Genomic DNA, 144179 nt, shown 5'->3' with positions numbered 1-144179 from the left:
GGACTGCCGATGGCAACCTTGGAGAGAGCGAAGTGTAGCCCATACCCGTGACAGAGGGACAGTGGAACCAAGGGAAGAAACGAATCGTTCCCAACATATCCGCTTGCTCTGTTTGATTAAATAACGGGCTTTAGCGCGAAGGCGCTTAAAGGTAGAAAGGCTGGCTACAGATGGGTGCCTCTTAAACTGTTGCAAAGCTCGACGGCGATCACGGATGGCAATGGCAATGGCCGTACTCCACCACGGGACTTGCCGACGACGAAATTGTCCAGATGAGCGCGGGACAGCAAGGTTAGCAGCGCGAACAATCGCGTCAGACACGTCACGTAGGACGTCATCAATACAACCCGACAAAGAGGGAGAAAACTCGACCTGTGCACTGTATAGAGGCCAATCGGCGCGGTGGAAAGACCAACGAGGTAACCTCTCCATCGGGGAGCGGGAAGGGAGCGTGATAATCAACGGGAAATGGTCACTATCACAAAGGTCGTCGTGTGGCGACCAGTGTAATGAAGGGAGGAGAGAGGGAGAAGAAAGAGAAAGATCAATGGCAGAAAAAGTACCATGACCAGCACTGAAATGAGTAGGGGAGCCATCATTAAGAAGGCACAGGTCGTGGTCTGCAATAAATTGGTCGATAAGAAGACCTCGTCTAGATGGAAAGGCACTGCCCCACAAAGGATGATGAGCATTAAAATCCCCAAGGAGGAGGAAGGGAGGAGGAAGTTGCTGAAGAAGGGTGGTTAAGGCAGCAGGTGTAAGAGTCCTGTCAGGAGGGAGATAAAGATTGCATACTGTGACTGCAGAGTCTAAGTGGACCCTAACAGCAACTGCTTCCAATGTAGTTTGGAGAGGAATCCACGTGCTAGCAATGTCTGTACGGACCAACGTACAAACGCCACCAGAAGCCCGCAAGGGTCCGACCCGATTTCGACAGAAAACACGGAACCCACGGAGGGTCGGTGAGTGAGCATCAGTAAAATGAGATTCCTGGAGAACCACACAAGCTGCAGAGTAGGACGAAAGAAGGGATTTCAATTCCGGAAGGTGACGATAGTAGCCATTACAATTCCATTGGAGAACCACAGAACGATGGTTTAAATGAGGGCTGAACACGCTAAATCCAGTCATACCGCCGGGTCCCCACCCGTCACCGACAAGGAGGGGGCGACATCCATAAACGACAGGTCAGAATCCGGTTGTGAAGCCGGAGAAGGGACCTCCGGTGACACCAGAGGCTCTTTGTCCCGGGACTTATGTTTCTTCTTCTTTTCAGGCTGAGATCGAGGAGGGCTGTGTGGCATAATGGAGCCAGCTGCAGCAAGATCAGGAACAGAAAGAGACCGGGCGACCTGGGGGCCGATAGACCGCGGCTCTCGCGGTCGCCGCGCTGCAGCAGACCTTTGACCTGGAAGGTGCCGGGAAGGGGCATCCCGGGAGAGGCGCCCTTGACCGGCAGACGCCGAAGGAGTGGGACACTTCTCCGGCTGGGGAGGGGGAGCGGCGCCCAGAGGAGAAGGTGTGGGAGCCGCAGGGGAGGGGGGAAGGAGAGGGGTCCGGGACGGGGGTAAGGAAGGGGGAGGAAGGGATGAAGATGTAACCAAGGCGTAACTAGATGTCATGGACACAGGGTGCAATCGTGCATATTTCTTACGGGCCTCTGTGTAGCTTAAACGATCAAGAGACTTATACTCCTGTATCTTTTTTTCTTTCTTATAGACTGGGCAATCTGCTGAACGTGGAGAATGACTACCATGACAATTTACACATACAGGAGGGGGAACACAGGGACTCCCCTCATGGAGTGGACGTCCACAGTCACCACAGAGAGGGTCCTGGGTACAGCGAGAAGACATGTGGCCAAAACGCAAGCACTTAAAACACCGCATAGGAGGTGGGATGTACGGCTTCACATCACAGCGATAGACCATAATCTTAACTTTCTCAGGAAGGGTATCCCCTTCAAAGGCCAGGATAAAGGCACCAGTATCAATACGATTATCTTTAGGACCCTTCTGAACACGCCGAACAAAGTGAACACCCCGCCGTCCGAGATTGTCCCGAAGTTCCTCATCAGTTTGAAGGATCAGGTCTCTGTGAAAAATCACACCTTGTACCATATTTAGAGACTGGTGAGGGGTAATGGACACGGGAATTGTGCCAAGATGGGTACAGGCACGAAGGGCCGCAGATTGGGCAGCCGAAGCAGTTTTTATCAGTAATGAACCCGACCGCATCTTGCTCAGGGAGTCCACTTCGCCGAACTTGTCTTCAATGTGTTCCACAAAGAATAAAGGTTTGACACTGGTGAAAGTATCTCCATCAGTCCTGGTGCAAACTAGATAACGGGGGAAAGGTTTTGCCCCTAGACGACGGGCCTGACCCTCCTCCCAGGGGGTAGCCACGGAAGGGAAGGCCGAAGGGGCAAGAGAAGCAGCACTTGAGGAATCAGTACCACGCAGAGAGACGGCCGCAGAAGAGCGGCCAGAGGTTTGGACCCTTATGCGTTTCATCTGCATAGCGTCCGCCCTGATACCACCCACTCCGATCAGGGGCTCTCCTCACGGGCGCCACCCAGCCACAGCAAGGGCCGTCTGGCACGGCGGCCATTGCCGGGAGTTCCGATGCTCCAGGATGACGAGCAACCACTCCAAGGCATGCATGAGGAGGTCACAGCTCAGGTATCAGAAGTGTGATCCCTGTGTGTTCAGGGGGCTCAACCAAAAGGGTACATAGCGACCCCACCACACGGGCTGGCTACCGTGCTGGCTATGCACCCTAGCATCAGACAACGACGTAGAAGAAAAGGTGGAATATACTAGGAGGGCACACGTCGGAGACACTAGGTAAGGTGCTCTTCCCCAAATGGCTCACACTACGGAAGAGAAATTTTGGAATGGAGGTCAAACCCCAGAGGGGGACCAAGGAATGCCAAAAGGAGGAGATGATTACGCAACAAAGCCAGAGTGTAAAACCAACAGAACCAGGAGGATAGCGGGGGCCAACATAAGCAAGGACACCAATAGAGGGAGAGGAGAGGACGAGGGGAAAGGGGTATGGAGGGGAAAGGAGGGGAAGGGAAAGGAAATGCAGCCCGGGAGAGAAAGAAGGCTGCAATGGCTTGGGGCCCCGTGCTCGCCACGCACGTATCCACGAAAGAGTTGTGGACCCCCTGGGGGGGAGTGATTTAGGGAAATCACGGAAAACCTAAATCAGGATGGCCGGACGCGGGATTGAACCGTCGTCCTGCCGAATGCGAGTCCAGTGTGCTAACCAGAGACACTGTTGGTAGCCCCCTGGTTCATCTGGAGAGTCAGCTGCTCAGCAGTTGCATTTCTGTTCACCCGCACACATCTCCGGAGTCGTCGTTCATACCTGTCATCTATGGCCCGCGATGCAACGCAGCTGCATCGGCCCCAGTTTTTGACAGCACCATTTTGCCATGAAAGGTTTACTTCAACCACTATGGCACACGAACAGTGCACAAACTTAGCCGTTTCAGAATTTCTTCCTCCCTTTGGTCGAACGCCAATTATCATGGCAGTTTGGACGTCAGACAAATTGCTCCGTTTCCGCGTTACGACAACGACTGCTCAGTTTTCCGCGTCCCCTCGCCCCGACACGCTTTATATACCCTCCACTGCTCGTACTACCGCCTGCAACTTGTTACTGCGCTCTGACGGCGAACGTGGGAGGTGGTCACATTAATGTAACTGCACCGTGTATATAATAATCTTTCAGAAATTTGCAAACAGTGTCTCTTTTACTGCTCAACAAAGCCATCATGAACTGCTACTAGTCGTAGTGCTACCACAGTTTCGTTCCGTGAATATTGTAGAACACTTTGCAGGGGGGAAAACAGTTATATTGATCTTTTGTGTTTCTATATCTAAACATCTATATATACTACTGGCCATTAAAATTGCTACATCAAGAACAAATACAGATGATAAACGGGTATTCGTTGGACAAATATATTATACTAGAACTGACATGTGATAACATTTTCACACAATTTGGGTGCATAGATCCTGAGAAATCAGTACCCAGAACAACCACGTCTGGCCTTGATACGCCTGGGCATTGAGTCAAACAGAGCTTGGATGGCGTGTACAGGTACAGCTGCCCACGCAGCTTCAACACGACACCAGAGTAGATCACGAGTAGTGACTGGCGTATTGTGACGAGCCAGTTTGCTCGGCCACCATTGACCAGACGTTTTCAAATGGTGAGAGATCTGGAGAATGCGCTGGCTAGGGCAGCAGTCGAACATTTTCTGTATCCAGAAAGGCCCGTACAGGACCTGCAACATGCGATCGTGCATTATCCTGCTGAAATGTAGGGTTTCGCAGAGGTAGAGCCACGGGTCGTAACACATCTGAAATGAACGTCCACTGTTCAAAGTGCCGTCAATGCGAACAAGAGGTGACCAAGACGCGTAAGCAATGGCACCCCATACCATCACGCCGGGGGATACGCTAGTATGGCGACGACGAATACACGCTTCGAATGAGCGTTCACCGCTATGTCGCCAAACACGGATGCGACCATCATGATGCTGTAAACAGACCCTGGATTCATCCGAAAAAATGACGTTTCGCCATTCGTACACCCAGGTTCGTCGTTGAGTACACCATCGCAGGTGCTCCTGTCTGTGATGCAGCGTCAAGGGTAACCGCAGCCATGTCTCCGAGCTGATAGTCCATGCTGCTGCAAACGTCGTCGAACTGTTCGTGCAGATGGTTGTTGTCTTGCAAACGTCCCCATCTGTTGACTCAGGGATCGAGACGCGGCTACACGATCCGTTACAGCCATGCGGATAAGATGCCTGTCATCTCGACTGCTAGTGATACGAGGCCATTGAGATCCAGCACGGCGTTCCGTATTACCCTCCTGAATCCACCGATTCCATATTCTGCTAACAGTCATTGGATCTCGACCAACTGTTAATAACCAACATGAACAGCAAGAGTTTCAAAACACTTGTATGTGGTACGCCTGAATTTACATCTGTTGTTGACTCTCGGTTGAAAATAACATCCTCAGCCCAAACTTCGTTTGATACCCCACAGACTCATCCTTTCGTTGATAAGAGCAGGTATGAAGCGAAAAACAAGGAAAACGTATCGGCGAGAAAAGAAGTGTATGGAATACAAAATCACAGGCTCTGCCTGCTGGAATCTGGCAGCAACGGCTGTGGAGCGCGTTCCTCCTGCATCGCTACACGGTGCGCCGGACGTAGCGCCTGGCGGGCGCGCAACCCGCGAAGCCGACAGAACCGGTCGCTGCCGCCTCTGCCGCCCAGGCACGAGTTACTTACAAGCTCTCGGAAACCTGGCGGCCGCCTGCTTGCCGATGATTCACGGCGCCTTGTCTTTCGTTTCAAAATACCCAGCAGACGCGAGGCGGTGCCGCAGCTTAATGCAGCCGGCGACAGGTACCAAGCGCTAACTGCCGATAGGCACGATAATGTCTCGGTACGATGTAAACTCGTTGGCACCGAAGTAACGCAGTAGGAAGTAAGGAAGAAACCCAGCTTGGACGTAAGGAAGAAGACAAGAAATAGACTACATGGTAAAGTATATTCCCGGAATAAGCTGATGTTTCTAATCTGGTTAACATAGGTTTGTTGCAGGATTCTCGAACATATTCTCAGTTCGAATATAATGAATTTCCTTGAGAGAGAGAAGATGCTGTCCCTGCATCAGCACGGCTTTAGAAAGCATCGCTCCTGCGAAACGCAACTCGCCCTTTCTTCACATGATATCTTGCGAACCATGTATGAAGGGTATCAGATGGATGCCATATTCCTTGACTTCCGGACAGCGTTTGACTCTGTGCCCCACTGCAGACTCCTAACTAAGGTACGAGCATATGGGATTGGTTCCCAAATATGTGAGTGGCTCGAAGACGTCTTAAGTAATAGAACCCAGTACGTTGTCCTCGATGGTGAGTGTTCATCGGAGGTGAGGGTATCATCTGGAGTGCCCCATGGAAGTGTGGTAGGTCCGTTGTTGTTTCCTATCTACATAAATGATCTTTTGGATAGGGTGGATAGCAATGTGCGGCTGTTTGCTGATGATGCTGTGGTGTACAGGAAGGTGTCGTCGTTGAGTGACTGTAGGAGGATACAAGATGACTTGGACAGGATTTGCGATTGGTGTAAATAATGGCAGCTAACTCTAAATATAGATAAATGTAAATTAATGCAGATGAATAGGAAAAAGAATCCCGTAATGTTTGAATACTCCATTAGTAGTGTAGCGCTTGACACAGTCACGTCGATTAAATATTTAAGCGTAACATTGAAGAGCGATATGAAGTGGGACAAGCATGTAATGGCAGTTGTGATGAAGGCGGATAGCCGTCTTCGGTTCATTGGTAGAATTTCTTTGCATTGCCGGAGTTTCCGGCTGTTTATATTTTGTTAGTCATTGGGGCTTAAGAATCGCCAGAGAAATTTCCCTGGTTCTCACGTAAAAGTGTAACATGTAACCCGATGAAGGCTTTTCTGGATGTTGTAGCACGGTCAGTGGCTGCACGAACTTTGAGTAATTGAAAGAGAATGAAACAGCTACAGCTGTCCTTATCATGTCGTTTATTTTGTGGCTACCAGTTTACACGACGTATCAGTGGACAATGTCGCTGTTATATACAGACTACCTGTAACTGTGATAATGTCACTCCCAGCATCAACTGCCAGCTGACTCAGCTGGCACAGATGCATCTTGTATACGGATGGTGTTAACCGCTTCAGCATCAGGTAAGGCCTGAAGAAGGTGCAATGAAGCGCCGAAACTGATAGCCAGACAATAAATGTCATCATAAGGGCGGCTGTAAGTGTTTCATTTTCTTACAATAGTCAACGGCCGTAGTTCCCCAGACCTCTAGTCACAGGGATGGACATACAAAAAATTAGACGGTCGTTGTGTGCGTGGGGAACCCCCCGGTACCGATGGCCGGCGCCGCCTTCTTGTTGGGTGCGTTATCAGCTAATTGTAAAGGACCTAGCTGGTTATTTCGCCACTTTGTTTTACTGCACATTCTCGGTAGTAATTCGTGTTATTTTGGTGTTTTGATTAAATCAATGCGATCCTAACCTAAGTGAAGTAAGTCTTCAATCTTTATGTAAATGATGTTTATTTTGTCGCGTGGCATTTCAGGTCCCAGCTCCTCGCTCAGCACCTTTCAAGCACGCCTTTGAAAATTGCACCATCCAGGAAGAATGGTGCGAATGAATCAAAACTCGGCGGATGAGTCACTAAGAGTGTTTCTACATGCGAAAGTAGCATCCCTGAAAGCCTTCATAATCCTATTACGACCCTTTGTTTACAGCGACGCCTTGTTTTTCCATTAAGCAGCATTTTTTACATGTGGGAACACTTGACGGACATTATGAGGATAACAAAACTGCCTCACGCATTCTTCTACGTTAATACCTAGTATGCGTTACGTCCATGTACACAGTTTACTTTTTATGTATATTTTTTATTCTCTACCCCCAAGGGCAGCGTGGGCTGATTGGTATCCGAGCCATTGCAGAGCCGAGTCATTCACAGCGAAATAGAAGGTAGCATGATAACGGCGCAGACGCAGTTCCAAACGGAAATATTTGGGAGGAGATTCCCAGTTCCGCGATTTACTTCACATCCAACAGGCGCACACACTTTGTCGGTACCAACAATACGTCTGAGGCAGAAATATAAACGCCTAGTGTGTGCTTGTATCTGTTTGTGTATGTAAGAAAGTGAAGTTGATCACTTACACGACAAGTATAATCTCATCGCACAGCGTACTTGACTATACTTACCAGTCTTTACCTCTCAAGCTAGAGTGGAATGTTCTAGACAGGCTCCCATGTCAGGCGAACTAGTACACTACTGGCCATTAAAATTGCTACATCAAGACGACATGCAGATGACAAACTGGTATTCATTGGACAAATATATTATATTAGAACTGACATGTGATTACTTTTCACGCAATTTGGGTGCATAGATCCTGAGAAATCAGTACCCAGAACAACCACCTCTGGCCGTCATAACGGCCTTGATACGCGTGGGCATTGAGCCAAACAGAGCTTGGATGGCGTGTACAGGTACAGCTGGCCACGCAGCCTCAACACGATCTAGAGTACTGACAAGCGTATTGTGACGAGCCAGTTGCTCGGCCACCATTGACCAGACGTTATCAATTGGTGAGAGATCTGGAGAATGTGCTGGCCAGGGCAGCAGTCGAACATGTTCTGTATCCAGAAAGGCCCGTACAGGACCTGCAACATGCGGTCGTGCATTATCCTGCTGAAATGTAGGGTTTCGCAGGGATCGAATGGAGGGTAGAGCCACGGGTCGTAACACATCTGAAATGTAACGTCCACTGTTCAAAGTGCCGTCAATGCGAACAAGAGGTGACCGAGACGTGTAACCAATGGCACCCCATACCATCACGCCGGGTGATACGCCCGTATGGCGACAACGAATATACGTTTCCAATTTGCGTTCACCGCGATGTCGCCAAACACGGATGCGACCATCATGATGCTGTAAACACAACCTGGATTCATCCGAAAAAATGTGTTGCCTTTCGTGCACCCCCGGTTCGTCGTTGAGTACACCATCGCAGGTGCTCCTGTCTGTGATGCAGCGTCAAGGGTAACCGCAGCCATGGTCTCCGAGCTGATAGTCCATCCTGCTGCAAACGTCGTCGAACCTTTCGTCTGGATGGTTGTCTTGCAAACGTTCCCATCTGTTGACTCAGTGATCGAGACGTGGCTGCACGATCCGTTACAGCCATGGGGTTAAGATGCCTGTCATCTCGACTGATAGTGATACGAGGCAGTTGGGATCCAGCACGGCGTTCCGTCTTACCCCCCTGAACCCACCGATTCCATATTCTGCTAACAGTCATTGGATCTCGACCAACGCGAGCAGCAATGCTGCGATACGATAAACCACAATCGCGATAGGCTATAATCCGACCTTTATCAAAGTCGGAAACGTGATTGTACGCATTTCTCCTCCTTACACGAGGCATCACAACAACGTTTCACCAGGCAACGCCGGTCTACTGCTGTTTGTGTATGAGAAATCGGCGCCAACCCTGTGTGAATGCTCTGAAAAGCTAATCATTTGCATATCACAGCATCTTCTTCCTGTCGGTTAAATTTCGCGTCTGTGGCACATCATCTTCGTGGTGAAGCAACTTTAATGGCCAGTATTGTAGTTCCTAACTGGGACTATTATGGAAGGGTAACTGAATTTCAACATTTCCCTTATAAAATGAAACTTTACGAACGTACTGGTCAGGTAACGTATGCATAAACTGCTGTTGGACCTATCGGTGCCGACGGATCGCTATGTCACTCTCTGCTAACGGCGTAATGGATGCGTTATGCAGGTGCCTGGGGTCAGTACATCGCTTCCCGGCCGCTGTCACTTTTCGTAGTCTGGAGGTGCCATTACTCGGTCAATAGCTCCTCAACTTGCACCACGCACGAGGCTGAGTGCACGCAGTTCCAGTCCTCCCACCAAGGAAAAATCCCTTGCCGTATCGAAAATCGAACCCGGGTGTGGGAGTCAACTGCGCTGCCCAATCAGCTACCGAGGTTTCTGCGTTGGTGTAAGTCAACTTCAGACGCGCAGGGGATGATTTGCAAATTTGCAAATTTCTTGTTTGCTACCAGGCAGGCCGACACTGCAACCACTGTAGCGACATGTGGCCGGCGTAGTAAAGTACGTTGAAAACAGAACGTGCCTTGTCATAATGTCACCGCAGCATCCAAACAAACAAACTTTCCTGTAAGCAAGGTCACAGGTCGTAGTAACTGACGGAAAAGAGATGATATCCGGCCTTCCACAACAAACAAAAAAACAGTTGTGAAGCATGAACGTGTTTTCACATCTGAAACACGATGTCTATTCAAATTCCGCTTCAGTCGCACAAGAGTGGTACTAGTAGCGCCGCTATGAGAATGCTCTAAACACATGCCGCATCGGTCGTGAGCGTTAGTTACCTTTGCGAGTGGACGTGGCGAGTTGACGGTAGTCAAGAATGCCTTTAAGGCGACAAAGACGCCATTATCAACACCTAAATGAGTTTGAACGACGTCGTGCAATAGTGAGTGTTCCAACGACCTGGACGTTCCTAATGCGATACTGCAGAAAGACTTGACAGGGATGTAGCCACTGCACTGGTGACCACGAGAATGTACACTCGCAAGAAGACCAGGCTCTGAACGGTCGCGTGGCAGCACCGAGAAGAAGGCAATCGTGTTCGGCGTATGGGTCTGGTGGATTGGTTTGCATCTGTAGCAGAACGTTGGGCAGCAATTGGCACCACAGTGACGGCTCAGAGCCAGACGGCCTGTAGCGTGCATTCGACTGACCGCACACCAGCGCAATTTGCGACTTCTGCGGCATCAAGCATGAGCTCACTGGAGGACAGGATGGAGGGCTCTGCTACCAATGAGATCCCCTGCTATACCCGCAGGACAGGACAGATAGTTTAATTGGTGAAAAGGGGCCAAAATGAGTGGCTGTCAGTTGCGCTCGAACATACTACTTTATTAATTTGACAATTAATTTGACCAGTACGTTCGTAAAGTTTCCTTTTATAAGGGAAATGTTGCAATTCAGTTACTCTCCCAAAATAGTCCCAGTTGGGAACTACACTACTGGCCATTAAAAGTGCTATACCACGAAGATGATGTGCCACAGACGCGAAATTTAACAGACAGGAAGAAGATGCTGTGATATGCAAATGATTAGCTTTTCAGAGCATTCATAGAAGGTTGGCGAGTAGCGACACCTACAACGTGCTGACATGAGGAAAGTTTGAAAGACTAAAGAAAACATTAAAACAGAGCAAGCCAAACATTAATTTTAGAACTTAATTCCCGGCTAAGTGCGCCATTCAATCTCACGCCTTAAGGGCAAAACAACTTTAATTTAAAATTGGCTAGAAGCCATACACAAACAAACAACAATGACAAATAAGAAAAGCAGCACATCAGACGGCGCTCAGAAGCTTCCAAGGGTCGGCCTGGAATTCAAACACTAACGCTTGCTTTGGTGAGACAGGCAGTCGGCCCAACAATTCTCAAACCGACGGCAACGCAACCGACAGACAGTCGACTAAGCGGCAGGATAACTTCCGCTCCACCCGACCAGCACACAACAGGGAGTTCAATGGAACAACGCAGAAATTACCGGCGCCCACAACGAATTACATATTCAGCTGTCAAACTACAAGCCGTGCTGGACAGCCACAACACGACGACGAAAATACACTGCCTGAATTTACGTCAACGGCCAGGCAGGTAAAAGGAACATTAACGGCCACAAGAGAGGAGATTCCGCTGGTGCGCTTCAATTCAAAATTAATCAAGTTAAGTTAAATTCCACAGGAGGGTGGCAAGAATTTCGCCAATTCGAAAACACACGTTGTTGCTCGCGGGAATGTCCCAACAGCCCACAACGAAATTCAAACGACACAATGTGAACAGTTGGGGCCGGCTGGTAGATTAAGTAAAGACTCCACTTTCGTGTCCGGGATCGGTGAGCCACGTACCTCGTAGCAATGGGAACGGCCCCTCACACTCCGACCGCGCTTGGACGCCGCCAGCGGCCCTGGCCAGACACGCGCCATGGGGACTTCCTCGCTGCTCCACACCAACTGACCAACTCCCAGGCCCGGAAACGGTGAAAGCACCAAATATACGTCGGCCGATGAGACGACCAACCAACAGTCGTGCCGCTCCAATCTCCCTCTGTCGGACAGTTCACGTGCGTCGCCAACGGTCGGCGAGCACTGTCTGTCCACGCCTCACTGGCGCTCCGTCCCAGACTTCACTGCTGCTGCGTCCCGACTGCAATGCTGGTACGTCTCCAGCTGACTGCCAGACAAACGACGACCCGGAAATACTATCAGTCGCTCCAGAGATGGCACGACGGTGCACTTATCGATACGCGCTGCTGCTGCCGCTCACAGGCAAGTAAGGCAGAAAGTTAGTGACGCCAGTAAATGAAATAAGAAAACTAGGCGGCAGTACCGTAATAGAAGATGACAAACAATAAATGGCTTGAGCACGAGCCATTCACGGCTCAAACCTAATGGCTTGGATTCACTGGCATCGATCGTCCTCCACACGGTCCCGACCGGCCCCGGCCGATTTTCATCTATTTCCAAAACTTGAACTCATTCGAGGGTTTCACTTCGATAGTGATGAAACGGTGAAAGCAGAGATGAGACTGTGGCTTCATCAATAAAGTGAAACATTCTACAGTGACGGTATCGACAAACTGGTCTCTCGTTGGGAGAAATTTGTTCGCAGACAGGGTGATTACGTTAAGAAATAAATACGTAGACATGAAGAATAAAGACGTACAATGTTAATAACGTTCGTTTTAATTAATAAGCTTTACGAGTTTTTGCGTAAAAAAATCCGAGGCATTACATTTCAGCACGGCTTGATATAACCATATAACTAATGTTCCTGAAGGAAAATCAATTTAGTGTCATCGGCGGGCAGTGCGGCGGGCAGTGGCTTAATGCCTAACAGGGACAGTGTATCATATTGCTAGCTACCAGCAACTTTAGATGTCATACTTACTGTGATGATAAATTAAGTGGTTGCAATACATGCAGCACCCATTAAAGGGAAATAATATGTAGCAACAACGTCGTATCTCCACGGTTCATCTTCATAGCTCTCTGTACAACGTAACAAATTTCTAATGTCGTCTCCACCTCACAGTGCCAAACTGTCTTTTTGTGAACAGCTAGAGGGAGCTACAGACGTTATGTGCCAGTCATGGACACACATCGTACTGGTAGTACAACCTTGAGTACGTCAAAAGCTATTTTCGCTTCTGACCGTGCCTCTCATCAAGAATTGCGCACTTTGCTCTCTTCAAGGTATTGTGCTTATCCTGGAAGGGCATTATAGATTTTTTCTTGGGCAAATCTCATAACTTGGCAACTGACATGTCATTTCTATGCATCTCCATGGTTGGTACACAGAGCTGTCAGTCTTTAAAGCAAATGGTACTGGAGATAACAAAAAAAAGATGCATCGTCGTGTCGGTTCTTTTCTCTGATGTAACAAAAGCATTTTTGCTGCCCTGAATCTGCTACGAATTCTTTGGGGAGAGCGTTAATAGCCTCTGCTTCTGATAATAGCCCGTACATGATCTAGCCAACCAGACTCCCTTTGTTCTGCAGGGTTGCGCACTGCATATCACCGGTCGCGAAAAAAGTTTCAAACTGCGCTTAGTGTTTGTAGATTAACCACAATGACTATACACGTGTTTCTTCTGGTACTTCTGAGAGCACTTCTGTCATCTGTGGCCTTCACTGTAAGTCTACTGGACAGGATAATTAGATAATAACAGCGTGTTTACCGGAACTTGTGCAGCTTTCGAGAGAGGCATTCCGGATGTATCAGGGATTTTTCTCTCTAGAGTTTTTTAGTATTCAGAGCTTTTTCATTTAGGTTCCTGAAAGCTAGGGTCTTGAGTGTTGTGCCACACATCATAATTTGTTCGGGATTTTCTCTCTTTTTCTCTGCGAGGTCAGGTTCCACTGATGGACATCTGTTACAGACCAGATTCTAAGCTCAAACATTAAGGTAAATAAGCAGCATGGATTCAGGAAAAACCACTGGGGTGAAACAAAGATTCCTTCATTCACACATAGTATTGAGCCCGATTGTATCTGCCCTGTGTTCGTCTTTGGCCCGTTGCTGGAAAACCAGTGCACACCTGGCCGGAAGAGAGAATATGTAAGCAGCGGCGGATATAGGGCCTTGTTGGCATAGCTGTGGGGTTGTGATCTGCTAGCAGCTGTGGGCAGCTGGAGGTCCATGTTTACCGAGAATATGTGAACGCTTAGTTTGGCAGAACATAGCTGGAAGTAGGCGGGCTACCATCACGCCGGTTGATCTTCAAATGTCAGCTACTCTTCCGTTGAAGCAACGAGCCTGCTCGGGAAACTGTTGTGTGCCCATATTGTGGACTATACGGTAAGGCCTTTTTCTAATGGGCAACGATTTTCTTCTCAAACTGTGTGGATCACTGCTCCTGGTTTCTTTTAGGCCTACTAGATATTTGTGTCGCTCCTCCAGTCTGCTGGTGTGAGCCAAACGCTCCCTTTTGTGTTTTGATACTAGAGTGAGTCTGGCCGATTTTTCGTAGACATATGCGTAATTTGTGGACAACATGTATTAAATTACAAATTTTGTTGCTTACACGTCACGTTACTAAGCAGCGTGGCTGGAACGTTACTAAGCAGCGTGGCTGGCATGTTGGGTACGCAACATGCTTTTCGTCATGTCATTCTACACTGAAGAGCCAAAGATATTGGTACACCTCACTAATATCGCGTAGGGCCCCCGCGAGCACGCGGAAGTGCCGCAACACTAAGTGGCATGGACTCGACTAATGTCTGAAGCAGTGCTGGAGAGAACTGAGAGGAAACTGACATCATGAATCCTGCAGGACTGTCCATAAATCCGAAAGAGTACGAGGGGGTGGAGATCTCATCTGAACAGCACGTTGCAAGGCATCCCAGATATGCTCAATAATGTTCACGTCTGTGGAGTTTGGTGGTCAACCGAAGTGTTTGAACTCAGAAGCTTGTTCCTGGAGCCACTCTGTAGCATTGTCCTGCTGGAATTGCCCATGTCCGTCGGAATGCACAATGGACGTGAATGCATGCAGGTGATTATAGACAGGATGCTTACGTACCTGTCAGAGTCGTACCTGGACGTATCAGGGGTCCCACATCACTCCAACTGCACACGCCCCACACCATAACAGAGGCTCCACCAGCTTGAACAGCTCCTGCTGACCTGCAGGGTCCATGGATTCAAAAGGTTGTCTCCATACCTGTACACGTCCATCCACTAGATACAATTTGAAACGAGACTCGTCAGAGCAGGCAACATGTTTCCACTCATCAACAGTCAGTCAAATGTCGGTGTTGACGGCGCCCACGCGAGGCATAGCTTTGTGTCGTGCAGTCATCAAGGGCACACCATAGGGCCTTCGGCTCCGAAAGCCCATATCGATGATGTTTCGTTGAATGGTTCGCACACTGACACTTGTTGGTGGCCCAGCATTGAAATCTGCAGCGATTTGCGGAAGGGTTGCACTTCTGTCGCATTGAACGATTCTCTGCAGTCGTCATTGGTCCCGTTCTTGCTGGATCTTTTTCCAGCCGCAGCAATGTGGGAGATTTGATATTTTACCGGATTCCTGATTTCACGGTACACTCGTGAAATGTAGTATGGGAAAATCCCCACTTCATCGGAGATGCTGTGTCCCATCGCTTGTGCGCCGAATATAACACGACATTCAAACTCACATAAGGCTTGATAACCTGCCATTGTAGCAGCAGTAACCGAACTAACAACTGCGCCAAAAACTTGTCGTCTTATATAGGCGTTGTCGACCGCAGCGCAGTATTCTGCCTATTTACATATCTCTGTATTTGAATACGCATGCCTGTACCTGTTTCTTTGGCACTCCTGTGTATATGTCATTTGACTGATTTTATGTCATGCTTGCAAGCCGTATTTCAGTTTCTGGAACTTTATTAGCGTCAAAGGTACTTAGTTATAAGGTTATCTATAAACTACTTACGTTACATATTATCCAGTGTCTTATGTTTCATGAATATAGTGTTTATTCAATGCTTGCCAGTTTTATCTAACGTGTCTTATATTTTATTTAAGTAGTGTTCAAAGTATGTACTCTCAACGTCAACTGTAAACTACTAGTGTCTTGTATTTTATGAAAGTAGCGTTTGTTCAGCATCTGCCGGCCTTTAATTGACTGATGTTTTTGGCATTTCATAGAACAGTGTGTAGCACATAGTGGTTACCCAATCGGCTTTACTCAATGGCCTGCTGTATTTTGTTAGACTACTGTTTACGCTTTCAGCGCCTGTCAAACTTATTTTATCCACCGGTTTTATATTTAAGTAGAACAATGTTTAGTTCTGCCTGTATGTGTGTGTTACAGCACAGATTAGCCATTATTTATTGCAATTTTACCAGGGAGCTCACTGTACCCTTCGGTCGATTTGGCAACATTCAGCAAACGATTTTGTTATACACCTACGGAAACCGCATCAATTTTGGTACGACAGCTGGCCAGCTAATTACATCAAATCCATGATTTGCTATTTTCCAAACTAGGCGACCGTGCATAGTTATCTTGTCGTTTGTTTAGTTATCGTTGCCGCCTACAGGGCTTCGTTGATTCTATCTGAATATTTGGTCGTCTATTGCCGCTGTTTATTTTCCGGTAACATCTAAAACTCAGCGCTTGGCTTCCTTTGGCATTTTTTATGCCAATTGTAGACGATTTAATGCAGTTTTTCTTTTCCTAAATCCCGTTTGAGTAGATCTAAGCCACATCATCTCGAAGCGAGCATTAGTATAAGTTTAACATGCCGTTTTGATCGACCATTGCGTTGTAGAACTCTCTTTGTTTACGCTTTAGATTCTCCAAAATAGTTACCAACATCTGTTAATCCTGAAGCACTTTCACCAACTGTGAAGTTGTCACTTGACCACCCACCGTTAATTCTGTTGCGCCTATAAATGGTATCAAGATTCTCTGAAATGTAATTCTGGCCACTTAAGTTTGGTAGGTTTTGCCGAAAAATTTGGGTAAGGTCTTATGGGACCAAACTGCTGAGGTCATCGGTCCCTAAGCTTACGCAATACTTAATCTAATTAAAACCAACTTACGCTAAGGACAACACACACACCCATGCCCGAGGGAGGACTCGAACCTTCGACGGGCGGGAGCCGCGCGGACCATGACAAGACGCCTGAGACAGCGCAGCTACCCCGCGCTGGTTTTGCCGATAAACTGCTCTTATGACCGAGGAAACATGTTCCTTAACGAACATTATAAGTAAAATTGTGTTACTTGAAACAGCCTTGCTATGGCAGACACTTATCATTGGGGTTTTAAGCCGTTTGTATAGCAATTAAGAATAACTTTGATCGGTCTTGATCCGTAACTCCTCGTTAAACACTTGTAATGCAGCTACAGCTTGAAATTATTACTGGCTTCGCCGTGAAAGGTACTTATTTTTGGATCTTAAGCTGTTGGTTCAGTTGCTAAGTATAGTTAATTGATGCAACGAGCAACGTCGTTGGGCGATTAACAGTTTCGTAACAACTGCTTAATATCTGCATTATCAAATAATTTCTTTTTGGCCATCCAAAGTGAGGCGACCCTTGTTTTTGATCATCATCTTACTCTCCAGTACTTCAAGGGCTGTTTTTAACTATGTACTTTTTTCATTGTAACAAGTTTAATTTCTGTCAATAAATTTATATTCTAATACGACTTTTTTGTGATCCCAGTACTTTTCCACTCCCCAACCAGATACCTACCGCTCCAGGTATCTTGCGTACAGTAGATGAAAGTGAACAGGTAGATTCCATCTTCTTAGGTTCCAGAGCAGCTTTCGCCACCACACCACAAAATGTAGAGCAGACCAAGATACGAACATACGGTGTACCTTAGCAAATATTTGACTGACTCAATAATATTTTACCAGCAAAGACCAGTACGTTATAGCAGACGGCAAATGTCCTACAGAAGCAAAGTAACGTCGGGTGTGTTGTAAGGATGCATGATATAATTTCTAATGTTTTCAATACACGTAAACAATTTATGAGATAGGATCAGTTGCACTATAACAAGAAGAAGAAAGAATAAAAAAGAAAAAGAAAAAGCCGGTCACAGTGGTTTCTGTAAGGCAATATGCGTTGACTTTTTGGTCACAATACTGTTTGTTGACAACGCTGCTGTCTGCTGGAAGTACCGTAGTTGGACCACCTTCAGGAATTGAGAAACATTTGGACGAAACTTCCACTTGGTGCACTGCATGGATACATGTGATTAAGAATAAGTACTCTAACAAAGAGCCGGCCGCGGTGGCCGTGCGGTTCTAGGCGCTCCAGTCCGGAGCCGCGCTGCTGCTACGGTCGCAGGTTCGAATCCTGCCTCGGACATGGGTGTTTGTGATGTCCTTGGGTTAGTTAGGTTTAAGTAGTTCTAAGTTCTAGGGGACTGATGACCACAGCAGTTGAGTCCCATAGTGCTCACAGCCATTTGAACTCTAACAAAGACGAAGAACCTGATAGTGGCCAGTTACACGAGTAGTTGCGAACGTTTTGAGCTTGTCATATATAGGGTAAAACTAAAACGGGGAATCCACCATAGGTAGTTATCTGATACAATCAAAACTTGGCATGTTGAAAGAAGGGTAAAAATAAAGCGACACCTATTTTAGCTTAGCTGCCAAAATTTAAGATGTTTTGAGAAAATGATGGTCAAACTTTCGATGTAACCTCATCAGCCTACTCGCACAACGTACAATCAAGTGCATTGGTAGCGGACTGTCTTAAGAGCACAGATTTGAAATTTCGAGTCCCTTGCTCGAACCTAATTTTATGTTCTGCTTTTCTTTTGTTGTCGCGGAAGTACGTCACATCATTATTTTTTGTGACTCATAAAATACAGTCGAATTATTGACAAAATAAATAGACTCAGTTGATTCATTGTGGACGCGCGACAGCGGCTGATCAAATATTTAACAAGGAAAATCGCTAAACAGCCGTGCAATTTGAGAAGTTATTTTATTTTAAAATGACACAATTTCAGAGACTTTACTGGTATCATACAGATATGACTTTATGTACATAGACTGAAGTGGCGAATGAGAATATGTATCAAGGCCGGGAATCGAACCCGGGTCTCCTGCTTACCAAGCAGCTGCTTTAGTCACTAATCCATCTTGGCACAGCCGTTCACACAACTGAACGGATTACCCCGGCACGCCTCCCTCTTCGATCCAAATTCTCGCTGCCGCCCCAGTCTATTTTAAATTCCCCCTTTAATAGAAACTTAACTGTAGAGGTTCTCCATGTTCTGGAATAGCGCCTGATAACCGAACAACGTACGTGTTTAAAGGGAATTCAAAGTAGATTGGGGAGGCAGTGAGAATTTGGATCGTGGAGGCAGGCGTACCAGGATAAATGGCTCTGAGCACTATGGGACTCAACTGCTGAGGTCATTAGTCCCCTAGAACTTAGAACTAGTTAAACCTAACTAACCTAAGGACATCACAAACATCCATGCCCGAGGCAGGATTCGAACCTGCGACCGTAGCGGTCTTGCGGTTCCAGGCTGCAGCGCCTTTAACCGCACGGCCACTTCGGCCGGCCGTACCAGGATAATCCGTGCATTTGCGTGAACCGCTGTGACACGGTGGCTTAGTGGCTAACGCACCTGCCTAGTAAACAGACGACCTGGGTTCGATTCCCGACCTCGGTATGAATTTTCACTCTCCACTTCAGTCATTATATATATATATATTCACAACCAATTTTGGCCTTTCAATAAGCCATCTTCAGGCCCAATATGCACCTCATGCATAGACGCTCAAATGTATCGATACTGACACATTGGAGCCTTCAGTATCTGGATGTCGTGAATTCGTATTTCAAGTGCTTCATTCGAAGACTTGACAGCAACTCAAACATTTTTTCGAAAGCTGGAGCTTGCAACTGGCAACGGGCCAAGGTATATATTTTAATTGCGACACAAAGACTTACAATCTGCCATATAGAACAAAATAAACCACAACATTCCCCGTTGTAAATTTTCTATTTAAATAAGTATCTACATCAAATTCTCTACGATTGCAGGTGACAAACTGTGAAAGAAAAACAGCTATAGCGCAAAACACAGTAGGCTAAATGACCAATGTTAGAGCACGTGGCAACAAGCTATATACAAAAAGAATTGTTTTTAAAGTTGTGCTTCCTTCTAAAAAAAGCTGTAATTTCTATGTGTACAGACAGTAAAGAGCAATTTTCTTGTTATGTAATAGAAAGTAAATAAAAAACCACAAATGATATAGTTAGCTTCAGCGAAACTTGTCTGGGTAAGAGTAATAAGAAATTACGTTTGCCCAGAACCAAGCCTGTCCAATAACAAATTCGTTGGTACAGCTACTTGGGGTTATATATGTAGACATACTCCGGGTGTTTTTGACTCTTTACGCGCAGTATGTTACATTAATTTAGATTGATCAGCTACCAATATTTACAAGAAGCTCTGATCATCTGCAAGTCTCCTGGTGTTTTACAAAAATTTTCTAACGCTGTGTACTGCTGCACAGAACAGTGTCCTGCAAATAGTGTTAGAGAAGTCAAACCGTTCTCTGTCAGGTCGTTTACATTACATGTCGTTAAGAGAATGATCCTATTACATGTCGTTAAGAGAATGATCCTATTACACCTCATCAAGATACACTGTACGCTGCTATCGTTTCTGACGTCTTCCTGGTATAAACATGATGATGATGATTCTATTAACGAGGAAGTGTTTTCTTTCCTTTATCTTTAGTTTCATCCCTCTCGCCCCATATGGTCGGCCGTGGGAGCGGGTTGTTGGGGTAGGGTGCTGTCAGTGGTGCAATGTTCCGCTCTTCCACCAAGAGCACTTTTTAAAATACCGGGTGATCAAACAGTCAGTATAATTTTGAAAACTGAATAAATCACGAAATAATGTAGATAGAGAGGTACAAATTGACACACATGCTTGGAATGACATGGGGTTTTATTAGAACCAAAAAAATACAAAAGTTCAAAAAATGTCCGACAGATAGCGCTTCATCTGATCAGAATAGCAATAATTAGCATTACAAAGTAAGACAAAGCAAAGATGTTCTTTACAGGAAATGCTCAATATGTCCACCATCATTCCTCAACAATAGCTGTAGTCGAAGAATAATGTTGTGAACAGCACTGTAACGCATGTCCGGAGTTATGGTGAGGCATTGGGGTCGGATGTTGTCTTTCAGCATTCCTAGAGATGTCGGTCGATCACGATACACTTGCGACTTCAGGTAATCCCAAAGCCAATAATCGCACGGACTGAGGTCTGGGGACCTGGGACGCCAAGCATGACGAAAGTGGCGGCTGACCACACGATCATCACCAAACGACGTGCGCAAGAGATCTTTCACCGGTCTAGCAATATGGGGTGGTTCTACTAAAACCCCATGTTATTCCAAGCATGTGTGTCGATTTTTATCTCTCTATCTAAATTATTCCGTGGTTTATTAAGTTTTCAAATTTATACTGAGTTTTTGATCACTCGGTATAACAAAGATGAGATAAGGAAATGGGGAAGTCTTCAGTCCAGTCGCACTCATGTTTCGATATACCCTAAACACGTATTTGTCTCCGCAAGTTACACCTTTCTGGATCTCATGAATGAACACAGCAAGAAAAGTTTCACTAGACACGTGCCCACAGAATCCGCGTTGTTTCCTACAGCGATGTTGTACCTTCAACAAAGTTAACACGCATGAGGAAGAAATATATTCCAAAGGAAAGACAGAAGATGTCATCAGACACCACCCGCCCGAAATGGAAAAGACGGGGAAGGAAATCTGCCGCGTTCTTTTCAAAAGAAGCAACCCGATACTTGACTTCAAGAATTTAGGGCAATCGCTGAAAACCTGACGGAAAACCTGAATTTTGAAGGCCGGGCGGAGATTTGAACCGACGCTCTCTCGAATAGGAGTCTAGTGTTTTACCACAGCGAAACCTCACTTTCTTCCGTTCCAAAGGTCAATAGCTTGTTGACATTATATTGGTCAATGGGTCCGCGCTTGTGTACTGCGCCTCTGCGACCCGCGTAATGGAAAACTCCATTACAGTAGCGACCTACGACGTGCCGTTGCTACGATAGAAGAAATTTACTTCACATGCTGTATATAGAATCTATCGGTTACCCCATCATGTCCAATGGCCTTCCCTTTCACCTCCAACTGTGTCTGGACCTTCGGTGAAGCAATTCAGTACTTCATTTGTCAGTTTTATGTTCCGCTTCAGTTCCATCATCAACGACCAACTGTTTAAAATGCGTCAAAAATGTTCTAACACGACGATTACCGGAGCAACGGACTGTCATCACTAAGGAAGAAAAAATTTAATGAAGAAAAGACAAGGTAGTTACAGACTACGTCTCCACACACAAAGTGCTCGAGAATGCACGTAGGCCAAATGAAATACCCAGCAAAGTTACACGGTGTGATGCTGAAGTAATTACTGTGTAGCTAAGTTATTTTTTTTCCTCTCACTGGAGACACATTTAACGATTTATTGGCCTTGTTCGTATCAATACCGCGTAAACAAGTTTTGAAATGCTGCCAGCATCCATTTGTATGGAAACTGACACATGAATACCATATAACCGTTCCAGATATCTGCATTGCAAAGTAGTGAACACCTCATTCAAGGATGCTGTAATTAAGAAGATGATCGCCTGAATGAAAACAACCAACGCTCAACTAAATGCTGAACGCAGACTTTCAGATTTTCCACGATTTCTCGGGTGTAGTCAAAGTGGCAACTCAGTTCGTATGTTAAAGCCTCACAGTCGTATACTGCAACGCGTTTCTAAGTGGGCGACCAGATAACGAAGAAAATATTTGAGAGATACCGGGGTTTAAATTCAATAAGCAGGTTGAAATGGATGTATGATGCAATAGTCAATCAGAGATGAAGAGGCCCACAGATACAGGATAGACTAGCGCAGAGAGCTTCATCAAACATGTCTTAAGTCTGAAAACTAGCCCAACGATTCTGTTACCATTCTATATTACTAAATAAAGACAAGAAGTAGTTTGTTGTCTCCAAATATTTTGAAAAGTTCTCAATCGATTTACTTCTAATTTTTACAGGGTACTCTAATTACCAGTCAGATGGACATAGACAGCTTCTCTGCTAAAAACGATTACGAAAAAGAAAATGCTGTGCTGTGATCTGCTGTCAGTTTCAACTATTATTTGAGACCAGAGGTTGAAAATACCGGCTCAGTTGTTCTGCGCTCATGGGTAGCACACCGCACCTAGTACACGTCCGGTGCTCGGGGACCACGGCACCAAGTTACGACACCTGAAGATGGGCTTATAAGAATCCGAAACCGGTCGTGTGATAGTAAAACAACTTCACAACTGACACGGTATTTTCAATCTCTGATACAATGCTCAGTTGTGGATGTTCCCCCCCAACAGGATTGTTTGTATTACACGAGGGTATGTAAACCAATAAACAAATTTCTGTAATTCTATTTTGAACAAATGACAGAACGGGACTGCGGGTGCTCGATGACTTGCACAAAATATATATCCAACAGCCGTAAATTTCTGAAATAATTTTATTGCGCTACCAGTTTCGGTGCGTTGTTGGCACTATCTTCAGGTCCCTATATACGAAACTAGGTCGGCCATCCAGTTTTTTGTCCTTAAAGGAACCACTGGTTTCCGTAGATGTTTTCACAATAGACGTGGAAACTACAACGTTTCTTACATATAATTGTAAATAAAAATTTTAGGCGCAACAACATAATGTATTGTGTTCTAACCCGCAGTCGATTTTAACAGAAAATAGGACACTTGTATTTATGGCTTACGAGCAGAATACTACTACGGAAACCCGAAACTTTGTAATTCTACTCGTTCTTGGATTTAAACTAAGCGAAATACAGCCTTTGAAGCTACTGTCCTCATAGGTCCAAAAAAACGGTTCAAATGGCTCTGAGCACTGTGGGACTTAACTTCTGAGGTCATCAGTCCCCTAGAACTTAGAACTACTTAAACCTAACTAACCTAAGGACACCACACACCCATCCATGCCCGAGGCAGCATTCGAACCTGCGACCGTAGCGGTCGCGCGGTTCCAGACTGTAGCGCCTAGAATCGCTCGGGCCCCCCGGCCGGCCCTCATAGGTCCGTGTAATCTGTGATGTAATCTGTGCGCGTAAATGATTTGTACTGATTTCCAATACAGGTGTGCTGAAACTTCGTTTGTGCTCGAATTTGTGACGTGTCGGCAATGGTGGCGCTTGCGGCTCGCGACTTCACTTCCGGCAGGCATCTGTGCATTACTGCAGGCATTGTGGATTACGTGCCTAAGCTGGGATTATGTGCAAGGGGATAGGTAAAGCCGCCGAGGATGCTAAATGATTCTGATATCGGAGATTGGCAATAGTTGCGGCGTCATGGTAAACCACTTATAGTACTTATGGTGCTTTAAACGAAGTGGCCTTGTGGATACTGTGGAACTGACTACCTTTCAACATTGTCCTTGCAGGTTATTAACTCAAGTTGGTTACAGGTGACGTTTCAGAGCCCTGTGTTGTACCGCAAGCACTAAAGCAGATGTGTGAGTGTTGTTATTGGCGGGAGGAGCAAGAAACAAGAGGAAAGACTGACGACGTATGGAAGTATTTGACACCGCAGCAACGCAATGCTACTAGGGCAGACACGTTGCTTTATTTCATTAATAATTGTAGTACACTGTTTTTCTATATGTGCGTATTTGCAAGATTTCTTTTGTTTAATGCTAATGATACTGTTTATCTTGAAGAACTCATTTTAACGCACCATAATTAAATGATATTCTGTCTTTTACGCAGTGCTGTTAATGGTATCATTGAACGGACATACAGAGTGGGTGACTCTACATACGAGAGCTGTAGTTCTGTCACGTTTTGTGCTGTTATTACGCTTGATTATACAGAAGTCGCCAAACTATTTCAAGAAGGGCTTTGTGTAAATTTTCTTATTGCAATCTGGTGATGTTTCATGAAATAGCAGTTTATATTCGATGGTTGGAACATTTTCTAATTTAACATTTGCGTTATGTTGATGAGCCTGAGGGCTCCAAGTCTATTGTGTAATAGATAGGTGTTTACTGTTGTGTTTTTCTAAAATGAGTAATTTTTGTTAACGGATCATTTCAGACACTACTGCATGTTGGATTTTATTAATTTTTGGAGTGCCTTTGTCTTTTGAAATAAATGTGTATGAAAAGTAAAGGTCCCCTAACGCACAGTCATTTTGCCCCTTCTTTTCCAGTTTCCTGTTACAATGTTAGTCACTTTTGACTAAAGTGAACATACGATGGGTAGCACCTCAAAATGAAATTAAGATTTCACGCTCTAATAAAAGATCAAAGTAGCTGCCTCCAGAAAGGAAATTTCTACAAACATTGTTCAGCTGTTGACCAGCGCCCCATCACAGTGGACACAGAAAATCAATCAATCATCCTTACTCCCCGACCAGTAATGTTAGTTCCTAATGCAGTGAAATAAGTCCATATCGTGTAGAACATCTTTACTCTAAGTGATACACAAACGATTACAGTCTGAGAGTAACAGAGATATTCAACAGTGCATTACTAGAAGAAAAGATGATCTTCACTTCCTCCTAGCGAATCAAACTTCGGCAGAGAAAGGAGTGAAATACACAGCTATTAAAGTCTCTTGATAATCAACCCATTGAAATAAAATGTCTGATAGACAGCAGGAGTGTTTTCAAATTTAAGTTAGAGTTCAGAATATTTTCACTCTGCAGCGGAGTGTGCGCTGATATGAAACTTCCTGGCAAATTAAAACTGTGTGCCGGAAGAGCTTCTGTGAAGTTTGGAAGGTAGGAGACGAGCTACTGGTAGAATTGAAGCTGTGAGGACGAGTCGTGAGTCGTCCTTGGTTAGCTCTGGTGGTAGAGCACTTGCCCGCGAAAGGCAAAGGTCCAGAGTTCGAGTCTCGGTCCGGCACACAGTTTTGATCTTCCAGGAAGTTTTAAGTTGGAGTTGTTTTTCCTTGGAAACTACTTTGTACCACTGAGGAATTTTAAATAATTAGTCAATTACAAGCCAGTAAAAGACCAGCATGTTACCATACTCAGTGACGCGTGCGCGCGCTTGTGCGTGTGCGCACGTGTGCATTGATCGTCTCTGTAATCACATGTTCAACTGAGATGTACAAGTATTTTGTGAAACATTCTCACACTAAGAATATCTGTGAAGAGTCGTGCAGGTATTTATTCTCTCTCTCTCTCTCACACACACACACACACACACACACACACACACACACACACACACACACTCCCTTCTCCCTCCCTCCCTCCCTCCTCGCTTAAACCCTCTTGGTAAGCGTCGCACTACGATGAAAACTACGTAAGAACTTGTCAATAATCAAACGAAGGTTTTGGAACAGACCTAATTCATTGGTGAATATTTACATTCCATATGATCTCAATTTCTTAGTTCGAGTTTGGCATCTGCCCCCGGACGCCCAGCTGCCCCCCCCCCCCCCCTAATCCCTCGCCGTACATCCGCAAACGGCTCATCATGGCTAGACGGATACCATCTCAACTTGCACATGACGGTCGTGGTTCCAGTGCCTGATTGCCGAAATTCCAGTGATTGATTGTCGATCGGGTAGTATATAGGGTCTTTCCGTCTAATGTTCTTGCAGGACGAGCATACACAAAAAGTTACGTGGAAATTCGTGTAAGGCGTGCAATGTACAAAACTATTCGCACGTGATCAGTATGCACTGGGACTGTTCCAGCGCCTGCAACATCCTACGCGTGGAGAGTAATGACCGTTAAGCTCCGATGCCAAACAAGCAGCGCTCTACTGCGGAAAAAAAAATTTCCACGTTAACAAACAACAACAAAGTGAGATACTAAAAACTTATTAAGTAATATTACCACGTCTTCAGTACTGGCCAAACCATGCTACGTGACGGGATTTATTTCGCAAGGAGATCGAGTCAAATCCACACATTGCTGTCTAGCGTTCAATGATTTTCCTGATTCGCTTCATACAAATGGCGGAAGTGAACGCCTTCCCTTGTTCATCTGCGGTCCACTCCCCAACGTCGAAGTCAGAGAGTCATCAAACCACAGCTCGTCTCCTACATTTTAAGTAGTGTACCGCGCACATTTGTACTTGTCGGAAAGAAAGGTCGTTAAGTTACGATGAAAACATGGATTTGGAGAACGAGGCACAACCATAGTTTGTGAAGCGTCAAATGACAATACAGCATTTCCCACCGAATTTATTCTTGTGTTATCAGCTGAATATTAGGGTCACTTTCAGATGACTAGTGAAAAACTTGTTCAAAGGCTGCTTCAATAGTCGCCGTTACTCGGCAATAGCCCGAGAACATTTCATCGTAGTATAGCCGCCATTTCTCTACAGGTGATCGTCGGATGCTATTCCTTCTACGTTGTTTCATCTCAAATGACCTAGTTATCGATGTGACGTAAAAACAAAATCATATTCTTGCACGAGAGATTTTATATCGACAACAATGATTCATTACTCGAAGACAAGTCATGTGCGACGGTCCAATACGTAACGGATGCGAAAAATGTGTGATTTTTCACCTGATCACGTCAATATTACGAAAGGTTTGTTAGTATAATGAGAACGTAGACTTCCTTGGCGTTGTTCGTGATCTCCGTTATTTGGTTTTCATCTTCTAAAGATAATGAGGGGCTATATTCATCCATTCAAGTAACTCACAAGACCACAGAATCATCATCAAATGGCAAAAGAGAGTAATATAAAATAACCCAGCAATATAACACAATTTATTTTTATTCGGAAAATATTGAAACAATAATCGCTTAATTAACGGTTTAATTTGAAGCTATGTAGCTTCCAATTGTATGCATGTCGCAGAAAAAAAGGATCAGCTCTTCGGTAATGAATGTTTACTACAGGCGAGGATGAGAAGCTGTTGTGCTGGAATTGTGTGAACAATATATTTCGTGTGAAACGGCAACAAAGTGCATCATGTGAAATATATTAGACCTCTCTGGTACTACTCTACGATCTGAGTTTTACGAGTGTAATTAAATGTTCAGCCGGCCGCGGTGGCCGTGCGGTTCTAGGCGCTTCAGTCCGGAACCGCGTGACTGCTACGGTCGCAGGTTCGAATCCTGCCTCGGGCATGGATGTGTGTGATGCGCTTAGGTTAGTTAGGTTTAAGTAGTTCTAAGTTCTAGGGGACTGATGACCACTGATGTGCGTGTTTTTGGTACTTGCATTGTTTAATTTACAAATTTCGGGCGTATTATAGTATTTGAGAGTTGTAGCATCGCGTTTTAGTACCTGAATAGTGTAAATTCGCGTAGTCGTTTGTCTTCTGTTTTTGTTTTGACGGCCTGTGTCGGTTGGTCACAGTCAGTGTGCTCCCTGCCGCCGTTGGATAAGCAGCTGCAGCAGCAAGTCGTATACTCCTAGCTCACTCATTTGTTACATAGTTTAATTCTTAATTTCTTTGCGAGTTTTTGGTACTTGCATTGTTTAATTCATAAATTTCGGGCGTATTATAGTATTTGAGAGTGTAGCATCGCGTTTTAGTACCTGAATAGTGTAAATTCGCGTAGTCTCCTTCCGCCGCCGAGCAGTGTCAGCAGTGCGCAAGTAGCAGCATTACTGCATTTACTAGGCAATCTTGTATTTTAATAACCGTTTAAATTTTGTCGATTTGTTTGCGCTCTCTGTAGATTAGTTCAGACGTTCTTTGCAAAACAGTTTTTAGCATGGATAGGGACTGCAACTGCTGTGTCAGGATGCATGCTGAGTTGGCATCCCTTCGCTCCCAGCTTCAGGCAGTGTTCGCTTCGGTCACACAGCTTGAGGCTGTTGCCAATGGGCATCACTGTGGGGGTCCGGATGGGGATTTGTCGGGGACGGCCAGCTCGTCCCACGCATCCCCTGATCGGACTACGACTTTGGTTGCCCGGGATACTGCCCGCATTGAGGCTGATCCCTCACCTGTGGTAGAGTGGGAGGTCGTCTCAAGGTGTGGCACGGGGCGAAAGACATTCCGGAGGGCTGAACGGAAGGCCTCTCCAGTTTGTCTGACGAACCGGTTTCAGGCTCTGTCTCGGGCTGATACTGATCTTCGGCCTGACATGGCTGCTTGTCCTGTTCCAGAGGTTGCCCCTCAAAGATCCGGGCGGTCGCAGAGGGTGGGCTTACTGGTAGTTGGGAGCTCCAACGTCAGGCGCGTAATGGGGCCCCTTAGGGAAATGGCAGCAAGAGAGGGGAAGAAAACCAATGTGCACTCCGTGTGCATACCGGGGGGAGTCATTCCAGATGTGGAAAGGGTCCTTCCGGATGCCATGAAGGGTACAGGGTGCACCCATCTGCAGGTGGTCGCTCATGTCGGCACCAATGATGTGTGTCGCTATGGATCGGAGGAAATCCTCTCTGGCTTCCGGCGGCTATCTGATTTGGTGAAGACTGCCAGTCTCGCTAGCGGGATGAAAGCAGAGCTCACCATCTGCAGCATCGTCGACAGGACTGACTGCGGACCTTTGGTACAGAGCCGAGTGGAGGGTTTGAATCATAGGTTGAGACGGTTCTGCGACCGTGTGGGCTGCAGATTCCTCGACTTGCGCCACAGGGTGGTGGGGTTTCGGGTTCCGCTGGATAGGTCAGGAGTCCACTATAAGCAACAAGCGGCTACACGGGTAGCAGGGGTTGTGTGGCGTGGGCTGGGCGGTTTTTTAGGTTAGATGGCCTTGGGCAAGTACAGAAAGGGCAACAGCCTCAACGGGTGCGGGACAAAGTCAGGACATGCGGGGACCAAGCAGCAATCGGTATTGTAATTGTCAACTGTCGAAGCTGCGTTGGTAAAGTACCAGAACTTCAAGCGCTGATAGAAAGCACCGAAGCTGAAATCGTTATAGGTACAGAAAGCTGGCTTAAGCCAGAGATAAATTTTGCCGAAATTTTTACAAAGGTATAGACGGTGTTTAGAAAGGATAGATTGCATGCAACCGGTGGTGGAGTGTTCGTCGCCGTTAGTAGTAGTTTATCCTGTAGTGAAGTAGAAGTGGATAGTTCCTGTGAATTATTATGGGTGGAGGTTACACTCAACAACCGAGCTAGGTTAATAATTGGCTCCTTTTACCGACCTCCCGACTCAGCAGCATTAGTGGCAGAACAACTGAGAGAAAATTTGGAATACATTTCACATAAATTTTCTCAGCATGTTATAGTCTTAGGTGGAGATTTCAATTTACCAGATATAGACTGGGGCACTCAGATGTTTAGGACTGGTGGTAGGGACAGAGCATCGAGTGACATTATACTGAGTGAACTATACGAAAATTACCTCGAGCAATTAAACAGAGAACCGACTCGTGGAGATAACATCTTGGACCTACTGATAACAAACAGGACCGAACTTTTCGACTCTTTAAGTGCAGAACAGGGAATCAGTGATCATAAGGCCGTTGCAGCATCCCTGAATATGGAAGTTAATAGGAATATAAAAAAAGGGAGGAAGGTTTATCTGTTTAGCAAGAGTAATAGAAGTCAGATTTCAGACTACCTAATAGATCAAAACGAAAATTTCTGTTCCGACACTGACAATGTTGAGTGTTTATGGCAAAAGTTCAAGGCAATCGTAAAATGAGTTTTAGACAGGTACGTGCCGAGTAAAACTGTGAGGGACGGGAAAAACCCACCGTAGTACAACAACAAAGTTAGGAAACTACTGCGAAAGCAAAGAGAGCTTCACTCCAAGTTTAAACGCAGCCAAAACCTCTCAGACAAACAGAAGCTAAACGATGTCAAACTTAGCGTAAGGAGGGCTATGCGTGAAGCGTTCAGTGAATTCGAAAGTAAAATTCTATGTACCGACTTGACAGAAAATCCTAGGAAGTTCTGGTCTTACGTTAAATCAGTAAGTGGCTCGAAACAGCATATCCAGACACTCCGGGATGATGATGGCATTGAAACAGAGGATGACACGCGTAAAGCTGAAATACTAAACACCTTTTTCCAAAGCTGTTTCACAGAGGAAGACCGCACTGCAGTTCCTTCTCTAAATCCTCGCACAAACGAAAAAATGGCTGACATCGAAATAACTGTCCAAGGAATAGAAAAGCAACTGGAATCACTCAATAGAGGAAAGTCCACTGGACCTGACGGGATACCAATTCGATTCTACACAGAGTACCCGAAAGAACTTGCCCCCCTTCTAACACCCGTTTATCGCAAGTCTCTATAGGAACGGAGGGTTCCAAATGATTGGAAAAGAGCACAGGTAGTCCCAGTCTTCAAGAAGGGTTGTCGAGCAGATGCGCAAAACTATAGACCTATATCTCTGACGTCGATCTGTTGTAAAATTTTAGAACATGTTTTTTGCTCGAGTATCATGTCGTTTTTGGAAACCCAGAACCTACTATGTAGGAATCAACATGGATTCCGGAAACAGCGATCGTGTGAGACCCAACTCGCTTTATTTGTTCATGAGACCCAGAAAATATTAGATACAGGCTCCCAGGTAGATGCTATTTTTCTTGACTTCCGGAAGGCGTTCGATACAGTTCCGCACTGTCGCCTGATAAACAAAGTAAGAGCCTACGGAATATCAGACCAGCTGTGTGGCTGGATTGAAGAGTTTTTAGCAAATAGAACACAGCATATTGTTATCAATGGAGAGACGTCTACAGACGTTAAAGTAACCTCTGGCGTGCCACAGGGGAGTGTTATGGGACCATTGCTTTTCACAATATATATGTAAATGACCTAGTAGATAGTGTCGGAAGTTCCATGCGGCTTTTCGCGGATGATGCTGTAGTATACAGAGAAGTTGCAGCATTAGAAAATTGTAGCGAAATGCAGGAAGATCTGCAGCGGATAGGCACTTGGTGCAGGGAGTGGCAACTGTCCCTTAACATAGACAAATGTAATGTATTGCGAATACATAGAAAGAAGGATCCTTTATTGTATGATTATATGATAGCGGAACAAACACTGGTAGCAGTTACTTCTGTAAAATATCTGGGAGTATGCGTGCGGAACGATTTGAAGTGGAATGATCATATAAAATTAATTGTTGGTAAGGCGGGTACCAGGTTGAGATTCATTGGGAGAGTGCTTAGAAAATGTAGTCCATCAACAAAGGAGGTGGCTTACAAAACACTCGTTCGACCTATACTTGAGTATTGCTCATCAGTGTGGGATCCGTACCAGATCGGTTTGACGGAGGAGATAGAGAAGATCCAAAGAAGAGCGGCGCGTTTCGTCACAGGGTTATTTGGTAACCGTGATAGCGTTACGGAGATGTTTAATAAACTCAAGTGGCAGACTCTGCAAGAGAGGCGCTCTGCATCGCGGTGTAGCTTGCTCGCCAGGTTTCGAGAGGGTGCGTTTCTGGATGAGGTATCGAATATATTGCTTCCCCCTACTTATACCTCCCCAGGAGATCACGAATGTAAAATTAGAGAGATTAGAGCGCGCACGGAGGCTTTCAGACAGTCGTTGTTCCCGCGAACCATACGCGACTGGAACAGGAACGGGAGGTAATGACAGTGGCACGTAAAGTGCCCTCCGCCACACACCGTTGGGTGGCTTGCGGAATATAAATGTAGATGTAGATGTCAAGTCCCATAGTGCTCAGAGCCATTTGAACCATTTGAATTGCCGGCCGAAGTGGCCGTGCGGTTAACCGCAAGACCGCTACGGTCGCAGGTTCGAATCCTGCCTCGGACATGGATGTTTGTGATTTAACTAGTTCTAAGTTCTAGGGGACTAATGACCTCAGCAGTTGAGTCCCATAGTGCTCAGAGCCATTTGAACCATTTTTTGAACCATTTGAATTAAATGTTCCTTGGTTGTTGTGTTCGACGTATTTTACCTGGAAGTGCAAATATAGTTACTGTAACTAAATGTGTTTTACTCACTATTACTTATTCACCTGTGTCGACTCTAACATGTTGGATATATTCAGTTTTCGTGAATGGCGCCTTTCTGACACGTCCGATCAGACACCGGCGCTGAAAAAGAGCCGACGGTCGGCAAGATAATGTGGTAAATCTATTTCGGAATCAACACATCACCTCTTTTATCGTTCCGATAAGATATTCATAAGAGCTGTTCTACGCCTTAAAACCCCCAAGGCTACACACACACACACACACACACACACACACACACACACACACACACACACCCCTAAAATACTGAACAGCAGTCCAGGTACAGCGCACAATAGCGTATCTCATATGTATGACTTAACTATACACTGAAATGGGAGGTAGTAACTGCAAATTTCTTTGGCTATGCTCTTTACACTAGTTGCCATCTTAGATGTTTAAGGGAACTAGGAATTAAAAATCCGTCGAAATAGCTTCTTTTTATATTGTGTTAAGTTACACACCAGTCCTTTCTGAACCCTAATATGCATGGTTTCTGTACGTTTGGTGCATATTAATAGGAAAGAAAGAGCAGTTTCAAAACACTGGCCCCTTCCGTCTGCTGTCAATTGGGCTGTTTTTATTCCAGCTGCAGCAGACTTTCTTTGTCTTTATTCTATTTACTCTTTGGCCACTGCTTTTCAGGTTGGTCAGTCTTGTGCTAACACTAAGTGAGTGTAGGTAACAGCTGAACATCAGTTCAGCGCTCTGTTTTCGTTTTACTTGTTATGGTGATTTGAAATAGTACTTGATTTTAGGAAGCAATCTTATTGTGCCTATAGTTATATTTTATCAGTGCAGATTGTAAATATGTGCAGAATAAGCAATTTTAACAGTAGGAATAAGTTTAAAGTAACATAGGACCCAGGCATTCCCTCTGTCCAAAGGGCCCCCAAGTTCAAATGGTTCAAATGGCTCTCAACACTATGGGACTTAACATCTGAGGTCATCAGTCCCCTAGAACTTAGAACTACTTAAACCTAACTAAACTAAGGACATCACACACATCCATGCCCGAGGCAGGATTCGAACCTGCGACCGTAGCAGTCGCGCTGTTCCAGACTGAAGCGCCTAGAACCACTCGGCCACAGCGGCAAGCTAAGGGTCCCAAGACATAGGGTAAGTATGAGACAGCTACTGTAGCTGGTGATGAATATAGACATAATCATCCCCTACTAATTTCAATAGCAGATATTATAAAACCTATCTATAGAGACATAGCTACCAAAAATTCACTTGCTGAATGCATCCACGGAAGAACTTAAAATCCCTACGAAAGTTTCAGTAACTATCTGTTGGAACGCTTGCCTACAACAGTATTTGTGAGCCTCAAACCCCTGAAAACTGGTGTCATGGATGCAGTGTTTTGTTGTGTTTCAGTAGTAGGTCAGTCAGTAGGCTGCAAGTTTTCAGTGATAAGGTCATACAACGTGGGGTGAAGATGAAGAATGCACTTCTGCCGATTGACCAGTTGAGGGTACGGCAGATTCCCTACCAGTGACAAAAGAGGCAACAAGTCAAAAGGGGGGCTTCCGAACGTAAGCTGGAGGGTATAGAAACTCACAACGATATCAGCTATGGACCTGGTGAGTTTTATCTCTGAAAGTAGGTTGAAAAGATTGAATCAACAACTTTAAATCCAGGTCCCCTAAAGCACGAAATCTTTTGTTTTAGATGCAATTTTCTCTGAAATTAATACACCTGTGTCATTGAAACTTGGTACAGATATTAATTACATGACACTGATTGAAACGTACTGGATTTATGGCAATGAAATAAAAGATTTGAGGAGTATTTAGATATTATTTCTTTAAATTCCAGTTTTTTACATCACATACCTTTTTTGAAATTTCTACTATAGTAACAATGGTAGTGTCATAAGTAATACACTTGGAAGAAAATGTGATAACTTATAAATTTTTCAAGTTTACTTTGATTTGAACAAACAGTTTTTGAAGAAAGTGTACCAAAGTTAGTATGGTTAACCATAGAAATTCGCTCACAACCTGGTCCCCTAAACATATACGGCATCCTTTTCATTTATAATCATATGTTACCACCGACGTTAACATTATCTAGGTTCTAGCATAAAACTGTTTAAAAGCTTAAAGAGAAATTAAAATTCTGATAGCACACTATATTGCTATTTTATGTTGCTGTGTTATGTTGAGATCTACTTTTAGTACGTAAAAAATTGTTAAAAATAAAAAGTTTCGGGTACTGTCGACGACGACCTCAGATTGTTTCATCATATCATCAATGCTGAAAAACTGGGGAAGATACGTTATTCTATGACAATAAAGTTACATTGTTCTGAGAAACGGAAAATGTACGAGAGGGCACAAAAGGGAAGGAGGGAAGACTACAGTGAATTTCTCGGCAATGACGACTTCAGAAGGGACGCAGAACTCAAACCGAACTAGAATAGAGAACGAATTAAGCCTTGTCCTCTTCAAAGGAACCATCCCGCATTCGTCCAACCCATGTACCATCTCGCACAGGGGGAGCATGCGGGAGGCGCAGATGATATAAAGTCGAACAATGATTTCCAATAGACAAACGCGGCTTGGAAATTAAGACTGTGTGTGCGTGTGTGTGTGTGTGTGTGTGTGTGTGTGTGTGTGTGTGTGTGTGTGTGAGAGAGAGAGAGAGAGAGAGAGAGAGAGAGAGAGAGAGAGAGAGAGAGAGATGCTTTCCAGTAGCCCCTGACAGTACATCAGAACATTTTGATTTTAAGTTGTAGAATACAGAAATCAAATTTAATACGGGGTTTTAGTTCGCAAGCCGGGATTATTGTCCTTACGGCTTTTGCACGCGTTTGGACGAACTGCGCAAAGAAAATATGGGAAAAGGCGTCCTATAGTTTCGACGAAACAGATAATCACTCCAGATGTAACACTAGAGGGAACAAGATCGTCACGGGAGGAACAAATTAGTGGTACTGCATCTAGCCTGCTCGATTTAACACACACCTATATTCTACAAAAAAGAGTAAATGAAGAAGAATAATCCACCCTATAAAAGCCGCTATGCTTCCACAACTGCTTCACGCGAATGCTGAACACGTAGGGAACTATAGTTCAGTGGCGAATATGATACAAGGATCAAACTATAGCAGACGCCACTGCTGGCAGACGCATTCTCAGGAGTAGCCGAAGAAAAAAGATGTGCACACGTTGCGGGCAACCGCAGACGTGGTTTGAAACCTTTTTCACAGTCTGCCACTCATAGTACTCTTGCAGCGTTACGGAACACAGCAATTACGATGGACCAGCTCACGTCTGGGTTGTTCACAGAAGCAGTGAGTCAACACCGTTCCCAGAGGAGTCACGGCAGCACAAGGATAGCAGTTCTTACTGCACATCAGTCTGACGACATTTAGAAATACAGAACTGTCAATCAACCTTTGAGATGACGTTAATAGTTTCGTACGATGTGAAATATATAACGCTCATCCAGTAAAAGCAAGAATGTTCGGTCAGTACTTGATGGAAACGTATAGTGAAAGGAGAAAGTGGCGTTTGGCTTATTCAAAGTAGTGCCGCCAATATGACACACAGCCTGAATAGGTTGGTTGGCCGATTCGGGGGAGGCGACCAAACAGTGAGGTCATCGGTCCCATCGGATTAGGGAAGGATGCGGAAAGAAGCCGGCCGTGCCCTTTCAAAGGAACCATCCCGGCATTCGCCTGAAGCGATTTAGGGAGATCACGGAAAACCTCAATCAGGATTGGTGGACGCGGGTTTGAACCGCCGCCCTTCCGAATGCGAGTCCAGTGTGCTAACCATTGGGCCACCTCTCTTTGACACAGCCCGAATAGAATGCAGAATTACAGAATATAGCTGAAATAGAAATGCAGAATTACAGAATATTGAACTGAAGGCACACCGAAGTAAGACAGATGTAATGAGATGTACAAGAATGAGATTAGCGATAAACTTAACATCAGAGTTGCTGACCACGAAGCAGACAAAGTTAAGAAATTCTGCTGCCTTGGGACTGGCCAAAAGAATACTTCGAGTATCAAACATTGGCCTTAATTTGAAGAAGAAAATTCCTGAAAATGTACGTTTGATGCACAGGATTCTATGGTAGTGAATCATGGACTGTACATAATCAATGAACAACTTCCATGATATTACAGGGAGTTGCAGAGGGTAAAAACTGTACGAAAAGACAGAGATTGGTATGCATCCAACAAATAATACAGGATGCAGGGTGCAAGCGATGCTCAGAGGTGAAGAAGTTGGCACAAGAGTAGAATTCTTGGCGGGTGGCACCAAGCCTGTCAGAAGACTTGCGACATAAAAAAAAAACACACATCTTTGTCCCCAGAAGGGAATCTTTGATGTCGACTGCACTTATAATGTAAAATGAACGCGCGCGCGCGCGCGTGTGTGTGTGTGTGTGTGTGTGTGTGTGTGTGTGTGTGTGTGTGTGTCTGCGTGTGTACGTACATGCGACAATATTTTCGTTTCGGTATTTCTGTAGTATTTCTGTACCTGATTACAGTCCGCCTTCTACAAACATTATGGCTTGGCTCAGGCAGGAATCAAGTTTTCCAAAGTGATTGCCGTTTGGGGTGGCTTATTGGTTAGGTAAACGAGGTCGTATGCTACTACAGCAGGTGGGACGAGGGTTAAAACAGGCTATCGCTACAAGAGAGGCGTAATGTATCACGGAGAGGTTTACCGTCAAAATTTCGAAACCGTACTTTCCAATAACAGTCAGACATACGTCTCGCGAGAATGCCATGGTGAGGAAACCAGACAACTTAAGGGTCATCGTCATAGCCATCGCCATCTACATTCAAGGATTAGATTCGTAGAAGCGATTCCGGCTTCAGTTTCTTAGCTCCGCCGCTTCCTGGGCTGACATACATCTTTTACACCTTTGGCTACTCATTTCAAAGCTTTTTTAGGAAATGCCTTCCATTTCCGTACATATGTGTCGATTTTTTCTGTTACTGCAAATATTTTAAGCTCATTTCTAATATTTTTGTTTCACAATATATCCTCTGGTTTACATCCTTTAACTCATCTGAGGACTTTCATTTCTGACATCACTATTCTACTGTTTGCAATCCAAGCCTCAGGTCCGCAAAGAAGCAATGGAACAGCTAGTGTTTTATAAAATCAGTTGCGTTCATTTAGTTGTCCGTTTTTTAAATGTTCTTTTTAGTGTTCCATAGACACCCTGAAGTTTTGCGGTCTTATTCTTTACATCTTTATAACAATTAAAGGAAATGGCGCAGGACAGGTAGTTAAAATGATGTACTTGCTTAGTTCTTTTGTTTTATGGCACTATTTTTGAACGCACCTATTGTTTTTCTCGGAACGCCATTATTTTTCTCTCTTCTGCAGATATTTTAAATGATGATAATGAGCAATATTGTTTAGTTTAAAAACATTTCATTGTAATCCGTCTCCTGAAATGGCTATTACACTGTAGTCTAGGCGTCAGTATACATAACCTTCTATAAATAAAATGAATAAAACTGAGCAAAGAGGGCAAACCTTGTCTAATTCCTTGATTAGTTATAGTGCTATTCTTACTTATTTTGTTCCCTGTTTTTATTACAAATTTACTTTTATTGCAAGAAGTTTCTATTGTCCATATCAAGTTTCGCGGAATTCCATTTTCTTGTAATACTGACAAGAGTTTAGTCCTGTTTAATGTGTCAAACGCCTTGACACATCGGATTAAATTCTGTTTTATACACAGAAGCGCCAAAGAAACTGGTATAGACATGAGTATTTAAATACATAGATATGTACAGGGTGTTTCAAAAATGACCGGTATATTTGAAACGGCAATAAAAACTAAACGAGCAGCGATAGAAATACACCGTTTGTTGCAATATGCTTGGGACAACAGTACATTTTCAGGCGGACAAACTTTCGAAATTACAGTAGTTACAATTTTCAACAACAGATGGCGCTGCAAGTGATGTGAAAGATATAGAAGACAACGCAGTCTGTGGGTGCGCCATTCTGTACGTCGTCTTTCTGCTGTAAGCGTGTGCTGTTCACAACGTGCAAGTGTGCTGTAGACAACATGGTTTATTCCTTAGAACAGAGGATTTTTCTGGTGTTGGAATTCCACCGCCTAGAACACAGTGTTGTTGCAACAAGACGAAGTTTTCAACGGAGGTTTAATGTAACCAAAGGACCGAAAAGCGATACAATAAAGGATCTGTTTGACAAATTTCAACGGACTGGGAACGTGACGGATGAACGTGCTGGAAAGGTAGGGCGACCGCGTACGGCAACCACAGAGGGCAACGCGCAGCTAGTGCAGCAGGTGATCCAACAGCGGCCTCGGGTTTCCGTTCGCCGTGTTGCAGCTGCGGTCCAAATGACGCCAACGTCCACGTATCGTCTCATGCGCCAGAGCTTACACCTCTATCCATACAAAATTCAAACGCGGCAACCCCTCAGCGCCGCTACCATTGCTGCCCGAGAGACATTCGCTAACGATATAGTGCACAGGATTGACGACGGCGATATGCATGTGGGCAGCATTTGGTTTACTGACGAAGCTTATTTTTACCTGGACGGCTTCGTCAATAAACAGAACTGGCGCATATGGGGAACCGAAAAGCCCCATGTTGCAGTCCCATCGTCCCTGCATCCTCAAAAAGTACTGGTCTGGGCCGCCATTTCTTCCAAAGGAATCATTGGCCCATTTTTCAGATCCGAAACGATTACTGCATCACGCTATCTGGACATTCTTCGTGAATTTGTGGCGGTACAAACTGCCCTAGACGACACTGCGAACACCTCGTGGTTTATGCAAGATGGTGCCCGGCCACATCGCACGGCCGACGTCTTTAATTTCCTGAATGAATATTTCGATGATCGTGTGATTGCTTTGGGCTATCCGAAACATACAGGAGGCGGCGTGGATTGGCCTCCCTATTCGCCAGACATGAACCCCTGTGACTTCTTTCTGTGGGGACACTTGAAAGACCAGGTGTACCGCCAGAATCCAGAAACAATTGAACAGCTGAAGCAGTACATCTCATCTGCATGTGAAGCCATTCCACCAGACACGTTGTCAAAGGTTTCGGGTAATTTCATTCAGAGACTACGCCATATTATTGCTACGCATGGTGGATATGTGGAAAATATCGTACTATAGAGTTTCCCAGACCGCAGCGCCATCTGTTGTTGAAAATTGTAACTACTGTAATTTCGAAAGTTTGTCTGCCTGAAAATGTACTGTTGTCCCAAGCATATTGCAACAAACGGTGTATTTCTATCGCTGCTCGTTTAGTTTTTATTGCCGTTTCAAATATACCGGTCATTTTTGAAACACCCTGTAAACAAACAGATAACGGCGCTGCGGTCGGCAACGCCTATATAAGGCACCAAGTGTGTTGCGCAGTATTAGATCGGGGTTACTGCTGCTACAATGGCAGGTTATCGAGATTTAAGTGAGTCTGAACGTGGTGTTATACTCGGCGCACGAGCGAAGGGTCACAGCATCTCCGAAGTAGTAATGAGATGGGAATTTTCCCGTACGAACATTTCACGAGGGTACAGTAAATATCAGGAATCCGGTAAAACATCAAATCTCCGACATCGTTGCGGCCGAAAACAGATCCGGCAAGAGTGGAACCAACAAAGACTGAAGAAAATCGTTCAGTGTGGCAGAAGTGCAACCCTTCCGCAAATTGCTGCAGATTTCAATGCTGGGTCACCAACAAGTGTCAGCGTGCGAACCATTCAACGAAACATCATCGACATGAGCTTTCGGAGCCGCAAGCCCATTCGTTTATGCCTGATGACTGCACGACACACAGCTTTACGCGTCGCTTGGACCCGTGAACACCAACGTTGGACTGATGGTGACAGGAAACATGTTGCCTGGTCGGACGAGTCTCGTTTCAAACTGAATCGAGCGGATGGACGTGTACGGGTATGGAGACAATCTCGTGAATCCATGGACCCTGCGTATCAGCAGGGAACTGTTCAAGCTCGTGGAGGCTCCGTAATGATGTGGGGCTCTGCAGTTGGAGTGATATGGGACCGCTGATAACTCTAGATACGACTCTGATCACCTAAATCCAGTACTGTTTTTCTGGGGGAACGCTAGGGGATGCGTACCTCTAAACTTTTTCGTCGACAAAGTAATTTTTTTACGATGTTGAGAACTTGGAAGAGTGCCAAAGAATTATTTCACGGACATAAATTTTCTATTTCATTTCTTCGTGTTGGTAATTGCAATACGAACGATACCAGTGCAGTTTTTGGTGGGAAAAGCGATGTCATTGACTGTTTCAAGCATTTTGAAGCTGCGGCAGCCGTTCTCGACAACTGAATCGCTGGCAGCCAGTTCGACAAGCATGTAGTGCCCTCGCCTGCTAATAGTGGGCGATGGTAGTGATAAACGGATATGCGTACGCTCAAACGCCGAGCTACCGATAGATGTCTCTACGGTCCCGCTACCATGATGAAGTTGATGACGTCATGGCTAAAAGCAGACGGGTGGTGTCCCATGCTTCAGTTACAAGTAATTTTCGCTGCATTATATCCGATGTCAGAACACCCTCAAACTTTTTTTTTTAGAAAAAAAAGCACTGCCTACATCCATTCATGTCCAATGTGCATTCCGACGGGCTTGGGCAATTCCAGCAGGAGAATGCGACACCGCACACGTCCAGAATTGTTACAGAGTGGCTCAAGGAACACTCTTCTGAGTTTAAACACTTCCGCTGGCCACCAGACTCCCCAGAAATGAACATTATTGAGCATATCTGGGATGTCTTGCAGCGTGCTGTTCAGAAGAGACCTCCACCACCTCGTACTCTTACGGATTGATGGACAGCCCTGCAGGATTCAAGGTGTCATTTCAGTCCAACACTACTTCAGACATTAGTAGAGTCCATGCCACGTCGTGTTGCGGCACTTCTGCGTGATCGCGGGGGTCCTGCACGATATTAGGAAGGTGTACCAGTTTCTTTGCCTCTTCAATGTATATCCTATTCTTCGAAGTGACTATATTATCCGTTGTTATTCGTCCTAATCGAACTCCACTCTTATCTTTAGTTAAAATTGTTTGGGCTATTGGTCTTAACCTCAGGGTTATTCCTCTATAATTATTTCAGTCTCCTCTATTTCCTTTCCAAAAACTGAGTACCACAACAGCTGTCGCCCTGATTTCCAGTATTACCGCCTTCTCCCAGGAAAAACGTTAAGAAATGTAAAAATCTTAGTTAAGGCAGGAACGGAAGTATTTTAATAAAACGATTTTAACGCCACCTGTTACTGGTGCCTTTCTGTGTTTATCGTTTTTAGAGTTCCTTCTAATCCTGCTAATGTTAGTGCGTTTACCCCTTCCAACCTTGTATTGTATGTTAACCGGGGGCCTAGAAACGACGGAGAGGCTCCGTCCCCGTCGCACCCGCAGTGGTCCACAACCCCACGATGACTACCGCAGTCCACTTCACCCCCCCCCCCCCCCCACCACCACCCCACACCGAACCCAGAGTTATTGTGCGGTTCGGCCCCCGGTGGACCCCCCAGGGAACGTCTCAAACCAGACGAGTGTAACCCCTATGTTTGCGTGGTAGAGTAATGAAGGTGTACACGTACACGTGAGGACTTGTTTGCGCATCAATCGCCGACATAGTTTAGCTGAGGCGGAATAAGGGGAACCAGCCCGCATTCGTCGTGGCAGATGAAAAACCACCTAAAAAACATCCACAGACTGGCCGGCTGACCGGATCTCGACACAAGTCCGCCGGGAGGATTCGTGCCGGGAACCAGGCGCTCCTTCCCGCCCTGAAAGCCGCTTCTCACCTTACTTAGAACTCACATAAATATTTATCGACCGTCACTGCTACAACACATCATTAAAAATGGTTCAAATGGCTCTAAGCACTATGGGACTTAACATCTGTGGTCATCAGTCGGTTCTAGGCACTTCAGTCCGGAACCGCGTGACTGCTGCGGTCGCAGGTTCGAATCCTGCCTCGGGCATTGATGTGCGTGATGTCCTTAGGTCAGTTAGGTTGAATTAGTTCTAAGTTCTAGGGGACTGATGACCTCAGATGTTCAGTCCCATAGTGCTCAGAGCCATTTGCACCATTTTGAGGTCATCAGCAGCAGCGCGGTTCCGGACTGAAGCGCCTAGAACCGCTCGGCCACAGCGGCCGGCAAGATGAATCACAAAGTGAAGCGTGGCGGTAGGGAGGAGAGGAACGATAGTGGTAACAGGAGTATAGATGCAGGTGACGTTGAAATGTTTCCAATATTCTCTCTGCGTAACACCAGTTTTCCACGCCTAACGAGTCAAGACGCGGTGAATGGTTCTGCAAATCAGCTTGCCATTCTTTTTGGTTGAAATTTTGACATTCACCCGCTAATAGGCGCCTCAGCAGACGCAGCTAATGAAGCAAGCGTTTATCGAGATGCGTGTCCGAGCCACCAGCAGATGCTTTCGGTAAACACGTCGCAGTGAGAGCGCACGTGCGGCGGCAGGGGCGGACTCCCACAAAGCGCGCGTGACGGAAGCCCAGCGCGCAGCCACGCTTCTTAATAGTTCATTAATTGACTCCAATGACGGGAACAGCGCCAGCGTGCTGTCGCATCCGGCCGATGTGCCGAGGTTCGCCCACTTAAGTGGCCGGCGTTCGTATCGCCTCTCATCTGCCCTCGCTCAGCTACCTCCCACAGCGTTTCCTGTCAACACACTTTCCCTTTTTTACTGTGAAGTAGTGCCACGATGATGGCAGCGATGCTTGCATAATGCAGTGTCCACTCTGTCGAAGGACATCTTGTATGTTCTCTCTCACCTGCCACAGGAAGAAAGATTAGCGTTTAACCTTCCTAACAAAGCTGTTAGTGGAGTCGGAGTCGTAGTTTACCCGGAGGTAAGACGCGCACAGTGGGCCAACTCGCTTCAAAACCTAGACGTAATAGAAAAGGCGGAAGAAGTGCGAGTGGGACCGCACACTGAGGATTCCGTACAAACTTATATAAATAGTTCATGCATACCGGGAATCGAGAATTCCGAAGATTTTTGCCTGTTATTGACAGCGATACTCGCAAGATACCGAAATATGTGACATAAATGACTGTATCATTTATTCGAATTGACGCTGAAGTTTAAACTTTTTACACCGCAAGGGACCGTAGGCCTTAGTATACTATGCGATCAAAAGTACCCGAACACCTGGCTGAAAATGACTTACAAGTTCGTGGCGCCCTCCATCAGTAATGCTGGAATTCAGTATGCTCTTGGGCCACCCTTAGCCTTGATGACAGCTTCCACTCTCGCAGGCATACGTTCAGTCAGGTGCTGGAAGGTTTCTTGGGGAATCGCAACTCATTCTTCACTGAGTGCTCCACTGAGGAGAGGTATCGACGTCGGTCGGTGTGGTCTGGTACGAAGTCGGCGTTCCAAAACATCCCAAAGGTGTTCTCTAGGATTCAGATCAGGACTCTGTGCAGGCCAGTCCATTACAGGGATGCTACTGTCGTGTAACCACTCCTACACAGGCCGTGCATTATGAACAGCTGTTCGATCGTGTTGAAAGATGCAGTCACCATCCCCGAATTGCTCTTCAACAGTGGGAAGCAAGAAGGTGCTTAAAACATCAATGTAGGCCTGTGCTGTGATAGTGCCACTCAATAACACAATAACACCACCGCCTCCGAATTTTACTGTTGCCACTACACACGCCGGTATATGACGTTCACCGGGCGTTCGTCATACCCACAGCCTCCCATCGGATCGTCACATTGTGTGTCGTGATTCGTCACTCCACACAACGTTTTTCCATTGTTCAATCGTCTAATGTTTACGCCCGTTACACCAATCGAGGCTTCGTTTGGCATTTACCGGCGTGATGTGTGGCTTCTGAGCAACCGCTCGACCATGAAATCCAAGTTTTCTCACCTCCCGCCTAACTGTCATAGTGCTTGAAGTGGATCCTGATGCAGTTTGGAATTCCTGTCTGATGGTCTGGATAGATGTGTGCCTAGTACACATTAGGACCTCCTTCAACTGTGGGCGGTCTCTGTCAGTCAACAGACGAGGTCGGCCTGTAGGTTTTTGTGCTGTATGTGTCCCTTCTCCGTTTCCATATCACTATCACATCGCAAACAGTGGATCTTGGGATGTTTAGGAGAGTGGAAATCTCGTGTAAAGACGTATGTCACAAGTGACACCCAATCACCTGACCACGTTCGAAGTCCGCGAGTTCCGCGGAGCGCCCCATTCTGCCCTCTCGCGATGTCTAATGACTACTGAGGTTGCTGATATGGAGTACCTGGCGGTAGGTGGCAGCACAACGCACCTGATATGAAAAAAGTATGTTTTTGGAGTGTCCAGATACTTTCGATTACATAGTGTTTGTGACATAAATTTCAACTTCATTCGGCTACCTGTTCCTGAGAAAATGTGGCCTTAGCAGTCGGGCAGACAGACAGACAGAGAACAGTTATCCTTATAAGCGTTCCGTTTTTACTGACTGACGTTCGTAACTATAAAAATGGATACAAAATTCTACAGATGTGTGTTTCCACATTTTTGTGATCACTGATTATCAAACAGTCGTCGCAATTACAAAATTGAAAATGGCGACTATAATATGGGGGATCAAAACTTATAAATTTTGTGGATTTGGGTAAAACATCGAGAGTAAGGTATTATGAGTCGCTGATAATTTATTAGAAGTCAAAATTATCGCACTGAAATGGTTTATTCCATATTTCACGTTTTTCAATCGTAATCGTAGTCGCATTAATCGCTTGCGTGATAATCGCTATCAGCGAGAGTCGCTGTCTGGTTGTGCACTGGGAGATTGACAGAAACGCAAATCCCTTACCTCGGGAGGCATCTATCCGTGTTCTTTAGTTGTCACTTCCTGCAATCTCGAGATGAATAGATTCGCATATGCCACAAGCCGAATTATTACGTCAAGCTCCTATTCTCACGGAACTACTATTATTAGTCGTTCTACAAATTAATTATTCAACATTTTACACAGTACAGTAAATGTACATTTCCATTACCTTTAAAAAATCAAATTTTGCTTTCCTCAATATCTAAGTTAAGAATTTACATTAAGATCTATATCACTACTCTGTCATTCATGCTTAAGACCTTGGCAGAGGGTTCATCGAACCACTTCCACATTATTTCTATACCGTTCCACTCTCGAATAGCATGTGGAAAGAATGAACAATTAAATTTGTGCGTGTGAGCTCTGATTCCTCCTATTTTATAATAGTCAGTTCTCCCTTTATAGGTGGGCAACAATAATAAGTCGGTGAAAAGATATCGGCGCAACGAAAAACGTCTTTGTTTTAACGATTGCTACCCGAACTCGTTTATCGTATCCGTGACACATTCTCTACCCTACTTCGTAATAGTACAAAACGAGCTTCTCTTCTTCGATTTTTTTCCGTCAATCCCATCCGGTAAGGATCCCATACCGCACAGGAATACTAAACCAGAGGACGGACAAGCGTGGTGTAGGCAGTCTCTTTGATACAAGTAGACCTGTAGCATCTTCTAAGCGCTCTGCCAATAAAACGCCATCTTTGGTTCGCCTTCTCCACAACATTTTCTATGCAACCGTTCCAATTTAAGTTGTTCGCAAATGTAATACCTAAGTATTTTGTAGAATTGACAACCGTTACAATTTGTGCGATTTATCATGTACCTTCGTCTTTTAGTATTCATGTGGATGACCTCACACTTCTCATTATTTAGCGTCAATTGCCACTTTCCGCACAATACAGTTACCTCGTGTAAGTAATGTAGCAAATATTTTTCATCCTCTGATGACTTCACTACCCGGTAAACGATAGCATCAAACAATCTACGAGAACTGCTCAGATTGTCTCCTAAATCGTTAATAAGGGCGGTCACAAACTGTCTGAAAAAACTCGCAAGGGTGTTCTGCAGGTGAGGTTGTGCCGAGAAATAATAGTTACGAAAAAAGTTAGATTCTACGCCGAGTTATTTTGCGTTGAAGTTGGCCAAAAGGCCGCTGAGCGCGAAAATTCACGCAGCTTGCCATATACAATTAGTGTCAGTCGTTCTCATAACGCATATGACAGCGCACGAGACTGCTCAGCCTTTGGCTCAGGTTGGATCCTTACTACCATTCCATGTGCAATTTTTTGTATCGCTCTCCTGCTCGGATTTAGCAAACCAAACGAAGGACGTTTTTGGTAACACCGTCTCTGACGGGCCGCTTGAATCTGTGCGCCCATCGGCTTGACTGGCTAAGTTCAGTGCTCAATAACTGGATTATGGCGCAACGTATCGTAGTATGTTTTTATTAAAAATGAAACTCCTACAGTTGTACTTAGGATTTCATATTTATTTTGCTACTAGAAGTCCGCGGTGAGACCAAGACGTGCTGCACTAAAGCACGTATTGGTCTCACTGCGCACTTCTACTACTCAGCCATACACAATTGATATCATCAAAGCGTACGGGCCTGAAGATGGCGTTGACGCAACGTCGAAACTAGTAGCCAAATAAATATCAAATCTGAAGTACAGCTGAAGGAGTTTCATTTTTAATAAAAATTATACCAGCTGAAGTAGCATCCGTATTATGTTCCTAACAATGTTCCCCAGCACAACCTCACTGCAACACCCTTACAAGCTTTTCAGAGCATTTCTGACCAACCTACATAGATTATGAACAGCACAGGACTTACACAACTTGCTTGGGGAAAACTAGATATTAGCTCTGTCCTTACTCGATGACAGCGTCAGCTACTACGAATTGTGACCTTTCTGAGACGAAATCACAAATCCATTCGCACAACTGCGATGAAACTCCACAAGCACTGAATTTGAACAGAATAAGAATTTTTGCAGTGTTAAGTTACAATGAGATGCATAAGTATTTCATCACTTTAAGTTCCCATCTTAGTTTCATTTCTAACCATTTTTCAAGTAAAGACAACATCAAAATTGATTTTTTCCACCTACAGTACAAGAAATATATCAGCTGAGAAAGAACGAGCAATGACTACAGTCGTAACTGCTATATACAACAAACATCATAAAGATAACGTTACCCTCTACTACTTTCCCATGTATTTTTGTTACAACCAATCAAATCACTTACCACACAGGACGTCAGATGTATACAAGTTTCCGTCATGTTGTCCTCAGTCTAGATCGTGGTTCAGAGCGTCACATATCAAGGAAGCTGCCATCTACGTTGTAATTCATACATAAATACACTCCTGGAAATTGAAATAAGAACACAGTGAATTCATTGTCCCAGGAAGGGGAAACTTTATTGACACATTCCTGGTGTCAGATACATCACATGATCACACGGACAGAACCACAGGCACATAGACACAGGCAACAGAGCATGCACAATGTCGGCACTAGTACAGTGTATATCCACCTTTCGCAGCAATGCAGGCTGCTATTCTCCCATGGAGACGATCGTAGAGATGCTGGATGTAGTCCTGTGGAACGGCTTGCCATGCCATTTCCACCTGGCGCCTCAGTTGGACCAGCGTTCGTGCTGGACGTGCAGACCGCGTGAGACGACGCTTCATCCAGTCCCAAACATGCTCAATGGGGGACAGATCCGGAGATCTTGCTGGCCAGGGTAGTTGACTTACACCTTCTAGAGCACGTTGGGTGGCACGGGATACATGCGGACGTGCATTGTCCTGTTGGAACAGCAAGTTCCCTTGCCGGTCTAGGAATGGTAGAACGATGGGTTCGATGACGGTTTGGATGTACCGTGCACTATTCAGTGTCCCATCGACGATCACCAGTGGTGTACGGCCAGTGTAGGAGATCGCTCCCCACACCATGATGCCGGGTGTTGACCATGTGTGCCTCGGTCGTATGCAGTCCTGATTGTGGCGCTCACCTGCACGGCACCAAACACGCATACGACCATCATTGGCACCAAGGCAGAAGCGACTCTCATCGCTGAAGACGACACGTCTCCATTCGTTCGTCCCTCCATTCACGCCTGTCGCGACACCACTGGAGGCGGGCTGCACGATGGTGGGGCGTGAGCGGAAGACGGCCTAACGGTGTGCGGGACCGTAGCCCAGCTTCATGGAGACGGTTGCGAATGGTCCTCGCCGATACCCCAGGAGCAGCAGTGTCCCTAATTTGCTGGGAAGTGGCGGTGCGGTCCCCTACGGCACTGCGTAGGATCCTACGGTCTTGGCGTGCATCCGTGCGTCGCTGCGGTCCGGTCCCAGGTCGACGGGCACGTGCACCTTCCGCCGACCACTGGCGACAACATCGATGTACTGTGGAGACCGCAGGCCCCACGTGTTGAGCAATTCGGCGGTACGTCCACCCGGCCTCCCGCATGCCCACTATACGCCCTCGCTCAAAGTCCGTCAACTGCACATACGGTTCACGTCCACGCTGTCGCGGCATGCTACCAGTGTTAAAGACTGCGATGGAGCTCCGTATGCCACGGCAAACTGGCTGACACTGACGGCGGCGGTGCACAAATGCTGCGCAGCTAGCGCCATTCGACGGCCAACACCGCGGTTCCTGGTGTGTCCGCTGTGCCGTGCGTGTGATCATTGCTTGTACAGCCCTCTCTCAGTGTCCGGAGCAAGTATGGTGGGTCTGACACACCGGTGTCAATGTGTTCTTTTTTCCATTTCCAGGAGTGTATCTTTTCCTGAAGAAAGTAGAATTTATGGACGTTGTATATGACGTAAAAGCTTTTGTAAACTTACAAAATCACTTATATTCTTTTACATGACACGACAGAAAAAAAATTCTACGGTAAATATTCGCTGGCGTCTGATGATGGGTCTAGACTTGAAACTAGTTAAGGTTCAAATGGCTCTGAGCACTATGGGACTTAACTTCTGAGGTCATCAGTCCCCTAGAACTTAGAACTACTAAAACCTAACTAACCTAAGGACATCACACACATCCATGCCCGAGGGAGGATTCGAACCTGCGACCGTAGTGGTCGCGCGGTTCCAGACTGAAGCGCCTAGAACCGCTCGGCCACAGCGGCCGGCTACTAGTTAAGGAAAAATAAATGAGTCATACTGTGGCTGCTTGCAGTTTTCTTCCGTACTGATTAAGCCTGTGTGCCGGTTCGCGACTCGATCTGAAAACCATGCCTTTCTCGGGAAAAGCTCCTGCACTGAGTGAAAGGAAACGTTTCTGATATGCAGTTTTAAGAAGCCATTAACTTTGTCCTAACCTACCCCTACTCCTAAAAATAACGCACATTTTACACGTAAGAGTATTACTTTACACTCAGCCGCTACCACCCTAACAGAAATACTAATACAGAAGGGTTCCGCCTCCGTAAGACAATTCCGCAAACGCACACTTGTATAGTAATTCAGAGGGGTGCTGTTATGAGGTTCCTAACCACCGGACGTTTCATCAATGTTCTGGATTAAATTTCAAAACTTGACTCGGAGTCCCTTTACGTGACGGGATGTATTTTGATGGTGATGGTGCGTCGGATGGAGACGTTAAGCTCGGCACACACTTCGGTGCTATTCGAGAGCAGTAAGCTGTGAAGCAGACATCGAAATTCATCATAAAACAACACTAAGATGACTCTGCACGCACACGCACGCGCACACACACGCCATATACGCTTCAGACCCAACATCCATACACCGGCTCGAAAGAGGGAGGAAGAAGAATATTCTGTCCGATCAGGCAGCTGAAACTACCCTCGTGGCGTACCAGCAGAGAACGTCTTAACTCTCTCCATTCATATGTTTAGCTAGTCGGAGTCTCGTCTGGTTGTGAATCACGCACTCACATAAACGTGAGCAATATAATACTCATTAATTATACTGCACTCTGGAGATGCACTGCGGATCACGGCCTTAGGTTGTAAAGACTACGCATGCAGGCATGTGAAGGCTGTGGTTAGCTCGACGCTAATTAACGTCTGATAGGAAACACTGTGGAAACCATTACAGCGGATTAGTTACAATACGTTGAAGCTATTATCATTAACGGCCTACTCCTCTAAGAATGCGCAGTGCGTCTCGTGCCTGTGAGTAGAAGTATGTGTTGATGGAAACCGGTTTGTAGAAAGATCGATGAAAAATTTCCGTTCGCAAGCCGTACAGTCCAGAATCGGTATGCGAATCAGGCAAAATCACATGAACAATGAGCCTATCACCGCATCGGCGGAACACGTTTGATAAACACCGTCTCCTGCTGTGTGAAGAAGTCCGTAACTTCCTGCTTCACATCCCCGTCCACCAGGAATCGTCGACCCTTCAAGATCTTTTTTGAGGGACAGAAGTCGTCACAAATGCACGAGGAGAGCACGACTACATAGTGGATGCTCGTGTGTCTCCCACTTGCCGGCCGGGGTGGCCGAGCGGTTCTAGGCGCTACAGTCTGGAGCCGCGCGACCGCTACGGTCGCAGGTTCGGATCCTGCCTCGGGCATGGATGTGTGTGACGTCCTTAGGTTAGTTAGGTTTAAGTAGTTCTAAGTTCTAGGGGACTGATGACCTCAGAAGTTAAGTCCCATAGTGCTCAGAGCCATTTGAACCTTTTTTGTGTCTCCCACTTGAATTGGCTTAACTTCAGCGTTTCGAAATTTGCGATAGGGGGAAGTGAATTATCATGAAGCAGCAGCACCCCCTGTCGCACCATTCCACAATGGGGGTTTTTCGACAGGAATGCTGCTCCACACATACTCTTCACTCTGTGATGGATGATTACCTGGGTTTGCCCTTCGGGAACCAAGGAAAGAGCAATAGTACGTTGATCCTGTTCGGACGCTTTTCGTAATAATGGCACAATAGTTCACGTTCCCGCATTTACCGCACGCAGTCAAAAAGACACGAATGGCGCACTAATGCCTCGCCTACATGTCGGTGCTTATATACCCGCGTCGGAATCGCGCTACGTTGCATATTCGCTGCAGCAACTCGCTCAAACGGAACGTTTTTGATCTTGAATGATGTGGTGCTGTACGCTATCATCTACTGTGTGCTAATGTTTCCATCTCCACGAAGCTGTTACATCCATTATCTTCTACACTGAAGCGCTGCAATGGCAGGTTGTCAAGATTTAGGTGAGTCCCAAAGTGGTGTTATAGCCTCAGATGGTAGAGCACTTGCCCGCGAAAGCCAAAGGTCCCGAGTTCGAGTCTCGGTCCGGCACATAGTTTTAATCTGCCAGGAAGTTTCATATCAGCGCACACTCCGCTGCAGAGTGAAAATCTCTTTCTGGTGTTATAGCCGCCGCACGAACGATGGGACACAGCATCTCCGAAGTAGCGATGAAGTGGAGATTTTCCCGTACTACAATTTCGTGTACCGTAAATGTCAGGAAACCGATAAAACATCAAATCTCTGACATCGCTGCGGTCAGAAAAAGAATGGGACCAACGACGACTGAAGAAAATCGTTCAAAGTGACAGAAGTGAAAACCTTCCGCGAATTGCTACAGGTTTCAGTGCTGGGCCATCAACAAGTAGCGTGCGAACCATTCAACGAAACATCGTCAATATGGGCTTTCGAAGCCGAAGGCCCAGTCGTGCACCCTTGATGACAGCACGACACAAAGCTTTACGCCTCGCCTGAGCCCGTCAACACCGATACTGGACCGTTGACGACTTTTTTTTTTTTTTTTTTTTTTTTTTTTTTTTTTTTTTTTTTTTTTTTTTTTTTTTTTTGGTTGGGTTTAAGGGCGCTCAACTGCTGAGGTCATTAGCGCCCAGTCACTGTTGTTAGAGCACATGGAATTTGGGAAAACTCAAGGGGATGGGGGGACACCAGAAGGACCTGACAAAGATGCAAATGTCTTTGGACAAGCCAGTTAAAGTTATAAAACGCAGAATACGAGCAGCTGCTCGAGCGTCATCAGCTAAAACATCCGGTAAAGTAGATGGCAGGGACATGACAACACGAAATTGACTAAAACGGGGACACGACAATAAAACATGGCGCACTGTTAATGCCTGACCACAAGGGCACTGCGGGGCTGGGTCACCGGAGAGCAGGTAGCGGTGGCTAAACCGGCAATGCCCAATCCGCAACCTGGTCAGAAGGACCTCCTCGCGCCGAGATGGTCGGGAGGATGTTGTCCAAGCAGGTGGGAGCGGTTTTACTGCCCGGAGCTTGTTTCCTTGGAGGGATGACCAAGCATCCCACCACAACGACACAAGCCTCTTACATACATACCCACGAACGTCAGATGACGGGACACAATGGGAGGCTGGCCGAGGCAGGAGGACTGCAGCCTTGGCTGCAGCATCCGCAGCCTCATTCCCAGGCACTCCTACATGTCCGGGAACCCACAGAAAGCTGACAGAACCACAATTATCAGCGAAAGAATGGAGGGACTGCTGTATCCGTTGAATCAAGGGATGGACCGGATAGGGAGCTCCAAGGCTCTGAAGAGCACTGAGTGAGTCAGAGCAGAGTACATACGATGAATGGCGGTGGCGGCGTGCATACTGAACGGCCTGATGGAGAGCAAAAAGCTCGGCCGTAAAGCTGGAACATTGGTCGAGGAGCCGGTATTTAAAGGTGGCGGCCCCGACGACAAAGGCACAGCCGACACCATCGTCAGTTTTGGAGCCATCGGTGTAAATAAAGGTGTGACCGGCAAGTCGAGCACGAAGTTCGACAAACCGTGAGCAATACACTGCAGCCGGAGTACCCTCCTTCGGGAGTGAGCTGAGGTCGAGATAAATATGAACCGGAGCCTGGAGCCAAGGTGGTGTCGGGCTCTCACCCTCTCTGAAGGTGGTAGGGAGGGCAAAATCCAATTGTCGAAGCAGGCGACGGAAGCGGACTCCGTGGGGCAGCAGGGCAGACACATACAACCCGTACTGACGGTCGAGAGAATCGGCGAAGAAGGACTTGTAAGAGGGGTGGTCGGGCATAGACAACAGCCGCAGGCATACCGACACAGCAGTACGTCGCGCCGGTAGGTCAATGGTAACTCGGCAGCTTCAGCATAAAGACTCTCGACAGGACTAGTGTAGAAGGCTCCGGTCGCAAGACGTATCCCCCGATGGTGGATGGAGTTGAGCCGGCGTAAGAGGGATGGCCGAGCGGACGAGTAGACGAAGCTCCCATAATCCAGCTTCGATCGGACTATGGACCGATACAAGCGAAGCAGAACAGTGCGATCCGCTCCCCAAGATGAAGCGCTAAGAACTCTGAGGACATTAAGGGAACGTGTACAACGGGCCGCCAAATAAGAGACATGTGGAGACCAACACAGTTTCCTGTCCAACGTGAGCCCTAGAAACTTAGTTGTGTCCACGAATGGGAGAACAACGGGACCGAGATGTAAGGATGGCGGAAGGAACGCTTTATATCGCCAAAAGTTGATACAAACCGTCTTCTCTTCAGAGAACCGGAAGCCATTTGCCACGCTCCATGAGTAGAGGCTGTCTAGACAACGCTGAAGGCAGCGCTCCAGGAGGCATGTTCTCTGGGCACTGCAGTAGCTCGCGAAGTCATCGACAAAGAGAGAGCCTGAGACATTAGGTGGAATGCAATCCATAATTGGATTGATCGCGATGGCAAAAAGGGCTACGCTCAAGACGGAGCCCTGAGGCACTCCGTTCTCCTGGAGGAAGACATCGGACAATACAGAACCCACACGTACCCTGAACTTTCGATCCGTTAAAAAGGAATCAATAAAAAGGGGCAGGCGACCGCGTAGGCCCCACCTGTGCATAGTGCGGAGGATACCTCCTCTCCAACAGGTATCATAAGCCTTCTCCAAGTCGAAGAACACGGCTACCGTTTGGCGCCGTCGCAAAAAGTTGTTCATGATGAATGTCGGCAAGGTCACAAGGTGGTCAACAGCGGAGCGGCGGCGACGAAAGCCGCATTGGACATTAGTAAGTAGTCGTCGAGATTCAAGAATCCAGACTAACCGAGCATTAACCATGCGCTCCATCACCTTACAGACACAGCTTGTAAGAGAAATGGGGCGGTAACTAGAAGGAAGGTGTCTATCCTTCCCGGGTTTGGGTATAGGAACAACGACGGCGTCACGCCAACGCATGGGGACCTGACCTTCGGTCCAGACGCGATTGTAGGTATGAAGAAGGAAGCTTTTGCCCGCCGGAGAAAGGTGTGCCAGCATCTGAACGTGAATGGCATCTGGCCCCGGAGCAGAGGACCAGGACAGTGCAATCGCACGTTCGAGTTCCCGCATAGTAAAGGGGGCATTATAAGTTTCCAGATTCAGCGAGTGGAAGGAAGGTCGCCGAGCCTCTTCTGCCTCTTTCCTGGGAAGGAAGGCAGGATGGTAATGGGCGGAGCTTGAAACCTCCGCGAAAAAGCGGCCAAAGGCGTTGGAGACAGCCACAGGATCAACAAGGACCTCATTACCTGAGGTCAGGCCAGGTACCGAGGAGTGGGCCTTAATGCCCGACAGCCGGCGCAGGCTACCCCAAACGACGGACGAGGGAGTAAAACTGTTAAAGGAGCTGGTGAAAGAGGCCCAACAAGCTTTTTTGCTGTCTTTGATGGCTCTACGGCATTGCGCTCGGAGTCGTTTGTATTCAATACAATTCGCCAACGTAGGATGGCGGCGAAAGGTGCGTAAAGCACGTCGTCGAGCACGGATAGCGTCCCTACAAGCCTCGTTCCACCAGGGGACGAAAACGCGACGTGAAGAAGAAGTAGTACGAGGAATGGAACGTTCGGCAGCATTGATGATAACAGCCGTGAGGTATTCGACCTGACTTGCACAACTGGGAAAATCGTGGTCCGGAAAGGTCGCCAGGGAGGAGTAAAGTCCCCAGTCAGCTTTCAGTATGTTCCAGCTCGAAGGACGTGGGGATGGGGTGTGGTGCAGGAGACTAACGACACAGGGGAAGTGGTCGCTCGAATAGGTGTCAGAAAGGACATACCACTCGAACCGACGGGCAAGAGTGGTAGAACAGATCGAGAGGTCCAAGTGGGAGTAGGTATGAGTAGAGTCCGAGAGGAAAGTCGGGGCGCCGGTATTGAGGCAGACAAGATTGAGATGGTTGAAGACATCCGCCAAGAGTGAGCCTCTTTGACAGGATGCAGGAGAGCCCCAAAGGGAATGATGGGCATTGAAGTTGCCAAACAATAAAAACGGCGGGGGAAGCTGAACGATCAGGTGCATCATGTCAGCCCGACTAACAGCAGATGACAGTGGAGTGTAGATGGTACAAACTGAAAAAGTAAAAGCAGAAAGAGTAATTCGGACAGCTATTGCTTGGAGTGGGGTGGTCAATGGGATGGGATGGTAATAGACATCGTCCCGAACGAGCAACATGACCCCACCATGAGCTGGGATACCGTCCACAGGGGTGAGGTCATACCGCTCCGGGGTATAGTGGGTAAAGGCAATACGGTCAGTCGGGCGCAACTTGGTTTCCTGGAGACCAAGGACGAGCGGACAGTGCAGGCGGAGGAGCAGTTGTAATTCGTCCCGATTAGATCGAATACCTCTTATGTTCCAATGAAACAACGCCATCGCTAGTCAAAAAGTTGGGGGAACGAGACGGGGGAAGAGCTGGTCACCTCGACGGCCGCGGAGGGCCAGGTTGCGAGGGAACAACGCTACAACCGACGGGAGGCGGATCTGGTTCCATCGACTCGTCGCCAGCTGCGGCCGCTGTCCCTGGTTGTGTAGGAGGGGCAGCATCATTTGCCGACGAAAGGCCAGCTGAGCGCCTGGCAGCAGAGCGTCCCGGCGAAACTGAGGACGGCCGGGAGCAGCGACTCACGGATGGAGCGTCAGACGAAACGCGCCGGGGTGGAGAGGGGGATAAAGATTTCTTCTTGGAGGCCTTCTTGGAAGGCCGAGGAGGCACAGGGATGGTGGGCTGGACCCGAAGAAGGTCCTCACGCGCGGGGTCCGTTTTGGAACGCCGGACCTCGGAAGCTGGGGTCCGAAACGTTTCCCCGATGGACGCCTGAGAAGAGGATCGCTTCTCAGGTGGCGTGGGGGGAGGAGGAGGAGGAGGAAGGGTGGCCCCTGGGGCAGAGGGGGTGGAGGCCACCGGGGAGGAGGATTTGGGAGGGATTTGGGAGGCGGAGGCAGAGCCCCCTGATGGGCGGAGGAGGCGGAGGGGGGACAGGATAGGGGTGAGGATACCGCGGAAGGAGTGGACACAACTGAGGCAAACGAAGTGGTCAATGGCACAGGATGGAGGCGGTCATACTTCTACCTGGCCTCAGAATAAGAGAGCCTATCCAAAGTTTTGATTTCTTGTATCTTCTTCTCCTTCTGATATGCGGGGCAGTCTGAGGATCTAGGCGAGTGGACGCCAGGACAATTAATGCACCGAGGTGGTGAGGTGCATGTATGTTCCTCACGAAGAGGATGTCAACAATCGCCACAAAGGGGCTCAGCCTCACACCGTGACGACATGTGCCCAAAGCGCAAACACCTAAAACAGCGCATAGGAGGCGGGACGTAAGGTCGCACGTCACACCGGTAGCACATCACCTTTACCTTCTCCAGGAGAACGTCCCCCTCGAAGGCGAGGATAAAGGCCCCGGTGTCGATGCGACGGTCTTTGGGGCCGCGCTGGACTCGCCGGACGAAATGCACGCCTCGGCACTTCAGGTTGGCCCTGAGCTCCTCATCAGATTGTAGCAGGAGGTCACGATGAAAAATAACCCCCTGCGTCCTATTTAGTGCCAGATGTGGGACAATGGACACTGGGATGTCCCCTAGGCGGTCGCACGCCTGGAGGGCCGCTGACTGTGTGGCGGAGGTGGTCTTGATAAGAACGGACCCTGAACGCATCTTGCTGAGAGCCTCGATTTCCCCGAAGATGTCCTCAATGTGCTGAACAAAGAACATGGGCTTGGAGGTGGCGAATGTCCCCCCATCGGTTCGAGAACAGACCAAATAGCGGGGAAAGTACTTCGCCCCAAGCCGGCGGGCCTGTCCCTCCTCCCATGGAGTGGCCAAGGGGGAAAGGGCAGGAGAACCAGAACTAGAAACGGTACCTTTTCTTTTGAAAGACTCGGCCGCAGAGCGACCTGATACGTGTTGACGTTTCATCTGCGAAACGTCCGCCCCGATACCACCCACTCCGACCAGTAGCTCTCCCCACGGGCGCCACCCAGCCGCAGCAAGGGCCACCTGGCAGGATGACCATTGCCGGGAGTCCTGATGCCCCAAGGAGACGGGCATCTACTCCTTGGCCGACGTGGGGAGGGTGCAGCTCAGGTATCGGCAGTAAGATCCCTGTGTTGTCAGGGGGCTACAACCTAGAGGGTACATGACGACCCCACCACAACGGGCTGGCTACCGTGCTGGATTTCTGGTGCCATGGAAAGTCCATCATGATCGTAGGTGCAGATGGAGACGCACTATGGGTGTAACTTGGACAACCCATCAGGCGTTTAGGCCCAATTTGAGGAATAGTGGGTGTGGTTACAACGCCGGTACAATGCTGAGTGCCAAGGTCTTAGTGCACTTAGGACCAGTGGTACACCACGTAAGGTGTCCTTCCCCAAAAGGCTCGTACTTCTGTAGAATTTTGAAAAATGGAGGTCAAACCCCAAGGGGAATCATCACAAGGAAGGCCGAAACGGTTGAAACTCCTTTTAGTTGCCTCGTACGACAGGCAGGAATACCTCGGGCCTATTCTTACCCCGGACCCGCAGGGGGCCCGTTGACGACTGGAAACAGGTTGCTTGGTCGGACGAGTCTCGCTTCAAATTGTACCGAGCGGATGGACGTGTACAATTATACAGACAACCTAATGAATCCATGGACCCTGCATGTCAGCAGGGGACTGACCAAGGTGATGGAGGCTCTGTAATGGTGTGAGGGCGTGTGCTATTGTAGTGATATGGAATCCCTGATACGTCTAGATACGATTCTGATAGGTGGGACGTACGAAAGCATCCTGTCGATCACCTGCATCCGTTCATGTCCATTCCGACGGACTTGGGCAATTCCAGCAGGACAATGCGACACCCCACACGTCTAGAATTGCTATAGAGTGGCTCCAGGAAGACTCTTCTGAGTTTAAACACATCCACTGGCCGAGAAGCTCTTACGGATTTATGAACAGCCCTGCAGGATTCATGGTGTCAGTACCCTCCAGCAGCACTTCAGACATTTTGGAGTCCTTGCCATGTCGTGTTACGGCACTTCTGTGTGCTCGCCGGAGCCCTACACGATCTTAGGCAGATGTAGCACTTTCTTTGGCTCTTCAGAGTACAATCTGCTTTGCATATTGCAATCTCTGCCCGCCACTGCCCAACTACTCTTTACAATGCCAAGTTAACTATTTCCGGAAGCAGTTACGGATACTCCATTAACCTGTCCCTTCTACTGGTAAAGTGTCTTCCATCGACTCCTTTCATATCCCATTATTTTGTATTTCGCATGTCATCTGTCCATTTAATGTTAAACAGTCTCCGATGGTCCCACGTTTTAAATGGCTCCCGTTTTCGTCTCCGGATTTTCGATGCATCACTCTTTACTTATATACAATTAGGGACGTATGAATACCTCATTAATTTATAAAATTCTAATCCGAAACAGCACCAAAAACTTGTATCGATACGTCGAGACAATGGGAACAAAAGCATCGATGGCAACAGAATTACAGGATATTGATTGATTACGCATTTTCAATCTTTTACTTAACACAAGAGGAGTTACTTAAAATACCACGCGAATTGTAGAAATAATGTTATAAGCTCATGAAACAATTTACAGTTTCACACAGTAGACCAGTGTCTCTATTCTATAGCGTTCGTACAGTTATTAGGGCACTGCCCTACTAAATTTCAAGCCAAAGCAAGGCAATCTGACGATCAAAAACGTCTCTCCCTGTGCGAGACTCATACGATTTGTATGCGAGCACTAAGGTTCAAAATGGTTCAAATGGCTCTGAGCACTATGGGACTTAACATCTGTGGTCATCAGTCCCCTAGAACTTAGAACTACTTAAACCTAACTAACCTAAGGACATGACACACATCCATGCCCGAGGCAGGATTCGAACCTGCGACCGTAGCTGCCGCGTGGTTCCGGACTAAAGAGTCTAGAGCCGGCCGCTGTGGCCGAGTGGTTGTAGGCGCTTCAGTCCGGAACCGCGCTGCTGCTACGGTCGCAGGTTCGAATCCTGCCTCGGCCATGGATGTGTGTAATGTCCTCAGGTTAGTTACGTTTAAGTAGTTCTAAGTCTATGGGACTGATGACCTCAGATGTTAAGTCCCATAGTGCTTAGAGCCATTTGAACCATTTTTAGAAGCGCCTATAACCGCTCGGCCACAGCGGCCGGCGTAGATACTAGGACAGGACATTGGATCTGGCAGTGAGTAGTGCACAGGGAGTCAAAGCGGTTTAGGCGACCGCTCGCGTTAAGCGGGAAATCCAAGTTCAAGCCCCGATATAGCACAAATTTTCGAATATTACTAGTAAATCGTATAGCCGTTGTAGAATCGTATTCGCAATTTCGTGTTTGATATCACCACTATTTAACTTGTGGGTCCATATTTAATGCACTGCCAGGAAAAATCGAAGCACCGAGTAGGGTGGGAGGAAAGTAAATGGAACTTCAGGGATTGAAAAAGCATGTCATGTTGTTTCATTGTTTACAAAATCAAGTCAAATTCACAACGAAGAAGTTGGCAGTGTGACCGCGCTTATCAGTATGACGTTGCACCTGGTGCGGCCTAGATGCATGAATGATTCGGTTGGCAATGGTGTTACACAGCCGTTGTATCCTCTTCCGAGGTAAGCTGGCCTACAGCTGTTGTAACTGATCGTTCGCATCCTTGATACTGGCACTGAGGAGGAGTTAACGTCCGAGGAGGTCCCACACGTGTTCTAGCGGGGACGGATCTGGAGATCTTGCTGGCCACAATGTGCGTCAACACTACGCAGACAGCTCATAAAGTCGCGTGCCATGTTTGGACGACCATTGTCCTGTTGAAATATGGCTACACCAGAACATCACATGAGATGTAACACATGAGGACGCAGCATGTCCTTGACAAACCGTTGTGCTCTCATGTTTCCCTCAGTCACTACCAGCCATGACCTTATTGATGATGATGATGATGATGATGATTATGATTGGTTTGTGGGGCAACTGCGCAGTCATCAGCGTCCGTACAAAGTCCAATTTTTTTTCACAGTCCAATTTTTTTTCACAGTCCAATTTTTTTTCACAGTCCAATTTTTTTTCACAGTCCAATTTTTTTTCACAGTCCAATTTTTTTTCACAGTCCAATTTTTTTTCACAGTCCAATTTTTTTTCACAGTCCAATTTTTTTTCACAGTCCAGTCTAGCCACTGTCACAAATAATAAGACAACACAAACACCCACTCCCCGGGCAGAGAAAATCCCCAACTCGGCAGGCAATCGAACCCGGGACCCCGTGATCCAGAGGCAGCAACGCTAGCCCCTAGACCACGAGCTGCGGATCCGTGACTTTAAGTCGTACCCGATGGGTCCTCCACACAATGACGCAAGGAGTAACACCGCTGTGCCTCTCCAAAGCACTGTAAGAATGGACCTCTCCACTAGGACTAAAAATGGTTCAAATGGCTCTGAGCATTAGAACTTAGAACTACTTAAACCTAACTAACCTTAGGACATCACACACATTCATGCCCGAGGCAGGATTCGAACCTGCGACCGTAGCGGTCGCGCGGTTCCAGACTGACGGTTCCAGACAGAACCGTTCGGCCTCCACTAGGACTGTTCATAGGTTTTAAAACTTAGGGGAACCCGATACATCGATATTTAACAAGATATCACTGTCGGATTTCGATATACCGAGAAAAAGTATCTACCAGGTGATCAAAAGTCAGTATAAATTTGAAAACTCAATAAATCACGAAGTAATGAAGACCGAGAGGTACAAATTGACACACATGCTTGGAATGACATGGGGTTTTATTAGAAACAAAAAAAAAGTTCAAAAATGTCCGAAAGATGGCGCTTCATCTTATCAGAATAGCAATAATTAGCAGAACAAAGTAAGACAAAGCAAAGACGATGTTCTTTACAGGAAATGCTGAATATGTCCACCATCATTCGTCACCAATAGCTGTAGTCGAGGAATAATGTTGTGACCAGCACTGTAAAGCATGTCTGGAGTTATGGCGAGGCACTGGCGTAGGATGTTGTCTTTCAGCATCCCTAGAGATGTCGGTCGATCACGATACACTTGCGACTTCAGGTAACCCCAAAGCCAATAATCGCACGAACTGAGGTCTGGGGACCTGGGAGGCCAAGCATGACGAATGTGGCAGCTGAGCACACGACCATCACCAAACGACGCGCGCAAGAGATCTTTCACGCGTCTAGCAATATGGGGTGGAGCGCCATCCTGCATAAACATCGTACGTTCCAGCAGGTGTTTATCAGCCAGGCTGGGGATAATGCGATTCTGTAACATATCGGCGTACCTCTCACCCGTCACGGTAGCAGTTTTGCTGTCCAGCGCCGTCTGTCGGACATTTTGTGAACTTTTTTTTTTTTTTTTTTTTTTGCTTCTAATAAAACCCCATCTCATTTCAAGCATGTGTGTCAATTTTTACCTCTCTATCTACATTATTCCGTGGTTTATTAAGTTTTCAAGTTTATACTGACTTTTTGATCGCCCTGTATATATCTATGAAAAAATTTCGACCTGGCCCATTGGAACTATCCGACCGCCGTGTCATCCTCAGATGAAGATGTTGATGGGGGGGGGGGGCGTGTGGTCAGCACACCGCTCTCCCGGTCGTTACGATGGTTTTCTTTGACCGGAGCCGCTACTATTCGGTCGAGTAGCTCCTCAATTGGCATCACGAGGCTGAGTGCACCCCGAAAAATGGCAACAGCGCATGGCGGCCCGGATGGTCACCCATCCAAGTGCCGACCACGCCCGACAGCGCTTAACTTCGGTGATCCAATGGAAAGAGGTGTATCCACTGCGGCCATGCCGTTGCCTGTACATTTAAGGATTGATTCATTATTTGATACTCTGTGCATCAACAAGCCATCAGCCTGACTGTCCCCCTTCGAGCAAGATTTGAAAGGAAACCGATGCACGTTCACGCTTGCCGATAATCACTTTCCTGACAATGGCAACATGTATGTAAGTGGCACAGTAAGACGTGTCCGACGGGTCTGTCGTTCCGTTCCCTCACATATCGCATTTGTCCGTAACACTTCACGTCGACTTCGCTGTTTTTGCACGTCTGTCAACACCATCGACCTAGCAGCTGTTGGGTCAAAACTGCGTGGTGAAACTACATTTTGCAGTTTCTGTTGGTAGCGCCGATTACGTCATAATTTCCGCTCACACGACTCCGCCCAGCGTAAAGACCAATCTTGTCATTTAGATTTTTGTTCATCATTTTCAGCATCTATTTTTGAGGAATGCCGATGGGAAGAAATAGCACACTAGTTGCGTTAAAAATTGGTTTTTAATGCAAGTGGAGTGCTGTTTCTTCACATCGGGAGTCTCATTGTTCCATTCACACCGCCACCTCCCAGTGCAAACGGACTTCTATGTATCACACATAGCTGCTTCACACAGTCAAACAGAAAGACTGATCGTCATGAAAGAGAGAAAGTAGTAGGACTCATTCACACAGTGAAAGTAAAATTATGTTCTACTACATTTGCAAAAGGACAGCTTGAAATATTTACCGAAAATTGCGAAAAAGATGAAATATAAAATAAGAATATCGGCACCTGACATTACCATTTTCATATCGGTATATCCTCAAAAAAATATCGACGGAACATATCGATATTTTTATGAAAGGTATCGATATATCTATATTCCATCACCAGCACTACTCTCCACAGGTTGCTACCATATTCGCCGAAGATTGTCATCCGGGGAAATGCAGGATCGCGATTCATTGTTGGACACATGTCCGCAGCTCTTGGTCTAGTGGCTAGTGTTGCTGTCTCTGGATCACGAAGTTTCGGGTTCGATTCCAGGACGGGTTGGCGATTTTCTCTGCCCGGAGCCTGCGTATTTGAGTTCTCAGCATCATCATCATTCGTGACAGTGGCTAAATTGGATTGTGTAAAAATTGGCCTTTGTAAACATGGAACTTTGTACGGGCGCTGATGACCGCGAAGTTGAGCGCCCCACAAACCAATCATCATCATCATCGTTGAGCACAGTAAGATGCCATATATCAGCAGTCCATGCTTCCACATCACGGCACCATGCCAAATGCAGCCGTTTGTGTTGTGGTGTTAACGACAACCTACACATTTGTCGGGAATTTCTTAATATGGCTGCTGCTTTTCTCCGATCAAGAGTGTAATATGACACATTATGACGTAGGGAGTCCATCACTTGAAACTTCCTGGCAGATTAAAACTGTGTGCCGGACCGAGACTCGAACTCGGGACCTGTGCCTTTCGCGGGCAAGTGCTCTACCAACTGAGCTACCGAAGCACGACTCACGCCCGGTCCTCACAGCCTTACTTCTGCCAGTACCTCGTCTCCTACCTTCCAAACTTTACAGAAACTCACCTGCGAACCTTGCAGAATTAGCACTCCTGAAAGAAAGGATATTGCGGAGACATGGCTTAGTCACAGCCTGGGAGATGTTTCCAGAATGAGATTTTCACTCTGCAGCGGAGTGTGCGCTGATATGACACTTCCTGGCAGATTAAAACTGTGTGCCGGACCGAGACTCGAACTCGAGAACAGTTTTAAGTGATTCAAAAGACTTCCGATTTAGACCACTGATGTAAGGAATCCTAAAAAAAACTTTTGTTAAATACACAGTTGCGGTTGCGTAATAGTTATTTTTGGCGCTAAACAACGTAACTTCCTTCTCAGCTTCATTCTGTACCTGTTGATCAAGCATTCAAGCTAATTTTTCGCTACAGCGGCTGTGTGTCGCAACACGTTCACTGCACGAAACAGGTAAAAGTCGTTTGATAACACGGAGGCCAAACGGGAATACAGCGACCTCGTGTCACCCTTTCAATATTAGCAAGTTAATACCCACAGAGGGATCAGTGAAGTAGCGTAATTGCTATCACAATTAGTGAGGATGCTGCACGGAAAACTCGTTAATTGGCGTTACATGATAGACAAGTCGTCCAGCAAGCTCCAGGCATCGCTAATGGCCGACTGGACAGCTATCACGCACGCTCGATGGAATCGTGCAATTACGTCTGACCTTTTGCGAAAGGTGACCCCGAACGCGTAAGGTTCTTCGCATCGCCGCCACACCTATGGAAGCAGCTCTCAAAGACGACGACACTCCGCCACTTTAACATCAAAGTTCTCAAGGAGTCCGGTATGAAGCTAGAGTTTCTAAAGAGGCACTATAGAATTCCTAAATAAGCTCGACAGAGTTATGTAAATGATACAGGAACTGGATGAAGTTGATATGGGGATGAGATTAAAATAAGGTACAGAAGAGAAATATGACGTGGGGCCAATAACCTAGTAGATTTTTACCTTCAATGACACAACGGCCACAAAACCTACAACAGACTTACACATTTGAAAAAGCATCGAAAGACGTACGGCTAAAAAATAAACTCTGAGTACACGATATTCGGTGAGAATGATTAAGATCCTTGTCAGAGCCAATAAACACACGTTCCGCCTGATTTTCGGGATATTTAAGACAGGCGACGTACCTCGAAGAAAAATGTGGCAACGCTAGTACTCAAAATGTCAGGTGCTGACAAGCGTGGATACTATTGAAACAACTGATCTAGTTGTCATGTTTCCAAAACACTAACACGAATTACAAAGAGAAGAACAGCACGGCCTGTAAAAGCCGATTTGTTGGAACACCAATTCTACGTCCAGACAATTGCAGGAACACTCGAGCAAATGCTAATGGCAGCTTATTTTAAAGATAGACTGAAGAAAGACAGACGTATATTAACAGCGATTGCAGATTTAGAAAAACTGCTGGTTGGGTGCCCTCAAACCGTAAAAATTCAGTCGACTCTGGGGCAGCAGCGCCGTTTTAACAAGCTAAACATTACATTTCCAAACTGTACATTTATCGTGATGTTTAAAGCTTTCCCGGCGTACTGATTGTTCCATAAAAACACGGGAGAACTGCCGGATATCAGTAACGTCCTGCCACGATATTTCGGCGCAGAGTCTTCTGGCCATCTTCAGGTAAGTGCCACTGTACCCTACTACAGTGGCACTTACCTGAAGATGGCCAGAAGACTCTGCGCCGAAATATCGTGGCAGGACGTTACTGATATCCGGCAGTTCTCCCGTGTTTTATGTACATTTATTGTATGTAATTAACCGACTAGACACTAAACTGCCCATAGGCTCTTACATGCTGCCGGTCTCAAGAAATTGAAAGCTGTCTCTTACTTACGTATCTCCCTTGGTGTTCACGCAGACAGAGTTCAACTTACCTGCAACAACACAAAAACAGTCAATCACGGATTACAATACGTTAAGCATGAAAAACATTTGTCTTCTCTAAAGGTGAACGTCATAACAATATCACTAATAGATTAAACTCGTCAACAAATTAAAAAAAAAATCCTGCATCTGCTTTATAAGCGAGTGGATCCATGTAATTTTAAGATGGTGAATTCAGAGGTACTACCAGATTTTCTCTATCACCTCATATTTCTGCGACAAAAAGATAATGATAAAATCGTCACATAACCCGAAAATCATTCAAACACGTGAAAACATCAAAACGTGCATTATACAGGGTGTTGCAAAAAGGTACGGCCAAACTTTCAGCCGGCCGGAGTGGCCATGCAGTTCTAGGCGCTACAGTCTGTAGCCGAGCGACCGCTACGGTCGCAGGTTCGAATCCTGCCCCGGGCATGGATGTGTGTGATGTCCTTAGGTTAGTTAGGTTTAATTAGTTCTAAGTTCTAGGCAACTGATGACCTCAAACGTTAAGTCGCATAGTGCTCAGAGCCATTTGAACCAAACTTTCAGGAAACATTCCTCACACACAAAGAAAGAAAATATGTTACGTGGACATGTGTCCGGAAACGCTTACTTTCCATGTTAGAGCTCATTTTATTACTTCTCTTCAAATCACATTAATCATGGAATGGAAACACACAGCAACAGAACGTACCAGCGTGACTTCGAACACTTCGTTACAGGAAATGTTCAAAATGTCCTCCGTTAGCGAGGATACATGCATCCACCCTCCGTCGCATGGAATCCCTGATGCGCTGATGCAGCCCGGGAGAATGGCGTATTGTATCACAGCCGTCCACAATACGAGCACGAAGAGTGTCTACATTTGGTACCGGAGTTGCGTCGACAAGAGCTTTCAAATGCCCCCGTAAATGAAAGTCAAGAGGGTTGAGGTCAGGAGAGCGTGGAGGCCAATCCATCGGTCACCGAATCTGTTGTTGAGAAGCATACGAACACTTCTACTGAAATGTGCAGGAGCTCCATCGTGCATGAACCACATGTTGCGTCGGACTTGTAAAGGCACATGTTCTAGCACCACAGGTAGAGTATCCCGTATGAAATCATGATAACGTGCTCCATTGAGCGTAGGTGGAAGAACATGGGGCCCAATCAAGACATCACCAACAATGCCTGCCCAAACGTTCACAGAAAATCTGTCTTGATGACGTGATTGCGCAATTCCGTGTGGATTCTCGTCAACCCACACAAGTTGATTGTGAAAATTTACAATTTTATCACGTTGGAATGAAGCCTCAACCGTAAAGAGAACATTTGTACTGAATTGAGGATTGATACATTGTCGGATGAACCATTCGCAGAAGTGTACCTGTGGAGGCCAATCAGCTGCTGATAGTGCCTGCACACGCTGTACATGGTACGGAAACAACTGGTTCTCCCGTTGCACTCTCCATACAGTGACGTGGTCAACGTTACCTTGTACAGCAGCAACTTCTCTGACGCTGACATTAGTGTTATCGTCAACTGCACGAAGAATTGCCTCGTCCATTGCAGGTGTCCTCGTCGTTCTAGGTCTTCCCCAGTCGCGAGTCATAGGCTGGAATGTTCCGTGCTCCCTAAGACGCCGATCAATTGCTTCGAACGTCTTCCTGTCGTGACACCTTCGTTCTGGAAACCTGTCTCGATACAAACGTACCGCGCTACGGCTATTGCCCCGTGCTAATCCATACATCAAATGGGCATCTGCCAACTCCGCATTTGTAAACATTGCACTGACTGCAAAACCACGTTCGTGATGAACACAAACCTGTTGATGCTACGTACTGACGTGCTTGATGCTAGTACTGTAGAGCAATGAGTCGCATGTCAACACAAGCACCGAAGTCAACATTACCTTCCTTCAATTGGGCCAACTGGCGGTGAATCGAGGAAGTACAGTACATACTGACGAAACTAAAATGAGCTCTAACATGGAAATTAAGCGTTTCCGGACATACGTCCACATAACATCTTTTCTTTATTTGTGTGTGAGGAATGTTTCCTGAAAGTTTGGCCGTACCTTTTTGTAACATTATGTATACAGTAAACATTATGTATACCGTCAAAATATTAATCATAATTAGTAATGTTAATGTCAGTTTATTTGGGGAAATTGGATGAGGATGCTTTTCTTTTGCGAGATGTCTCATCAGTCTTTCTGAACGAAAGCCAACAATAATCGCTCATCATTGAAGGGTTCCGGTGTTCTTGATAGCGACGTCGTATGGTAAGAATATCTTGATGGGAGAGTTCACGCTGTTCGGCGCTAACAGCAGCCAAGCACTGCACTAGAAAAACAAGGTGCCAACAGAAAATGTGTAAGTACTTCTAATGATTGTCTGCACTCCATTTTTGTACTTACCATTACAGAAACATAATTCTGTTCTATTCTGTTGCTCGAAGGTCCAGGAATCAGGGCTCTGAAAGAAGTCCAAACGTGTTACTAGACGTTCATGAGTTTAGCTTCAAAGGTCTCATCGTAGAATAATTTTCTGACTTGTGGCCCGATAAAAAGCACGTTCCTTCAATTTGACCGCACTGATCTTGTAAAAACTTCTTTCAAATGTTATAAATCAATACACATTTCTCTCCTGGGCCATTCCTTGAGACCGTAGTGGTTTTCATCTCTCAGCTTCCACAAAACCTGAGAAAACAGCAGTATGTTCCGAAACAAGAACGGAAATCTGCCAGTAGTGCAACAACTTTTCAACCGCAGCACATTATCCACTGATGATCAAGTAGCAGTACCACACTTTCGTAAGTTTGCTTCTTATCTACTGAACTAAAGTTTTCTTATTGAAAGTCACTGTCAGTTTACTGGTGTAAATAATATGCCGCACGTCTGGTTAGTAGACCCTGCTACTTCGATAAAATCTCGTCGTCCCAGGGCCGTTGAATACTGAAGGGCGCTTAACGGCGCTGGAAAGTGTCCAGAACATTTTAATCAACAAATGTTGCTATCCATGAGATGATCCACTTTCCTTAGACGTTTGTCTGACAGACTTTGGAACAATCTGCATATACAGGGTGAAGCTGGTATAAGAGCAGATTTTTATTGGTGACTAAGATAGGTGTACTGAACAACTACTTATTTCATTTACAGACTAATAATTATAGCTATTAGATCAGTATGTTTCCAGGTTGCTTAATACCTCCAGGTACAGGTGGCAAGAGCAAATCATTAATGCGTATTTTCCACTGGGAAGGACGTCAGGTGTTGAAGTGTGGATGCGTGGACGCAATACGGTTAGTCTACATTGCAGGCGGTAGACCACTTAGTGGTATAGTTACGACTGTGCAGAAAACATCATGTAATAAATTATGTGACGACTGTGTGGGAATATTGTTAGATGCAGAGGAAAAACAACGAATACACTGAAGTGTGGACTTACTGAGGTACCACATACAAAAGTATCTGCACTTATACCAGTTACTCCGTGTACACAAGGAAAGACAGCTAAGAAAGGCCATCCCAAATATATCCAGAATTAATAAAATTGGCGAGGTGCGGTTATCGCCAAGGTATAGTGGACAGTATGACGTATTTCCTGAAGTTAAAGAAATTTTTATCGTTTACAGTCGCTGAATTACGACACCGACTTTGGTTTCTTTTTCTAATGGAACTATATACTTTTTCTGCGGCCTTTAAAAGAGGAAGCTTCTAAGGTAACTTCAACGACATAACGTGTACGGGACTTGATCACACTGTATGAAGATAACAGGGCCGCCAACAACCGTCCCGCCGTCAGGAGAAGAGGTTCCACAAACGTCTTCTGGATGATACCAAATATAAACAAACCCTTTTTTGAGGAGGTCGCGATTTATAGTAGCTGCCAAATACCGTTTTTCTTTTTTTTTTTCAATTTGAATTATTGATCACTGAATGGAATATATGAGCCCTCATAAGCCAGTTATTTAAAAGTATTTATTTGTTCAAGTGTATCAGCATCAATTGTTTTGTTTGCTCTTAAATTATCGTTGACATGAAATACCGTTATCTCAGCTTTATCTTTAAATGTTGTCATACTCTAATCATTTGCTACCTTGTTCGAGGACCAAATTGCTTTCTGTAGTTTATCTTCTGAGTCTGCTAAGATTTTTTGGTCATCTGCAAACAGGATTGACTTCATAACTTAACTATTAAGCTAGTAATGTCGTACTCCTTTATTCTGCTGTGTCTTTACGGCGTCGTATATGTATTACATTAAAAGCTGTGGGTGATAAAAAGACACCCTTGTCTCACTCATTCCGAGATGGTTCTCGCGAACTGACTTCCTTTCTCCAGGTTATCTTGTAGATTATGCACACACTTTGAATTATTTTATGCTAAGATACACCAGTATTTTGTAATATATCCCACCATCTAACTGTGTTAACTTTATCAAGGGCTTTCTCGTAGTAGATAAAGGCTTTGTACCATGTGGGATGATTGTATTCTTTGTGTTCAACAGTATGGCAACACGATCTTCCAATCCGAAACCCATTCTGCTTATGAAAGCAACAAAAAGAGAATTATCTGAAAAAAGGTGCTAAAGATTTTAATCAGGTACCTAGGTAGTGCTGGTTGACAACTACTTAAAAACACAGTTCGAGTAACATTGAGATCCGACAGATACTGGATAACCGTTTTATACATACGGTTGAACTACTTGGTGGTGCACGAAATGTCATAAAATGATACTGCCTAATAAATATTTCATTTTCAGGTTGGCAACGTTGGATTATTGTGACGAGTTGCTGTAGTTCGTGCCTGGTACCCCAGAAGACAGAGTAAAATGTTGGACAAAGGCCGGTTGACGCCAGAACAGGAGTAAAGGCTGTGTTGTTTCACGCGGAAACGAAGTGTGTAGCAGAGACGTTTTCGAGTTCACTTTCCTACGAAATTGGTCCCCTGCAGACAGACAGTGTGCAGACTAATGACAAAATAAAATTGACGGCAGCATTTTAGAGCAAAAGCGTACCAACATAGTTTGTATTCTAGATATCATATAGGCTGTGAGGATGAGTTTGACATAAAGTCCCAGAAAATCCAAGAGGCGAGCTTCAGCCGAACTGGGAATCTCGCTGGCGTCAAATTATTCCCATGCAAAAGGACAGTCCAGTACAAACTGACGGAAAATGACAAGGTAAGGAGATTAAAATTTGCGAATTTGGCTTTTGCAAATGATGGTGCCAGGATTCAAAATACATGGTTCTTTGAGTAGGTGTACTTTCATCTGAACGGCAGGGTCAGTAGGCACAGTATCGGATTTTGGGCATGAGAAACTACTGATGTTGTACCCGAGATTGAAATTATGGAGAAAAGATGAGTGTATGGGGTGCTATCTCCAGCCGTGGAATCAAAAAAAATGTTCAAATGTGTGTGAAATCTTATGGGACTTCACTGCTAAGGTCATCAGTCCCTAAGCTTGCACACTACTTAACCTAAATTATCCTAAGGACAAACACACACACCCATGCCCGAGGGAGGACTCGAACCTCTGCCGGGATCAGCCGCACATGGAATCAATGGGCCAATCTTTCTCAACGGCACAGTTACAGTGGTTGGCTGGCTGAGGGAGCAAACAGCGAGGTCATCGGTCCCATCGGATTAGGGAAGGAGGTCGGCCGTGCCCTTTCAAAGGAACCATCCCAGCATATGCCTGAAGCGATTTAAGAAAGTTACGGAAAATCTAAATCAGGACGGCCTGACGCGGGTTTGAACCATCGTCCTCCCGAATGCGAGTCCAGTGTTCTAAGGTCGGAAATGTAAAGCTTCGTCTCGAAGACGAGGTAATTTTACATCAACAAAGTGGACATACCGAACACGTATTGTATGTTAACCTGGGACCTAGAAACGACGGAGAGGCTCCGTCCCCGCCGCAGTCGCAGTGGTCCACAACCCCATGACGACTACCGCAGTCCACTTCACGCCTCCGCCGCCCCACACGGAACCCAGGGTTATTGTGCAGTTCGGTCCCCAGTGGACACCCCCCCTCCCCTCCCCACCAGACGAGTGTAACCCCTATGTTTGCGTGGTAGAGTGATGGTGGTGGTGGTGGTGTACGCGTACGTGGAGAACTTGTTTGCGCAGCAATCGCCGACATAGCGTAGCTGAGGCGGAATAAGGGCAACCAGCCCGCATTTGCCGAAGCAGATGGAAAACCGCCTAAAAACCATCCACAGGCTGGCCGGATCACCGGACCCCGACACAAGTCCTCCAGGCGGATTCTTGCCGGGGACCAGGCGCTACTTCCCACTGTGCGTTAGACCGCTCGGCTAACCGGGCGAGCAATACCGAACATTTACTGCACACTAGCTGAGCAGACACATTCTGATGAGTAATGTAAAAAAGAAAACAAGAACTATTTTGTTTTATAAAAGTTACACAAACATTTTCAGTGTATGACATTTCACGCAGCACGCTGTAATTAACACAAAACCCTAAATCTCAGTTTAAAAATATACTTTGTCAGAGGTTTGTTTGATCCACGGGAGAGCGCCACGAAAAATACCGGAAAATCTGACCTGGTAGGCGCTTAGAGGAAGACATAAATTATCACTTTAAACTCATTTACAAACTTTCAAGACCCAGTATTATCTACGTCTGTACGACAGACCCCGTTGGGGCCACGAAGACATAATTAGACTAAATATAGCGCGCACAGAGACTTATAATCAGTCACTCTTCCCGCGCCGCAAACGTGAATGGAACGGAAAAATCGTTATGTGGTACACTAGGAAGCACCCACTGCCAAGCGCTTCACAGTGGTTTGGCGGGCGTGGATATAGATGCAGGATAAAGGGACACGCTGTCGACATTGTAAATATGCGTTTTCAGATAATCGTGGTTAGTTTGATGATTGATTTAGAAAAGACTGTACCAGCTAGTATTATAAACACAAATATACCCTACTCAGTAATTTTGGCAGGACTTCGGACAAGATGTAAAACCTTTTCCACACACGAATCGGAGAAAACAAGGAATTTATTCGGTCGGTTGCACCTCACCTACTCCAGTCCCTTTCATGTCGTATGGGAAAGTCTCGTAGTTGCAGCTATATCAAGACACGCTAGGCAGGCTTTAAGATGTAAAAATGTTTTCGAAATAATTAAAGATGGCTGTAGTATTTTAAATGTTGTAGTCGATGTTGCATCGGAAAACGTAAGACGTAACTATAGTTAACAGGCATATGCAAGGAATGTCTAGCGCGGATCTATAATTTATATAAATTACAAATACTAGAAAGGTGATCCATTAGGAAAATATTAGGCTTACTAACAATTACGGAAGACTGGAAATTACGAAGTAATATCAATATTTATCGAACGATCAAACACACATCAAAATGTAAAAATGAAAACTGGTATTTTTCGGACATTTACATCGAATGCAAGACGGTAGATCAACCACAAATATCTCCAAATATTTGCGGGATACAAAGTCAACAAGAAGTTGGATCCACGAAGTGAAAGATGATTTAGATGAAAATGAAAACCCAAGAAACAAAGAAATATTTAGGGGAAAAATACTGAATATCGAAGGATTCCAAGGAGGGAGAGTAAAAGCAACTGCTCTGAAGTAGTCAGAAGAAAGAGAGAAGTTGCACAGTGAGCAGTTGAGACGTACTGGAAGAAAAGAAAAAAATAACGAACTTGGAACTAAATTGGCACATGTTCCTTAGTTGGCCCGTCCGAGAAAAAAAAAAGTTTCCTTTAGGACTTTATAGAACTCTGCGTCAACGAACAAATACATCTGGCTGTTGGATTCTGAGGACACTGTTTGGAGAAACTACGGGGAAGCCGACAGCATGGCCCTGCTAAGTTCCCCAATATAGAGACGATTCACTATTACAGGGGTTTCCAACCTGGGGGTAATTTCCTAATGGTAAAAACAAAAACGCTGAATTGTGTTTCGGTCATTAAACTAAATAATTTTTTACTGATAGTTACTATTAATACCCTTTCTTAAAAGTGTTATACTAATTAGGCAATGATCTCGCGGCAGTGGTGACACCGATTCCTGTCAGATCACCGAAGTTACATGCTGTTGGGCTTGGCTAGCAATCGCATGGCTGACCGTCCGGGTCTGACGCACGCTCTTGCATACGGGTGCACTCAGCCCATCTGAGGTCAACTGAAGAGCTATCATACTGAGAAATAGTGGCTCCGATCACGATAACTGACAACGGCCGGGAAAGCGGTGTGCTGACCGCATAGCCGTCCATATCCGCATCCAGTGACGCCTATCGGCAGAGAATGACACGGCGCACACACGGCAAAATGACCACTTTAGGCGGCCAAAATTCAAATATGTTAAATAATATGTGCATTTATACTTAGAAAGGCTTCTGACCTTAGTTGATGTGTATTCAGACTTGACAAGATTCGCAAAGTACCTACCAACCTAAAAGGTGATTTATAGGTAGCTAAAAATGAAAAAGTAGAATGAAAATCAAATTAGTATATTTTGCTTAAAGTGTACAGACAGTAAGACAGTTAGTATCCCTCATCATAATCATCCATTGTTCCGTCATCGTCATCATCATCATCATCATCATCATCATCATCCATTTTTTCTTCGTCTCCATTATCTTCAAGCATGTTCACAACAGGTTCTTCTAACATTAAAAGTACCTCCTTAGGAAATGGTTTTCTTTTTTTAATGTGCCTCCTCCTCTTGGACGCAATTATGGGATCTGAAGCTAACAGCATCCAGTGGGCAATATCCGTATTGGTATGTATTCTTGAAGTTTTCCTTGCATGGAAAGGACTTAAACCTGTATATTCTTTCTGACTAGATTCCAAGACATTTTCTGAAAGAGCCCCACAGGCAAAGGTAGTTCCTTTATTATGTCTGCACCATGTATTAGCAGCTTGGGCACAGATGCACTCATTTTGTACCACTTGTACGTTTCCAAACAGATTTTTGCTGTTTAGAGGCAATAATTTTTAAAATTACTGTAATTAACATTAAATTCGCAAGACGAAACGCTTAGGATGTTTGCAAATCTTTGTAAACTTTCGGGCTGTAGACCTGTTATAGTCGCAGATTTCGTGGTCTCTGCAAAAAATTTTCTTGCAGTATTCCCATCATTGGAGTTACCTCCTCCTTGCCTGGGCTGGTCAACCACTAATCCCATTTCACGATAGAATTTAGTGGTTATTTCTTCTTTTCTTCTTTTTATATTTTCTTTGGCTTCTTTACCTCTTGCGTGCCAATGCTTCAGTTCCAATTTATATGATATATGTAAGAAATACTTGTAACATCTAAGGTAACAGTGTAAAACAGATATCCAAAAATTAAATGAACAAGTCGTAGAATATTGTTTTTGCAAAAGTAAGTCAAGGTTGTTGAGTTGTTTGGGTGTCGCAAAAATGGCTCAAATGGCTCTGAGCACTATGGGACTTAACATCTGTGGTCATTAGTTCCCTAGAACTTAGAACTACTTAAACCTAAGGACATCACACACATCCATGCCCGAGGCAGGATTCGAACCTGCGACCGGAGCGGTCACGCGGTTCCAGACTGAAGCGCCTTGCACACATTATACGCATATGTTGACGAAGTGTCTGTGAGCACATTACACGTTTTTCCCTCCATCATTGTGCATACAGCACGATGTTTAAATGTCTAAGATTTATCCCCAAGGGTCACCTCTGTAGGCTGCAAACTTGATATTTGTTCCTCAATTGCTTCGTAATGGAGTTTTACTGATTCCTTTGTCTCCTTTTCAATCAGCAGGCGAATGATGCGATTATATCTCTACGAAAAAAGGCTCGGGTTTTGCCAGAAAATCTGTTTACCATTCGTTCTGACATCTGACATTTGCAATGGAACTATAGTACACAGAATTATGTTGGTATCTCCATACATGGAGTTGTTGGCAACACATTATTTGTAAATAGAACGTCCACCACTACCGTCAAGGCACCACTTGTAGATAACTTCAATCGCTGAGTTTGCAGTGTAACAGAAGTACATCCTGTTGTACATGAGCAAGTCTTTTGATTGTGTGGTCCAAAATATCTTTAACTGCAATTTGCACTTCGGTCTCCGTGAGTGTTATGTTATTCGGGTAACATTGCTTCTTTGTTTGTGCAATGACATTATAAGGTGGATAGATGTTCGCGGCTAGAGATTTCGCCCCTTTTTGCCAATGAATATAATCTTCTTTTCCCATGTCAGAGTCAATAATGAGCGCTAAGGCTTCTTCGGGTGAGTAAGGCTTCATAACAGAATATGATGGCTTTTCGTGAATGTGTTTCATGCGTTTGTATCTGCGAGGGCTTGTGGTTAGGGCTAAGTTGACTACTTGTGCAGCTGTTCTTTTTTCCACAAAAATTTTGCAGGTCTTCCTCTGGGTTTTTTCACGTGTAAATCTTCGTTTGTGGTTGTAGTGCTTAGAGCTGGCAAGACCAAGTCGTTTTTTAACCATTCTGAATTGGATTTGGTACATCTTTCCATATTCCATTCGGGTTTTTTCCACTTTTGTAGCAATACTGAGACAAACGCTTTTAAAATTGACTTAATTTTACATACACTGTCTTTTGACTGTTTATATTCACTAAATTTATTCAATATGTGCGTCGTTAATCGTTCTATACACTTAGACTGTGATTGTTTGTAAAAGTTGTCCTTTTTAACACTAAAACTAGATCCATTTTCCTCATATTTAATTACGAGTGACTTGGTCCACTCCGGCTACCTGTAAAGAAAAGAGTCTGGTGTGCCAATGCGTTGGTTTGAGTTCCTAGAATTCACAATACTAATAGTCAGCAAATGCACAAGTGTACATATTTAGGACAGAAAGCGGTACTAAGCGGAACTTTTTTTGAAAGTCATTTAGTATTAACAAGGGTAAAAAAATGAATTGTTACGTTGTCTATCTAATGAACCCATCTGTGGCTTCCACCTCCATGATAAATATTGAGATTTTCGCATTAGATGATCAAAAAATTCACGTTATAATACTTTAGAGTTTCGAATGCAACTTGCCTGTCAGACTCTCACTCGCCTTTATTATCAACGTAACTAAGGATATTTTACGGCAGCGCGATGGACCAGTTACCTGAGGTGAAGAATACAAGGACGTTTAGACCTAATATATAAGTGTTAAAATCGATTTTTGGCCGCCTAAAGTGGTCATTTTGCCGTCGCGGCGGCGGTCGGTCCCGCTGGGCCATCCGAGACCTGTTCGAACGGAGTTTAGTTTTAATTATACTGATTACATAAGCTACCAATAGTTAATTTTTTTCAGATACTGCCATTAAAGAGAGAAACAATGCGTTGGAGATTACAGCTTGTGAAGCGAGTGTATGATCGCCATCCTCACATAGTCCACCAACTACACACACGCACACACACACTTTGCACCACGCATCTATGATAGCAACAATGAGACATGTACATCACTTATTCTTAATTATCTCTTAAAAATGCGTCCTCGGAGTTGAAGGCAGTTCTTGTATTAGACCACAAATTGTTTCAGTAATCACTTCACAACAATAGAAGAACTAAATGACAGTTCAGCATGACAGTAATTATGTAATGGTTCCTACCCTGCTGTATGGCCTACACTGTATTATTATTATTATTATTATTATTATTATTATTATTATTATTAATGGCATTGGTGAGGCAAAAAGCAATGGCTGTCTGAAGTCTTCCAGTTTCTTTCACTTCTGAGTATTCTCTCACTTCTGAGTAAGAGCCCAGCAATAAAGTGACTTACAAACAATAGGCCTAAGTACAGAGCAAACATTTTAAATTGATTTTAAACTCGTATCCAAGGCGTGGCTCAAGCAAGTGTCACTAGGGAGAGGAGTGGTCGGGGAAGCATGTTTTGTAACAAGTGTCTGCCCTCAAAGTGGATAGTTAGCTTTCTTTTCTGAGAATTTGTAGCTAGTATTCATGGTGCACTGAGAATTGGTTCAACACACTATTTAAAAAAAGTTTAGAAATAAGCAGTGCCAATTGTCTCACTGGCTCAGTAGCTCGTCGTTTGATAAAATACCTACAAATACCAGGTATCATGAAAGTCCAGAATGAGATTTTCACTCTGCAGCGGAGTGTGCGCTGATATGAAACTTCCTGGCAGATTAAAATTGTGTGCCGGATCGAGACTCGAACTCGCAGGAGAGCTTCTGTAAAGTTTGGAAGGTAGGTGACGGGGTACTGCGAGAAGTAAAGCTGTGGGGACGAGGCGTGAGTCGTGCTTGGGTAGCTCAGACGGTAGAGCATTTGCCTGCGAAAGGCAAAGGTCCCGAGTTCGAGTCTCCGTCCGGCACACAGTTTTAATCTGCCAGGAAGTTTCATATCAGCGCACACTCCGCTGCAGAGTGAAAATCTCATTCTGGAAACATACCCCAGGCTGTGGCAAAACCATGTTTCCGCAAAGTCCTTTCTTTCAGGAGTGCCAGTTCTGCAAGGTTCGCAGGAGAGCTTCTGTAAAGTTTGGACGGTAGGAGACGAGGTACTAGGAGAAGTAAAGCTGTGGGGACGGGACGTGAGTCATGCTTGGGTGGCTCAGACGATAGGGCACTTGCCCGCGAACGGCAAAGGTCCCGAGTTCGCGTCTCGGTCCGGTACACAGTTTTAATCTGCCAGGAAGTATTATGAAAGTGTTCAAAGACGATCTTTTTTTTCATTCTGAAATTTAGTTAGGCGCTAGTGGTAGACATGTTGGGGAGGGGGCTACATCTAATATCTGATTGTATTCGGGGGCAATGGTGTTAGAAAGGTTGGGAAGCATTGCATTATTAGGACGAACGTAAATGCAGGGCAAGAGAACTTCAGCAGTAGTACACCACGCGAGTAGACAAGTGAGCCGCCAAGCTACAACCGGCCAACGACTATCCCGCGACGAACTTCACCGACGGCGCGTCGGTTACGCAATGGGCAAAGTGCGTCGCGTGCTCGCTGCAGTATGACGCGAGCAAGAAAGCCACGTCTCTCTCTCTCTCTCTCTCTCTCTCTGGTCTGGGTTTAGGTCTGCTTCCTCTTTGTCCCGCCGCGCTGCGCTATGCTGCCAATGGCCGACGGCTGCTGTCTGCCTGCCACCTGACCGAGGCCACCGGGGTCCAGGAGGTAAGTAGCAACGCTCCAAGGACAAGCTCCGCACACAGACGCCAGTGCGTGTGGCATTCTACACTTGCTGGTCACTATATATCACCAGCGAGCACTTTTCCTGTCTCATATAAAAGACAGCTTATAGCGGCTTTTGACAATGACCTCCAAGTCTGACGTCAGTGGAGGCCATATTATGTCGAAGGAACAGTGGTACCACCCCACTTCCAAATAAAATTAATAACGCTGTTATTTGAAAAGGTAGACGGGAGATCGAGGAGATGGGGCGTGGGGGAGACAGTATCTAAAGATATAGGACTCGTACGTTCTTCCATACAATAATTCAATTATCCGGCATAATCAAATTTATTTCTAACGAAATAACCGGTTTCGGCCGATATCGGCATCCTCAGTTCATAAAATACATTCTGTCGTCCAGTCCTACCAACGTAGAAACTACGTTGTCAACAAGCAAGCAGACAACGCGGTGGGACTGAATCAAGGCCTGTATTTTATGGACTGAGGATGGCCGACGTCGGCTGAAACCGGTTATTTCTTTAGAAACAAATTTGATTGTATCGGATAGATAAATTATTCTAAAGACAGACACTGTGACACAAACGTCGTTCTTTCCAAAATAATATTCCATTTGGGAAAATTCCTCATTTATCCACTGTTGGCTTGCTGGTCCAGACCGTCTATTTTCCGACACTTCCTCAAGGCTTTGGTAGAGCCTTGACAGCTGCCGCAGCGGTCGTCGGTCACAGGTTTCCACTGTATGTCGCCCCTATATAGGCAGTATCTCACGACTTGGACCGGGGGGGGGGGGGGGGGTTGAAGTGTTACGGAGACAACATATTACAAGAGATGACTGAAGAAGTAATATTAAAATGTTACGGCATGTGAAGAGGACGCATGAGACGATGACGCATAGAAAGATGGAAATATGGAAATGGAGGGCAAGAGAATAAGGGGTCAAGTAGTTAAAAGGAGTGGTCGGATGCCTAAGGAAGACAGGGGAAGGCTGGGTTAGAGTAGCGACAGGGAAGTGGAGGGACGTCCGGATAAGAGGAAGAGACTTGGTTTCAGGCAGACCTTGTCATTGGTGGGAAGCTCAACAAGATGATAACGATGATGACCTGTTTGGGAGAAGTAAAGCGAATATAATGAGTAACAGAAATGAGATTGTGAGACTGAAAATATCCGCTTTAGTGGTGACTTTTCTTTATTGTAAAACGACCAGTTTCGGGAAAATAATACTCCGATCTTTAGATGCACAAATTTATTGAAACGTGAGAGGAAAGTCCGTATAATACACATGGAATTGTGAAAAAGTAACTGCAGATGGTAATTTACTATAAGAATCATCGAGAAAGTGCGATCGGTTTAGTCACTTTAGAAAACAGGAAGCACGGAATGGGAAATGAACAGACAGAGGCTCGAACTATGAAGAACCGAGCAAAAGTCGAAAGCACTAAAATCGAATACCAGAAAGAGGAACTCAGGTAATCAGCTGTGAAGTGGTCGCATGCTGTAGACACCAGCAGACTGTACCTTGGACCAGGCGAACGTGACGGTGTGGTATGGAGAGACAGCGTGCCGAAATAGATAAACTAGCGACCGGTAGGAGTGCCCGAAAGAAGAGCCATCCTAAGAAATGAGATTAACTACAAGCTCCACAACGAAACTGGAGTCCACGATCAAGCGAAGTGAATGAATTCTGGTAACTGTACCTCAGTAGAGAAGATCGTGGAGGAAATGACGTGGGTTTCACGCATTATCGAATTTGTTCCCGCTTTTACGGCTCATCATGTTTTCCACCAGCCGTATGTCCACAGATTTTTTGATAATGGAGCCTCAAAAAGATGTTGCTGCGACGAAAAAATTTTTTATCATACTCCACTGAATGCCTGGTGGAGACACGAAGGACTTGCTAGGATGCTAAAGGCGAGTGCAACTTTTGATGTTGACTGCAGCTTTCTTCCACGGTGCCCGTGATCTGGCCCGTATAAGCGGTACCACAATGGCAAGGTATTTTGTAAATTTCGGCCTTCCGCAATAATAAATTGTCACTCACTGATCCCAGCAAGTCTGCAGTCTTAGATGGAGGGCGGAAAACCATTTTTACCTGAAAATTACGGAGGATTCGTGCTATTTTAAACGAAATATTGACAATAAAAAAACTAAACGCCAGATTAGGCTATGAAGGCGCAACGGTACCGACCGGCCGCCGTGTCATCTCAGCCGCAGGCATCACTGGATGCGGATATGGAGGGGCATGTGGTCAGCACACCGCTCTCCCGGCTATGTCAGCTACGAGACCGGAATATCATCAATACAAGAACGGAAAGCTATAGATTTTGGCGGCATCTTGTTCTCTGCTGGTTTTTTTTCTTTCAACTGATGGTGCTCTGTTAATCTGCTAGGTAGAAAGTCCAATTTCCTCAACACTGCCTTCAGGTGAGCGAACTCTCTAGGCAAAATATCTGGATCTGACACCGTGTGTGCCACACTCATAGTTTGCAGAGATGATGGCTGCTCCACGACTGTAAATATAAACCTGCTTACCATAAACTGAATGCCCCAGAAAACCATAATTCCTCCGTGCAACCAGAACATCCAGCAAATGGACTTCAACTCGGAATCTTAGGTTTCGCGAGTAGTGCTTTTAACGGCTACGCTATTCTTAGGGTAACTCCCTCTCTCTCTCTCTCTCTCTCTCTCTCTCTCTCTCTCTTTCTCACCCACTTATTTCCCATAGAAGTACTGTCCGCGAACATACCGTTCTCGGTTCGTATACCAGTTTTTCACGCGCTGCTTTAATTTGGCAGGAAAATTTAAACAGTTAAAATTCGTAATGAACCGTAATTAATAAAGTCCAAGGGCGCATGGGTGACAATGAAGTTTGTTGAAAATACGCTGCGTGACAATAACCCCATCGTTCTGGAGTTCAACTGTACACACGCGACCCAGTCTGGGATTATCAAGAGATGAACTCTAGAGCCGTCGAGTTGCGCGATACGTCTTCATGGAAGAGGACATGGTTTTCGTGCGAGTTTGTCGAAGGTCGGCCTACTAGCGCCTAGTCACGATGAAAAAAATATAAAAAACAGATGAGTCACTGCGTCTGAATAGCAGGGTACATGTCAGAGCAAATAATCAAAAATTCGAAACAGTTCGGGCAGCACGCGTCTACCACGTCAAATTGCACAATCCGAAACGCCTTTGTAGTATGCCGCTCTGATGTACAAGCTGATTTCATGGTGCTAGAATTTCATGGTGCTAGACTAAATGGGTACAAAACAAGCGGAATAATAAAAACAGAAAAGCGTTGGAAGGCAATATCAAGGGTTTCTTAAACTTCCTCACGCTCAACGTCTGAACGATGACTAGTAAAATTTTTAAAATCAGTAGACGAATCTTCAGTCGACGTTACAGCTTTTCACTAAAATATAGACATTACTAACAACCTATAGTCTCAAAAACAGTGCATGACGGCACGTTTTAGATGTTCTCTACCATTCTGTGTGAATTCTGAAATAGAGAGAAAGATCTTGTACGACGAGTGGAGCAGGAAAGAAATAAATTACGCTTACGTATCAGCTAGTTACCTAGCTAGTTCGCTAGTTAGATGTCCCATAGATCACGTTATTTATGCGTTATTCTTTGTGTGTGTGTCGCTGTATGCATTCTCACACACACTAGTTTCATTCATGTAAGATCGCACATTCAGTATATAACTATGTGAAATAAAATCGTCATAACTTCTGAACGGTTTGCATTAGGACGTTCAAACTGCACGGTTGGCTATGGGGCTTGATGGCATTTAGTATGCGCATGCGTATGGTTTGGTTTAGCACCCAAGCCCACTTTCGTTCGGATGGATTCGTCAGTAAGCAAAACTGGCACATTTGGGAGACTGAGAATCCGCATTTCGCGATCTAGAAGTCTCTTCTCCCTCAACGGGTGACTGTGTGACAGAGGTCGACCCCATAGAAGCAGGAGATTGTTTGATTTCCTTGAGTAGCTCTGGGGACGGCATTCTGGCTCTGGGGAACCCAGAGGCCACTGGTATGAGCCTCGATTGGCCGCTATATTCTCCGGATGTGAGCAAATGCGACTCCTTTTTGTGGGGCTATAAGACAAGGTGTACAGCAATAACCCCAAAACCATTGCTGAGCTGAAAACAGCCATTTGTGGATGCGTTACAAGGCACTTGTTCGGCCGGTTCTCGAGTATTGTTCATCAATCTGGGATCAGAGATGCTCAACGAAATCCATTGGCAGTTGTCACAAGAGAGTTATCGTGCATCACGGAAAGTTTACTATTGAAATTTCGAGACTACTTTCCGGGCAGAGTCTAACAACATATCACTTTCTCCCACATACATATGTAGTGTCCACGATGAGAAATTAGAGCCCATGTATAGGCTTACAATCATTCTTCCCCTGCGCCATTCGTAAATGGAACAAGGTAAGGGGGATCAGTTGGTTGTATGAAAGTACCCTCCCCCACACACCATTAGGTGGTTTTCAGAGTATGATGTAGATAAAACGCCGCTTTAAGATGCCTGTCCGTATAAGATTGAACTACTGGAAATAAACTGTTCGTAAACTGAATCCTTGCGTATTTCCACTCTTCGTTACTTCCTACGAAGTCAACAACTTGTCATCTCCATTCCAAAATCACCTGTTCTAAGCATCGTAGGAGACTTTCTCCATCTTACTCTGTTAAAGTCAGCTTAGCAGACCTCGGCCCATATTGTCGTCAACGTTCTGACTGCCCCACGAAGGACACACCTTCGTCCAAAGCTGTGGCACGACGTGACAGGATATTTAGTCATTGTAGCGATCATTTCAGGCATCGCACAAGCTGTCGTCCAGTCACGTCTCATACATATTCAATGGGCGAGCGGCGGTTCAACGTTCAGACCAGGAAAGCAGCTTTACTTTGAAGAAGCTATACACGCTCCTCGCCACATGTGGCTAGGCACATGGCAAATATGGAATGTGGAGTTGTCTGATGCAACAGTTGCTGGTAAGATCGCTGTCAATACCTAACAGTCGAGGTTGCACGTTACATAATCACGCGTGTCTGAAAGCATCACACATGGCGTCTGTTCAGAATGCAACTCAACACTCCAGGATGGCAGGTTGACAGCCATCTAATCCTCCCGGCTAGGGCAGTGAACCGGCCAGTGTTGATGTGGCTTTTAGGTGATTTGTCACATCCGAATAGATGAATGCCCGGCTGGTACTCACTTCCTGCGTTAGTTACAAGATTCCCGAACACTCAGAAAACATTCTAACATTTTGGACATGAAATCAGACACACACAGATGGGGACAAAAATTCCGAATCGAGGAGAAGGGGGGGGGGGAGAGGGGGCGTCAGGGAGGGCATCCGACTGCCCACTACCACACACTACCAAACCCGACATTATATGCCATGCCGACCCCCTGGAGACATGGAATAAGGGCAGAAAGGAGGCCACGTTAAATTATCATTTTACCACTCACCACGCCCGCAATGGCGTTCCGTCTGAATTGCGGATTATCATATTAATTGTTCCCGGGCGATGGAAAGCGATGTAATGTCATTTGCCTCATCATCCGGAGTACTGTCGACACAAATGGGCCCACAACCGTTCCAGAGCGTCGATCCGACAGTGTGGAAGGTGCCTGCTGCTACGGTTGTGCGCACTATACATCAAGGACTACATCCTGTGGTCATTTGTGTGACCCTGTAACAACAATTCGTTACATCTATCCACTACTTACGTGCACTGGCGTGCAAAACTTAAGGTTGAAAGTAACTGTTACATGATGGGTCGCCGGCCGCGGTGGTCTCGCGGTTCTAGGCGCGCAGTCCGGAACCGCGCGACTGCTACGGTCGCAGGTTCGAATCCTGCCTCGGGGATGGATGTGTGTGATGTCCTTAGGTTAGTTAGGTTTAAGTAGTTCTAAGTTCTAGGGGACTGATGACCACAGCTGTTAAGTCCCATAGTGCTCAGAGCCATTTGAACCATTTTTTTAACCCAAGGTTATCACTCTTCCGAGTGAGACGCGGTAAAGTGCACTTCTGCCAGTGACCTGGTGGCTTTGTCTTCTCGTGTAGATTTGGTGAACTGAAAAAGGCGGAGTGGTATTGCCTACTGGTTGTTGGTAACTGTGTTGAAACACGTTTGTGCCCACATCACATTTGTGTTTCTTTCACGATTATGAGATTTTTGTCGACACAATTAATTTGAATCATATGTTAAAAACAACCCCATATTAGATGTGCTGCCGCGCGGGATTCGCCGAGCGGTCTAAGGCGCTGCAATCATGGACTGTGCAGCTGGTCCCGGCGGAGTTTCGAGTCCTCCCTCGGGCGTGGGTGTGTGTGTTTGTCCTTAGGATAATTTAGGTTAAGTAGTGTGTAAGCTTAGGGACTGATGACCTTAGCAGTTAAGTTCCATAAGATTTCACACACATTTGAACATTTTTTTTTAGATGTGCTGATATCTGCAATGCTGTAATGGCCCTTTTCTAAATAGGACGTAATCATCTTTAATGTATGTAGTCACATATTGATGGGTAAATTTCCAGCTGTCTTCACCTCGTTGCGTTTCGCCCCTTCGCTGTGTGCGAAGTGTACTGGTTCTTCCTTTCACGTTTCACGGCTATTCACTGAGCTTCTCGTGTCACATAACAGGATGCGCTGCTGGGTCTTCGTGTAGGCCATCTCCCTCACTCTTTGTCCAGAATCACTTATTCGTGATATTCCACTCTACACATCCATCGAGTTCGGATTCACTCGGATCACTCTAGGCGCAGCATCACCATAAGCGTTAGTATTCCAAAATAATTTCCCATCAGCTTACCTTAACTCCACACCAGAAAAATACGGCCTATTTTCCCTTTAACATACATAAATATAGGTCAGGTTTTACCATCAGGGTGCTGCACAGAGACCTGTGGAAGACATGACGAGCCCGACCACCGGCAGCACGGTGTTGATGCAGACGTGTGGTGTCCCGAGCTGGTCTGGGTGGTGTGGGATTTCCGCATCTCCCTGACTGTGAATGGAGCTGTTGACGCGGCACTGCTGACACTGACGTTTGGCAGGCGACATAAAGAGAAGATGCGCACGACACAAGATGACACCTGCCACGGGGGATGACGTTGTGGGTTGCCTGCCCACAGGGGCGCAGATCCCGTTCCACCGATGCACCCACCCAGCTTGTGTGTCACCGATACGCAAGGCATATACTCCACAAACTTCATCCCTACCTGATGTCTATGTCTAGTCGTGAGTTCGCAACTCTGCTTAGTGATGCATTTACGTAGCTGGTGGTCGAATATACACCGCCACTGACGGAATTCCGGAGGTTGTTCTCCGATTATTTCTGAGTATTTTGGCATAAGGAACCTATGATCTCCGATGTCTCGCTATAGAGTACTAATTTAATTGTGGTTTATTCCGTTTCTCACCCTAATTGTCTTTCTTTCTGTGTAATATGGAATCGCTAAGACGTACAATTCAAAACACTGATTAATGAAACAAGCCTCGGACAAAACGTGAACACTTCGTCACAGTTTCTTCCGCCTTTCAGTCAGTGAACGGCACAGTTCTTAACAAATACAGAACTGTTCCCTCACAGGTATTGTTCGAAATGTCGACTACCAAGACCACAGCGGAGTGCACAGTGACTTAACGTGCAATCAATACCGCTCGTACTGCTGGAGAAACAAACCTGACACACAAAGGAGCAGTCTTGACCGCAAATTCGAGTGAGAAGATCAAAGCAAGTACATTGAGTTAATGGAACATAAAAAATAGTTCAAATGGCTCTGAGCACTATGGGACTCAACTTCTGAGGCCATCAGTCCCCTCGAACTTAGAACTACTTAAACCTAACTAACCTAAGGACATCACACACATCCATGCCCGAGGCAGGATTCGAACCTGCGACCGTAGTGGTCGCGCGGTTCCAGACTGTAGCGCCTAGAACCGCTCGGCCACTTCGGCCGGCTAATGGAACTTAGAGGGACAAGTTTGCTTCCAGACAAGACACACAGTCAACATTTTTATTTTTGCGCAGATGTTTTCACAGCAATACAGATACCAAGTTAAAAGGGGGGCGGAGGGGGGCAGGTAAAAAATCAAACGAAAAGGAAATACTCTGTAGACCACGTACCCCTTGTACTAAAATACTAGTAAAATATCCTGAAAAATCTATAAAATTTTGTCGGTAGAGTAAGGGTTCACCCTGTACTAAAATGTTGGATCCCGCACTTACTCGTGCAGCTCAAGGCGCAGCGAGATGGTTTGCTAGCCAGAAACGGCTCATCATCTAAACTGAAGAAACAACGTAAGAACTAAAAAAAGTTCATAAGTTGGGTTAGATTTTAGAGCGAAAGCATACAGGTGTTTCAGTATTACAGGCACAAACATTCATCAATATTATTTCAAGTTCGTATTAGTTTCCAGCTTAATATTTTCTCACTAATAGCTTTTGAATGTTGATTGCCTTTTTACAGTAAGTTTCTAAATGGAGAAATTGCTTTCAAAATTACTCACTAACAGACTTGTGGCCTATTAAACAGCTTCCAGTAAATTTAAAAGAAAAAGAAAGTGCTTTTATTGCCATTGTAGAGGCAAAAGACACACTTTTGTTAATGATTCGTTGATACGTGTTACATATATCATTACATATGAAAGCCCTTCCTCAAGACCGAAGTAACATTTATACATAACTGAATCTTTTCCGAACATTTTGTTATTAACAGAGAGTATTGTAGCACATGGCAATGAGACCCAGCTGTTCTCTCCGACGCGAACCTTGAGCGCCCTCCGTACAGTGACCCGTAGAACACTACTGGATCACCTTACCAGGAACTTCCTCCTTCGACACGAAACCGACAAAAAGGAAGACATATTTAATATACACATTACATACAATACACACAGACGAAGGGTTAATGCTTTTTACTTATCTTACTTCGCTCTAGCGGAACCTAAGAACAGTGCTGCCTCTTAAAAACAGGAGCACCACAAAATGCATTGAAAAACAGGCGTAAACGCTGTGGCACTTCAGCTGTATTTCGTAGTACTTGCAGTAAACAGCACTGACACTTTTCCAAGCTCAGACACGTGCATCTGTCTGAACTGGCTGTAATACGAACCTCTGCACACCACACGATGCTCCCCTATTGTTCCAGAGTGCACCGGCGATTTGTTTTATTACTACATTCGTCGGCGAGAACGCATCTTCATGATCCTTAGTTTAGGCGCTGCAGTTTACCGTTTGTCACCCAAGTATAAACAGATATATGGCAATAGTCTCAAAGTATGTGTGGAGTCCTTGGCAGAGGATACTTTTCATTAGTTTCTTTGTGCTTGGGCCTGCAGACACAGTAAACGTTTTGAGGGTTAAATACCAACTTCGGTTGTTAAGAACATTAGGATGAGTGCTGCTTTATTTCATCATCCACTTTCGGCTCACTATTGTTTTTGATAGATGATCGTTAGTAAATTGTTCATATATTCCCAAGACGCCAAGGAATACCATCGTCATAACAGCCGTAAAAAAAAAGCTGGACAAATTCTGCAACAGTGCATTATCACAAGAACGTAAAAATTTCTGTTATGGATATTTGCATAAGCGGTAAATACAAGTTTCATCAAAATTTTTGAATAACTTTAACAACTTAGGAATATAAATGCAACAAACCGCTCGTCTATCGTAACGCTCATGTGCTACCTTGCGAGACATGGTGAGCCAATCTCGATTATATTCGCGCGGCAGATTAAAGAGCACCGGCCAGCCTGAGTGTAGATTTTAAGCGGCTTCAAATGGCTCTGAGCACTATGGGACTCAACATTTGAGGCCATCAGTCCCCTAGAACTTAGAACTACTTAAACCTAACCAACCTAAGGACATCACACACATCCATGCCCGAGGCAGGATTCGAACCTGCGACCGTAGCAGTCACTCGGTTCCGGACTGAAGTGCCTAGAACCGCACGGCCACAGCGGCCGGCTATGCGGCTTCCCACGTACGTTTAGGCAAATGCTGGATTAGTCCCCAATTCGCGCCTCATAAAATACAAAATACAAACAGTCAAAAAGAGATCACTCACTGAGCGGAAGTTCACACAAATCAGCGACAGATGGCAGTCACGCCTTTCTCCCTTAGGTAAATGACGGCAGGGGTGGCAAGAAGGGCATCGGGTCACAAAATAAAATAAATTTTCCAAAACTTAAGAACATGTACAGCTCGTACCAGACGGGATAAACGCCAACGAAAAGAGGAGAAGGGACAGCGTACATCGGTATACAAGCGACATCATGCGTACCTAGTATGTTCCGTAACACTACGAATAAAAACGGGATATTCGAGTGCTCGTACCTCGGGTTCTATTGATGATAAGACGGTAGGGTCAAGTGTTTTGGGCTACGAACCATTTGTATACCCAACAGAATGATCGTCTTAGTGTCACTATCCTAAAGTACAGTGTCAAAGTATGAATGCTTAGCTAAATGGAGCATATCGATTGATTCGTTTTGCTTTTGTGTCGTCTACAGTGGGCTTGATGGGACTTATGCAGGCATCATTATTTCATGGGCTGGTCCTCGCGAAACCAAACGAAAGCCGACAAAAACTAAGCCGAGGAATCCAAGACAGCTACGCACGGGAAATGGCTGAAATGTTTATGATTTATTCCTATGATGCCGGTTTATAACTAGCTCTACAATTTTCTTGATAGATTTATCCATTTCCAATATACAGCAGGTCGAAGTTACCCTAATTGTACACGTAAAAACACATGTAAAATCCAGTGTGAGCGGAAAACGTAGTTTACAAAGTGTTGTTGTACTGAAGCACATGCAAATTTTTTTGCACTAAAATTAGTTTTACGCTGTTTCAATTTCACGTAAATAAACTATGTAAATTTTTCCTTCCAATACATCTTTTCATACGTGCTACATGCCATGCTGCAGCAAAGAAAAGAAGGGAAACAACGGAAAAATGCTATGGGATCACAAAAAGTGCGAATATGTTCCTGTTTATTCAACAGACTCTCTTTGAGAAGTGTGGCATCCGCTGCCTCATTCTACCTTCCTCAGCACCTTTAAAATTTTTCTCAAAAATTTTGCATGCGAACGTATTCGTGCTTTTTTATGGTGAGAGAGAGGAAGACAAAGGCAGTGGCAAAGAAACGGAAAAGTAATAAATACTGGAAGATAGTAGGCAGTGGTATGTTATGGAAAGAGCGAAGTAGACAATGGCAGTGTGAGAGAAAGAGAGGGACACAGTGGCGGTGGAACATAGCTGACAGAACAGTGCCAGTGGGAGAGGAATATAGAGAAGGAGAAAGTGCGTGAGAGCCAGTGATAATTAGAGACCGAGTATATGGTGATGATAACGCGCAAGAGAGAAATAGTGACCGTGAAAAGTGACAGCAGCAGTGAGAAGAAAGGAATGAGATATTAGCATTAAGAGATAGCAAGAGGGAGACCTTTACAGTTTGAAGCGACTGTAGTAGTAGGAAAGAACGAAAGGAATTGTGGCTGTGACATAAGACACAATGACACAGAAACACAAAAAAATAGTGACAATGAGCTGGGCTGAATGAGTGAGTGATAAAGTGCAACTAGGAGTTGATGGGCATGAGTGACTAACAGCGCTGGACTAGTGGGTGAGAGTGAGTTACAGCTAGGGGAACTTGTGGCAGTTCGAGGTGAGTTGCACGTTTTCAAGAAGCGCAAATACGTTTGCACGCCAAAATTTTTGGTAAAAATTTTTGGAGGTGCCGAGGAACATAGAACGACACAGCTGGTAAATTAGTACAAGAACATGCTGTATTGAAGGTGTAAATATTGTAAAATGTACCTAACTTCATTACAAATCATTTACAAAAATGATACACACGTGAAACGACCACCAAAGGAAAGAGGAAGTTTAGGGTTTAATGTCCCGTCGACGCTGAAGTTTTAGGGACGAAGCACAAGCTCAGGTTTGGGTAGGATGGAGGAGGTAATCGGCCATGCTCTTTCAAAGGAACCATCCTGGCATTCAGCTTAAGCGACTTACGGAAATCACGCGGATCTGAACCACTAACCACCGGAACACGAGTTCCGTGTCTCACTGCCTCGCACTGTAGACTGACCAACAAAATACGTTATCTCACTCGTTCTGGCTTATGTGAGAAAGACACTGCTCGAAGTTTATACTATCCCGTACTCATTTACAAGGAAACTAAATGCGAACAAACCGAAGATAACTGCAGCATAATCATTCCGTTCGCGACATCTTCACAATCGAACAATGTACAGTCGCCAAAACTACCATTGCCGGAGAAAGTATGTTTAAGTAACGAAAATTTTAGGTTACTACAAGGATAAAGTTTGCCTCCCATACCGTCGAAAAACTATCCAAAACCTGAGTTTCTCCTGGCGTATACAACTTTCAAATAACTTCCGGGAATTCAGCCAGGTAACACTTTCAGCGACCGCCGATATTTCGGCGGGAGAACACCCCGCCATTTTCAAGACAAACTGCAACGGACAGGCGGCGTTCATGCAAATTTAATACCTCGGTTCTCCGACAGAAGCAGGAAAGATAACACACACACACACACACACACACACACACACACACACACACACTGAACACTAGTGCCACCAAAGATGACCAAAGTCAGAGCTATCGATAGTGAGACTATGAATTCGCAGGTGAGGCAGCATTGACTCTGTTCCTCTGTTTTTTGACAAGGGAGAGAGCCGGATTCCAAACAGAGTTTAAACAGAAACCTCCATCCCTGTTAACGAGGTTGCTCGCTAATTTAATCTCAACTGCCTCCCTAATGACACTGTCCCAATAGCTGGACGTGCATGCCAATATCTCGGTGTTATTATATAACGTGGGGTGACCAGTATCCAAGCAATGTTCGGCAATAGCAGATCTACTTGGCTGCTGTAATCGTGTGTGCCGTTTATGCTCAGTACATCTGTCCTCCACGGTCCTGATAGTTTGACCAATATATGCCATGCCGCAGCTACAAGGAATACGATATACACCCGCCTTACGCAGTCCAAGATCATCCTTAACGGAACTCAAAAGTGCTCTAATTTTAGATGGAGGTCGGAAAACACATTTCACATTGTATTTCCGTAAAATACGACCGATCTTATTGGACGTGTTCCCTACGTAAGGCAAAAAGGCAGTAGACTTAGGTGTTGACTCAGAATTATCATCAATCACCCGATGTACAGTTGGTCGATAGCGCAACGCACGTTCAATCTGTCTATCACTATAACCATTTTGACGGAATGTAACTTCAAGATGGGACAGCTCAGCTGGCAAAGTCTCAGCTGGCTTGGCTCTTGTTCGCGAAAGGATTCGTTTTACTCGTCGACGTTTGGATTCTGTTTCCAAAGAATTGTATCGTTTTCATTTAATGGTTGCATCTGAAGTGTCTGATTTCGCTTGGGATTGGTTGGACGGTGCCTCATGGACCCAAGCTGACTGGGAGTACAACTCCGTTACTGCCCGGCATTTGGCAAAGTTTGAACGTTTTCATCGCGCGGAGTCGGATGTTATATCTCGACGTTCTGTGATAAATCTCACAGAGAAATCTTTTGACGACGCAACCTTATCCGTGCTAGGGAAGGGTTTAAATTTTGCACCCACTCCGAAGAATTTGCCGGTAGTTGATTTTATTAGTTCAATTGAACAGGCAATTTGCAAACTTCCTCCTGACGCTGCAGAGGAAGTTAGGAGGGAGGCATGCCGTGTTTTGACTAGGGCTCGTCCACCCAAGAGTAATGTAACAGCAGCAGAGAGGGCTGCTTTACGCTCTCTCAAAGTTGATCCCAGTATTGTTATTTTACCTGCTGACAAGGGCAATGCCACCGTTGTTTTAAATAAACATGATTATGTACAAAAGATGCAACGTTTACTATCTGATTCAGCGTTTCGCAGAATCGATGCTGACCCCACGAAAAGTGTTGAGAGAAAGACCAACAGCCTCCTGAAGAAAAGTGGTTTGTCGCAGGACACAATCAAGAGGCTAACACCTATAGTACCGTTCCCCCTAGGTTATATGGCCTACCAAAGGTTCATAAGGAAGGGGTTCCTTTCCGTCCTATAGTGAGTAACATCGGCGCTCCGACATATCGTGTATCCAAGCATCTTGCTTCTCTGTTGAGTCCACAAGTAGGACGGTGTGAACATCATATCAGGAATTCAGCTGATGTTTTACGTCGTTTGGAGGGACTGAGGCTGAATGACTCTGATATTTTAGTGAGTTTCGATGTGGTCTCTCTTTTCACTCGTGTTCCTCTGTCTGATTCGTTGCGGTTAATTGAAGCCAGGTTTGGTGCTGATTTAACTAATCTCTTTAGGCATGTGTTGACATTCACTTACTTTTTATTTAATGACCAGTATTACGAGCAGACAGATGGAGTTGCGATGGGTAGTCCGTTGTCTCCTGTGACCGCAAATTTATTTATGGAAGACTTCGAGGAACGTGCATTGGAGTCGGCGCCTTTAAAACCCGCCTGTTTCTTTAGATACGTTGACGATACCTTCGTTGTTTGGCCTCACGGTAGGGAGAATTTGAATGTCTTTCTAGAACATCTGAACTCGATCCACCCGAACATTCGTTTTACGATGGAGGTGGAAGAGGATGGTTGCCTTCCCTTTCTCGACGTGTTGGTTAGGAGGAAGGATGATGGATAATTGGGACATGCAGTCTACAGGAAACGTACTCACACCGACTTGTACTTACAAGCTAATAGTTGTCACCATTCGGCTCAGCGTGAAGGGGTACTTCGTACCTTGGTACACAGGGCACATGTCGTTTCTGACGCTGAGACTTTGCCAGCTGAGCTGTCCCATCTTGAAGTTACATTCCGTCAAAATGGTTATAGTGATAGACAGATTGAACGTGCGTTGCGCTATCGACCAACTGTACATCGGGTGATTGATGATAATTCTGAGTCAACACCTAAGTCTACTGCCTTTTTGCCTTACGTAGGGAACACGTCCAATAAGATCGGTCGTATTTTACGGAAATACGATGTGAAATGTGTTTTCCGACCTCCATCTAAAATTAGAGCACTTTTGAGTTCCGTTAAGGATGATCTTGGACTGCGTAAGGCGGGTGTATATCGTATTCCTTGTAGCTGCGGCATGGCATATATTGGTCAAACTATCAGGACCGTGGAGGACAGATGTACTGAGCATAAACGGCACACACGATTACAGCAGCCAAGTAGATCTGCTATTGCCGAATATTGCTTGGATACTGGTCACCCCATGTTATATAATAACACCGAGATATTGGCATGCACGTCCAGCTATTGGGACAGTGTCATTAGGGAGGCAGTTGAGATTAAATTAGCGAGCAACCTCGTTAACAGGGATGGAGGTTTCTGTTTAAACTCTGTTTGGAATCCGGCTCTCTCCCTTGTCAAAAAACAGAGGAACAGAGTCAATGCTGCCTCACCTGCGAATTCATAGTCTCACTATCGATAGCTCTGACTTTGGTCATCTTTGGTGGCACTAGTGTTCAGTGTGTGTGTGTGTGTGTGTGTGTGTGTGTGTGTGTGTGTGTGTTATCTTTCCTGCTTCTGTCGGAGAACCGAGGTGTTAAATTTGCATGAACGCCGCCTGTCCGTTGCAGTTTGCCTTGAAAATGGCGGGGTGTTCTCCCGCCGAAATATCGGCGGTCGCTGAAAGTGTTACCTGGCTGAATTCCCGGAAGTTATTTGGAACTATCCAAAACTTTAAATCGTAAAATTAACTAATGGCAACATTCTGTGTTGATGACCAACTTGTCGTTGCTGACACAGAAATGAAATATAACTGACAAGAACTGTAACTTAACAATGTCGACCGAAAAATAAAAAAAGTGACTTTTAAAGGCCAAGAACCGGTCCCAAGAAAAACTGTAATAAAGGACCAGAAAATGGAGAGAGTGAATGAATTCTGCTTCTTGTAAAGTACAGGCGTCCGACAATAATATGGAAACACCGCGTGAAATGCATGCTTGAATATATGTGCAGTTGCTAGGCTAATCCGCTGGTTGCGCTGTTGTGTTTGACCCGAGCGGCACCTGTGCAGTGTGCTCGATATGTTGCAACTGTCAGTCGTGATAGCGACTGAGTTGTGTGTAGTTGTGAGAACATTATGTCGCAGCTAAGTGAAACTGAATATGGGAAAATTGTTGGCGTTCGTGTGGTGAGCGTTTCTGTAGCGAAGGTAGCCTAAGTGTTCGGTGTTTCAAGAGATACCGCATCGAAGATTAATACAGCATACAGAGAAAGCGGAATTTAAGTCACAAGGTGGATGAAACTGTGTGTTAAGTGATCGTGACAGACGGTCGCTGAAGAGGACTGTGGCGAAAAATAAGAGGCCGACGGCAACAAAAATCACTGCAGAACTGAACGTCGCGCTCGTGAATTCTGTCAGCACAAAAATAATACAAAAGAAACTCCCGAAGCAACGAATTGCAGAGCGAGCTGGAATTCAAACACCACTCATCAGTGATGCAAATGCCTGTAATAAGAAACCGTGGTATCGAAGTGTTAAAATAGTGATTATGGAGGAATGGAAGAAAGCCATGTGGTACGACGAGTCTTGTTCCACGTTTCCAACTTTGGAGCGAGTTTACGTCCAAAGAGTGAAACATGGTGGGGATTTGGTCAACCATATCGGTATTCCAAGGGCCTCATGGGTACTTCTCAGAGTCACTTTATTGCCAAGGGTTACGCGACCATTTTCGTTGACAGGTCCATTCGAGGTACAATGTTCCAAGATGACAGAGTCGCTGTTCACACAGCTTGCAGAATTGGTTCTGTGAGCACGAGGGTGAATTCTCGCATCTCCATTGGCCACTAGAGTCAGCAGATCTCAATATTATTGAGCCTTTGTGGTCTACTTTGCAGAAAATGTATGTGACCGCTGTTCATCTACATCATCATTACCTGAACTCGCCAGTATTTTACTTGAAAACACACAGGAGATGTACTAGTCCATTCCGAGACGACTGGTAGCTGTTTTGAATGACCAACGGGTTTCCAACATCGTATTAGGAATGGTAACGTGCTCTTGGGGTTCCTACATTTTTGTTCATCCTCTACATACAAGTAATGGTGTACACGAAGCTGTACATTGTCGACGAAAAACATTAAAATATTACAATGCTACATGTAATAAATATCACAACAATAGTACCTACTTGTGTTCGCTTGAGTCTGGAGACGCCTGCTGGCCGAAACGTGCAAAGTGTTTTATCTTTACTGAACTACGATCCAGTTAACTATCGCACGTCATGCTACGAGGATTGCCCAGAAACTAACGCACGACATTTTTTTCTTCTACAATTCTTCATTGAACGTAATGAGAATTACACATACGAAAGAATGGTGTTTTATTCACACACCCTGCTCTTCCACGTAATCTTCATCTCATTCTATGGCTTTCCTCCAGTACGAAACAAGGCGTGTATGCCCTGTCGGTACCAATCCTTGTCTTAGCGGCAGAGCCAGTGCTTCGCTGTTTTAATCACCTCCTCATCGTCCTCAAAATGCTCAAAATGTGTTCAACGAACGGCATCCTTTAATTACCCAAGTTGAAGTCCGAGGGGTCTAGGTCAGGGCTGAAGGGTGGATGGGGTAACACTGCCCAACCCTGTTGTGCGATGTGTTCAGCAGTCCTCAGATTTGGGTGGGGCTGAGCGTTATCGTGTTGCAGCAAAATATCTCCTGGGTTGCTATGGTGCCGAAGTCCCCGGCAGTGGGTCCTGAGTTTTGTTAATGTTTTGACATAGGCTTCTGAATTAATGGTACTGCCTCTTGACATCAGTGAGAATCACACCTTCACAGTCCCAGAACACGGTGATCCTTACCTTACGAGCGGAAGCAGTTGCTCTGAATCTTCTCTTTTGTGGGGAGTGGGAATGGCGCTATTCCATCGACTGTCGTTTTGTTTTGGGCTCAAAACGGTGAACCCACGTTTCATCACCTGTCGCAATCCGGGAGAAGAAGACCTCCGCCTCAACTTCAATACCTTGCAATAAGTCAAGACAAATGTTTTTTCCGTGCGATTTGTGATCCACCGTTAGACACCGTGGGACCTATCTTGGAGACACTTCTGAATACGCAAGAGTGCGGATAATTGCATCCACACTTCCTTTGCTGATTGACAGATGCAGCGCCAACTGTCGAGTCGTAATGCGAATGTCCTCACGAGTGACAACATCAGCTCGCTGGAACATGTCAGACGTGACAGCCGTGGATTGCCGGCGGTGTGGCCGAGCGGTTCTAGGAGCTTCAGTCCGGAACCGCGCGACCGCTACGGTCGCAGGTTCGAATCCTGCCCCGGGCATGGATGTGTGTGATGTCCTTAAGTTAGTTAAGTTTAAGTAGTTCTGAGTTCTAGGGGACTGACGAACTCAGATGCTGAGTCCCATAGTGCTCAGAGCCATTTGAACAGCCATGGATTGTCGCTCCCATCGCCGCAAATGTTGAAATGTATGTGAAATCTTAGGGACTTAATTGCTAAGGTCATCAGTCCCTAAGCTTACACACTACCTAACCTAAATTATCCTAAGGACAAACACACACACACCCATGCCCGAGGGAGGACTCGAACCTCCGCCGGGACCAGCCGCACAGTCCATGACTGCAGCGCCTTAAGCCGTCGGCACACGGACCGTGCATCCGAACGTTGAGCGTGCCGAGTTTCTGACGTCAAAGCGTGGAACAGCACGTTCGGGATTCTTTCCGAACGTGCAGAGCAATATCTGGCATGTCAGATATTCTGAGCGTGGGTCTGAGCGTTGACCAATGAGATGGCAGAATGCCACCTACGTCACACGCAAGCCGTCTCACTTCAGTACAGAGTAGAGTTGGGCAACACGAATCTTTTTCCGGATTCGATTCCTACACTTCAATCTCACATTGCGAATCGATTCCTACGATTCGTTCACGATTCTTTCAAGATTCCGTCTAGTCTGCGATGGCACGATTCTTATGGAATGCAGAAAGTTCTACATCTTACTCACAGATGGCAGGACATGTCTGAAATTGTCAATGGGGTTAGAATCGAACTGTGTCATGATAAGATATGCCAGAAATAGTTTATTTATGAATAACCATGCATATGACATTACAAGTGTGATTCTCGATTCATACGTGTAATGCCTCAATTATGGAAGGTCACGTTTGATTTGATTACATCTATTGTTTTATTTCAGTATGCCAGGGAAGAGGAATCGATTTGTGCGAAAGGTGGTGCAAAATTACGTGGTATGCCAGTTTGGTTGTGTGGTTTGAACGTATCTAACTACAGACGTCTGTTTTATGGTAACAAAATCTAGCAGTGAGGCAGACGTGGTTTGGCTCATGTCATGTGCAAAGATGTCTTTCCAAGTCCACATCACCCTTGTAATTCATAACGCAGCTGACAGCCCTCCCACACAGTAAATTTAGCTTCACTTTCATTTCTTCTAAATACAAAGCGTAGGTATTTTGCTTTTAATTTCTCTGAGAACTTTCCGCTGTCACTACTATTTACGTGAGAAGACGACATTCTTCTAAACAGTAGGATTTAATCGTATACAGCGACATTACTTCACTAAAATTTAATATGAATCTGAACACGATAACATTCGAAAACTCGAACTTGAAATTATTAATTAAAAAGCTTTTGTTTAAAGACGGTATAACACGGTGATCCGCCAAGAAAGGTATTGGTTAGAGAGAGGTTCAAATGGCTCTGAGCACTATGGGACTCAGCATCTGAGTTCGTCAGTCCCCTAGAACTCAGAACTACTTAAACTTAACTAACTTAAGGACATCACACACATCCATGCCCGGGGCAGGATTCGAACCTGCGACCGTAGCGGTCACGCGGTTCCAGACTGAAGCGCCTTTAACCGCACGGCCACACCGGCCGGCGTACAGGAACATTGCAGTATGATTGTTAGAAGAGGTTACAGAATGCTTTAAAACTCGCACGCAGATACTAGAGAATTGATTTTTCATGATTTGTAGGAAGAGTAATTAATTTATAATTTTGTTCTCTATCAGAATACTGACATGTCCGACAGTAGAAGGTTCCAGAAAATGTTTGAATACTGACATGCCGAACCTGCGACCGTAGCAGTCACGCGGTTCCGGACTGACACGCCTAGAACCGCACGGCCACCGCGGCCGGCGTTAGAGAGAGGGTCTGTAATATTGGTCTAGTGCGACAGCCATTTGGTGGCAGCACTAGTGGACCTAACAGAATTAGCAAATTAGCAGTGAAGTAATGTCGCTGTATACGATTGTATCCTACACTTTAGAAGTATGTCGCATTCTCACGTAAATTTTAGTGGCAGAAGCAAGTTCTCAGACAAATTAAAAGCAAAATACCTATGCTTTGTATTTCGAAGAAACAAAAGTTAAGCTAAATTTGCAGTGTGTGAGGGCTGACAGCTGCTTTAAGGTACGTTGTCCAAGACGCGACGCACACTAGCGACTGCGTCGGGTCGCTACGTGACGTCAGAAGTTGGCTGCTGGCGCATGCGCAGTTAAGTTACGTTGTGCAAGACGCGACAGTTGGCTGCGACTGCGACGCTGCCCCCTCTTTTCCCACCCTGGCAGACGGCGACACGGCCGCAACACGACAGGAGTCGTCGCTGTTTCCCAAGCTCCGGTCGGCGGCGGCGGATTCAAATACATAAGAAAAATAAGAATTCCGATTTTCTTGCTGTAAAAATACTGTATGTTAATACAACAAAGTTACATCGGCTCCCAGAGTTAGTTTTTCGATACAGATTCTCCTTTTACTTTAAAAAATTGAAAAGTATCTCTTCCGGTTTTGCGTGTTTTTTTTCGCTGTATATTACTTCTCTATCAATTGTGAGGAAAGTAAAAGGCACAAAAAATTGATGTTTGCGTATCTTACAGTTTCACATCACAGCTTGATAATGTGGTGTCTATTTTTCCGATATTCGTCACAGTTATCCCGATACTTAATTTACAAGTAACCTATTGCATAAAATTTGAATTGTGTACAGTGAAAAATGTGTCGCTGGCTACTTTACGTATGGTTCACGTTAGGTCATACATCGCTGCCGATGAAAAGAAGCTAACATATCGAAATTATTTTTTAAGTTGAAATCAGATTGATATCGATCTCCGTTTCCGAGATTTGGGCTCATATATCTCCGGGAGCGTCGCGACTAGCCGCCAGTTCTGTCGACGCGCAACGAGAATCGTGTGGTCATCACACGATAGAGAATGCATTTGTTTTGTTTCGCTGACACATTTGGACCTAATGAAACCATTTTATGTCATATTCCTCCGGTATGAGTTACTAATATTTCTCCATATGCTCTTGACAATTTCATTTAAAATGCCACGAAACGTAGGTTTCTTAAAGCCAAGTGATCAAGCAGAACCCATTTTCTTGGTTTTGCTGAGGCATCTGAACCTGTTCCAAGCTTTCTTTCTCGTTTATTTCTCTGATACGAGTCCCGAATATTCCTCCATCTGTTTTTGCACATTTCACCTAAAATTCCAATGAAAGGTAAGTTTATTAACAATAAGCGCACGCTAGCTTCATTGCATTGTTTCAAGTTCTTGACAACAAGATAGGGTTACACCTTAAACATCTCTAGAATTTTGATTCTGAACGTCTACAGTTTACACTGGCAGAAATGTGGAAGAAATAATGTCCGTGCTTGTTCACAAAATTTCCCCAAATTATACTTGTCAGTTTCTCCCATGCAGAAACTTTTGGAACAAGCTAAGGCAACTTTCATAGCCGACTGAATCTTTATTCCCATCGAAATGAACTTCCATATTCTTGTATTCTGACAGCATACATCGTTATGGATGACATCAACATTTAATCTTGCCAAGCTGCACTCAAAAGATGACTCCAGGATTTACAAAAGACGAATTTCAATTGTGAACTGTCAGACCAGAAGGGCCTTGTAAAACAGTAGTGCACTTTTGGTACACGTTTTTTGAGCACCATCTTCTACCAATGAATTGAAGTCAATGTGACAAATTACTTATTGCAGCATACTGTTTGCGCAATCTGTTGAGAAACGCCTTCCTCAAAAACGAACATCTATTGATTACAGAAAGCTGTACAACAATCTGGTGGTGGTTTTTCACAACTGGGAGGTATCATCAAGACACCAATCTACCGTTTACTTTCAAAGTGAAGATATTGTAAAATGTAACTTTCTCGTTGTACTTTAGATTGTTCATTTTATAATGTATTTGCCGTTTTCAATTTTTATCGTCACAAAAAAGAGTAATGCGAAAATTGACCTTCAAGTTCATTTTCATCATTCTTATTCTACATCTGCATGGATTATACTGATTTTCATAACAGGCCTGAAAAATTTGCATTAATGGGAAAATATTATATATTTCACTCACCTGCCAGTTTCAACTGTGCACCAATTTCTTCCCAAATTCTGTCTCTGAACATAGTGTCTCTATATTTAGGGTTCTTCAAATCGTAAAGGGAAGGCTGTTGCGAGACCAGCTCACAGAGCATCACATCCTGTGAGTGGCTCATTTCAGTTTTCCTTGACTGGCTCGACATTTTTCTCGCAGCCGTACGTCTTTGTGTCGTGCGACTTCCGTCGCAACACTGCTCACTGGTGCAGTGCTGCGGCAGCTGCCGCAACAGTCGCGCGTCGCATCCCAAACTCGAACTGCGCATGCGCCAGCGGACAACTTCTGACGTCACGTAACGACCCGTCGCAGTCGCTAGTGTGCGTCGCGTCTTGGACAACGTACCTTAGAGTTTGGGATGCGACGCGCGACTGTTGCGGCAGCTGCCGCAGCACTGCACCAGTGAGCAGTGTTGCGACGGAAGTCGGACAACACAAAGACGTACGGCTGCCAGAAAGACGTCGAGCCACTCAAGGAAAACTGAAGTGAGCCACTCACAGGATGTGAAGCTCTGTGAGCTGGTCTCGCAACATCCTTGCCTTTACGATTTGAAGAACCCTAAATATAGGGACACTTTGTTCAGAGACAGAATTTGGGAAGAAATTGGTGCACAGTTGAAACTGGCAGGTGAGTGAAATATGCATTATTTTCCCACTAATGCAGATTTTTCAGTCCTGTTATGAAAATCAGTATAATCCATGCAGATGTAGAATTAGAATGATGAAAATGAACTTGCAGGTCAATTTTCGCATTACTCTTTTTTTGTGACGATAAAAATTGAAAACGGCAAGTACATTATAAAATGAACAATCTAAAGTACAACGAGAAAGTTACATTTTACAATACCTTCACTTTGAAAGTAAACGGTAGATTGGTGTCTTGATGATACCTCCCAGTTGTGAAAAACCACCACCAGATTGTTGTAAAGCTTTCTGTAATCAATAGGTGTTCGTTTTTGACGAAGGTGTTTCTCAGCAGATTGGGCAAACAGTATGCTGCGATAAGTAATTTGTCACATTGACTTCAATTCATTGGTAGAAGATGGTGCTCAAAAAACTTGTGCCAAAAGTGCACAACTGTTTTACAAGGCCCTTCTGGTCTGACACAGTCCACAACTGAAATTCGTCTTTTGTAAATCCTGGAGTCATCTTTTGAGTGCAACTTGGCAAGATTAAATGTTCATGTCATCCATAACGATGAGAAACGTTAATTTTTTACATTTGTTGGTTTTGTTAGGGCGTCTACTTCTACTTGGGTAACCCCGTCCAGGTTCAGAAGAAAATACTAGAGGTGAGTAACTTATCCTCTTCCCAAGAATGAGAAGAAAATATATTGAAGGCAGCATGTCTTTACTTTTAAGAAACCTAAATTTCGTGGCATTTTAAATGAAATTGTCAAAAGCATATGGAGAAATATTAGTAACTCATACCGGAGAAATATATGACATAAAATGGTTTCATTAGGTCCAAATCTGTCAGCGAAACAAAACAAATGCATTCTCTATCGTGTGATGACCACATGATTCACGTTGCGCGTCAACAGAACTGGCGGCTAGTCGCGACGCTCACGGAGATATATGAGCCCAAATCTCGGAAACGGAGATCGATACCATTCTGATCTCAACTTTAAAAATAATTTCGATATGTTAGCTTCTTTTCATCGGCAGCGATGTATGAGCTAACGTGAACAATACGCAAAGTAGCCAGCGATCACATTTTTCACTGTACGCAATTCAAATTTTATGCAATAGGTTACTTGTAAATTAAGTATCGGAACAACTTTGACGAATATCGAAAAAATAGACACCTCATTATCAAGCTGTGATGTGAAACTGTAAGATACGCAAACTTTCCTCACAATCGATAGAGAAGTAATATACAGCGAAAAAAAACGCAAAACCGGAAGAGATACTTTTCAATTGTTTAAAGTAAAATGAGAATCTGTATCGAAAAACTAACTCTGGGAGCCGATGTAACTTTGTTCCATTAACATACAGTATTTTTTTACAGCAAGAAAATCGGAATTCTTATTTTTCTTATGTATTCGAATCCGCCGCCGCTGACCTGAGCTTGGGAAACAGCGACGACTCCAGTCGTGTTGCGGCCGTGTCGCCGTCTGCCAGGGTGGGAAAAGAGGAGGGGGCAGCGTCGTAGTCGCAGCCAACTGTCGCGTCTTGCACAACGTAACTTTATTATGAAATATAAGGTGCTGTGGAATTGGAAAGAGCACAGAAAAACGTAGGATGATACGAATCCGCGCATGTGAACTATATAGGGATATGACTACGTAGGCTTTCCCGGCGTAATAAGTCTTGAAAGTCTTTTCGGGTTTGCTGCCGGATCCTAAAATCAACTTGACTCGATATTTCGGCGATCCAACTGTTCGCCATCTTCAGGAAATGCTGCTTCTGCTGATGAGTCCCGCTGAGAACTGACGCAAGATTGCAATTCGACGTCCTATATAGGCCACCGTTCAGTACACGGCGCATGCGCCGCCCATCACGGTTTCTGACTTCCAAAACAGGGAGGTGGCGCCGCCCTTAGTGAAACACTGCTGGCAACGATATATCGCAATCAAGGCCGCATCGAAGAACGTTCAGTTTTGATGCGAGATAATACAGGATTCCACGTTTTGCTAAGAGGAAACCCATTGTCCCTGTTGATTAAATTATCAGCCAACCTAATTTCGATCGCCTCTTTATACACACTATTCCAAAAACCGGAAATGTTGGCAATTACAACAGTTTCCTCAAATTTCATTTTATGTCTCTCATTCAGGCAGTGTTCTGCTACGGCCGATTTTTCCGGCTGTTGTAGCCTCGTGTGACGGCGATGTTCCACACACCTGTCATTCACTGTGCGAATAGAACGGCCAACGTAAACTTTCCCACATTGACACGGGATTTTGTACACCCCGGGTTTCTTAAGTCCCAAATCATCCTTCACAGAGCCGAGCAGAGCCCTAATCTTAGAGGGTGGACGGAACACACTCTTAATGTTAAAACTCCTTAAAATTCGTCCAATCTTAAACTATAAGCCTCCAGCATAAGGAAGAAAGGCCACAGATCTATGTTCCTCTTCGGACACCTCCGGAGACGGTCCAAATTCCATAGCCCGACGAATCTGTTTCTCGGTGTATCCATTTTCCTTAAAAACAGTCATCAAATGCTCAAGTTCTTGGGTTAAGCTGTCTGCAAGTAACAGATAACTCGCGCATGCGCACAAGGGGGTACTACAGTCAGCTTTCTGATTATTTGTTTATGGTTTACTGTTGCTATTAACCTCTGTGACCAGATCCCAACTTCAAGTTTTTATACTGAAGATTTTGTCCATTCTTCAAATTTTCAGCAGACTTTCTTTACTCAAGCTATTTTCGAAAGACATTCTTTGTACTTTGTTTCGTATTCTAGAAATAGAATGGATCAAACAAGCATTAATCGTCTTAATTCAGGCATATTCCGAGGAAAGGTGTTTGTATTCTTCTTACGATCCACTGTATCGTGATAACATACGCCACCAATTGTTTATTTCTGAGTAATCATGCATATGACTTTACAAGTGTCATTTTCGATTTGTATGGGTAATGTCTTAAAATTGAGGAAAGGTCACGTTTGATTTGATTGCATATTTTGCTTTATTTTAGTACGCCAGGAAAGAGAAACTGACAGAAGTCGGTGAGATGGTCCGATCACGATAGTAAGATATGAGCCACATCACGTCTGCCTTCGTCCCTTCTTCCCGGTCATGGTTTAACCAAACAACGTCTGGCTTTTCGTCGTCGTAATCCAGCCCTAATCTTAAGGGTTACAGGCCAGCAGCTCGAATAACAATGCGTCCTCCATGGGCGAAATGCTGTATAAATGTAAATTTAGATAAATATATGCTTGTGCAACTTAAGTGCCATAAAATAAAACGAATAGTTGAGACCATAAGTCAGAACACTAATACTGTAGCATAATTCGGTGATAGCGATATGAGAGAACAATTACTCAATAAAAAATGTAACGACTACTTAATTAAATATGAACTTTAAGCTCTCAGAAAATTTAATTAAAATGAACGGCTTCACAAGAAATCAGATGGTTCCCTATGAGTTTCGCGTGGTATTGTCATCTAGTATGGATGCACATATTCGCGTGAGGACTATCACCCGTGCATCGTTTGATCGGCAACGTGAACCGGTCTGCAGTTCCCGATGTTTACGTTTAGGAAAGCCACCTATATACAGATAAACATAAAAACCAAAAGCTGAACTACATTCAATACGTTCTAACAAAGTTTTACGAGATGGCGTTATAAAAACATGTGAAATAGCGTTTTTATAATATAAAATTGCGTTTTTACGAATGAAACTATGTAGGATATATATGTTATAAAATTGACTTTTTACGAAAGAATGGAACTATGTAGGTGAACTCAAAAAGCAAAAACCAGTCTAAATACAAAATTTCATCCAAATCGTTAGGGCCGTTTTCGAGATACGCGAAATATAATACATAACCCAAGTGCTAATGCTCGTGTGTAAAGAAAGTGTGTGTGTTTTGCATTGCATCTGCAACAAATAAGAGGTACGTATTTATTCATCATACTTGGATTTCTTGATTTTAATCGTGTGTATTGGGAGCTGTGTACTCGCTGTATATCGTTTCTGTCATCACTAGTTCGCGTATTACTCGCGCAAACTAAGCTATCGTCGACGCGGTGGCTGATGGTAACGATAGTAAATGAGAAATGCCTTGACGCTCGTTCCCGTCAGCCACCGCCAAATGTCAGCTTGGTTTTCACGAGTAATATTAAGGCCCACGAACTTCTTTTGTTCGTTCCGAGTTTCGTTAGTTAACACGCACCCTCCACTTGACTGCCATCTGGCGGTCGTAATCATTCGGCACGTCTCGACATGATTCGGAAGTTGCCTTCGAAGCATAGCGTTCTCAGAATCGATGAATCGTTGGAACTTGTAATCGTCACGACTCGGAAACACGCAATCGTTCTTACGATTCTTTTGAACGACGATTCGTCCGTATCACGATTCGATTCTTACGATTCTTTATCTAGAGTCGTTAAAATGAACGACTCATTCACGAATCGCCACAGCTATGTACTAGAGTTGTGAGGCGCCATATTGGCATTCATTTCAAGCCTATATGTGTATATGCCATTTCTGAGCACAAGCAAATTGAGAATCACTGGAAAACCCGTTGTTAGTTGTGTGATTCGATCCAATAAATTAATGAGAAACATCATATTCGAAGCCAAAGAATTATTGTAACTTGCGTATTATGAGAGTAGGCTATTTGAAGGCAGCGACACACTGAAGATCCACCCAAAACGCATTGTCTTGGTACAATTTGTTATAATTAAATTTCAATTAGTAACATAATTACCTACGATTAACTTTTTACCAATGGCTAGATCATATGATCAGGTGTAGGGGTATTATTGGTTTAGCATAGTGAGTAGCGTCTCTGTCCAGTGACGAGTTTTTGATACAGCGGTGGTTCGCGTCGTAAACACTTCCAAATTTTTTTTCCTAATATTAGCATTTTTATTAGGATCTGATGCTTTATTGTTAGTTTAATGTAAGTATATACTATAATATTTGATGTTATGTAAATATAAGTTCACCTTTTTTTGAGGGGTGACTTTGTCCGATTGGCTTAATCTACAGGACAGCTTGGGCTACGTGTATAAAGGTGTTTTGCTCCTTTTACGCTTCGTAATTCACATATTGCAAAGATTCTGCTACTGGGTAGGAACAGTGATCAAGTAAGACTGACACTGGGGTTTTACTAAAATGTGGGAATGGTGAAATAATGTTTATCTTATGCGGAGAAGTATTTCAAATTTGTACCGCACTGTTTGAATTGGAAATTTTATAAGCCTGTGTCCTTATTGATTCGACATGGTACTTTCCTTTTCATGGACGATGAAGGAAATGTGGGTTTTAATAGAGCTAACGCGGGAATTTTACGCGCGCCCGTTTAGTAAACAGTGTGATTTACGAACTAGAAACATCCCTCAACTGCTACAGGAGTGCGTTGCGATCGCGTATAGCACGTTGGGGCCCACCTACCGTATGCACAAGTAGCATCGTTCCTGAGCGTTCACCAGCACGTTGAACTTGGCACTCTCAACGTTAACGTTCGACAGCACGGTCCGTGTGCCGACGGCTTTAGACTGCTCGGCTAATACCGCGCGGCTCGCTGCAAATCGTGGAGCTCCCCAGAAACGCCTTTTGATGACCTCACCCTCCGTGCCCATGGACTAACTGTACTTCTGTGGTCAGATTAGATTAGATTAGATTAATACTAGTTCCATGGATCATGAATACGATATTTCCTAATGATGTGGAACGAGTCGAATTTTCCAGCAGATGGTCTCTAGGCTTTGCGCAAGCGTTTGCGAATATTCCCCCACAATGTCTTTCTATGCAGTGAGGAATTCAATGACGGCACGTTGCTTGTAACGTACATCACTTACAGACGCCATTTTCAGACTGTCCTTCAGATACGCGATCTGTCGAAAGTGGCGGAAACTTGGCGCGCTCACTCAGGAGACTTCAAATGAAAACATACGTAACGTTTCGCACTAGTAGCACTGTTTTCGGCTGAGAAAGACAATGCGGTGCATTACTTTCTAGGCAACCCTCGTATATTCAAGTGGAAGCGGTTTGTCGCGGTACATATTTGTGCTGGGAGCAGTAGCACGGCCGGAAACGGCTCACTTCCCCTCCCTGCTCTTCCCGCCCCTTCCGGCACGCAGCGGACAGCGGCGCGTAAAAGTGGCGCAGCTCTGCAAGTGCAGGCGTGGGCGGCGGGGGCGGCGGCGTCACAGGCGCGGGTGCAGGTGCCTGTCCGGCCGGCTCTGGGTGCGTGCAGCGCGCTTGTGGGGATTCCCCGCGTAGGCAGACGCCGACACTGCCGCCGCAGGCTGTGGCGGAAGCGGCGCAGCTGCGCGCTGCGTCCTAGCCTCCTCCGCCACACCGTGTCCTCGCATAAACCGACACAGCCACCGAGTGTACGTTCATCGGAACTTCAACACGGTCGTTAATACTGCACTACGTACTCCTCTCCGTTCGTTGGTACTTCTGCTAACAAGGACGCCCCGCCTACTCGTCATCATTTTCTTTAGAGTTATGGTATCTAATACACTACCGGCCATAAAAATTGTTACACCACGAAGATGACGTGCTACAGATGCGAAATTTAACCGACAGGAAGAAGACGCTGTGATATGCAAATTATTAGCTTTTCAGAGCATTCACACAAGGTTGACGCCGGTGGCGACACCTACAACGTGCTGACGTGGGGAACGTTTCCAACCGATTTCTCACACACAAACAGCAGTTGACCGACGTTGCCTGGTGAAACGTTGTTGTGATGCCTCGTGTAAGGAGGAGAAATGCTTACCATCACGTTTCCGACTTTGATAAAGGTCGGATTGTAGCCTATAGCGATTGCGGTTCACCGTATCGCGACATTGCTGCTCGCGTTGGTCGAGATCCAATGACTGTTAGCAGAATATGGAATCGGTGGGTTCAGGAGGGTAGTACGGAACGCCGTACTGGATCCCAGCGGCCTCGTATCGCTAGCAGTCGAGATGACAGGCATCTTATCCGTATGGCTGTAACGGATCGCGCAGCCGCGTCTCGGTCCCTGAGTCAACAGATGGGGACGTTTGCAAGACAACAACCATCTGCACGAACAGTTCGACGTCGTTTCCAGCAGCATGGACTATCAGCGCGGAGACCATGGCAGCTGTTACCCTTGACGCTGCATCACCGACAGGAGCGCGTGCGATGGTGTACTCAACGACGAACCTGGGTGCACTAATGGCAAAACATTTTTTCGGATGAATCCAGGTTCTGTTTACAGCATCATGATGGTCACATCTGTCTTTGGCGACATCGCGGTGAACGCACATTGGAAGCGTGTATTCGTCAACGCCATACTGGCGTATCACCTGGTGTGATGGTATGGGGTGCTATTGGTTACACATCTCGGTCACCTCTGGTTCGCATTGACGGCACTTTGAACAGTGGACGCTACATTTCAGATGTGTTACGACCAGTGGCTCTACCCTTCATTCGATCCCTGCGAAACCCTACTTTTCAGCAGGATAATGCACGACCGCGTGTTGCAGGCCCTGTACGGGCCTTTCTGGATACAGAAAATGTTCGACTGCTGCCCTGGCCAGCACATTCTCTAGATCTCTCACCAATTGAAAACGTCTGGTCAATGGTGGCCGAGCAACTGGCCACATCGGCCGGCAATCCGCGGCTGTCAAGTCTGACATGTTGCAGCGAGCTGATGTTGTCACTCGTGAGGACATTCGCATTACGACTCGGCAGTTGGTGCTGCATCTGTCAATCAGCAAAGGAAGTGTGGATGCAATTATCCGCACTCTTGCGTATTCAGAAGTGTCTGCAAGATAGGTCCCGCGGTGTCTAACGGTAGATCACAAAAAAAATGGTTCAAATGGCTCTGAGCACTATGGGACTTAACATCTGAGGTCATCAGTCCCCTAGAACTTAGAACTACTTAAACCTAACTTACCTAAGGACATCACACACATCCATGCCCGAGGCAGGATTCGAACCTGCGACAGTAGCGGTCTCGCGGTTCCAGACTGTAGCGCCTAGAACCGCACGGCCACACCGGCCGTCTTTTGAACTGGAACCCATGTCGGAAACATACCGTTTTTCGTGCTACAGTCATTTGAAAACTTTAATATTTTACATTTCTAGGGATCCGCAGCCTCCAGATGCTTAATAAATGTAAACATGGTCCGCAGTAGGCTATAATGCAATGTTTATTTAAAAGTGTGATCAGGTAATTTCGACCAAGCGTCATTGTCAAGCGCCTTTGCATCACCTCCTTCTGCAGACAAATCTTACTGAACCGTATACATTCGTTCCAACTTCAGCATCTTTATCCTAATACGTTGGTATTTAATTACAGAATCCCATGCCGTACAAGGCAAAGTCCTTAAAATTTTGCTTGACAATAGAGCTTAGTCGAAGTTAGCTAATCGCACGATTAAATACACATCGCATTACAGGCAATTACGGTCAATGTTTATGTATATTAAGCATTTTGACGCCGGGGATTCCCACAAATACGAAATTTTAAAGACGATGCCTAGTACGGCATGGGATTCCGTATTTCAGTGTCAACTGTTCAATAAGAACTGTCTGCAAAAGGAGGTGCTACCAAGCTGCTTCACAATGACACTTAGTCGATATTAGCAAGTCGCACAATCATATAAACATCGCAATACAGCCTACTACGGACCCTGTTACGTTTATTAAGCATCTGGAGTCTGTGGATCCCCAGAAATACAAAATTTTAAGGACTTTGCCTAGTATGGCATGGGATTCTATAATTAAATACTAATGTACTTGGTAAAAGATACTGAAGCTGAACGAATGTACACAGTTCAAGGAAGGAGGTGGTACTAAGATGCTTGACAATGATGCTTAGTCAAAAAATGGCTCTGAGCACTATGGGACTTAACATCTATGGTCATCAGTCCCCTAGAACTTAGAACTACTTAAACCTAACTAACCTAAGGACAGCACGCAACACCCAGCCATCACGAGGCAGAGAAAATCCCTGACCCCGCCGGGAATCGAACCCGGGAACCCGGGCGTGGGAAGCGAGAACGCTACCGCACGACCACGAGATGCGGGCGATGCTTAGTCGACATTAGCTAATCGCACAATTAAATTAACATCGCATTACAGCCTAATACGGACCATCTTTACGTTTATCTGAAAGCATGTTGGTAACAGAACCACTTCTACAAGTAACTGGCTAGGAGCGACCCAGTACATCATTTGTTTTACAATTCTACTCATTAACTGCCAAATAAATTGGTTGTGTACTCGTTGACGGGTTTTCTTTAACTTTGATATTTAATAGTGTTTCCTTTGCAGCTAGAATCGATGTCAGACGGTGACTCCCCAAATATCAGATGAGAGACTTAATTTCATGCCGATTATAGCTGTGGAGGCCCTTCCACAATTTTAAACAATCACATATTGTTAAAACTTTTAACAACAAACCAGACTGAACGCTGCCACTGCGATGAGTTTTGGGAAATTTGGCATAGGGCTATATCATCATCATTTTACATCTTTCAATGACACTTCTAGGACTTAAATAATCATAACTTTGTTACTGTAATGTAACCAACTCAGAATTACAGTATGTTCTTTTGACGTAACTAAAAATGAAGATTTTATCTACTGCTGGACGAAATTTTCGCTCCAGGATACTTAATGGTTCGTTAGTTCACATATCATAGAACGACCATGCTTAATACAGATTCTTGAATGAATACTCGGTCGCTCTTGACAGAACATCGACCACTCTAAGTGGTGTCTTTATTAGGCGGAAAGCTGTTGTTCACGAAGCACTGTAGCAAATTGGTTGTGATGTGCTGTCCCAGTGGGCAGCCGATGTCCTCCGCGCCACATAACGTAGGGGTGATTCAGTCAACTGTAGCCGATCAAGATGCAGTTGGAACCGTCAGTGATTAAAGCGAAGATGTAACATTGTGACCAGAACTTCCTGTTATACGTACCAACGGAGTACCCCTTTTGTACAGGAATGCCTGGCAGTGTATGTGACTACAGTCGTCCTATATGTTGGTGCAATATGCGCCATTTATTGTTCCATAAGCTTCTAGTCCGCCATCGATCATCTTGGAGAAGGTCTGAGTAAGGAACATGTTCACATGTCACTGCTCCATCGTGGATGGCATCCTTAGTGTGAGCGTCGACTATTTTATTGCCCCCGATACCATGGTGATCCTCTACCCAATGCTTGGTGATTTTCTTACTATACCGTTGTAGTTCTGATATCCGGTCTATAATCAGGGGCGCCCAAAGGAATTGTTGGTATTATTGACGTGATTTCGTATGAGCAGCAGTGCTGATCTCGAGTCTCTCGGACTGCCTCCTTATCCATCCCGCCAGCATGGTACTGCAGTGAGTTGCGATGTTTATATGGAGTCTTCCGGTGGGAGTTGGAATTGTCTGTTCGTGATACGCTCTGTCGACGCCATCTGCAGTAAGTGACCCATCCTCTTAAAACTTTGACAATTGAATGCTCATATTAGATCCCATTAATTGTGCATCTGTACGAATGTTTAAATGTCATATGCGTTACTGGCGCATTCGGAATTGTTGAACAGTACAGACAGCCCACTAAGCACAATATGCAGGATAAGCATAAATGAGAAACCTAGAAGTAAAGATAGCAAAATGGGAAGACCTGCCACTTAAAAACTAAATTCGAAAAAACGCAGTATCGGTAATGAAAGGAAACAATGGACGAGCAAGGAATATACTAAAGTAGGTGGATAAAAAGAGAGTTAGAAACATAAGGCCCCTACTAGTATCAATTACTGACAAGTGATTTGACAATATGTTCTTTGAAACGGGTATCTGACGCTTATTGTTGTTTTCGTGGACCACTGGAGAACCGAGGAAGAAGAAACTATAAGCCTTTAAAATAGGGTTCTACAAAATGTTTTTTTAAATTACGTGGCAGTAAATAGCGGATGAAAAAAGAAGTCTACGCAAGGTTATAACCAGAAGACAGATTACGTTTTTAAAGAGCTGCGCAAACGCATCCACGAACTGTTACGGGGAAGAATTGGTTGCGGCAGTTAGACAACGAAAGACGTTGACTGCACAAGGTAAGCGTAGGCGGAAAGATTTGCACAAAACCATACTTACATATTTTCTACTTGTTTTAATGAGTTTACGTTTCTGTACTCGGAAAAACTGAAATAATTTCATGTTTTTTTTAAAAGGTGACTGGACCTGAAATTAAGAACGGCTAAGCACGTTTCGTTATTCGTGGCGGTGAGAGAATAGCACATTAATAACAGTAGATGGTGATGTGGGCAGCTGGGCGAGTAAAGTTTTTTTTCGTGAAATGAGATCAATAAAGAAACTTCCCGGCCGTCACAGCTTCTCCCGCTCACAGCTTAGTCAGAGGACAGGAATGAGTTTGGACATAAAAACAAATGGCAGAATTACCATGTGCACCGAGGATCACGCATATCGGCAAGTCACGGTCACAGCCGATGTAACTGTGGCTAAAGGTCGCGCAGACGCGTAGGAAAAAAAAAAAGGCCAACTGGTCCTTCAATTCCGTCTTTGATGGTAGAATACAGTAAATCATGAACTTGTTTCAGTCTACGCTGAACCAACTTACGTAATTGGAGGCAAGACTAAGTTGGTCATAATGTATTGTATTCTGCTCACTTAGATGAATAAAGAACCTTCCCAGCAATTTCTGTATCTCTCCAGTCCACCACCGTTACGATGTCACATTTAACAAAAAAATGTGACGGTCATTTTCCAACGTCAATCATTCTCTCTTGAGGCTTCCCTCACTATTTTAGAATTCTTTGGCGATGCATGATTTCCACTGCTTTGTTCTTTGGCGATGCATGATTTCCACTGCTTCGTGTTATCTTCCAACGTAATACTGACTTACGTACTGTAATACTGTAACGCCGGCAGGCAACGACGTGAAAGGCCAAGCTGTTACACAGGTAGGTTCCTCTTCCTCTTCTTCTTCTTCTTCTTCTTCTTCTTCTTCTCCTCCTCCTCCTCCTCCTCCTCCTCCTCCTCATCCTCATCCTCATCCTCATCCTCATCCTCCTCCTCCTCCTTTTTAATGCATACTTTCCAATGACGTCGACGTGCCTTCCACTAGGACTTCAGTCTTATCTCATTGGATCCAGCAACTATCTTGCAATTTGCCTGTTAAATAGCCACTTTCAGTTTTCAGTTAGATGATTCTGTACCAGCACCGACTACAAATGGGCTTTGAAGTGATCTCTCTGTGAGGTTTGGCGAAAGAATGATCACACCTTTTCGTGCGCTCTTCGCCAATGAACGTTCAGTGGATACGCGTGCACGCTGCTTAGGACCATTTCAAACTACCATGGTTTCTAGTTTTCGACGGTGAGTTGTCGAATGCGGCATTGCAGGCTGGTAGCTTGGTGAGACGTTTTATATAATTGGCGATTATGTAGTTGCATGCGAGCTACTCATATTACAAGGCAAGATTTTCACTGATTTAAGTATCGCAGGTTCTATGTTTGCCGCGAGAGGAAGCAAATAAGTTTTGACGCAGCTTCTGGTAGGACGGACGGCGCACGAGTTTTAACAGCCTTTCATCTAGCCAGGGCTTCACAACGCAATACGAAAAAAGTGTTTCTCTCATTGTTTACTAGATTGTATTGGTGAACCAATGAATATTCAACCTCACTAGGAACTTATAAATGATTTTCAGGTTCACTTATGTTAAAATGGCGATACTATACCTGCTATTTTTATGTTACGTGATTATTTTTTGTTCTGCTCAGACTTATAATTATTTGGTTAAAGTTGGACTGCGTTTATTAATTAATTACACGGGTCATTACTGGGACTGTTATAAGGCATTGTTCCTTCGTATCAGGGCACTAGTAAAACTATTTCTAAAAAGAGTAGGCATCTTGCTCCTATTTGTTTCCCAATCCATTTGTTTGCTTTTCTCTCTCTCCACTTCTTTCAGTTTCTGAGTAGTTGTGACGTTAAAAAGTCCATTTCTCGAAAATATTAGTCAAAACTGTTGGTAGATGTACATTCCAAACACAGAGAAATTTGTTCTGAAAAATATTTAATTTAATGAAATTACTCCAGCCCAGTTTTACTCTTTAGTTCATTAATCAAATACACCGCATTAATTCTCAAGTTTATTTGGATTTGCTGTTAATGGTTGCCTCTATCCTAGATATCACAACTTGTTAATAGGTTCTGTGACCTCGTGCTTGCTTTTACTTTATTACGGAATTAAGCTATAAATTAAAATAAAAACCTGCCTCCCAATTTTCTGTTTGTCCCAGAAACGAGAGTGTGACGAAATCGTTAAACATTATTCCCTCTATACAGCAGTTATTTCGGACCAGCTAATTTTAAGGCAATGCCGTTCAAACTACTATTACTGATTGGTACAAAGATGACGGTGACCATCTCCTTGATTTGAAAACAGACAGCAGGGGCGAATGAATAGATTCCTGGGAGATAGCTGACGGTTAGGGGCAGCCAGGCAACCTAACCTTCGTAGGAACGGCCGTTGAGGTGGCAATAGAAAATAGTGTCTACCCTCACAGTCTGGTGTTTTCTTGCTGGGAGCGAGTTTTTAAACAGGACCATGGAGAATCACTCAGACTCACTTTTTCCGGTGTCCTAAGGCAGTCAACACAGAGCACCTCGAGGACAAACGCCAGCCGCCATCGCCACAACACGGCGAGATGCTACGGTCTACTCTAGAGGCTCGGTAACGCGCTATCTCGCTCCACTGTTGCTACTGACTGCTTGCAACTCTCTCTGTCCCTCTTCTCTTCCTTATAACGGTTCCATTGTTTAGATTTCTGTAACTTTTAATTTAATTGACACTTGACAACTTCTGAATATGATACTGAAAACTAGTGCTCTCCATCCATCCAATTTCAGTGCTTAATATTCCTTGTTTTGAAAATGTTGACTGCAGAATTTATTGGAATGAAGAATTTCCTTTATGATTGTGATACTGTCCTCACTGTTTACATCCCTATAATCACCTTCGATTAACCAACGTCCGAGTGACTGCTTCATTGACATCTGCAGTAGGCTCTAGTCAGGTGCTTCCTAAGCCACACGGTATGACGTCGCCTTCGTGGGGTTTCATTTCTTAGTGGAAGCAGTGGACAGGCGTGGTGTAACGTCACAAGTCCATTGTTCATTTGAACTCTTTTCGTCTCTACACGTTGGTGTGTTTCTCAGGTCTGCTTTCAAACTTGCTCCATTAATTTTTTTTTCAGTTTTTGTTGTTGAAGTTACCCGCAGAATAGTCATACTGTACAACGTCATCAACAAAATCAAACGGGCGGAAGTACGTTCTGGTAACAACGTACTGCTTGTGCGTCCTACCCGTCTAAGAACGGGGAACCTTTATCGCTACTTGGAATAGTTTCCATGATATAGGATATTATTTGCTTGTTGTTCTTTCGTTCTACAACTTGAAATTATGCTGAAGAATTGTAACGAAATATGCAGCACTGGTAGGATAATCTTCAGTACACTAATGTAAGTTGAATTTACATCATCTTCAAATGCTGTTTGTACAGACTTTGTTTATAATGAGTCACACTCTTTTTACGTGATACTATGAAATACCAGTATCAGGAGCCGGCCGGGGTGGCCGAGCGGTTCTAGGCGCTACAATCTGGAACCGCGCGACCTCTACGGTCGCAGGTTCGAATCCTGCCTCGGGCATGGATGTGTGTGATGTCCTTAGGTTAGTTAGGTTTAAGTAGTTCTAAGTTCTAGGGGACTGATGACATCAGAAGTTCAGTCCCATAGTATTCAGAGCCATTTGAACCATTTTGAACCAGTATCAGGAAAGTTTTCAGCGTTTATCTGCTGCTACGCCTTCCTTTTTGCCTTTACATAACAAAATTTCGCAAGTCCATGAGACGAAAAATTGTGAATTACCACTCATCATAATTTACAGTGTGTCCCAAAAGGAATGGGTCAATATTCAGGGATAGAGCGTATACCATCATTCCAAGCAAAAACGTCCAGTAAACATTAGCTCTAAAATGCGCATTGTAAGAGCTATGAGCACTTTTTTTTACCATCGCTACATTTCAACACACCTTTCCTACTGAGCAAGTGGTCACAGCTCTTAAGTTAGAGCCATGTTTCCTGGAATTTTATTTTATTTATTTATTTATTTTGTCGAACAGCCTTTCCTCTCACATCCCTTAGAATTGACCATTCTTCATGGGACTTTCTGTATGTACATGTTCCATCAAATCTTCGATGATCCATCTTAGTACGTCCCTACATAACTTGCGTCGTTCATGGTGATAAAAGTGAAAGTTGGACTTCGAAGTTTTTTGGAAAGTTGGCTACTGACTCTGCTGTTGCGTGCATACAAAAACTCTGAGTCTAAGATATTGTTATCGCGAGTGGTAGCGAGCGAACAGTTGTTGAGAGTAGTCGGAAGGAGGAGGACGCAGCCTGGCGTGGAGAGAAGCCGCGCGTCAGGAAGAGGCCGCAGCCTGCTCGGACCGTGCTAGTACGAGGGGCGTTTGAAAAGTCCGTGCAAAAATAAAAACTACTTACGTGTTTGGGGTAAAACTTTTTTTATTTTTTCGACATAAGCCTCCTTCTAGAATTATACACTTCGTCCAACGCTGTTCTAATTTGTCGATCCCTTCGGAATAATAGGAATTGTCCAAGTTTGCAATATAGCTATTAGTTGCTGCAATCACCTCCTCGTTTGAATAAAATCTTTGTCCCGCCAGCCATTTCTTCAAATTGGGGAACAAATAGTAGTCCGAGGGAGCCAAGTCTGGAGAATAGGGGGGATGTGAAACGAGTTGGAATCCTATTCCATTAATTTTGCGACCACAACTGCTGAGGTGTGTGCTGGTGCCTGTCGTGATGGAAAAGGACTTTTTTGCGGTCCAATCTCCGGCGTTTCTCTTGCAGCTCGGTTTTCAAACGATCCAGTAACGATGAATAATATGCATCTGTAACAGTTTTACCCTATTCCAGATAGTCGATGAGGATTATCCCTTGCGAATCCCAAAACACAGTTGCCATAACCTGTCCGGCCGAAGGAATGGTTTTCGCCTTTTTCGGTGCAGATTCTCCCTTGGTAACCCATTGATTAGATTGTTGTTCGGTCTCAGGAGTATAGTAATGTATCCATGTTTCATTCACAGTGACGAAACAACACTTAGTCCTGCGGATCTTCCTGAACAGCTGCACACCATCCCTGCAACACTTCACATGAGTCCGTTTTTGGCCAAGCGTGAGCAATCACGGAACCCATCTTGCGGATAGCTTTCTCATGTCCAAATGTTTATGCAAAATATTATGTATCCGTTCATTCGAGATGCCCACAGCACTAGCAACCTCACACACCTTAACTCTTCTGTTATCCATCACCATAGCACGGATTTTAGCGATGATTTCTGGAGTCGTAACCTCCACAGGGCGTCCAGAACGTTCAGCATCACTTGTGCCCATATGGCCACTCCGAAAATTTTGAAACCACTTATAAACTGTTTTGATCGAAGGTTCAGAGTCACCGTAATGTTTATCAAGCTTCTCTTTAGTCTCCTGAGGCGTTTGCCTTTCATAAAGTAATGTTTACTCACCACACGATATTCTTTTTCGTCCATTTTTTGACAATCACTCGACTTCCTTGATTCACAGGAATGCCAAACACAAAGAAATAGACCAATATGGCTGAAACTTGGTGCGCATTCTTTCCAAAGATGCTACTAACTAAACAGGACTTCGATACGCGCCGATTGTGCCATCTCTCGGACTTTTCAAACGCCCCTAGTAGCGCCGGAGGAAACTTTGGTATTGGTTCAAATGGCTCTGAGCACTATGGGACTCAACTGCTGAGGTCATTAGTCCCCTAGAACTTAGAACTAGTTAAACCTAACTAACCTAAGGACATCACACACATCCATGCCCGAGGCAGGATTCGAACCTGCGACCGTAGCGGTCTTGCGGTTCCAGACTGCAGCGCCTTTAACCGCACGGCCACTTCGGCCGGCGGAAACTTTGGTATTAATCTACAATTTTTGGTAATTTGCCTTTTTGCTGCACGTAGTAATTGCTTGCTTGGGCACTGGAGGGATTTTGTCACACTTGTGTACACATACATTGAAAACAATATTCATATCTTTGTTGTGACCAGATATGTGATTTTTGATTATAGACATTGTGGAATAATTTAAGTTTTCAAATTGTTCAAGGAAAAGAAAGGTCTTAGTACAGTATGTCAATGCACGACTCTTCACTTTCAGAATATTGTAAATGTCCGCAGCTCGTGGTCGTGCGGTAGCGTTCTCGCTTCCCACGCCCAGGTTCCCGGGTTCGATTCCCGGCGGCGTCAGGGATTTTCTCTGCCTCGTGATGACTGGGTGTTGTGTGACGTCCTTAGGTTAGTTAGGTTTAAGTAGTTCTAAGTTCTAGGGGACTGATGACCATAGATGTTAAGTCCCATACTGCTCAGAGCCATTTGAACCAATATTGTAAATGAAAAGTTCTTATTGGTTCCTTTCATTTTTTTACACCGCTCAAGGCTTGTTGACCAAACCCCTTCCGATCATTCAATTTATATTTGTAGTTGCATGATTATTTGTAGCACATATTGCACTCTGCATGGATCGCACGATTTCTTTTGAATTATTTTCGCATGTTGCTGGTCACGCAGTTGAAGCGGCAAAACGGCTTGTCTGTTGTGTACAGGAACAAATGGCTCTGAGCACTATGCGACTTAACTTCTGAGGTCATCAGTCGCCTAGAACTTAGAACTAATTAAACCTAACTAACCTAAGGACATCACACACATCCATGCCCGAGGCAGGATTCGAACCTGCGACCGTAGCGGTCACGCGGTTCCAGACTGAAGCGCCTTTAACCGCACGGCCACACCGGCCGGCGTACAGGAACATTGCAGTATGATTGTTAGGAGAGGTTACAGAATGCTTTAAAACTCGCACGCAGATATTGGGAATTGATTTTTCATGATTTGTAGGAAGAGTAATTAATTTATAATTTTGTTCTCTATCAGAATACTGACATGTCCGACAGTAGAAGGTTCTAGAAAATGTTTGAATACTGACACGTCGGAATAGGGGTTTTCATAACACAAGTTGTACGGCTACATATCAGACTTTATGATAACGGTATTAAAGTTTCACTAGATTACCTCGCAATTAGGTTCAAATGGCTCTGAGCACTATGCGACTTAACTTCTGAGGTCATCAGTCGCCTAGAATTTAGAACGAATTAAACCCAACTAACCTAGGGACATCACACACATCCATGCCCGAAGCAGGATTCGAACCTGTGACCGTAGCGGTCGCTCGGCTTCGCAATTAGGGAAAAGTATAGATAACGATAATATTTTCAAACATGGAGCGTTACACATTTCAGTACGTCTTTCACCACGCTAATAACAATTACAATTTTTGATAAGAAACAACATTCAAAAGATTTAAAGACTGTTACGATGATACAGACGCGTAATTTACGCAAGCACATCACTGTCTTGTGACCTGCTCACACAGCTCACTTGCGAGAAAGGCCTGGGTCGAATCCGCGAGGCGGATTAACGTACGTGGCTGGTGCATCGGCCGGGAGTGTGCTTTTTAGAGTTCCCCGCGCTCGTTTAGCTAAGTGCTTGGCCGGTCCCCACTTTGTCTCAGAAAATACGAAGTAGAATAGTTAAAATAAGATAACATACGGAAGAAAGTTTACACAATGCACCGACTGGTGGCGCACGGGAATTCCTTCCCCCCCCCCCCCCCTCCCCTCCCCCTCCACTCCTGAATTTAATAGACGGCTGCGGCGGCTGGAAAAGCACGTCTGGCTGCAAATTCAAACAAAATAAATTGGCCGAAACGTGAGTACAGCGGAGCCGGCTCTACTCGTATACTGAGAAAACGCCGCTACTTAAACGACAGGCAGAATATCAGGTCAGTTCTGTCTCCACAAACAGGTTGAGCGCTAAGTATACATATCAAGTTCCAGAGTTACTTCTTGTTGTATTCAGTTTTCTGTGCCGGTCAAGCAAGTATATACGCAAAAAAAAGTTACACTTAGATGACGTTGTCTTATTTTGTTTTAGGAAATAGCGAGCACAAATAGTGGGGGATCACCATCCAAGAAATGGCGACGGCTAAAACGACGGTGCCCACTACGCAACCTAGCTAAAATAATCCCCTCGTGGCGAGACGGCAGAGAGAAGGTCGGCCAAGCCGCTGGGACAGGTTTAATTCCCTGGTGCTTGTTCCCATAAAGAAGACCAGTGGTGACGCCAAAGTGACGCCACCTGCTGACAGCCGGTAACGCGAAGATCATTGAAAGGAACGGAGAAGAGATAGGGGGCCGAGATAGAACGACTGCAGCCATGGCAGCAACGTCAGCATTGAAAGGAACGGAGAAGAGATAGGGGGCCGAGATAGAACGACTGCAGCCATGGCAGCAACGTCAGCATTGAAAGGAACGGAGAAGAGATAGGGGGCCGAGATAGAACGACTGCAGCCATGGCAGCAACGTCAGCATTGAAAGGAACGGAGAAGAGATAGGGGGCCGAGATAGAGCGACTGCAGCCATGGCAGCAACGTCAGCATTGAAAGGAACGGAGAAGAGATAGGGGGCCGAGATAGAGCGACTGCAGCCATGGCAGCAACGTCAGCATTGAAAGGAACGGAGAAGAGATAGGGGGCCGAGATAGAACGACTGCAGCCATGGCAGCAACGTCAGCATTGAAAGGAACGGAGAAGAGATAGGGGGCCGAGATAGAACGACTGCAGCCATGGCAGCAACGTCAGCATTGAAAGGAACGGAGAAGAGATAGGGGGCCGAGATAGAACGACTGCAGCCATGGCAGCAACGTCAGCATTGAAAGGAACGGAGAAGAGATAGGGGGCCGAGATAGAACGACTGCAGCCATGGCAGCAACGTCAGCATTGAAAGGAACGGAGAAGAGATAGGGGGCCGAGATAGAACGACTGCAGCCATGGCAGCAACGTCAGCATTGAAAGGAACGGAGAAGAGATAGGGGGCCGAGATAGAACGACTGCAGCCATGGCAGCAACGTCAGCATTGAAAGGAACGGAGAAGAGATAGGGGGCCGAGATAGAACGACTGCAGCCATGGCAGCAACGTCAGCATTGAAAGGAACGGAGAAGAGATAGGGGGCCGAGATAGAGCGACTGCAGCCATGGCAGCAACGTCAGCATTGAAAGGAACGGAGAAGAGATAGGGGGCCGAGATAGAACGACTGCAGCCATGGCAGCAACGTCAGCATTGAAAGGAACGGAGAAGAGATAGGGGGCCGAGATAGAACGACTGCAGCCATGGCAGCAACGTCAGCATTGAAAGGAACGGAGAAGAGATAGGGGACCGAGATAGAACGACTGCAGCCATGGCAGCAACGTCAGCTTTGAAAGGAACGGAGAAGAGATAGGGGGCCGAGATAGAACGACTGCAGCCATGGCAGCAACGTCAGCATTGAAAGGAACGGAGAAGAGATAGGGGGCCGAGATAGAACGACTGCAGCCATGGCAGCAACGTCAGCATTGAAAGGAACGGAGAAGAGATAGGGGGCCGAGATAGAACGACTGCAGCCATGGCAGCAACGTCAGCATTGAAAGGAACGGAGAAGAGATAGGGGGCCGAGATAGAACGACTGCAGCCATGGCAGCAACGTCAGCATTGAAAGGAACGGAGAAGAGATAGGGGGCCGAGATAGAACGACTGCAGCCATGGCAGCAACGTCAGCATTGAAAGGAACGGAGAAGAGATAGGGGGCCGAGATAGAACGACTGCAGCCATGGCAGCAACGTCAGCATTGAAAGGAACGGAGAAGAGATAGGGGGCCGAGATAGAACGACTGCAGCCATGGCAGCAACGTCAGCATTGAAAGGAACGGAGAAGAGATAGGGGGCCGAGATAGAGCGACTGCAGCCATGGCAGCAACGTCAGCATTGAAAGGAACGGAGAAGAGATAGGGGGCCGAGATAGAGCGACTGCAGCCATGGCAGCAACGTCAGCATTGAAAGGAACGGAGAAGAGATAGGGGGCCGAGATAGAACGACTGCAGCCATGGCAGCAACGTCAGCATTGAAAGGAACGGAGAAGAGATAGGGGGCCGAGATAGAACGACTGCAGCCATGGCAGCAACGTCAGCATTGAAAGGAACGGAGAAGAGATAGGGGGCCGAGATAGAACGACTGCAGCCATGGCAGCAACGTCAGCATTGAAAGGAACGGAGAAGAGATAGGGGGCCGAGATAGAACGACTGCAGCCATGGCAGCAACGTCAGCATTGAAAGGAACGGAGAAGAGATAGGGGGCCGAGATAGAACGACTGCAGCCATGGCAGCAACGTCAGCATTGAAAGGAACGGAGAAGAGATAGGGGGCCGAGATAGAACGACTGCAGCCATGGCAGCAACGTCAGCATTGAAAGGAACGGAGAAGAGATAGGGGGCCGAGATAGAACGACTGCAGCCATGGCAGCAACGTCAGCATTGAAAGGAACGGAGAAGAGATAGGGGGCCGAGATAGAACGACTGCAGCCATGGCAGCAACGTCAGCATTGAAAGGAACGGAGAAGAGATAGGGGGCCGAGATAGAACGACTGCAGCCATGGCAGCAACGTCAGCATTGAAAGGAACGGAGAAGAGATAGGGGGCCGAGATAGAACGACTGCAGCCATGGCAGCAACGTCAGCATTGAAAGGAACGGAGAAGAGATAGGGGGCCGAGATAGAACGACTGCAGCCATGGCAGCAACGTCAGCATTGAAAGGAACGGAGAAGAGATAGGGGGCCGAGATAGAACGACTGCAGCCATGGCAGCAACGTCAGCATTGAAAGGAACGGAGAAGAGATAGGGGGCCGAGATAGAACGACTGCAGCCATGGCAGCAACGTCAGCATTGAAAGGAACGGAGAAGAGATAGGGGGCCGAGATAGAACGACTGCAGCCATGGCAGCAACGTCAGCATTGAAAGGAACGGAGAAGAGATAGGGGGCCGAGATAGAACGACTGCAGCCATGGCAGCAACGTCAGCACCCTCGTTTCCATTCAGATCGACGTAACCAGGAACCCACAGTGGCTCTCTCAAGAATGAGCAATTGGATGCTTTTTGCAATAAGAGATGGACGGTGTACAGTACACAGAGCCTCTGCCTAGATGACCTTTTCTCTAGCTATAAAAAGATTTTCTTAAGTCTTCATCTTGTACTCCACAGCAAAGATAAGACACTATAAATACGGCCAAACAGAAGCTATATAATTGTACTACGGTGCTACTAGCCCCGACTGTAAGTCTGCAAGAGGATGGCGAAACAGTCCAAAGCAGTTGCAACCACAATAAGATTTATGGCAGCTATCTGTTTGAGTAGACAACATTTCATTAGAACTACTGACAGCCTTGGGAGAGCCAGTCCTGACAAAACTGTACCATCTCATGAGCAAGATGTATGAGACAGGCGAAATACCCTCAGACTTCAAGAAGAATATAATAATTCCAATCCCAAAGAAAGCAGGCGTTGACAGATGTGAAAATTACCAAACTACCAGTTTAATAAGTCACGGCTGCAAAATACTAACCGAAGGCTGCAAAATACTAACCGAATTCTGTACAGACGAGTGGAAAAACTGGTAGAAGCCGACCTCGGGGAAGATCAGTTTGGATTCTGTAGAAATATAGGAACACGTGAGGCAATACTGACCCTACGACTTATCTTAGAAGCTAGATTAAGAAAGGGCAAACCTACGTTTCTAGCATTTGTAGACTTGGAGAAAGCTTTTGACAATGTTGACTGGAATAATCTCTTTCAAATTCTGAAGGTGGCAGGGGTAAAATACAGGGAGCGAAAGGCTATTTACAATTTGTATAGAAACCAGATGGCAGTTATAAGAGTTGAGGGACATGAAAAGGAAGCAGCGGTTGGCAAGGGAGTGAGACAGGGTTGTAGCATCTCCCCGATATTATTCAATCTGTATATCGAGCAAGCAGTAAAGGAAACAAAAGAAAAATTCGGAGTAGGTATTGAAATCTATGGAGAAGAAATAAAAACTTTGAGGTTCGCCGATGACATTGTAATTCTGTCAGAGACAGCAAAGGACTTGGAAGAGCAGTTGAACGGAATGGAGTGTCTTGAAGGAGGGATATAAGATGAACATCAACAAAAGCAAAACGAGGATAATGGAATGTAGTCGAATTAAGTCGGGAGATGCTGAGGGATTTAGATTAGGAAATGAGACACTTAAAGTAGTGAATGAGTTTTGCTATTTGGGGAGCAAAATAACTGATGATGATCGAAGTAGAGAGAATATAAAATGTAGACTGGCAATGGCAAGGAAAGTGTTTCTGAAGAAGAGAAATTCGTTAACATCAAGTATAGATTTAAGTGTCAGGAAGTCGTTTCTGAAAGTATTTGTATGGAGTGTAGCCATGTATGGAAGTGAAACATGGACGATAAATAGTTTGGACAAGAAGAGAATAGAAGCCTTTGAAATGTGGTGCTACAGAAGAATGCTGAAGATCAGATGGATAGATCACGTAACTAATGAGGAAGTATTGAATAGGACTGGGGAGAAGTGGAGTTTGTGGCACAACGTGACAAAAAGAAGGGATCGGTTGGTAGGACATGTGTTGAGGCATCAAGGATCACCAATTTAGTATTGGAGGGCAGCGTGCAGGGTAAAAATCGTAGAGGGAAACCAAGAGATGAATACACTAAACAGATTCAGAAGGATGTAGGCTGCAGTAGGTACCGGGAGATGAAGAAGCTTGCACAGGATAGAGTAGCATGGAGAGGTGCATCAAACCAGTCTCAGGACTGAAGACCACAACAACAACATTTGTTGGTATATAAATAACGTAATTTTCTGGAGTGCTCGTCCAATAGGTGACGCTGCCTGGCATAAGTTATTTCTCCGTGGCCTCACTGCACGGCACGGCCTCCCTCATCCTGGATAGCGCCCGCCCAACATGGGGTGGAGGTCGTTCCAGGAGATCTCATCTGATGCTCAGATGAGATATCTCCGATTTTCCGAAGGAAATAGGTGCAGTTCATGTATGATTCAAGACACCTTTCTCATAAAGTTAGGTCATTTTCTAGGATTGTTCTTCCCACTTATAACACCGGGTCTGTGAATGCCTCCTCACAGAGGTGCAGTGTGGTCTGTACTTATCGTGTAGCAGCAAAACTTTGTAAATATGGTAATGCGTTAATGTGGAAGCGATTTACGCTGCAAAAGGATGTTCCAACTTTGGCCAGCAGGTGCAAATTGGGCGCTGTACAGCATCTCGTCCACGCCTCAGATACCCATCGAACAAATTGTACAAGTGGTGGTTAATAAACATTTCCCCTTTCTAACTTGTCTGACCCTTTCTGCTCACGTCCAGTTCCTAATTCATTACATGTGGAAACACTTATAAAAGTCTTTCTTGCATCCGCAGCGTCACATTCATCCCCTAATGGCCAAAATTGAAACCAATGATTTTCACCGTAAATCGGTTCCGCATTCAAATCGAACTCTTAACATCTGCGCACGTAATTTACACTGTGCATCCACCATGCGGCACATTTGACAACAAATAACTAAGAGTGGAGTTTTATCACAGCATGGAATATGTAGACACTGTTGGCACGAGGATAGTGGCCCCTTAAAAAGAACGAAACACTGACATACTTCATAATAAGCTACCACTTGAAAATGGCATAACAGGACGAAATCGCTATCACTGGAAAAATACAGGGCCATTCGTAAGTACCTCCGGGGTTTCAGAAGACGACTGCGTGGAAACTGTAAGACATACAGAAAATTCTCATGAAGTTTCGATTAATAATACGCGTCATGGGATAGTAGGAGAGAATCTTCGTTACGTTTTACACCAACTGTTAACATCCCAATTATCTACTCTATTCAAAACGCTTTGTCATTTTGTGTAAGCTACTTTTCGCCAGTATACTGTTACGTGTACTGTAAGCGAGCAATAGCAAACGCCCTAAACCAGGAATTACCAATGCTAATGATCCAGGAAAGCGGGTTGTTTAATTTTTCTATACAAGAACTGCATATACCCCTACCACATCCCTTCCCTTTCTTCAGACACCGCAGCTCCTGCAACATTCTGCAATTTCGGGCATAAGGTGGGACAATGTTAAAGGGATTTCACTAAGGGCAAATAAGCAATTTTAAGCTGCAGGATGGATCTATATTGTTGCAACAATTCTGTCTTTAGATGAACACAACAGAGTGAATAGCACAGTTACGTAATAAATATTTCTGGCTTGTTTCTGGTCTGCGTCCCTGTCACTATAGTACAGGATCTCTACACAGCAAACGTACACTTTGGTTACTTGCAAACAAAAAATTCATCTAAGTGTCTACAGCGTCTACCACGAGTGGAACGGGAATGTCCAAGACATCCTATGGAGAGTCACCACCATACGTCAATCGCACGCATCGAGGCGTAACATAAAACTCTTGTCTCAGTAGTATCTACAATCACAAAACGCAAACTTGGTGTAAGCTATCTGTGTTAGGTAACGCCACCCCATGAAGGAAACGCCGCTGACATAACACAGCGCTTTTACTAAGAGCCACTCTTCACGCCGTCTACGGAGTGAGGTAGGCGGTTTTTGCATCAGATTACTGCAGTACATATTCATGAGCGCATGTCACTGCTATTCTCTCGGTGTTTATCTTCAACACCACGTAACTATTTCCTGTTTATTGTATAAAGAACATCAATTATTTTCCCTCGGCAGTAAAACAAATCCCTGTAATTTCCACACTTCATTCCAACACTTTATATTTACTAATATCACTGAAGCGATCTACGCTTGAGTACAGTTTCACATTCAGTGAAATGGTTCAGTTCTGCCGAAAATTATTTCATCGCAGTTGAGTAGGAGGAGGCAAATTTCAGTATTCGTTTTCTGAAGAAAGCACATTAAAATTTTGGTCTGGGCATTGCTATTTAGTTTTTCATTGCTTTTTAATCATTTCAGGCAAACAAGAAAATTGTTCTCTTCTGATATAATGCCGCTTCTTCCTCCCCTCTCCGTATAACTAATAACTGCAATGACAACAGAACTTGAACCTGTACAAGAAGAAAAAAAAACTTCACTTACGCTCTGAGACAGAAGCTTCAGAAATATTTAAAATGTCTCAACCGTCGATAAATACATGATAGGCAGTAGAGTCCAATTAATTCAGTATAATGTGTGTCAAAATTATTCTACATGGACGTCGGAAGACAGTGAACACAATTTCAAAAAGTAGATACGAGGGTGAGTCAAATGAAAACCTTAAATATTTTTTAAAATATTATTTTTTGTGCAGACATGGTACAAAGTTGTATCACTTTTCAACATAATCTCCCCCACGCTCAATGCAAGTCCTCCACTCCAGCACTTACAAAGTGCATAAATCTTTTAGAAAAAAGTTCTTTTCGTAGTCCGCGCAACCACTCATGCACCGCGTGGCGTACCTCTTCATCAGAACGGAACTTCTTTCCTACCATTGCTTCTTTGAGTGGTCCAAACATATGGAAATCACTTGGGGCAAGGTCTGGTGAGTATGGTGGATAAGGAAGACACTCAAAATGCAGGTCTGTGATTGTTGCAACAGTTGTACGGGCAGTGTGGGGCCATGCATTGTCATGTTGCAAAAAGACACCTGCTGACAGCAATCCACGTCGCTTTGATTTGATTGCAGGCCTCAGATGATTTTTTAGGAGATCTGTGTATGATGCACTGGTAACAGTGGTCCCTCTAGACATGTAATGCTCCAAAATGACGCCTTTTTCGTCTCAAAAGAGAGTCAGCATAACCTTCCCTGCTGATGGTACTGTTCGAAACTTCTTTGGTCTTGGAGATGAGGAATGGCGCCATTCCTTGCTCGCTCTCTTAGTTTCCGGTTGGTGGAAGTGAACCCACTCAAGTCACACCATTTGCGAGCTTCCTACTCCACTCGTAGACTTGCTGCTGTGACAGACAAGCATCACCATACTGAACCTTCATTCGTCGATGAATTTCAGTAGGTTTCACACCTTCACTAGGCAAAAACGAATAATAAATGGTTCAAATGGCTCTGAGCACTATGGGACTTAACTTCTGAGGTCATCAGTCCCCTAGAACTTAGAACTACTTAAACCTAACTAACCTAAGGACATCACACACACCCATGCCCGAGGCAGGATTCGAACCTGCGAGCGTAGCGGTCGCGCGGTTCCAGACTGTAGCGCCTAGAGCCGCTCGGGCACCTCGGCCGGCGCTTATTAAGTGCTGATAACCATGAAATTCTGAAGTCTTGAATCATGGTGTAACTATAGATGCCTCTTTTGATACTGAGGAACGAACCGACGCATTCAGCTATATATCCACAGTTCTCACGATCGCAGTATCACAGACGTGGTCACGAAATGTACAAGCTAGCTCATGTGTATCGAGCTTCCCTCCTTTGTCTATAAACGGAAACGACCACAGGATTCCAGGTCTGCAAGGTTGACTTCTTCAGATTTCGAGACGGAAAAATGTTTCCGGTGTCGGTGCGTTCGTCACCGTGGCAGGAGGAAGGGCAGAGGGGCGAGGTAGCGGAAACATTAAGACCCCGGCCTTGGGCTCGGTTTCCAGGCCTGCCAGCCGGAATTTTATCTGAAGTGTACCTCTGAATAACGCCACTGCTGCTCCGTGAAACTTACTGGCATGCCCAGAAGGTACGGTCCTTTAGCTTTTATGACATAGCAAACAACACTCGACGATCTCAGCCCATGTACATAAAGACTTCCCTCTCTCTCTCTCTCTCTCTCTCTCTCTCTCTCTCTCTCTCTCTCTCTCTCACACACACACACACATGCACACACACACACACACACACACACACACACACACACACACAAAACGCCTATTGTTACCACCAGCACCTTAACTACCGCATGAGGCGAAGGGCAGTAGTCATATGGGTTAAGAGAGCCATGATATCTGTATCTGCATATAACTCTGCAAGCCATTGCACAGTGTATAGCCGAGGAAACTTCGTAACATACTTACTTACTTACTTAATCACTGGTCATACCGGACTCGAGAGTCCATTACCGCAGCAACGTATTTTCGCCACCTGTCCCTATCTTGGGCTATTTCCTTCCATTTACCTTCAATACCTAGGCTCCTTAAATCTGCCTTCACTACCAAGATTAAAAACTGTTTTTGTCCTATTGCAGTTGCGAAAAGAGTAAGGACAAAATTATTGCCTCTACTAATCTGTATGTGTCGTATTTGTCTTATGATACACACGAAGGGGTCAGCAAACTGTACAACCGTCTTCTCTAACTTCAACTAGCCAGGGTATTAAGAGTACTGAAGCCGCCGTTTCATGGAAAATTTCCATTTAAGCTCTCTAGGGGTTTCAGTTACAATTCCGTATACGCTATACTGAATTGTTTTAAAATGCCAGCAGCGCATCATCCATGTCTGATGTAACACCTACAATGATAATCGGAAAGATTATGACCACCTGCTTAGTAACGCATTGGCAATACAGCAGCGATTATGCGTGAAGCAAACATTGAATAGCTCCATTGTTGGTACATATACTTTGACTGTATTCTTGATGAGATCTGGTATCAGTGCCTGTAGATATCGAGTTACTCCTAGATGTATTAAAATCAGGCTACATATGAGACCATCAGATGTACATGAAGAATTTTCGAGAAGTTATATATTGTCACATTGTTTGTGATTTTGTATAAGGAAAAATTTGGTAAACAATTTTTATAAAATGCTTTTAAAAATGTGGGACAATAATACCGATTCGTACTACCACTGAATCATCAGATGCACTTATGTATCACCAAGAATGGTTACGCTGGAAACAGTCAGTTGTAAAGTGGTGATGAATGAGAGCAATAACGTATGTCAACATGGCTGTTATTTTAAAACTGACATGGCGACTTCATTATAGGCCACGAAGACAACATGGATATACATTGTACAGCACTACTTACTGTACTGAAAAAGAACATTGTGTAATGGTGTAAGCATAGGAGTGTTATTCGAAGTATTGCAAATCTTGGATATAAGTATGTATACTATTATGTTAGTTGCTGTATCCTAGCATTTTCAGACTCATCTTTTGCTGATCTGAAGATGGCAACAGAGAGTTGCCGAAGCTGGTAATTTATATGAATAGATGATTTTAGCGATCTTGGCAGTTGAAAATTTAATCAGGGTTCATATAAGCACCAGCCACTCAATTTCCATGTTTTACGCACCGGACGTTTGTGGGAACGGAAATGAGGTCCGACAGCATTTCAGGTCAGGCGAATATGGTGGCCAAGACATCAGCATCAGTGTAGTATCATGCTCATTAAAGCTATGTAGTATGTTATGGTCTTGTGACACGGACAGTTCTGGAAGATGCGATTCGCTGTCGGTGAAGACATCAAGCACAGAGGGATGGAGGTAGTCAGGTTGCCACGGTACCTTCGGTTAGTACTCTGGGTCCCATGATAGCCCAGGTGACCGTCGCACGTATAACGCACTGAAGAGAAAAAGAAACTGGTATAAGCGTGCGTGTTCCAATACAGAGATATGTAAACAGGCAGAATAAAGCGCTGCGGTCGGCAACGCCTACGTAAAACAACAAGAGTCTGGTGCACCTGTTAGATCGGTTATTGCTGTTACAATAGCAGGCTACCGAGCCGGCCGGGGTAGCCGAGCGGTTCTAGGCGCTACAGTCAGGAAGCGCGCGGCCGCTACGGTCGCAGGTTCGAGTCCTGCCTTGGGCATGGATGTGTGTGATATCCTTAGGTTAGTTAGATTTAAGTAGTTCTAGGGGACTGATGACCCCAGAAGTTAAGTCCCATAGTGCTCAGAGCCATTTGAACCAGGCTATCGAGATTTAAGTGAGTTTGAACGTGGTGCTATAGTCGGCACACGAGCTACGGGACACAGCATCTGTGAGGTAGCGATGAAGTGGGGATTTTCCCGTACGACCATTTCACGAGTGTACCGTGAATATCAGGAATCCGATAAAACATCAAATCTCCTACATGGCTGCGGCCGGAAATAGAACCTGCAAGAACCGGAGCAATGACGACTGAAGAGAATCGATCAACGTGACAGAAGTGCAACCCTTAAGCAAATTGCTGCAGTTTTCAATGCTTAGCCATCAAAATGTGTCAGCGTACGAACAATTCACCGAAACATCATCGTTATGGGCTTTCGGAGCCGAAGGCCCACTCGTGTACCCTTGATGAATGCTCAACACAAAGCTCTACGCCTCGTCTGGGCCCGTCAACACCGACACTGGACTGTTAATAACATGTTGCCCGGTGGGACGAGTCTCGTTTCAAATTGCATTGAGCGGATGGACGAATAAGGGTACGGAGACAACGTCACAAATCCATGGAAACTGCATGTCAGAAGGGGACAGTTCAAGCTAGTGGAAGCTCTGTAATGATGAGGATATGGAGTGATATGAGACCCCTCATACGTCTAGATACGACTCTGACGTACGTAATCATCCTGTCTGATCCGCCCCGATAGCTGAATGGTCAGCGTGACGGATTGCCGTCCTCCGGGCCCGGGTTCGATTTTCGGCTGGGTCGGGGATTTTCTCCGCTCAGGGACTGGGTGTTGTGCTGTCTTCGTCATCATTTCATCCACATCCGGAGCGCAGGTCGTCCAATGTGGCGTCGAATGGAATAAGACCTGCACCTGCCCCGCAAGAGACCTCCCGGCCAATGACGCTAAACGCTCATTTCCATTTACCTGCATCCATTGATGTCTATTGTGCATTCCGACGGATTTCGGCAATCGCAGCAGGAAAATGCGACACCTCAAAAGTCCAGAATTGCTACAGAGTGACTCCAGGAACAATATTCTGAGTTTAAACACTTCCGCTGGCCACCAGAATCCCCAAACATGCGCAGTAGTGGGCGTATCTTGGATGCTTTGCAACGTGTTGTTCAGAAGAGATCTCCACCCCTCGTACTCTTACGAGCAGACGCCCGCCTGGATGATGGAGAATCCCTACACGCGAATCGCTCTGGTGCAACGAGAAACGTGATCGATCTTACCAGATGACGTGTTTCCATTCATCCACAGCCCAATCTCGACGCTATCGACAGGGGATCTCAAGTTGATTCCGTATTTCTAGATTTCCGGAAAGCTTTTGACACCGTTCCTCACAAGCGGCTTCTAATCAAGCTGCGGGCCTATGGGGTATCGTCTCAGTTGTACGACTGGATTCGTGATTTCCTGTCAGGAAGGTCGCAGTTCGTAGTAATAGACGGTAAATCATCGAGTAAAACTGAAGTGATATCAGGTGTTCCCCAGGGAAGCGTCCTGGGACCCCTGCTGTTCCTGATCTATATAAATGACCTGGGTGACAATCTCAGCAGTTCTCTTAGGTTGTTCGCAGATGATGCTGTAATTTACCGTCTAGTAAGGTCATCCGAAGATCAGTATCAGTTGCAAAGCGATTTAGAAAAGATTGCTGTATGGTGTGGCAGGTGGCAGTTGACGCTAAATAACGAAAAGTGAGAGGTGATCCACATGAGTTCCAAAAGAAATCCGTTGGAATTCGATTACTCGATAAATAGTAAAATTCTCAAGGCTGTCAATTCAACTAAGTACCTGGGTATTAAAATTACGAACAACTTCAGTTGGAAAGACCACATAGATAATATTGTGGGGAAGGCGAGCCAAAGGTTGCGTTTCATTGGCAGGACACTTAGAAGATGCAACAAGTCCACTAAAGAGACAGCTTACACTACACTCGTTCGTCCTCTGTTAGAATATTGCTGCGCGGTGTGGGGTCCTTACCAGGTGGGATTTACGGAGGACATCGAAAGGGTGCAAAAAAGGGCAGCTCGTTTTGTATTATCACGTAATAGGGGAGAGAGTGTGGCAGATATGATACGCGAATTGGGATGGAAGTCATTACAGCAAAGACGTTTTTCGTCGCGGCGAGATCTATTTACGAAATTTCAGTCACCAACTTTCTCTTCCGAATGCGAAAATATTTTGTTGAGCTCCACCTACATAGGAAGGAATGATCATCAAAATAAAATAAGAGAAATCAGAGCTCGAACAGAAAGGTTTTGGTGTTCGTTTTTCCCGCGCGCTGTTCGGGAGTGGAATGGTAGAGAGATAGTATGATTGTGGTTCGATGAACCCTCTGCCAAGCCCTTAAATGTGAGCCGGCCGCGGTGGTCTAGCGATTCTAGGCGCTCAGTCCGGAACCGCGGGACTGCTACGGTCGCAGGTTCGAATCCTGCCTCGGGCATGGGTGTGTGTGATGTCCTTAGGTTAGTTAGGTTTAAGTAGTTCTAAGTTCTAAGGGACTGATGACCTCAGAAGTTAAGTCCCATAGTGTTCAGAGCCATTTGAACCTTAAATGTGAATTGCAGAGTAATAATGTAGATGTAGATCCCGTGCTCACTACACTTGTAATTGACGATGTCGCTGAGTCAACACGGGGAGACGTAGAGGTAGTGTGCTGTGGACTCTTAGGCAACGCGCGCTGAACGGTGAGCTCCGAAATACTTGTGCCTGCACCAGCATTGTAGTCTGCCGGCCGATCTACCATAGATGGCCGCATATCTTATTTCAGACAGCCGCCAAATAGTCGACTTCGATGTTCCGTTAGGAGGCTTGGACACCTTAACGTTTTGTCCAGTACTTGTTGTTTTACCGTTCTTCAATCAGTTTCTCATATATTCTCACGACAGTAGCAAGCCGCTCAGTTTCGCTGTTTTCGAGATTCTTATTCCTAGGCTCAGGGCTGTAACAGTGCCAGTCGTCAGTGGATTTCGCCGTTTGCTGCCTGTTTCTTCGCTAGAACGGTTCCCCCTTCGTCTTTGCTCCACTTATATATTTTCCTTTCCACGACCCACGCCCCCCCCCCCCCCCTTTCTCTCTCTCTCTCTCTCTCTCTCTCTCTCTCTCTCTCTCTCTCTCTCTCTCTCTCTCTTTCCCCATCCTCTTGTGCACTAACCACCATATCGTATTCACTGTCATTTTGCAGTGTGTTATTTCGCTTCATTTGTATGGATAAACTTAATTACTATGCTAATTCCAGTTTACAGCGTCAAAAGTTTAAGTTACTCATTTGGAAATGGAAGCAGTAAATTGTAAGGAGTATTTTGACTCAAACTGCATGTTAGCAAGAGTATCAAATCTCGTGCTGAATATGTATGAATGTAAGAAAAGTTAACTGTCACTTCTCTACGTATCTTCTTCAATTCACTTGGTCAAACTGTGTAAACGGAAATATTATGGACTAACAGTTGTGTTGTTCTGTTACTGTCAGGTGAAAGCCTGAAGCGATGTAAAGCCAATTACATCTACCAACTCCTTGAAAATGTAGTACGAACACCGTCAGCTTAGCAAGTAGAAAATAAAAAACATTGACTAACGACGGAACATTATTAAAATTAATAGATTGGCGAAATATAAAGAAACCATTGTTTTTGAGGTGGTTTCACTTTGGAACCACTAGGAAATATAGCCTTCATTTACCCTTCACTTTACGTCATACATTTGAAAGCAATTTCGCCTTTTTGCTAATACAATCCCACATATGGAAACTTCCGAGAACTCGTATTGCCGAAGACGAATATTATAATCTTAAATAACAAGCAAAAATAGACCTAAAAATTAATGCGAGGGTCAGTCAAAAAGTAGTATCTCCTATTTTTTTTCTCCTTAAATAAAGTTTAAGTGGAAAATTTGAATCTGACGCTATTCCGCAAAGCTGCTTCTCCAACCCACTGCAGTAGTAACTTTCTGCCTCAACAGATGTCAGTGCTGCAGTGGCTTGCAAAATAGCATCAGTTTTCGTTTTAGACAGCGTTCTGTGAAAGAATTCTCGAATTCAGAAGGTGAAAAGCCCATTCACATTGATGAACGTCTCAAAAATATGGATATCAGCACTGTTAGACGATCAGTTCGTCGCTGCAATGAAACTGAAGGGGAATACAACAAACAAAAGCTACGGCGGATGATGATCTTTTGCACAATGCAAATAATACAGAGTTTGTGAAAACTGGATGGGGAATCTAGCATCGTCCCCCTTGCAGCCTTGTCGTGCCAACTGCCACCATCTGTTCGGACCGCTGAAAGAAGCTCGTCGTAGGATTCACTCTGAAGATGGGGAGGTCGTGAAAAAATCCGTGCGTCAATGGCTTCGGAAAAAAAGCGTGCATTTTACCACGCTGCAATACGTGCCCTTGTTAAAATCAAACAATGGAAAATCCAGGATGGAATGTAACAATATTAAGAAAAGGAAAGTTGCTACTCACCATATAGCGGAGATGCTGAGTCGCAGATGGGCACAACAAAAAGACTTTATAGAAGACATCATATTTACCCCAGTGACTGTAACACTTTCTTTATTTCACGATTGCGATTTCGGCCTTAGGCCATTATCAAGTGTAGATTTTTGTGGCTTTAAGCCATGTCAACTGCTGACACATTTATATGTCGTTGTCATTACTATTAAATACATTCGTGATGCTGTTACATATTGCGAGCACACATATCCACATGTCATAAAACAACATAGTCTGTAGACACTCATGTTCGTTAGCCCATCACTAGGCACTGCGTGGCTACAGTTGCTTTAGACTGCAATCTCGTGTGTGTGTGTGTGTGTGTGTGTGTGTGTGTGTGTGTGTGTGTGTGTGTGTATTTTTGGACGAAGACCTTACTGGCCGAAAGCTTCATTTGTAACAGCCTTTTTGTTGTGCCTATCTGCGACTCAGTATCTCCACTACATGGAGAGTAGAAACTTTACTTTTCATAATACTGGTCTTTTTAAAAGATGGACGAAAACTGTGGTAACCGACGGAGTTATAAATTAATCGTCCATGTTGTGGTTTTTCAATCTCAAATAAAAATAGGAAGCATTACTTTTGGACTGCGCCTCGTACATTCACCGCATATCAAACTTACATAATGCCCCAGTTATGTCATTTCGAAACTCAGATGTACATTACAACAACTTTCGATACATTTACCTTCACTATCAATAGTCTCCTCAACACGACCACCACATAAAAAAAAATGCACTTGTCACAATCTCCTACAAAAACGTAGAACAGTCCCCATGCCGACTGTTAATGCTGTATGTGACTGCTATAATACACTGATTGAAGTATCTCAGCATAGCACAGCACGTCTGTGTTGCAGTAGCACGGTGGTTTCATGCGAAAGGCACTGCTACTTCAAAACAAATTACTGAAATGATGGTTTCAGGCAGAAGCCACTAGAAATCAAAAGGTTAACGTTAAGCAATATCGCTGTTCGAAGCTTGAAGCGCGATCCTCACGACTATAAGCTGAGCATACTGTACGTAAACACTGCGGCACATTCATCACAAACAGACATAAACGTGCGTGAAAAAGTTTGGGAAGTGAGGCAGATGTGTAGATGATTAGTTGAGTAAATTAACTGAAACCAGAAAGAATACGAGCAGTGACCCTCGATCGGAAAGTAGTCATGTAACTTACCATACGGTTTCGTGGTTACATGGATCTGGAAATGTGTTCTAGGTTGAAAATAATATTTCCTGCCCGTAGTATGCCTTTCTTCTGGTAGGTATTACTCACATTACAACAATACATGTGTCAAATTACAACAGCGCAGTCATCTCTCCATTAAAATACACCATGTGTTGTTTTGCTTCTGGCTCTGGCGAATGCTGCGACGTGTGACCGTGTTCTATTTTCCTTCCAAGGTGATAATGGCGTAAACACTAAAGAATGTCGTCGTCTTAGCGTATGGGTGCGTAAAAAAAAAGAGTGAGACATATGATGAAATTAGGAAAAACCTCTTTAATCGTTTCAGGAAACAAGCCCCACGGAGGCTAATCTTCGGAAACTGGAAAGATAGGGCTTTGAAACTATGTCTTTGACAGATGCACCACACAGTGGAAGAGCCAAGAAATATTACAAAGACAATACAATGAAGTCACTGAACGGTTAAATGCATAATTGCTTCTTTAACCAGCAAACTCGACAAGGAAGGGTGGGCGGAGATGATGATCCCCGGAACCTCCATGCATCGTTGGCTGAAGAAAGGTGGTTAACTTACCATTCATTTCGGCTGGTGAGCATCAATAAATTAAGTGATCATGATAGGAATACGCGATGTGACTCACCGTAAGGTTATGATGACAGATGAATGTGCTGTGTACCTTAGCTCACGGTCTCAAAATGTTTATATCTGGACCAAAGATGGACGCTAGGAATGATCCCTCCCGAAATACTGCGCCGGTCAAGCAGACGTACATGGCAGCCAATTAACGCTGCTCCGAGAATGACGGTAAGCATACAGAAAGAGTTTGGAATATGTAAGGAATATGAAAGAACTTTCGTTTCTGCCTTATTCCATTCTTGCAAGAATATTTTTCAGTTAAGTATGACTTCTGCTACAGCCAGAAAGTAGTTTCATACATCTGTTTGCCTTTCAAGCCTTTTTTTTTTTAATACAAACTTAAACGTCTCATATCGTGACTTCTGGACCACCCTGTATTCTCTAGTTTGTTATTAATACTAAAACAAAGAAAAACATCCCTGTTACCTACGACGGAAACAAGAGACAGAGAGCTTTTTCTAAACATCTGCCACATAAGTACACGACAAATGCCGCACTTAGATGCTATGAACTGGAGACAAGTAAAGGTTATCTCAACATTGTGAGTCAAATGCGTGTTTCCGCTAAAATGCACAGTGGAGACCTGCTGACTCTATGACATAACAGCACAAATATGTGACTTTCTTAAATAGCAACGCGACAACTTAGAAGATAAAAACCTCACTATCTGCGACGTGTGCTTCCTAGGAAGTACTGAAGCAGTTTTACGTTCTATTCATCGTGGAACTGCAGCCGCTGAGAAACAAAGGTTATGTTGCCATTTACTGGGCATTAACTGTCTACGTACGGGACAACGACGAAACAGTATTCTTCGAATCGGGTGGAACGATGTGTAAAGTACGAATAACGTTTGTGCTGAGGCTTTGAGAGTGGTGTTTCAGTAGCAACGAGTCTATGACTATAATCACTACTAAGATAACATTCCTGAATACTTGCAAACGTGTCTGAGACAACGTGTATGTCATCTGCCCCACTTAGCTCGTTGTGATACGTGATTAGGCCCTACAAGGCAGATTCATGAATTTTTCTTCCGCTTTGCGGTAATAGTAGGAAAGTGATACAGGAGAATAATTTCGCAATCATGGTCTTTCATTAAAATTGGCAAAAATTTCAGTTTGTTGAGTTTGAACACTGTCCTCCGTGAGATTTAGCATATGACAGGCGTTCTGAAACCAGCTTTAGGAACGAAACACCGAGAGTATTGTTGTGGTTGACGGGGCTGTCTTCTAAACAGGACGAACCCGAAATTTCGGATGTGCTTCAAGGACATTTTCTGAGGAGTTTGGTACAAGGAACTCGCGGTTCAAAAATGGCTCTGAGCACTATGGGACTCAACTGCTGTGGTCATAAGTCCCCTAGAACTTAGAACTACTTAAACCTAACTAACCTAAGGACAGCACACAACACCCAGCCATCACGAGGTAGAGAAAATCCCTGACCCCGCCGGGAATCGAACCCGGGAACCCCGGCGTGGGAAGCGAGAACGCTACCGCACGACCACGAGATGCGGGCAGGGAACTCGCGGTCTTCAGTGGCTCAGTAGAGAGTGATAACGTAATTATCATTTATTCGGTTTGTTGCCCCAAATACCTTTGCTTCTGAAAAAAAAAATACAGTGGTCAAAATAAATGCGATGTGTTATTCTGCATTACGATGCATTGTAATTAAGAATAACAGTACCGTACTTACCCACCGAGACCGAGCAAATGACTTTCATGTAAAATGTCTCACCTGTACGGAAAATGAGTGTGCAAGTGCAGTTTGCTGACGCACGGTTGGCGACGTATGGAAGTTTGGGTCTGACAGTGGGTCGTGCACTGATAGTCAAATGGTGAGGCGACCGCTCGCTATAAGCGGGAAATCCGGGTTCGAGTCCCCGTCCGGCAAAAATTTTCACTGTCATCCCATTCTACAGCTGATGGGTGTCCATATTCGCAACTACGAACACATTTAATGTATCTCAAAATAAATGCTGCATATTGCTTTTCTGTCACTATTGGAGATAAGCAAAATTGATTTTGTTGTGTCAGGTACAGTCATTAGAAAACAAAAATTGAGAACATAAAAACATTTCCACTTGATAAATAGAAATTGTCATCTTGCATAACACTTCGATTATGAACCAACTGGTCCTCCTCCTATAACAATCGGAGGCACCTTTGAACGCGGTGAGGCATACTCATTACCAAATTGTCTAGGGATATACAAGTTATTGTCCCACTTCTCCACAGCGGCCTCGATGTCCTGTAAAGTCTCTGGTGGGCCACGTGGATTGCAAAGAGCTCGTTTTCGTATGACCCATGCATTTTCAGTGCAGCTTGAGGTCTGGAAAATATGAAGGCCACTCCATGGGACTGATTCCGTGCTCTACTAGGAAGGTTTTCACAAGCCTGTGACGAATGGCGCGTGCATTGTCGTTCATTATAACGTATCCCCCAAATGGAGCCACAACGCGTGCGAGGATGTCGGCCCGATACTTCGCACCAGTCATTTTCCCCACGTATTGGTTCAGAAAAATGGAGCATGACTAAGCGAGAAAGGGAAAAACTATTAATATTTGAAAGAAGAGTAATGAGGAAGATATGGAGACCAGTTTTAGATAATGGAGAACGGAGGAGGAGGAAATCTACCTTCTGATGCGACAACCAACTATCCCAAAGAAGATAAAGGGCAAAAGAATACAACAGGTGGACCATGTAGCCCGTATGCCAGATGGAAGACAGGCGAAGATGGCACTAGCGGGGAAACCAAACACCAAACACCAAACGCCCCATTAGACGACCAAGGCAGCGCTGGATGGACGACCTGGTGAAGGACCGAGCAACCCTGGGGACCAAGGCAGCGCTGGATGGACGACCTGATGAAGGACCGAGCAACCCTGGGAACTGAAGACACCTGGAGGAACCGGGCACAAAACAGGAAGGAATGGAGGCAGTTTGTGGACGCAGTGCGTGGTCTGCAGGGCCTGCGATCTCTGAATATGTGTCTATTGGCTCAAGGGGGTGTGCTGCTGCCATAAACAACTGCATCCCCAAACACGACTGAACTGCCTTGATAAAGGTAGCTGTCTTCGATACAGTTACGGTGCAAACTTTATCCTCGTTGCTCCCAAGCGCGAATATCAGTACTGTCAGGGTGGAGACTGATACAGGTCTCATCAGAAGAGAGCTCGGGTGTCCCGCTGCTGCCCAGTCCACGAAGAGTGGTTTCGTGCCCATGCGAAACGAGCCTCTCATCGATTAGAGGATCCTTGAGCGGTCTTCTGCGTCATAATCCCTGCTCATGGGGGATGTTTCGTTCCTGTTGAAAACTGCACCCCAGTAGCTGTTTGGAACTGACGCTGTAGGCATGTGGCATTTTGTTGGTTGTTTCTGCTTGCTGTTATACGCAGGTATCGGTTCTGCAAAGATACTGTTTTTCTTCCGCAGACACTTCTGTGACGATCCTCAACTGATCATGTCCTTAGAAACTTGTTCCGGATTCTGGAGACGCCACTTTGACTCACAGAGACATTCGCTGCGATTTCCACGTGTATCATTCCCTGCTCAATTACAGCGAGCGTACGGAGCCTCTGGCCGTGCGTTATTGTTGTCCGAAGCAACACAACTCTCATAACGACACACAGCATAAATACGGCAATGCTTATAGGTGACAGTTCCCACAGAAAGCACACACTTCCCCCTCACGGTAGAAACATTGACTGTTCCCGCTAGAACCACATTACAAACGAACCAACGTACTGACATCATAACGTATTTCTGGATCACAACGTTCATTATTAAACTTCCAGTGAATTGCAACATTTATTTTGGTCACTGTATCTTCACAACAGTGGGGGAAAAAAATCCTGTGATGTGGAATGAGAAAAGGTACACCATAGAACACAGATAACGCAACAACCCTCAGATATATGCAAAAGTACTGCAATGTGGTTTCTGTCGCTACAGGAACAGCTCGGTGTAGAGCCGTTGTATTGTTTTTTCCGGTGCATTCAGTGAATCCGTACACGAAGGGCATATCGGCTAATTCATCGCCAGTAAACCTATCCATAATACCTTGTATTACTGTTTTGAGCCGGCCGGGGTGGCCGAGCGGTTCTAGGCGCTACAGTCTGGAACCGCGCGGCCGCTACGGTCGCAGGTTCGAATCCTGCTTCGGGCATGGATGTGTGTGATGTCCTTAGGTTAGTTAGGTTTCAGTAGTTCTAAGTTCTAGGGGACTGATGACCTTAGAAGTTAAGTCCCATAGTACTCAGAGCCATTTGAACCATTTGTATTACTGTTTACGTGCAACTAACACTGCCGGAAAAACAAAATCCGAGGCAGCACAAACCAATACTCAATGCAAGCTTGAGGGCGCAGAGCAAAGTGGACATTACTATCAACAGCAAGCACCGTGCGTGAATGTAGCAAGTTCGTTTCCAAACAAAACAGACAGCGCATTAAGTCGACATTTGCGCAGTTGTACATGCGCAGGAGGTCACAAAAAAGTATTCCATATTCTAAGATGCGATAGTACGGACCAAAAAAAGACAAAAATGGCCAGGTAACATGGTCTCTGAAAGCATACCTTACGAGCTATGAGGGTCTGCTACTGTGAAACAAAATCTACTACAAGCTCTTTTCGATCACGGACGGCCTACGGAATGCAGTAAGCAAATGAGGACACACTCCACAGTTTTTTATGGATACAGCGTCTGTTAGAGTTGACATTATAAACCGCGACGACAGTTAACGATAATAGCAGCGCATACATTAGTTGTAACTGAACAAGTTCGTTTTTTAATACTTACATGAACTGCTTTTACGTGGTCGCTTTATCTTTGCACTTACCCGCGTAATGGAAGCCTGTTATTCCAACCGGGAAATGGCAGACATGACCTTCTATTATGGTCTGGCAAATGGAATAACCATCGAACCCATTACAGTTTAACAGTCACAGAATAAAGTGTTGTAGTTTGTTTACTGCATTCTACAGATCGTTCGTTGTAGCAAAGACCTTTCAGTAGAAGTGATTATAGCTCTGAAGCAATGCATTCTAGAACCCATCTTGACTGGACATTTATTTCTTATTTTGGATAATACTACCAGCTCTCAAAACATGGGATACTCCGTTTTAACACCTTGTATACAAAGATAAATGAGGGTAAGGAGCACGAAGCGCAATTGCTCTGTAACGAGTTACCGAAACCACAGATCCGTGATACTAAAATAGAAACTATCTCTGAACAAAGCCCGAAATTTTGTCGCTGGCGTTTGGGTTCATTCTGTGTAACCGTTCGTGAAAATTACAAACATGAAAGAACAATCGCAAATGAATAATTCAATGAATGGATACTGGTACTGAGCAACAGAAAAGCTTTATTTGCGAAGAACTGGTATTTGGTGACGTAGTCACTTGTTAAGAAAGGACGAAGTCATTAGATACGGTGCAAAAGCTCGGAGGGAGATTGGAGTGGGACGACCTACGCATATTTGGTCCTTTCACCGTTTCCGGGCCTGAGAAATTGGTCGGTTGGTGTAGAGCAGCGAGGAAATCTCTGCAGCGCGTGGTTTGGCCGGGCCCGCTGGCGGCCTCTGTGCCGTCTCTGAGTGTGTGGTGCTGTTCCCATTGCTACGAGGTTCGTGGCTCACCGATCGTGGACATGAAAGTTGAGTTTTGACTTAATCTACCAGCAAGTCACGACTGTTCACATTGTGTCGTTTGGAGTTCGTTGTAGGCTGTTGGAATATTCCCGCGAGCAACAAGCTACAAAACTCTAGCCACCCTCCGGTGGAGTTTCATTGTATTTGGTTATTTGAATTGAAGTGCACCAGCGGAATCTTCTGCTTTGTGGCCGTTAACGTTCCGGTTACCTGCCTTGACCGTTGACGTAAATTCAGGCAGTGTATTTTCCTCATTGT

This window comes from Schistocerca americana, chromosome 4, assembly GCF_021461395.2.
Source record: "Schistocerca americana isolate TAMUIC-IGC-003095 chromosome 4, iqSchAmer2.1, whole genome shotgun sequence".
NCBI lineage: Eukaryota > Metazoa > Arthropoda > Insecta > Orthoptera > Acrididae > Schistocerca > Schistocerca americana.
This window is presented reverse-complemented; position numbering follows the sequence as displayed.